At 48.7% G+C, this 143750-nt stretch overlaps 3 protein-coding genes across 3 annotated transcripts in view; 1 reads left to right on the plus strand and 2 right to left on the minus strand.

Moving 5' to 3' along the window:
- Positions 1–37234: 37234 nt before the first annotated feature.
- Tgfbi (transforming growth factor beta induced) lies at positions 37235–69198 on the minus strand. The gene is made up of 17 exons (XM_051194168.1): positions 69034–69198; positions 64344–64442; positions 55159–55223; positions 53702–53862; positions 53269–53433; positions 52901–53047; positions 51234–51375; positions 48483–48695; positions 47645–47782; positions 46972–47117; positions 46226–46362; positions 45463–45593; positions 43357–43481; positions 41924–42026; positions 40590–40669; positions 38593–38617; positions 37235–37863 (listed from the first exon to the last, which is right to left on the minus strand). The coding sequence occupies exons 1-17, from the start codon at positions 69165–69167 to the stop codon at positions 37823–37825; spliced, it is 2052 nt and encodes a 683-aa protein (XP_051050125.1). The 5' UTR covers positions 69168–69198; the 3' UTR covers positions 37235–37822.
- A 62020-nt stretch (positions 69199–131218) lies between these two features.
- On the plus strand, positions 131219–135272 carry Lect2 (leukocyte cell derived chemotaxin 2). The gene is made up of 4 exons (XM_051194081.1): positions 131219–131381; positions 132689–132785; positions 134248–134393; positions 134901–135272. The coding sequence occupies exons 1-4, from the start codon at positions 131336–131338 to the stop codon at positions 135065–135067; spliced, it is 456 nt and encodes a 151-aa protein (XP_051050038.1). The 5' UTR covers positions 131219–131335; the 3' UTR covers positions 135068–135272.
- Positions 135273–140180: 4908 nt separating this feature from the next.
- LOC127229170 (F-box/LRR-repeat protein 21) overlaps positions 140181–143750 on the minus strand; it is a 12951-nt gene continuing 9381 nt past the window's right edge. Inside the window, exon 5 of the mRNA XM_051194185.1 lies at positions 140181–140958. Within this exon, the coding sequence (XP_051050142.1) occupies positions 140315–140958 (644 nt within the window). The 3' untranslated portion in view covers positions 140181–140314. The remainder of the gene's footprint in view (positions 140959–143750) is intronic.

The raw sequence follows: 143750 nt of genomic DNA on the forward strand, positions 1-143750 counted from the left end.
CTCCTGGCTGTCTACATTTTGTTTCTCTTCCAGGGGGTGTTCCTGTGTCTGAGCTGAAGGAGATGGAGCATGAAGAAGTGGAAAGGTCTAACAGAGAGGACAGGCCGGAAGTGTACAGAGAAGATGGCTAATTCCTGCCAGTGGGGTGGAGAAGTCAGACATCTGGCTGCTGGTTTGTTTCCTGCTGAAATTTAAGGCAAAGGGGCCCCTAGAAGCTCTGGTCCAGGAGGGTGGAGAAGAAAGGGAGAAGGAGTGGGGGTCAGACACCAGAATCCTGCAGAGAGAGGGGGGAGGGAGACAGGGAGGGGAAGGGGGGAGAGAGACAGGGGAAGGGGGGAGTGTGTGAGTGTGTGTGGTGTGTGAGTGAGTGTGTGTGTGAGTGTGTGTATGAGTGTGTGTGAGTGTGTGTGTGAGTGTGTGTATGAGTGTGTGTGAGTGTGTGTGTGAGTGTGTGTATGAGTGTGTGAGTGTGTGTGAGTGTGTGTGTGAGTATGTGTATGAGTGTGTGTGAGTGTGTGTAAGTGTGTGAGTGTGTGAGTGTGTGTGAGTGTGAGAGTGTGAGTGTGTGGTGTGTATGTATGAGTATGTGTGAGTGTGTGTGAGTGTATTGTGTGTGTGAGAGTGAGTGTGTGTATGCGTGTGTGAGTGTGTGTGTGTGTGTGAGTGTGTGTGTGTGTGAGTGTGTGTACCATTCTTCTGTGTGCTTTGGGCTGGAAGCTGCTGCTAAAAGTTGGGGAGGAGGTTTGGCACAGCATTCAAAGCCCACGGCTTCCGGGAGTGGGCTGTATCGGAGAGGCCCTTGCTTGTTTGCCCTTGGCCCAAGCCCATGCTTTCAGGAGGAGTCCGTGGCTTTGGTCCAAAGTCCTGCCAGATAAGAGACTCAGGAGTGAGCCTAGACTCTTTCATCCATGGTGCACACTGAAATGAAGGACAAGAAACCACGGAGTTAAGTTTGCCTGTGTCACCAGACCTGTGGTTTCCATCACTCCATGCCGTTCCATGGAGGACAACGACCCACCTCTGGTTCTCACCACCCAGTACTGTCGGGGATGGTAGTAAGCCAAGCAAACGGGATCTCAGACTTCACGGTGGAGGGAACTGAGTAGACAGACATAGGAAAACACATTTGAAACTGCAGTGACGCCCCTTTGTGAATGGCTGGGGAAGACCCATGCTCCTCACGGGGCAGACCATGAAGGGGACCGGGGAGCCTTGGGAGGGTGGCAGCAAAGACCCTCTGTGTGGCAAGGCCATGATGAGTATCAGAATCTGGACCAGAAAACACGGTGGTTTCTGAGCTGGGGGTGGGGGAGAGGGCTGGGGTGGGCTGCTAGTCACAAGTGCCTTCAGTCACCTGCATGTCCACCTGTGGCCCCAGGTGCAGAAGCTCTACCAAGAGTGGCCCGGGTCTCCCTAGTAAAACAAAACACCCAAGCCAGATGTGCAGACACGCCTTCACGCCAGATTTGCCTCAGCGGAGGGGCCAGTGCTCTCCTGCAGTGGCTGGTGGGGCACTCTGGGCCACTGAAGGGCAAGGACACCGCAGAGTGTCAGTCAAAAGGCTTTCTTACTCATCGGAGCACGTTTAGCTTCGGTGAAAGACAAGGCTGCCCCTGTTTTCAAAAGCAAACGCTTGCCCCTTTAGCTTCCGGGTCGGCACTTGGGGAAACACGGAGGCTGAGGGGTTTCTATCACATTCTTTCTCAAGCTCATGCCACGGGACGCCCTCCTCCGCCCAATGCACCTCTTTCCCTTTGAGATGCACAGAATCTTGAGCAAACATCTTGGTGCCTTTCTGCTCACTAAGGACTAACATATTATATGCCATACCTTACACTTTACAACACCCACTGGTGAACCGTTTGCAGGCCTGATAACCCCAGGAGATAGGGGCCTGCCCTGCTCTTATCACTTTGGCTGTACTCACACCACGTAGCAGATGGCATAACCAGGAATTAACTCCTGTGTGCATATTTTGTCACCTCTTTTCCCCCTTACATAATGAGGAGGGCTGTCTCCCTTGCATATCATTATATACCCAGCACCTAGAACGAGGCCCGGTCTGCAGCAAGCGATCAGTTACTAAGAACGCAATGGATTGACTATTGAAACTTATTTTACAGGTGGGCCCTGAGACTTAGCCAGGTTGAAATGCAAAAAGGAAACCCTCAGCTGGGATACTGTCCACCTCTGGGTACCACAAATAGACAAATGTACCTGGAGAGGCTAGCCTAACAGTGCATGCTTGCTAGCTCAGGGGTCACTTTCAGAGGAAACTAGAATGATAATATGAGAAGAGCAGAGACACAGGCTGAAGTCAGGAGGGAAGCGGGGGGGGGGGGCGGGCATACAGATTGCTGGTGAGCCTGACCGTCAGGACCTGCCTGACCGTCAGGTCCACAAGGACAATGGCTAGCCATGGTGCCCATTAGCGTACTGGCTGGGCACCCACTCTCTCAGTCTCACAGCTACCCGTGCGTGGCTCCTCTCAGCTCTTCTCGCTCCACCCCTACCCTCCTCAGTCCCATATAACCCTGCCCTTTCAAGTACACACTCTCTCCTCTCTGTCACTCTGTCCTCCCCTCTCAAGGCCCACTCCAGTCTGCTGGCCGGCCGTGTTCAATCTGCTACTTTCCCTCTCTACCCAGGACTTTTCCAGATGTCTCTGGCTGTATCTCCCTTGTGTCCACAATAAAAACAAAAGCAAGCCCTTCCCCTCCACCCCACCATGGGGTGGTCACATCTTCAGTTCATACATCTGGTGCCAAACACTCAGTGTATGCAGTGATGTCCTGAGTGCAAGTGAAACACGAAAAAATAAAAACCTAGAGACAGATACTGGGGTTCATCCCTCAAGCCGAAGAGCAGGAAAGCAAAGCAGCCGGCCACTAGCTCTTACCTCTACCTCAGGCTGAAAGGGCTGATGCTGTTTCTATGAGCTCTCACCAAGCCTCCGACTGCTGCCTCTCCTCAGCGTGGCTGGAGGATGAATGCCAGCTCCGAGACCCTGTCCCTGTCCCTGTCCTAAATACCTCTCATGAGTCCTGGGATTAAAGGCGTGAGCTCTATTACTCTTCTAGACTGATTCAATCTTGTGCAACCCTGGGTGGCCTTGAACTCAGAGACCCTTCTACCTTTGTCTCCTGAGTCCGAGGAATAAGGGTGTGTGCCACCACTGCTTGGCTAGCTGACTGCTGGGATTAAAGGAGTGTATCACCACTGCCTGATCTCTATAGCTTATGGCTGACTTCGCTTTCTGAATCCTCAGGCAAGCTTTAAAAAATCATAAATAATACATCATCACATGCAGACAACCCTCCCTCAAGTGCCACAGCTCCTGATCCTTATACCATGACACTTGACAGACACTTGGGGGAAGACCAAAACCAGAAGGACAAGTCACAAACAGTAAAGTGGTGGCCTGGAGAGACTGCATAGCTTATCTCTGTACATCAAGGTATATTAAACATTTTTTTGTAAGCAAGAACCATCCACTGTGTTCAGCCTGTTGTGATATGAGCCCAGTAAATGTGTAGTTCTGCTTAGAATGTTTCCATTAAAGATAACTGAGGTATAGAAAACAATGAAGATATGAACAAAGGGCTCGTTTCTACAGTCAAGTCTATGAAATATCAATATTGAAAGTATACACTGCCAGGTTCTATACCAAACAGTGTTCTTTAACAACACATTTATTTATTTATATTTAATGTGTGTGTGTACACACATCAGTGAGAGACTAGGAGTTAGGCAGACTACCTGGTAGACAGGCAGGTAGGGAGAGGAGTCATGACTAGGTAATAAAGGTGGGAAATTTCCAAGATGGCTGGCTTTCCCCTCACCTTCTTGACTTGAGACAAAAGCTTAAAACAAAGATCTTGTGGGCTTTTGTCTTTCACCAGAGGACCCACTGCTGATGGACTAGCACAACCAGGGCTAGCTCAAGTCACACAGCAGTTCTGGGCCAATCAACCATCCTAGCTTTCTTTAAACTGGCCGCCCCTAAGTCGGGGCGGAAGACTCTGCAGAGACATTGAAACTCCCAGCCCTCGGGAAGAGACTGGGTGCTCTGGCTTTCTGGGTCCCCCTCCGCTTTGCAGAGGCCCTTTCTCTGTGTGTCTCCTGTGTGTTTGGCGTCTCAACCCGAATAAAGAGTCGCTCGCAGCTGCTGATTCTGTCTGGTTTCTCTGCTGCTTCCTGTCATGCTTCAGGTTTTATTTTCCACCTTTTAATTCTTTAAGTGGCAGGGGAAATGAACCTGGTCAAGGCCCCTAGACTGTGTCATTTGGGGGATCTTGGATTCTTTCTGAAGATGGCATCACTACCTCACATGTGGAGATTAGAAAGACCCATGTGGGAATCGGTTCTCTCCTGTACCACGTGGGTACCAGGTACTCGGCTCTTACTGATCCATCTCACTGGTGTCTAAACGGTTTTCTTACTCGTCTCATTATCCATGAAGTAGCCCTTTTTATCATCATCACAGTTATTTTTACAGGGGAAGTGGGTAAGACTGGGAACCTTGTTCAAAGGCACCGGACGGAGCTGTGGAGCTCAGACCTTCCTGATACCAAAGCCTTAAAACAGCTGTCCCCGGGGGCTTTTCGTGGGTCCTACATCAGGGGTGGCTGATTGCAAGGACACAGAATATCTGCATTCTGCACAAATGTGTGTCTTCCCACTCATCCCTTGCATCCAGCACTCACAGATGTTCACTCAAGCCGTCTCCAGCTCCCTGTGCACCCCTCTCTCCAAACTGGAAACCTCTTGTATCAGTTTTCTTTATCTTAGCAACTCCTAGCTGCCTTCTCAGGAGCCCATGGAGAGACGCGGTCTTCCCTTGATTGTCTTTAAAGGTAGGGGCTTATGTACTTACTGTGCACGCTGGCCTCAAACATAAGAGTGCCCTGCATCTACCCCCCTCCCAGTGTTGTGATTACAGCCTTGATTGGCTTGACTTCACTTCAGATCCTTCTAATGTGCTCTCTTACCTCAGTTAGCAGGGCTCTGGCTTACATCAAGAAACACAAAAATAGAAAAGCAGTTTTCTCCAGAGAAACAAGAAAGCATCCTTGGGAACTCCATTTTGGCTTTGTGTTTTGTTTGTTTGTTTGTTTTTTGTTTTGTGGCATGTAGCATTCTGAAGTACATTAGCAGGACAGAGGATTTTGAGGATTTTGAGGTTTTTCTTTTCTTTTTTTTTTTTTTTTTTTTTTTTTTCCCTAACTTAGCTGCTGGCTTCTGATGAGCTTACAATATGGTCTTTGGAGCTCAGAGAGATGACAGCTCTCCCAGGTAACAGGCTGGCCTCTCCTATCCTGGTCTAAACAGAAGCAAAGCCTCCCCCCCCCCATCCTGACAAAGGCCGTTTCTTCCCTGGCCTCAGACAGGAGTCTAATGCCTTCTCCAGTGCACACCTAACCATGGCTACATCTCAAAGCAATAAAGCCAAAATGGGATAAATCCATCAGTTGTCACCAGGCAATTGAGGTAGGTAGATGCACAAGGTAAAAACATAATGGCCTGAGTGTCCAGTCCCCATCCCCAGGAAGAAGAGATAAAACCAAACCACACAGGGTTAAGAACTCTGTCCAGTGGGAAGGGGGCAGCCCTTCAAGCTGCTTTGCAAAATCAGCACAACCAGAAAGCAACATTTACACATCAGATCAGACCTAACATTGAATTATTAATGAAGTTAAAAGTTTCAAACATTCATCAGCCATTTGAGTCTTTTAATCTGTGATTATTGCTTTAGTTCATTACTGGGGATATCTGTAACACATAAATAAAAGACGCAGAGACAGATGTTGGGGTTCAGACTTCAAGCTGAAGATCAGCAAAGCAAAGCACCGGGCCACAAGCTCTCAGCTGTAGCTCAGGCTGAAAGGGCTGATCCACGAGCAAGCTCTTCACCAAGCCTCACGCTGCTGCCTCTCCTCAGTGTGGCTGGAGAATCCTGAGACTCAATGCCTTCCTATCATCAATGTGGCTGGAGAATGAACGCCAGCTCCGAGACCCTGTTCCCATCTTAAATACCTCTCATGAGACTAAAGGCGTGTGATCCCAAGTGCTGGGATCATCTTTGTGTGAGTCGCTTCTGTTTTGTGTGGTCCAGTGTGGCCTTGAACTAACAGACATCCGTCTACCTCTCTATCCTGAGTTCTCTCTATCCAGGTGTGTGGCTGCCTTCTATGGCTTGTGGCTGATTTTGCTTTCTGAATCCTCACGCAAGCTTTAATAAATCATAAATCATATATTACCACAAATATCTGTCTTTAAAGCTTATTTTAAAGGTTTATTAATTTTATTTTATATTTATGTGTATTTTGCCTGCATGTATGTTAAATGCACCATGTATGTGCAGTGCCCACAGAGGCCAGAAGAGGTCGCTGGATCCCCTAGAACTATAGTTACAGATGGGTATGAGCTCCCATGTGGGTGCTGGGAATTGAACCTGGGTCCTCTGAGAGACCAGCAATTGCTCTTAGCTGCTGAGCTGCCTCTCTAGCCCCTATTTCTTATTTTTAAAAGCTCTTTGTATATTGCATGTTTTGGCTCTGTGTCTATTTCAGACATTTTTCTGATTTTGCAAGTTCTCTCAATTCAGGGAAGGGTTTCGGGGCCTCGGTGATGCTTATGCTAGCCTAGAGCTTGCTGTATAGCCCTAACTCATCTTCTCAGCTATGATCCTGACCCTTCTTCCCACGTGCTGGCTTACAGGAGTGAGCTACTGTACCAGGCAGTATCTTAATTTTGTGAAGCTCTTTAAATTTCGAAAATTCAGCCAGGTTGATGGTGGTGCACACCTTTAATCCCAGCACTTGGGAGGCAGAAGCTGGTGGATCTCTGAATTCCAGGACAGCCTGGCCTACAGAGTGAGTTCCAGGGCTACACAGAGAAACCCCGTCTCAACCCCAAGCCCCAATAAATAAAAATAAAAGATAATATACCCAAATCTATCTCCCTCACCCCCTGTGTGTGAGAGGGAAAAGAGAGAGGTGGCTCTCCTCACCCTCCGAGAGGGGGGGGCATAACCACGATAAAGTTTTCTGAAACTTCCCTGCTGGGTTTTGCTTCCGTCTTTACTCTTCTGCCTTTCTCTGAGAGTCCAAGGTGCCACATGTGAGCATGCGTGCGTACGTACGTACGTATGAGGGGCGTTGACATTGTGAGCATGGAACAGACCCACGCTGTGAGCTGCCTGGTGGGGGGCATGGCCAGTACCACTCCCCCCCAGGGTTTTAGTTGTCCCTGTCACTTTCTTGTCCCACCTGTAGAGAGAAACCCCTGGGCAGATGTGTGGGTCCCCTAGCCCCACTTCTCAATAAACAAGAGCAGAGCACGCGGCGGGACTGGTCACATAACCTAATTGTCAATGGCAGTGGGAACCGACGTCATGTCTCAAGCAGAAGCTTTTCTAGACAAACTGAGCCTCACTGCACAAAACCATAACTCACGTGTGAGGGGAAGGGAGGGGAGTTTCCTCCCGCTCCAGACCCTGGCTCTCTGATGGCAGAGTGGAGGAGGAAGCCTCTGAAATGCTGTGAGCATACCTTCCCTGTTATCATCAAAGCTCTGACATCAGGCCTCTGAAATACCGTCTCCTCTCCTGCCTGCCCTTGAACTCTGCCCGCCTCTTTTCTGGGAACTGCAGTCTGTGAGTGGGTGTAGAAACTCGTGCTAGCCTTAACTAGGAAATGACATTCCTCAGAATACATCACAAACAACGAACAAATGCCCCCCCAAATCTTCCCCAAATACCAAAACCCAGCAGCCTTCTGAGTCTCTGAGACAGCCTGATTCTACAGCACTCTGGGACAGCCCAGAGTGCTGGCTACTGAGGTTTGCTGAGGGTTCTTTCCGGGGAGCAGGGACACCTGTGGCACAGGCGACACCTGGCCTCTTTGGGGGCATTCCCCCCAAGTTCAGGTGATTGATAGGCATGTTCTATGCATTTTCAATCTTGGGCCTTTGCTGCACCCTTGGCAATGTGGGCAAGCAGTGTGTGTGTGTGTGTGTGTGTGTGTGTGTGTGTGTGTGTCTCGGAGATGAGGGTGTCAGCATGAAGCTACTCACTCAAATTGCAAACTGCAGGCCCCCCAGAGCACTCCTGATTGAGCCAGAGCCCTGGGAAGCACAGCCATGGCTACAGTCTGCTGGGGGAAAGTGCTCTATTTATCTTTAAATTTCACACTTGAGAACTTTACAGCCCACAAGACTCTTATTTACATGGTTCCAATACATATTGAGAATATACGCTCTAAGATCTTTTTATCAGTAGGAGTAACCATGATCACAGCAGCAGGAATGAAAGGGAGCTCATTGCTCTGTAAGGTTCCCATACTCAGTGTCTGACCCAGGAGGGTTAGTGCCACCCAGGCTCTGGTCTGGGCCAGGCGCAGCTGGATGGGGACAGTTAGTGAGCACAGCTCTAGACCAGCCCAGCCTGGCTCCTTCCCTCCAAGGGCTCAGAGCTCATTGTGAGCAACCCCTTTCTCCCAACTTGCTGCAGCCATGGTCTTGCCTTTGGATAGTTTATTCAGTTCAGAGTCCCACAGAATCAGCAGTTAGCTAAGGCCTATCTTATGACTCCCCGAGGAGGGACATAGCTTCCTGAGGTCAATTTATTCCCAGAAGGAGTTAGGATTACCGATAGCTTTACGAAGAATAGCCCCTTATGCCAGTCGTGCTCAGGGTGGGGCTGAGAAAAATATGACAGGATATGGTTTTCTTCAACTTAATCTTCAATGAGGAAAAAAGTCTTATTTTTCTTTCTTGTTGTTTTTTTTTTTTTTTTTTTTTTTTTTGTTTTGTTTTGTTTTGCTTTGCTTTTTATTTCTTGAGACAAGTTTTCTCTGTAGCTTTGAAGCCTGTCCTGGAACTCATTCTGTAGATCTCAAACTCACAGAGATCTGCCTGTCTCAGCCACCGCCTCCTCCACCTCTCACCCCCCCCCCCCAATACTAGTGATGGGTCTAAAGGCCTGTGCCACCACTGTCAGGCTAAGAAAAAACATTCTTAAAACCTTTATGCAACACGAGTTCTGATTGGTCTTAATAATAAAAACTGGCCGCCAGATATCAGGGCAAATGCTGAAAGATCAGAGAGAAAAAACAGCAAGCCATGGCCAGCTCTTACCTTGCTAACTCCTCAGCAGAAAGAGCCTGAGGTCCTGTCTCCTCCCACCTTAAAAGCCTGTCTGTCCCCAGCCATATCACTTCTTGTCTGTCTGTACAGACCTCCAGACCTCTATGGTTAACTAGTGGCGAGCGCCGCCCTCTGATCTCCAGGCCAGCTTTATTTGTTAGAGCACGAACACGATATCACCACACCTTTATTAAGGTGTGCAAGCTTGAACTCAGGATGTTTCAGCCATGTTCTTCCTCATCTTAGAACTTTCCTGGAAAGACTGCTGATAAGGCGCCAGCAAAAGGAACCGGTCAAACCAAGACGGATGAGCGCAGAGTTCAGCAGGGAGCAGCAGGGGTCGGGAACCAAAATGACAGTGCTTCTAGAGACAAAGTCGCTGATGGGCTCTGTCCCAGTTCTCTGTCCCTCTTCCTCCCTCTACTCCTCTGTCTCTCCCTCTCTCTCTCTCCCTCCCTCTCCCCCCTCTCCCTCCCTCTCTCTCCCCCCTTTCCCTCCCTCCCTCCTTCTCTCTCTCTCTCTCTCTCTCTCTCTCTCTCTCTCTCTGTATGTGTGTGTGTGTGTGATGGTTGCAAGTCACCCTGTGGTCCTGGGAATCAAACCTAGGTCCTTTGCAAGATCAACATGTGCTCTTAATTGCTGAGCCAGCTCTCCTTCTAAGCTATTGTGTGTGTGTGTGTGTGTGTGTGTGTGTGTGTGTGTTTCCATTTTAAAAGTTGTTGCACTGGGGCTGGGGGATGCAGCCCTGTCGCCAGAGTGCTTGCCTACCTGCACAAGGTCCTGAGTTTGATCTTGGAACCACATAAATTATCCAGTGATCAAGGCCTCTAATTCCAGCACTTGAGCCAGGGGCAGGAGGATCAGGGGTTCAAGGTCATGAGATCTGCCTCAAAAAAACAAAAACAAAAACAAACAAACAAACAAAAAAAACCCTCAAGATAAAAACTGAATCAATAAAGACAGAAAGAAGTAAGGTCTGGTGGGATTGTGACAGAAAACTACATGTATCCCTATATAACCTCAAAGTAGGTTTTTACATTAAAGAAAAAAAGAGGCAAATGCTTCCCCAAGACATGGAAATTCTGTAAGCTATTCAGAGTGGTAAAACGTTTTCAACAGCGCTTCCAAATCCCCTCTCCTTGTCTCTAAAAATGCTTTCAGAATGGCCATTTTTCAAATACAGCACTCTCAAGGCAACAGAATAGATAATAAATCAAACAATATGAAAGCAGGCATGTGTGAAAAGCCCTCCACTGACACAGGCGCATCCGCTGGCGAGACCCGCGGTAATGCGCTTTGCAATCTGTTTTTATTTATTTATTTATTTTTATTAACACTACTCCTCAACTCTTCACCTTCCATTTTCTAGAAATTAGTGACATAGTCCCGGGGTAATGCCGCAAGCCTTTAATCCCAGCACTTGGGAGGCAGAGGCAGGCAGATCTGTGTGAGTTTGAGACCAGCCTGGCCTACAAAGTGAGCTCCAGGACAGCCAGGGCTGCACAGAGAAACCCTGTCTGGAAAAAAAAAAAAAAAAAAAAAAAAAAAAAAAAAAAAAAAAAAAAAAGTGACGTTACCGAGGATTGCATTGAATACATCTCTATTGTCTAGATTGGGACCAAAGCCACAAGCCATCACTATGTGTTCTCTTAGCTTGAGTATGAGACCTGCAAGATAAGCAGCTGGGGGTGAAAAGCTTGAGCCCAAGAGGCAAGTGTGGGAGGAGCCAGGAAGTTCTAGGCCTTTATCCTTTTGCCCAAACTCTCTTCACCAGTCAGGCTTCACCAGCTGTGCTAGAGACTTCCTTGGGTGACCCCAGGAGGCAGCTCAGGCAAGGGAGTGGGCAGAAGCAAGAGTAGTAGGTGGCCTCCCTGAGAGGGGTTTGAGGTGACACATCACACAGGGCGCTGTTGAACCTCTGTCCACTCTAGGCCGCTGGGCTCAGTGCAGCTGGAAGACTTGGCAGACTGTGGGGCTGAGGTGCCGGTCCATACGGTCCTGACCCTGTGTTTGTTGAGAACTGATTCAGCAGTACTACAGATCTGTTTCTGTCACTTGTCCAGGGCAGCCACCAGAGGCTCCGGCAGCTGACCAAGTGCTGGGAAGCCACTGGTGAGGGTGAGCAGGGCCAGGGTAGTAGCTGCCTCCTCATTTCCCAGAAGTAGCACAATTCCTAATGGAACTCAACACGGCTTGCTTAGAGGAAGAAAACAGAAATCTACCAACGTTTCTTCTCTTAGATGGACACATGCTGCTCCCTGGCTGTCCAGAAAACCCCTTTCTTGGGGAAAGACTTCTTTATGCCCTTTATGTCCTTGGGGGAGAAAACCCCTGTGACCTCTTAGATGAGGAGAGGTTGTGGGTCCTCACGGTCACAAGAGCTGAAGCCAGAGTTCAGCAGGAGCATTGCGAGCACAGCAAGACCTGCCCAGGAGGACTGCCCAGGAAGAGTCCCAACAGCATCACAAACAGCAAAGAGAAGAGACAATATATGTCCAGGCATGGTGGCCCACACCTAGGGCCCTGGCACTGGGAGGGTGGATGCAGAAAGATGATTAGTATAGGGTCACCGTGAGACCCTATACTACATAGCCAGTGTGAGGTTAGGCTGATCTACATGAGACCTGTCTCTTACACACACACACACACACACACACACACACACACACACACACTAATAAAAGAAAGGACAATTCAATACAAAGACTTTTCCAAGAAAAGTCACGTCAGGATGGCAGTCATTAAGGAACAAATAAAAACTGCTGGGGGGACAAAGGATGGACAGGGAAGCCTTATGTACCCCTGATGGGAATCTAAACTGTGGGACTCAGAATGAGGCTTCCTCATTCTGTGTGTATACACACACACACACACACACACACCACACACACGCATGAGAGAGAGAGAGGATAGATTCATCCCATAAATTCTGTGACTCTAGAGGACCCTGATTAACGCACCATGTAAAACACCGGGCACGGCTGCACGTGCCAGCACCCCAGCACTGGGGAGGCTGAGACAGGTGACCCTGAGGGCCCAGGCTAACTGAAATGGTGAACATCAGCCAATGAGAGACCCTGTCTCAAAGTCACACGTGGCAGAGCAACGGAGGATGATGCCTGGCGTCTTGCTCTGCTCTGCACGAGTGAGCGAAGCCTGGCATACCTGCGCACTCCTGTGCAGTACTATATGCAAACATACAAATAAAGAAAACATCATTATTGAGAAAAAGTGGAGAGGGAAAGCTGTGAGGTGAGGTTACACAGAGAAAGGTCAACAAAAGTTCCATTTGGGATGTTATTGAAAAGACGAATACGGGCTTAAATTTCTTTCGCAACTTGATACTATGTGTCTTAATCACCGTTGTAGTCCTGTGAAGAGACACCATGGCCAAGGCAACTTCTGGAAGGAAGCATTTAATTGGGGCTTGATTACAGTTTCAGAGTGTGAGTCCATTTTCATAGTGAGGAGAGTAAGAGCAGTGGCTGAGAGCTCACATCTGGCCTGATGCATGAGCAGGAGGGAGGGAGGGAGAGAGGGAGGGAGGGAGGGAGGAAGGGAGGGAGGGAGGGAGGGAGGGAGCGAGGGAGGGGGAGGGGGAGCTAACTGGGCCTGATGTGGGTTTTTGAAACCCATTGTGGGTAGCCGTGGCTGGCCTTTCCTTGTACCTGTGTTCTTCCTGTCCTGGAAGACTCCTGAGTACTAGGGTTGCAGGTTCGAACCACACAGGGCTTTTGGAAGGAGGTAGAGAAGGAGAGGCTTCCCACCCCTTACACGCTGTGTATGTATTTGTGTCTGTTAGGATTTCTTCAGGGAGTCAGATCTCACTTTCCATGTTCCTAGAAAGCGAGTCTGGCCCAACCGTGTAGGCAATGCTGACCCAGAGCCATTGGACAGTGCAGTCCCTTGCGTCGATGCCCAAGCATAGGCACAGCTAAGTGAGACGTTCAGACTCTTTAGTCTGAATCAGCACGAGGCCATCCTTCTCCGGGTTTGAAATCTCCATGCCAGCAGGAAGACAGGAAGAGAGAAAAGTGTGCAGAGAAACAGGAAGACAGGGGTCCCTAAAGGACACAGGGGCGGCTGGCGCCTCTCTATTCCCACTATTCCTCCCTCCTCCCATTGGCTGGGCTGACACATTGCCCCTCCAGCCTGACTCACATGAGCTACTTCTGAAGGAGGCAGCAGTCTGGACCCCAGAGGGTTAGACTCAAGGCTGAACCATGGCCTCTCTGGGCTCACTGCAATGGACGCTGCCTTCCTGAACTGCCAGCACAGGGAAGGAGGGCGCTTCAGACTCCTGCCCTTTCCACTGCCAAGGATGCTGCTGTGAGGCAGTCGCCTGCCCCTCTTCACGGGTGCCTCCCAGAGCAGTCCCCCTTCAGGGATCTGCCATCCCTCGCCGCCCTCTGGCTCTAACCCTTGCTCCTGCTCGCTCTCTCTGTGACTTCAAACATACCAGACTTTGACCTCAACCCAGGGGCTTGCCCTAGGCTTTTCCCACTGCCCGGGCAGCTCTTGGAGGCCTCTCCTGTCTTCTCGCTGACTATTTCATGTGTCAGCCTGGATGTTAGTCATACTAATTCCTCTTCCTATGACCTTGGCCCTCCCATTTAAGATCTGACGTCATTTTGCTCTTTTCGGTAATTATACGCCTAATGTTGCTTTCTTTCCCTGGTCTGTAAATGCCTCGGGCAGGGCCTGGTTTTCGTGGCCCTATCCCTGGGCTCTGACACTGGCTGCCCTTACTGAACTGCCAAGGAATGAGGCATAGGCAACTGGCAGTCACTGGTCCTTGGAAAGGCTCCTGGACACAGCAGCAGGGTGCTGTTTTTAGCAACAGGGTATCTTCTCTAGGACACCTGCCAAGGAGATGCCTGCAGAGAAGGGTAGCCTTGCTTTGACTTCAGCACAACAAGCAGAGACAGCAGGTGTCCAGGAAGCATCCGCAGTGGCACAGTCTGCAGAACTGGTGGACGGCACAGCCTGGGGACTGTCTCGTCACAGGCCTCACATCCCCTATGGCTGAGGGAGTTGTTTGCAGAGAAGGGACTCCAGGCATTGAGCTAACTATCGTGATTCAGCCCCGATGAAAACTTGCTGACAGGAACTGGGCCCTGTCCTGTGGGTGTTCTAAACCACCAGCTCCAGGGCTCACTCAGAATGCCCGTGGGCAGGACTGAGGCGATCATCTGGCCTCGGCCTCCTTTCCTGGGTCCTTGTAGGCTCCTTTCCCATGTGAGAAGCATCAACTTTCTCCATGTCCCGTGTCTCAAAGCCCCCTCCCCACCACTATGTCCCCACAGGGCCCTCGATGGTCTTCTCCAAAACTCCCCCCCTTCCCGTCCCCATCAGCCAGGTGGCCTTGGCAGCAAGGCTCCCTCCAGGCCTGTCCTTGCCACCCGCTCTTGCAGGAGCACGGACACCCCATCTCCTGGCCTATCATCTCTACCAAGCCTGAGGCCTCAGCTTCTGTTCTTTCTCTGAGGGGCTGTGCTCAGCAGACGCTCCAGGGCTGGACACTCTTCCCAGTCCCAGCTACCTCCCACTCAGGAAATGGCCAGTCTCTATTTTGAGCAGAGCCAAGTGTTACACCTTCCTGAGTCAGGCCACCTCCTAGCACACACCAGCTGTGCTCCGACAATGACCTCTGGGCCCCTCCTGAAAAGACATCAGCACCACTTGGGTCACCCAGATCCTCTGAACCTTCCTTCAAAAGGTAAACCTTGTTTTCTCTCTAACCATCTGCTATATATAGCTCTGTGCACTATAGTTCACCTTGGAGGGATGAACATTTGGACAGGCTTGACCCATTGTTAAGATACCCACCCACAAGCTTTCAGAGACCTGGGGTCACCCAGCTGGGAGCTGCCTGAAGGGAGGGGCCCTGTCCTAGGGAGAGGAAACAGGCCTGGCCACTTTAAGTCCCGTGGATCTAGGCTCCGACCTCTCCTTGCTGTGCGGTTTGGGCAGCAGGCTTGAGATTGCAGAGCCTCCTCTGTTAAAACGATGCAGGTGATATGGGCGCAGTCAGACGGGCCAAGAGGGCCACTGTGTCTGTGTGTGAGAATCGGATGAGAGTTGTGTGGCAAAGACTCGCTGCTCATTACAATGTCCGATGGCTTTGAAACCTGTAGGCGTTTGGGTAATGGAGAAAGGTCAGTTCTCTGTCTCCCATGAACACACACACACACAGACACACACACTTGCACATACGCACATGCACATACACACACGTGCACATACACACATGTACAAATGCATGCATACATAAGCATACCCCCATATACACATTCGCACACAAGCTCACACACGTACCCACACATACACACATTCATACACATATACATACACACATTCACACACATCCATACATACACACATATATACGCATTCACACATATCTCACACTGGAAAAGCTTTCTGTTCCTCGTCTCTTTCAGAGAATATTTTTATTATTTCAATTATGTGTAGATGTCTGTGGGTATGTGCACCACTGAGTGCAGCTGCCTGTGGGGCCAGAGGTGTTGTCCCCTGGCGCTGGAGTTACAGGCAGTTGTGAGTCAAATGATATAATTGTTGGGAGGTGAAGTAGGGGCCTCTGGAAGGGCAGTGAGTGTGTTTAATCACTGAGGTGAGGTGTGTCTCTCTAGGCCCTTTGCCCCTCATCTTAGAGCTCAGCCCTTTGCAACTGATGCCCACCACCAAGCTCATCACTACTGTTTGTGTAGCCTAAGGCTAGCAAGGAACCCCGTGGATGGTAACTCTTTTAAAGAATATGCAAATGAGTTGGCAGACAACAAACTGCTCCTGATAGATTTTGACATTCATCTAGACCAGTGGTTTTCAACCTTCTTAATACTTCAACCCCTCAATACAGTTCCTCATGTTGTGGTGACCCCCAACCAGAAAAATTATTTCATTGCTACTTTATAACTATAGTTTTGCTACTGGCTATGAATTGTAAGTATCTGATATGCAGGATATCTTATATGTGACTCCCCCAAAGTGGTCAAGACCCACATGTTAAGAATCGCTCATCTAGACCCTTGAAAATATCACAGTCAAGGTGGAGATCATGTCTAAAGTCCTGCTTACCACCCTTTGTAACATTCCCCTGCTTCCAACTCCTCCACTCCCAGGCATCTCTGTTCCACTTCATCTTCTAACAGGAGACCAGTTTTAGGGTGATTTTCTGTCAACGGAACCAGATGGTAGCACTGTCTCACTAGGCTCCTTCCTCTTGAATAATTATTTTGTGATTCATTGGTGTGCATACAAGTCTCTGTCGACAAAATTTATCTAAGGCCATATGACGCTGGACATGTTGCTAAAATTCCTTCCCTAACAAACCCAGGTAAGATTCCACCAGAGTTCACCCGGGGGACCCTGTGAATTTATTAAGCTTACCTACTGAGCAGTGGCTGGCTGGGCAGCCTCCGGCAGGACATAGGTGGCCTTAAAGCAGCCACACGTGAAGGCTTGCACGCAGCATGGATGACTCTCAGCTGGTCCCATGCATGTGCTGCTCCTAAGCTCATCTCAGTTGAGGTACTTCTAGCCCCCATCCTGAGGCCGGCTACAATTAGGGTAGAACTGCATACAGCTGGTTAGGAGGAGGAGCGGCTGGGTCCTTACTGAGGGTGCCATGACCCTCCCATGTCTCCTTCTGTGAGGAAAGGTACTAGTCAGCCAACCCAGTTTCAGTCATCTTCGGCAAGCCAGTCCAGCTGAGCTCATGAAGATGGCGGCGGCCTGGCTCCCAGGACGTCTCCGCAGAACAGTCTGGATCTGGCATTCCCTTTTCTGCAGTTTGTAAACATTCAGCTGTTTTCAGCTCAGGGATTGTAACGAATGAAGGTGTGTCTTAGATACGTCTTTGTTGCTGTGGAGACACCACGATCAAGGCAATGTATGAAAGAAAAGCATTTAGTGGGGCTTTGCTTATCGTTTCAGACTGATTCCATCATGGCCACTGGGGCAAGGAGCATGGCCGCAGGCAGACAGGCACAGCCTGGGAGCAGTGGGTACGAGCTCACATCCTGATCCACAAATTGGAGGGAGGGAGGGAGGGATGGAGGGAGGGAAATAGAGAGAGAGGGAGAGGGAGGGAGGGAGGAAGACTGGGTGGAAGGGAGGGAGGGACAGAGGGAGGGAGAGAGGAAGGGAGAGAGGAAGGGATGGAGGGAGAAAGGGAGGGAGGGAGAGATGGAGAGAGGGAGGGAGGGGAGGGAGGGAGGGACAGAGGGAAGGAGGGAGGGAGATGGAGGTGGGGGGTCCTGGTATGAGCTTTTGAAACCTTAAAGCGAGCTGCCAGCAACACACCTCCTCCATCAAGGCCACATCTCCAAATCCTTTCTTTCCAGAGAGTTCCCCCATCTAGAAACCAAGTATTTGAATACTTGAGCCTGAGGGTCATTCCCATTCAAACCTCCACAAGGTGCTGAGTGCATTCATGTATGAGGTTTTGTTTTGTGTGTACTTCATTCCCCCCCCCCAGATGGGGTTTCTCTGTGTAGATTTGTAGACCAGGCTGGCCTCGAACTCACAGAGATCCTCCTGCTTCTGCCTCCCCACTGCTGGGATTAAAGGTGTGCCCCGTCACCACCCAGCTTTGTATACTTCAATTTTTAAAAGATTTTTTTAAATGACTGATTTGCCTTCATGTATGTGTACCATATGCATGCCCAATACCCTCTCTGGAGAGAGTGTGGGATGCCCTGGAACTGGAGTTATGGGTCCTCTGCAGGAGTGATGCCTGCTCCCAACACGGAGCACCTTTAAGTGCTTGAGTCTGAGCGTCTCTCCAGCCCATGTGTGTTTTCGTTTCTTTTGAATAAGTACCTTGTAGTGGGGTGGCTGGGTCAAACAGTCGGCTTCTTAAGGGACCACCAAACTCTGTTAATACAAACTGGGGCACTTGTACATACCATTGCTGACCGGGGTGAGTAGGGAAAGAGGCAACTGCTCTGCTACTGCCCACAGGGGCCAGAGAGAGGCATTCCCCTGTCTCCTAGGGACCTTGACTCCGGCCCATCAGGGATTTGTGGCTCGGGTGACAGGTGACATATTTTAGGACTCGCCATGTGAAGCAGAGTTTGGGTTTTATTAAAGAGACAGGAAGAAAGACACACTCCAGACACTGTCGGGCTTCTCAAACAACAGTGTGTGTGTGCTCCAGAAGCTTCTCTGCCACTGTGCCCTGACTGCTACCCCAGATACCCGGCAGGGCAGGGGACAGAGGACAGAAACCTGCCCCGCCAGCAGCGCTTCACCCCCGGGTCTGCGGATTAACGTTATGTATTTATTCCTTCCTTTAACATCTGTCAGCGCTGCTTACTCCAGGCACCGCGCGGCAGACACTGGGGAGGCATTCTCTGTCCTCAGGGTACCCACACTGGGCAGTGTTTGCGACTGCTCAGGGGTGTGCCTCAGCTGAGGAGGAACACAGGCTGACTGGCAGATCAAGCCACAGGAAGTGGGCTGTAGTGCAGAGAGAGGCCAATGTTCCAGGCTGTGGCACATGAAGCGGTTAAAAGTCCGGGATGGGCTGGGAAGACTCAGGAAAGCTGCGCGGTTGCAGCAGAGCAAGGGCAGAGGGGAGGGGTGCCGAGACTGTGGGACACGCAGGCGGGCACCAGCTCGGGCAGCCAGTGCGGTCTGGATTGGCTTCGAAGACTTAAAGGAGTCTTTCAAAGTTGAGTGCAGAGAGGAGACTTTCTGGTTCCCAAAGATGGGGATTTTTTTTTTTTTTTCCCCTTTGCGGTCCGGGATATTTGCCCACCAGGGGGAGCACCTAGAATGCAGGGCTGGGCCCTGCCTTCCTGCCCGCCAATTTTTACTCCTAACCCTGGCTTCTCCCTGCCTCTTTCAGCCCCCAAAGACAGGGCCAGAAGACACAAGCGAGGTGTGGGGGTGGGGGTGGGAGAAGGGAAACTGACAAATCTTTCTGTAACTGCTAACAACGCCCACAGTGTGTCTGCCTGCTTGGGCTGTTAATAGTGCCATCTTCCTGTACCCTTCGGGGAGCAATTATAAGCCCCCCCCCACGCTAGAAATGTCTGGTCAGCTTCCATTAGTTCATCGCAGCCTGGGTTTAAGACCTGCTGATATATTCTGACTGTGTGGGGCTTCCCTGAGCTCTGTATTCTCACTTTGAAGACTGATTGGTCGATTTGTTCTTTTTTTTTTTTTTTTTTTTTTTCTTTTTTTGAGACAGGGTTTTTCTGGAGCTTTGGAGCCTGTCCTGGAACTCTCTCTCTGTAAGACCAGGCTGGCCTCAAACTCACAGAGTTCTACCTGTCTCTGGCATTAAAGTCGTGAGCCACCACCGCCCGGCACAATTTGTCCTTTCTTAACTTGCTTAATCCAGTGAGACTTTGAAGAGTTGGTGTTTGTTTCAGTCAATGTTCTATTGCTGTGAAGAGACGCCATGGGCATGGAAACTTCTATAAAAGAGGCATTAAACTGGGGCTCCCTTACATTCACAGGTTCAGTCCATTATGGCAGGAAGCTTGGCAGCATGCAGGCAGACTCGTGCTGGAGAGGAAGCTGAGAGATCTACAGGCAGCAGGAAGAAAGAGACACCGCACACTGACCATCTGAGACCCCAAAGCCCTCTCTCAGTGACTCACTTCCTCCAACAAGGCCACACCCCCTAATAATGCCACTCCCTGAAGACCAAGTATTCAAATCCATGAGCCCATGGGGTCATCTCTGTATGAACCACCACAATGTTGGCTATCGATTTCCTCCAAGTAGTCTAGGAGGGCCTTGGAACCTTAAAGCAGCCTCCAGGAAGGTGTGTGTGTATGTGTGTGTGTGTGTGTGTGTGTGTGGCTGTTGACTTCAGGAGGTTGTCCCACCAGAATGGGAGAATCTTGGATAGGCGAAGCCCGAGGGCTCTGGCTGTAGAAGGTCCCTTGCTTCTGCTGTGTTTTTACATGTCTGCTGCTGCCGCTTTTCTCTGGTATCTGACATGGTGAGTGGGTGTGGTGACTCCCACTGCCTTTAATTTAATGTAGTGTGTTTACCTCATGGAAATATCCCATTCTACTGGGCATTTTTACCTGTGGGTTATTATGAAGAGGATTTCCTCTTAAGCTGTACCGTTTTAACTGAGCAATGATTTTATACAATGGTAGTGTCAGTTTAACTAGAATTTTGATGATTAAGGATTTCTAACAAATGTAGTAAGAGATTATGATAAAGGTTAGCTTAGTGGGAAAGGTAAAGGTAGGATACAGTATTACTACACCCCTGGTAGAGCAGGGGCTGCAGAGGGTAGGAAATAAGAACAAGGAAGTGTCACACAGCTAGGACTTAGGAGTTTCTCTTGAGCAGCCATATAGACAGTGGCTTAGGTTAATGATTAAGGAAAACGACCAAGCCCCAGAGGCTAGGTTGATCTTAATGTTGGGAGACGTGTTCACAGGTTTTGGTGTGCATCATAGCTGAAACAAAGCTTTGAATAATTACTTAAGGTCAGGATAGGATGTTTTTGTTAATGGCTTTGAGGTAGAAAATCTTGGGGGAACAATTTAAAGTTTAGAAAGGCACACTTTTGATAATTGAGTGAGGGACATAAACAGTGGCATCCTGGCCATTGATGGCAGACATACCTTCCTTGCTAGGATGGGTTGGTGACCAAAGTGAGGATTAATCCCTTGTACCCATTTCTGCCCTCAGCTCCCGGGTATAAAAAGCTGCTGATGAGTGGGTGTACACCCTGAGGTTTTAAAGTAGAGCTGACTGATTATTTTTCATATATATAAAGATTTAGACTTGTGATTCTTAAGATTTCTTATAAGGTTATCGTTTGAGATAAACAATGGAATAATTGGTTCATTCTTTGTAACTGCGGAGTGCATCCAGCCAGTAAAAGAACTGGCTAAGAAAATGCCTGGCTTGCTCACACTTGGTTAATCTGTAACAAGTTTCTTGGACATGAATGTATGAGGGTTCTTGGGGATAACTTGTTTTTTGCCTGTAATATTTAAAATGTTTAGTCATGTAAGGGATATAGAAAACATGTCTTCCACCTGAATTCATTGTAACCATTCATTTGAAAAATAGAATGTAAACGTGTTGTAATTTTTATATTGCTTGAAAGATTTTGTTGGTGTATAAAGCTGTAAGGGGGAAACTAAGAATGTACAGAAGGGACACATCTGGATAAATGTAAGAACAGAAGTAAAGAGATGAGAAAGAAAGGGAGGGAGGGAGGAGGAAGGAAGGAAGGGGGAAGGAAGGAAAGGGGAAGGAAGGAGGAAGGAGGAAGGGAGGGAGGAAGGAGGAAGGAAGGAGGAAGGAGGAAGGAGGAAGGAAGAAGGAAGGAAGGAGGAAGGAGGAAGGAAGGAAGAAGGAAGGAGGAAGGAAGGGAGGGAGGAGGAAGGAAGGAAGAAGGAAGGAGGAAGGAAGGAAGGAAGGAGGAAGGAGGAAGGAGGAAGGAAGAAGGAAGGAAGGGGGAAGGAAGGAGGAAGGAAGGAGGAAGGAAGGAAGGGGGAAGGAAGGAAGGGGGAAGGAAGGAAGGGGGAAGGAAGGAGGAAGGAAGGAGGAAGGAAGGAGGAAGGAAGGAGGAAGGAGGAAGGAAGGAAGGAAGGAGGAAGGAAAGGGGGAGGAAGGGAGGAAGGAGGAAGGAAGGTAGATGATAGAATGATGTGTGTGTGTGTGTGTGTGTGTGTGTGTGTGTGTGTAAATATGGGTATCAGTCAGTCATGGCTCTTGTGCGGAGGTCAGAAGGCAGCCTCCAGTGCAGGCCATGCTTTTCACATTGTTTGCGATGGGGTGTTGTTTGTTGTTGCTTGAAGCTGTGTTTTATACCAGACTGGGCTGCATCTCGGGTTTGGGGGTTTCCATCTCCTTGTGGAGACAAGCTACAGGTCACACCATTGTGCCACCTGATGTGGGTTCTGGAGATTAAAACTCAGACCCTTGTGCTTGGAAGGCAAGTGCTTCACCCACTGAACTGTCTCCCCAACTTGTCTCCCAGGTTTTATTTATACTAAGGACTAGTGTGACAATCCCTGGCAGTGAGACCCTCCTTCTAACGTAGTCACCCAGGATTTTCCTGCAGGCCTCTAAAAGGACTAAGCTCCTCTCTCCCTGTCTGTGGCTGTGCTGACCACACGTGGGGGCCGAGTACCCCTCTCCCCACCCTTACTTGTTTACTTTCTAGTCTTCTGCGCACTCTCCAGGTACTCCATGAGACTTATCTTCATTCGTGTAGGATGGACATGTCACTCAAGGGCAGGGACTTTCTACCCTCATGGTAGCTACCACATCTATGACTTAGTAGCCAGATTAAGAGTTTGCTCAAATAAATGGGTTCACGCATGTAGACACATCAGTGTGTTTCTCCTATTAAATTCTTGTTCCTAACCTGTCTAGCAGAATTTGCCTGTCTCCAGAACCTTAGGTCTGTATGAGAAAGGCCAGGTCGATATGGAGAGAGGGTCTTCCTCAGCCCAGTATGCCTCTGGAATATGGGGAGAGGGTCTTCCTCAGCCCAGTGTGCCTCTGGAATCCCAATGAGGTGGCGCAGAGCGGGGCATGAGGGTGCAGGGCAGGGCGGACCTCTTAAGGCTTGCCAATTCCTCTCTAGCCTTAAATCTCAATTGCTGGGAATCTTGCTGACTAGCCTGGATCAGGCTGGCCAATGGTTTCCCACTTGTCTGTGCATGCTGCCTGGTCTCCAGTGTCACAGTACAGCCACAGATGGTGGCCCTAATTGTGTGTCTTTTGGCCTCTGCCTGTGGTGGTTTGAAAGAAAGCAGCCCCCAAAGGGAGTAGCACAGTTAAAAGGCATGGCCTTGTTGGAGGAAGTGTGTCACTGGGGGGGGGGGGCTTTGAGGTCTCTTTTGCGCAAGCTCCCCTCGGTGTATAGCCTATCAACTTCCTGTTGCCTGCAAGATGTAAGACTCTCAGCTACTCCTCCAGCATCACGTCTGCCTGCATGCCACCATGCTCCGCATCATGAGGATAATGGACTGAACTGTAAGTGAGCCAGCCCCAATTAAATGTTTTCCTTACAAGAGTTACCATGGTCATGGTGTCTCTTCACAGCAATGGAAACCCGAACCAAGACACTGCTGCTGCAGTAAGTAGGTAGGAGACTTCAGCTTGACATCTTGTTCAAACCTTAGTTTTCAATTATTCTTGATGAACACACAGTACCAAACAGAACAAAACAGGCCAGAAATCCTACTGGGATGGGAGATGTCACTCTGAAAATATGTTTCTCATATTGGTTAATGAATGAAGCCCTGTTGGCCAATAGGAAAGCAAGATAGGCGGGACTAGGAGAGAAGGGGGATTTGGCGAAGAGGTAGGAGGATTCAACATGTAGGATCAAGAGAGCAGAACTTCGGACCCTCTCTTCAGCAAGATAAGACCACATGGAGAGATTTAGATTGATAGAAATGGGTTAATATTTAAGACAGAGCTAGGCAATAAGAGACGCTAGTAACAGGCCAACATCTTCATATCCAATACAGCGTCTCTGTGTGTTATTTGCGGCCGGTGCGGCTGTGAGACCAGGCTGGCAATAAAACAACTCATAACACTACTGCCTTGTGGAGGAGGACCCCTACACCCAAGAACCTCCTAAAAGCCAAGTTGACAATCAAGATTAATCATTAAAGCCCCTCTTCCCACAAAAATGAAACATCACCCCTTCCCTGCCTCCTAACTCATGTGTCTTCCTGGCAGCAATCCAATTCTTGGGTCCCCTTGTGGACAGAAGTTTCTGTCCAGCCCAATCTCACCACACTTCAGTCCCAAATAAATACAGTCTCATATTAATTATAAATTGGCCGATGGCTCAGGCTTCTTATTGGATAGCTCCCTCTCTCTCTCTTAATTACTAACCCATTTTTATTGATCTGTGTATCTCCATGTGGCCTCATCCTCAGCAGCTACGTGGCGTCTCTCTGGCAACTTTCTCTCTGTGTTCCTCTTCCCAGAATTCTCATAGTCTGGTCCCCTGCCTATACTTCTTGCCTGGCCAAGACAGCTTATCAACCAATAAGAGGAACACATATTCACAGCACACAGAAGGACGTCCCCCATCATTCCCTCATGGCTAAGCATTGCTTTCCATTATTCTCTCTATCCACCTTCTTTTCTTTTTAAGAATATATATATATATATATATATATATATATATATATATATATATATTATTCTGCATGTCTGCCTGCCTGCAGGCCAGAAGGGGAGAAGAGGGCGAGGGCGCCAGATCTCATAGATGGTTGTGAGCTACCATGTGGTTACTGGGAATTGAACTCAGGACCTCTGGAAGAGCATCCAGAGCTCTTAACCACTAAGCCATCTCCACAGCCCCTCAACCCACTCTCTTAAAGAGCTTTTTTTTTTTTTCTCCAAAAATCAATAGCCCACATCAAAATGACCTCAGGCCAAATTTAGCTTTTCCTTACCTTTTAACATCTTAACAACTTCAGCCATGCTTTCTCCTCTAAACTTCCCCAAAGCATTTTCAAACATAAATCTCTAGCCCAGAGAGATGGCTCAGGGGTTGAGAGCACACACAGCTCTTGCAGAGGACCTGAGTTCCATGCACCTTCTTCTGGCCACCACAGGCACCTGCATGCTTTCATAGAGACATACACATACATATGTCATTAAAAAATAGACCAAAACCCCAGTGGCCCAGGTTTTTTCTGGCCTTAATATTCTGGCATCCAAGGCTCTATTTGAAGTGTTCCAATGACGTTTCAAATCAGAGAAACGAGAACTCTGAAGTCCCTCCTGCCCACACCACCTGATCTTCGTTGGCTTTCCATCTCAGGAAGCAACAACATGGCCCACTTGGTTGCTTAGGACAGAAATCAGACCCTATCCGTTCTCCTCCTCCCCCTTGTCCCCACCCCAGTCAACCTATCAATAGCCCCCACTGGCTCTATTTCTATAATATGTCCTGAGTGTGGCCACTGCTTGTTGCCACTGAACTCTGGGCCACATGAACGCAGATTCCATCCCCTTTCGGCGGGCCAACTGCCAGCTGTGCAGCTGGCTCCCTGCTTCCTTTAGAACCAGCCAGCTCATTACGCAGAAGAATCATTCATTCCCTTCTCATTTCCTGTTACAGGAAAGGCAAGAAATGGTTTAAAGACCCGGGGGTCATATTAGGATACAGACACTAATAGGCTTGGAGGGATATGGAGAGATGAACTGGGACTCTCTACCATAACACCCCCCAGGATGGCTGCAGACAGAATGCATCTCAATGCACACGCCTTGGGTAGGTGTCTGGTGGGAGATGACGTAGAGGTTGCTTTCCCTCTGCTCTAGCACAGCTCCGACTGCCTATCTCCAGTGGCCACTTGTGCATGACTCTTCATGTCCCATCCATCTCAGACTTGAAACAGAAGCGTGCAATCATTAGTTCATTGTCAGGTGAAGAAGTCATTCTTAGCTCTGAGGGACCTGTGAGCAGGATGGGACAGGGTCCTGCTGCGTGTTGGCTCCTCATGCCGGTGTCCTGATTCCGTGGCATCGTTAGGCATAGCGGACAGACTTTAAACCTCATGTGACCTCTCAGACCACACTGGAAGCTGGAGGGCAGGGCTTGCATTCCAGGAAAACACAAGAGCTTCTTCTTGTTGTCTCCGCCACTAAGGCCCAGGGCCCTAGTTTTCCTCCATGCTTTCCACGTCCCTGGATTCAGGGCAGAGCTCCAACTGGAAGAGGCATACTTTTTCTGAGGTTTGCATTTTAAAGATCTTTGTGGGTGGGGTGGAGAAATGGCTCAGTAGTTAAGAGCGCTGTTGCTTTGGCAGAGGACCTGAGTTCTATTCCCAGCATCACACAGAGGCTCTTAGCCATCTGTAACTCCAGTTCTAGGGAACCCAATGCCTTCCTCTGACTTCTGTGGGCACCAGGCATGCATGTGGTACACATGAACACACACATGCAGACAAAACACTTACATACATAGAATAAAATAAAATATCTTTTCTAAAAGAGATCCTTTGGAAACTGTAAATACCCCTCTCCCAGGTCAAAACTGATGACCTTGTACAGATAGGGATACTGACCTATGATGACCTTTACCCCAGAAGTGTGGTTGGTTTCCAGGCCAGAAAGTCAAAGCCATCATCTTCTCTTGTTTCTAACCTGCACTGGGCCTGATGACAGGAACCCCTGCCTGTAGTGGGGCCCAGGTGACAGCCACAGAATAAATGAAGTTGTCCCAGCTGTACGGCAGGAAACAGAGGATGAGAGGGATGTGGGGAGTAGAGTGGCCTCTCGATACGGAGTCTGGTAGAAGCCTCTTCATTAGCCTAAAGTTGAGAACTTCAGCATAATTAACGCTAATTGCTGTGAAACTTGTCTACACAGAGACTATCATTTTTACAGAGCTATTTCAAATAAGAACGTCGAAACAGCAAGGAACCCTGCTGAAGGCCCAAGGGTGCGAGACTTTCCAGTTTAACCTCATCGAATGCCTTCAGAGAATCTCACAAACAAGCTTGTGAACTTGACTCACGGTCCAAGCACGTCTTCCCTTTCCCGCAAGTGGCTATAGTGAGCCTCTCCCTTCAGCCCCGCGACCTGTGCTTTTTACCCTATCAGCAAAACATGAAGAAATAGCAGTGATTGGTCTGCAAAGGAAGCTGACACAGAAGTCCCTTTCGGGGTGAGGGTTACTATGATGCTCAGTTCACAGGGCCTCGAGGCCAAAGACAGGACATGAGAAAGAAGCAAGACAATGTACAGAGATCTCGATACACGATGGGGCCTTGAAGGAAAGAGAGACATTTTACGGCTGAAGAGGAACGTCATTAATCATGAGGGAGAGAGACAGAGATGGGGGGAGGGAGATCAAAGGAAGGAGGTGCTGTTGGTGTGTGTGTGTGTGTGTGTGTGTGTGTGTGTGTGTGTGTGTGCATGCGTGTGTGCAGCTTGCACGATTGTTTCTCTCCTTCTATCATCTGGGTTCCATGTGAGGTTGGCAGCACATGTCTCTATTGGCTGAGCCATCTTTGGCCCAATGCTCAAGTTTAAATAGAGGGCAAGAGGTATTCATAACTAAGCAACAGTCTTGGTAAAGGTGTGGTCCTGACCATCACTGACCCACACATAGATCCACTATCTTCTGCAAGGTGATGTGACGTGTTATGCGTCTTTTTCTGGAAGATGAGCTCCTTTCCTCTGGCCGGCACCTGGCTTCAGTCTTTTTGTTTTTAACTCTGTCAACATGAAACCCCTGGGGTATTTCCAGTTTCTTGGGGTGTACCAATTCAAAGTGAGGAACACAAGTGTGTCTTCAGAGTACCTTCCTTGCTGCCAGGCAAGCTGGTTACAACGAGACAATGATTGTAAAGACATCATTTACCATCAGGATAAACTGCCCTCTCTGTAGTTCTTAGTGCAGAGGCTGCCACCCAACAGGCATTCTGTACATGCAAGTTTAGAATGACAGACATCCCTTCCTTCAGAGAGACGCTTTCCTGTTCCTTCATAGGGAAATCCCATAGCTTTCCAGAAATGGGTGTTTAGACTCTAGAAACTGGTACATTAAATTGAAAGAAAACAAACAAATCAGATGTGTTTTTATCTCCCTGGCAGCCGTTAGTGGAATGGACATCTGGCTTGGCCTGAGCCTTGGCTCATTAAAGTCACAGAGCAAAGGGTTTTCCTCCAAGAATGTAGCCTTTTTTTTTTTTTTTTTTTTGCATATTTACATAATGATACCCACGCAGTTGCCCCTGACCTTATCAGGAAGCAGAATTCCTGCTGGCTTCCAGATGCACTGGCAGATCTTAGCCTGCTTCCTGCGGGAGGGACTAGGCCCCTGGGAAGCAAGGCAGGAAAGAGCCAGGCATTCCCTCCCTGCAGGCCTTGCTGCTAACCTGGCGCTTGTATTTCTCCAACCCTGGCAGTAGTTTCAGGCTTCCTGTATCTCCTGTGGGTTTCCTGGAACTATGCGGAATGTCTGACCCAATAGGGCTGAGTTGTGGCCCCCAAAGTTCACTTCTAACAAGTCCCTAGGTCAGTGGTTCTCAACCTTCCTGATGCTGTAGCCCTTTAATACAGTTCCTCCTGTTGTTATGATCCCCCCAAGATTAATTTGTTACGACGTCATAATTTTCCTACAATTATGAATTGTACTGTAAATATCTGACATGCAGGAGATCTAATGAGACCCCCCCCCACCCAAAGGGGTCACTACCCACAGGTTGAGAACTACTGCCCTAAGGGATGCTCTCAGTCCCATGACACTTGAATCACTGAGCACAAATTTCAGCCAATCTCTGAACTTGTCCAAGCTCAGGGATTGAAATCCAACCAATTCCTTCATCCCGGGAACACTCTGCCCCTAAGAAACCCGGTATAATCATAATCGCTGTACCTGTTCAGTTTGTGGCTGTCTCTTCCACCCCAGCAGAGGGCAGCCACTCTCCTGGACAAATCTCTTGAACCAGGTTTAGGTGAGACCTTCTTACTCCAGGGAGGGGGTGGGGTGGAGCAGGGCAGAGAAATAACAACTTTTGTAGGAGCACACTGCTACATTTCTCTCTCTCTCTCTCTCTCCCTCCCTCTCTCCCTCTCTCTCTCTCTCTCTGTCTCCCTTAGCAGAAGGAAACAGAGGTAACATCGTTAGCCAGAGCAGAGAAGCAAGGGACATCTCTGCGGGGAAACTCTCTTAGTAGAGCAGAGCTGTAACAGCTCTCTCAGAGAGGAGCAGAACTGCTCCCTTCCTGTGGGAAACCATCCCCCACCAGAACAGAGCTGTAGTGTCTCTGACAGCCAGGATACCTTTCCCTTCAGAGCTAAAGGAATGGCCTGACTTCCATTCACTCCAGAGCTATGGATATAGCCTGGTTCCTGACATCAGGGATACCTTTCCCTTCAGAGCTAAAGGAATGGCCTGACTTCCATTCACTCCAGAGCTATGGATATAGCCTGGTTCCTGACATCAGGGATACCTTTCCCTTCAGAGCTGTAACACTTGTACCCCAACCCCAAACCCTCAAGCTAGACAATTTTTATCGACACCAGATAGTGGCCCTTGGCTGCAGCCCATCTTTGGGACACGCTCTTACACTACAGCTGCAGCTCTCACCTCTGAACCTACAATGCACCTTCTACAAAGCTCACAGCTCTAGTGTGTTTTCCTGTCACTGTGACAAACACCATGAGCAAAAGCAACTTGGAGAGGAAAGGGGCTGTTTCAGCCTACACCTCTAGGTTATAGTCTGTCACCGAGGGAGTCTGGGACAGAAACTGGAGCCAGGACCATGGGGGAAGCCTGTCTATGGCTTGTTCTCCCATGATGGACGCTCATCGAGCTTTCTTATACAGCCCAGGCACATGTAACTATCGATGGTGCCACCCATAGTGGGCTGGACCCTCCCACATCAATTGCTGGCTAAGAGAACATCTCATAGATACAGACACATGCAAAGGGACTGAGACAACTCTTCAATCGAGATTCCCTCTTCCAAGGTGGCTCTAGGTTGTGTCAACTCGACAGTAGAAACTAAACAGCACGTTTACCCTTGTAAAATCCATCCTTCAACTTCATGAGAAAAAGTACCCTGAACCCACTGGCTTTGGTGACCACTGACTCCAGCACTTGAGCTGCTGCCCAGATGAGGAAAGAAAAAGCTTTAGCTTCTCTTTAGGCCCCCCCCCACCCCTTCTCTCCCATTATCAGTGGTGCATGCCTATAATTCCAGAACTTAAGAAATGGAGGCAGGAGGATTAAGGCGAGTTCAAGGCCATCCTGGCCTACTTACCTGAAACACAAGTATGTGGTTTTGTTTTGTTTGTTGTTTATTTCATTTTTCTAATTCCTAGCCTTCCCCATACAAATGAGATGGGAATATAACCTCACAGGATGGAGCCTAGAAATCTGCACTTGTAACAAGGCCTCTACAGTCGGGATAGAGAGTCGCCCATTGTCTCACAGAACACCTGTTCCTCATCTCATTTTTCCGCAAAGTGGAAATTCTCCAAGAGGTGGCTGGTCGGACTCTCTACTTAAGGTCCGTCTCTAAGATGGGTCAACAGAGCTCTTACTGGAAGCTCAGAGAATGAAGAGTTCCAGACAAGGGTCATTGGCCTTGGTGGTGGAATCTGGCTGCCTGTGGCTATAGATCAGAGAGGCCAGTGTCCTCAGTGGCTGTCAGCTGGGGCCTGCTCACTCTCAGGCCAGGCTGCCCGCATCCCCTCTTTCTTGCCCCCCCCCTATTCATATTCAAACCAGCAACTTTAATGGGATCATTTGCAGAATTCATTCTGATGTCCAACTCTGCCACCGACTGGAGTGAATATCTATTTTGCGACGGTTGTCTATCCAGCTAGACAATCCCTCTGATGCAGTCAGGAGAGCATCACTAACAGCTAAAAGTCACCAACGCTGCCTTCAGGTTCTCCTGACTTTAATAACTGTTATTTTTATTTTGGAATGTAGCTGAGTACAATAATGGAAGATGACAGTTGTGGGGCACAGGTTGGTGACAAGTGTTTGTTGTACATAGGGCCTGGGTTTGATTCCTACCACGGGGGTGCAATATGTTATGGATAGACACATTTTCTTCAAAACCCAAATTTAGAAGACAATCTAAATTGTTGCTTCTTGTGAAGGGATAGATAATTTCATATCCCCCCTCCCACCCTGCAAACCCAAATTTAGAACGCCATCTACATGGCCACTACTGGTAGAATGATAGATGATTTCGCTCTCTCTTTCTGTTTCCCATATTTTCTAACACCTTTAAAAGAAGAAAGTGTAAATTTGGAGGAGAAAAGAGGGGGGGGGGGAAGACTCATCTTCAAACAGAAAGGGCTCTATGAGATCTAAGTCTATATGATGTTAAAAATAAAGGTATGAAATTAACACCAATTTAAGTGGTGTGCTATAGATGTAGCCACAGATACACAGATCACAGGCACAGGGAGACAGGTTGCTGAAAGGTAAGATGGCCGAGGACAGGCTGGGAAGACTTTACAGTGTGAAGTAAACAGTTTAGAGATGAAATAAACCCACTGAGCATCTGTGCCTCCTACGGCAAAAGAGTCAAACAGATGAAAGCCGAGTTAAAGAGCAAAAGGCGGGCAATCGTTTTACGTGTTTCCATACCTGAAAGTACCCCTCCATACAATGTGCATGCATGTGTGTGCACACACTCGGATTTGAATGTGATGCATGGGTGGACCATGGGGCAGATGCTGAGGACAGAGGACAGCCAGCTGCAGCGGTGGGTTCTCGCCTTCTGTCTTGTCCGTGACACAGGGCTTCTGTGTTCTTGTCCTTCTTTGGTTAGCTAGCATGAAAGCTTTTGCCCTCTTTGCCCTCCATCTGAGCATAGGAACACTGGGGTCACAGACTCCTGTGTCTCAGCTTTAGTGTGGGTTCTGGGGATTCAAACTCAGGTCCCCATGATTGTACAGCAAATGCATCACCCACTGAACTACTGTAAAAAACCAAAACCTCACTCTGGTCCGTTTTCAGTGTGAGAGGCGCTTAGAGCCCAGAAATGAGTTACAGATGAGCAGGAGGCATTGGGATCCTGCCTTCCGTAGCTAGTGGCTCCCATTTGCTCACCGGGCCATTTTTAAAGTTTATCTTAGGGTTGAAAAGTTACAGACCATCAGCTACGTGACTTGGCTCTTATTTCAGAAAAGGGGATGGGAGCTGGAGCCAAGGAAGATGGAGAAACTGGGGTGAGGACTGTGCTAGACCAGAGGAGACTGTGCTAGACCAGAGGAGACTGTGATAGACCAGAGGGGACTGTGCTAGACCAGAGGAGACTGTGATAGACCAGAGGGGACTGTGATAGACCAGAGGAGACTGTGCTAGACCAGAGGGGACTGTGATACACCAGAGGAGACTGTGATAGACCAGAGGGGACTGTGATAGACCAGAGGGGACTGTGATAGACCAGAGGGGACTGTGCTAGACCAGAGGGGACTGTGATAGACCAGAGGGGACTGTGATACACCAGAGGAGACTGTGATAGACCAGAGGGGACTGTGATAGACCAGAGGGGACTGTGCTAGACCAGAGGGGACTGTGCTAGACCAGAGGGGACTGTGATAGACCAGAGGGGACTGTGATAGACCAGAGGGGACTGTGATAAACCAGAGGGGATTGTGATAGACCAGAGGAGACTGTGATAGACCAGAGGGGACTGTGCTAGACCAGAGGGGACTGTGCTAGACCAGAGGGGACTGTGCTAGACCAGAGGGGACTGTGATAGACCAGAGGGGACTGTGATAGACCAGAGGAGACTGTGATAGACCAGAGGAGACTGTGCTAGACCAGAGGGGACTGTGCTAGACCAGAGGGAGGGTCATACCTCCCTGAAGAACTCAATGAGGAATTTGAAGGGTAGGAAAATACTGGCTTCTGTAGAATGAAAGGAGACCTGTCTCACTTCCCCCACACCTAGTCTCTGACACTCTTACTATGAAGTGAAGATCATTGAAGATCATTGTTTTTGAAGCCATTTTCCCAGCCCCTGAAGTATTTTTCTGAAGTTAAACATGTAGTTTAGAAAAAAAATGACAAATGAGATTTTACTTTAAGTCATTCACTGGTATAAATTCTGTGATCTCCATGAAAGGCAGTTGGCTATTGATAAATGTACTCTCTCTGGTAAAAGAATTTTCTTGAGGATGTAATAGATAAGCCACTTATAGCACGACCTCACATCACTTAATTGCCCATAATTTCCTGTTAGTGTTTGTTCTCCATGGATGAAATAGTCCTGAGTTTGGAGTCAAGCTCTTCTGTGCCGCTACCACCTGAGGGCCCCTCGGGTCCCCTTACTGAGATGGGTGTGTCACGTCCTCTGAGGACCAAGGCTCTTGCTCTTTCTTACTGCAGGCCAAGAGACTGGTTAGTGCTGTGTTTGTGCATGCCCGCTGTGCACGGACGGCCACTAAGCAGAAGGCGCTGTCTACTCTGAAGTATGCTGTCTGCAGAAAGCAGGCCAACACAAAGTGCATTCAAACCGAGAATGGACACACACAAGGGTAATCTCAGGGTATCCACCCAGCACCCTAGATCTCTGTCCTTCCCCACCGGGGCAGTCATTGTGCTCAGCTCAGCGGGCTGGAAACAGCAAGGCTGTGTCCTCACCTCAAGGAGGATCCTGAAAGCTCAAGGGACTGCACGCACACCGCTTCCTTGAACTTCAATTATTGACACGCAGCTGCTCTCAAGAAGCCGTGGGGACCACAGGCGCCATTGACTGAGAGGAAGTGGAGTTTCCCATCTGTTCAGGCAAAAAAACCTCTCTTCTGCCCAAATGAGGGCATCTAATTGGAAGTCCTCCCCTGTCTCTGCTGCTCCCAAATCTCAGAACTTCCTGCAAACAAGACAAGAGTGGTGGTGGTGGTGGTGGTGGTGGTGGTGGTGGTGGTGGTGGTGGTGGTGGTGGGGGGTGTTCAGGAAGGATTCTGGGAATTTTGAAAACCACCCCCTCCAGCAGCTTGGGCGTTAGAGTCATGACTGAAAAAAAAAAAACAGCGGGTTCCCTGAAAAGCCTGTCATGGGGTCCGATCTTCAGCCAACCTTCCACCCCTTATATACAGCAGCGCCTCTGATGAGCATGCGCCTGGAGGTGGGGGTGGGGTCCGGGTGGGGCCCTGTGAATCCCTGAGCATGCGCACCTGACAGTGGTCCTGCTGAATCCCAGGCGAAGGTCTGCCTGCTCTAGGGAATGTTAATTAGCATAGAGCTAGCGGTACTTTTGATTTCCACTCCACCATGGTCATGGGATGACCATTTACTCCATCCATGAGGAGGGTACTTAGTTGTTCATGTCTGGAGTTCCGTCTCACAGCTCTTAGGCCCTAGTGTGGTGTGGGTGTGAGAGTAGAATGAGCGTGGGTGTGGGGAGGGTGTGCATGTGGATGGCTTGTAGGGGATTCCAGGGCCCTGTCCCCTCGCATTTGGTGGTTGCATTGGCTCTCTGGAGTGAGTGGCTTTGGTTCTTGCCAGGCGTGAATGGTCTGAGTGGCCCCGATTGACTTCTGCGGGTGGAGCACTGGGCCCCCACCCTTCATTCCAGGGCCTGGCTTCCCTGGCTTCCAGACAGATCTGAGCACAGAGTTCCATGCAGCTCTTCAAAAGCCTGGTGTTGAGTTAGGGCTCCTTCACAGAGGTGTTTCTGTCCCTCTGTCCTTCGCGGCACTGGCGTGTTGCTAGGATCCTGCGACTGTGGCTACTCCCCCACCCCAGACTCAGCCTGCTGGGGAAGGGTGACCTCAGGAGAGTGGGTTCCCTTTGGCCTGTGCCCCGCTTGCTCGGGGCTGACGAGCCTCACTTGGTCCTTGCACAGTGGGCAGAGGGAGCAGGCAAGTCCAGAGCGTGGGCTTTGGAGCCAGGTCAGCTCCTACCCAGGGTGACATGGTTACGTGGTACTGCTTTTCCGTGTCATCTTCCATTTCTGTGGCAGTGGGTGAATCTTCCCATGGCAGCCCCCTACTCTGCAGTGGGCAGTGCGTGCATCTCTACAGCTCAGTGCTGTGGACCCTCTTTGGCCAACAGAAAGGCTGGTCCTCTCAGGAGAGCCCAGGTTTAGGCGGCCTCTGCCCATCGAGGGACTTCTGAGTCTAGATGCCGAGGGCCTTTGTAACTCTAGAAGGTCCTCTGCTCCCAGAAGACCTCAGCAAGAGGCAGACCACCCCCAAAAACAAAACAAAACACCTCTATCCCCTTCCCTGACTAAGGCTCAGGAGACCAGATTCAGGAGAGGCCTGGCCAACTTCTATCCTATGCCGGCTTCTCTTGGTCTTGAATGGGGCACAACCCCAGGAAAGAGCCAGTGGCAGATTTCTCAGCCTCCAGATGGCAGCACATGTTTAAAGCTTAGCCTGAGCTTGAGGAGAGCCAGCCTGTGGCTAGAGGGCTGAAAGGGCTCCAGTTAAGATCCCAGGAGGGCTAGGGAGGGAGAAAGGGAGAGCATCCACAGTTGTAGCCACAGGAAGACTCTGAGAATTCAGAAATGAGCTGAATCCCTTCTTGGAAGGGATGAGGCAAGGATGTGGAGAAGAAGTGGGGGAAGGGCTTAAACCCTGGCTGGCACTTGGCATTTTAAAGGACTCCTATGGGAGGTTTTATTTTTAAACTTTTTAAAAAGGTTTATTTTATTATTTATTGTGTGTGTTTTTGCCTGCATGCATGGATGTGTACCACCTGTGTTCCTGGTGCCCATGGGGGTCAGAAAAAGGCACCAGAGCCCCATGGTCGTGAGCCACCATGTAGAAGCTCGAAACAAAAAACCAGGTCTTCCATAAGAGCAGCCAGTGCTCTTAACTGCTGAGCCATCAGCAGGGTTTTATTAAGCTTTATTGGGTTTTAAAAGTTGGGACAGCCATCACCTCTGGTTCGATGGAGCCCTGGGGATAGTGTGAACTCAAAGCCTCAAAGCGAAGCCCAGCAGCAGGACACCCAGCAAGAGCAAGGTCATCACAGTGCCAGGCCAGGGCACCGCCCGGGAGGCCAGATGAGCAGGCCAGAGCTATGGGGAAGCTGGGTTTTGTACATGCACAAGGCTGTGCCTCACCCCTCAACACAGTCTCTGGAGCCCCTCACCCTGAACTCTGCTCTGGGTCACCTCAGCCGCTCAGCATCCCTGCTTGTTTGCCCCAGGCTATCTGTCCCTGTCACCACCTCCTCCTCCTTATCTGTCACAGAGCCAAGGTGCTCTGTCTCCAGGGTCACCGTTAATGCCATCAGCTGAGTAATCATTCTCTTTTCCACCCACAGGGAAACTTCATGACACCTAAGGAATTTGTTACCCAGGGCCTGGGATGGCTGTGTGTGACCCTCTAAGATAGCTGTGCACATGAGCGATGAGTGTTTTTTTAATTTATTTAACTTATAAGTGTGTGCATGTATGTGTAGGTGCAGGCACCCAAAGAGGACGGAAGAGGACTTTGGACTCCCTGGAGCTGGGGCTATGGACGATTGTGAGCTGAAGGACATGGGTGCTGGGAACCCAGCTCTGGTTCTCTGCACGAGCAGCATGCACTCCTAACCACTGAGCCATCTCTCTACCCCACTGGACAATTGATCTTAATGGGCTGACACAATATCTTATCTTTCTCTAAACTCAAAACTATGTAAGAGAAGAACCTTCCTGCCTTGTTCATTACCCTAGTCCCAGAATTGACTGGTGTTATTCTTTAGCTCTCTCTCTCTCTCTCTCTCTCTCACTCTCTCTCTCTCTCTCTCTCTCTCTCTCTCTCTCTCTCTGTGTGTGTGTGTGTGTGTGTGTGTGTGTGTGTGTGTGTACTAGAGTGTGCTCACCTGATAGGGTGAGCCACCATGGTAGAGCAGGATGTGAATGGACAGGGCTGTCACATTCGCCTGGGATGGAGACTACCTTCAGGAAAGATCCAAGTGATGGGTACAAGGATCTTGAGCATCACAGAAGGCATACCAACCATAAGGATAAGACACTATGTGGTACTTTATAGACCATGTCTTGCCTTATCCTCATATCCACAAATATCTAATCCAGGAAACAGGTCACTACCTGTCACATAGGTCTACGAAGCCTGTAACACAGCACTGACCCCAGAGCAGTGAACACAGTCTAGACAGCATAGGTTAAGGCAGCAGGAGAACTAATCATGGATTGGCCCAGAAGGCAGAGCCTGGGAAATACAGACCAGCTCTCTTGACAAATATTGATCTTTGGAAGTGTGAGATGGGCCCAAGCCCTAGTTTGGCTACTTTTGTTGTTATCAATATTCTCCCTTCCTGGAGTGCCCATCTGAGTCCTTGAATAATGGGTCTGTGTTGGCAAGATCAAGTCATCAAAAGCCAACACAAAGATGGCATTTCATTCCTGGAAGGAAGCTGCAAAGTAATAAAGGGGTGCAGTACTGGGTGATGTGAAAACTGAGAACCAGAAGTATGTGGGAACAGGTTTAGGTTCACACCCGGAAAAGCTGTGTGGGCATCCAAGCGTCAGTTGCTCGAGCTGTACCAAATAACCACCCTTAGCGCTCCTTGGGGAACTGCTCTCGGGATGACTCACACGTGAAGCAGGCTCCAAGGAGCAGAACCTATCCCCGATACCCAGCCAGCACACAGGCGTGTATCTCTTTGGTTTTATTATCACAAATACACCACGGCTCCATCACACTCAGCAAATCTGCATTCTACATGCTCTATATACCCTTTCTTTTCTACCTGGGCAGGGCCATATAGAAGCGTCCAAGCCATGTGTGGGCACAAGACACACTTGACAGAAACAATTCAAATCATAGCTTATAGTGAGGCCATTTCCCCAGCTGTACAAGAGCTTTACGGAGACACGCGTGGCTTCCCAGACTTCAGAACTGCACACTTCACACGGGTGAGCTCCGAGAACGCTGCAGCTCCCTGTCTCAGGCCCTCTGCACGGTCAGAGAAGTCCATGCTTTGGAGAGGTCATTTCTGGAAGTCAGAGCCAGGTGATCTGCGTATCCAGTGGGTCAACGGCCACTTCAGAGGGATCGAAAGCTAAAAAGAACCTGTCTCCTCCACCCCCTCCCTACCCATCCGAGGCTCAGATCTCAGTATGGTGCAGCCCATGTATGTTGAAGTGTGACATTTGGTTCCAAAAACATTCAACGGTCTCTTTGGCAAACTGAGAGAAACTGGCAGGGACATTCTTCAGCACATTCCTCCTTGAACCTCCTGCTAATGCTTCATCCTTTCCAGTAGCCGCTGATAGACAGGAGCTGGAAACAACAAACATGAAAACCAGTAAGATGCAGGTGTGCCGCCGTCTGTCTGTCTGTCTGTCTGGTGTGGACTCTTAGTCTTTTTGTCTTGGTGGTACTAAGGGATAAACCTAGAGCCCAAAGCACCTTTGGCGAATGCTCTCACCACCGAGCGATATGCACACCCTCTTTTCGCTTCTTACTTTTGAGACCAGGTCTCACTAGACCGATTAGATGGCTTTGGATCCATTATGTAGCCTTTTAGTCCTCTTGCCTCAGACTGCCAAGTGGCTGTGATCGTGTACGGTCAGGCACGCTTCAAAACCTCAAGGACCGAAGCCAGGAGGCCTGCCCCTGCGGCGTCCTTTCTCCTGTTCAGGTACGCGGTGCATAGTGTAGGCTTTTGGGTTTGTGGGACTTTGTGTCTTGCTCATCATTTGATGCTTTGGGCTTTTCTTCATCTATCAGCTTGGGATGATATCTTTAGTGTGGGTCCCTGCCAAGCCCTGTGCAATCTTCCCAGGCTCCCTGAGCCCAAAGCCACATCCAGCCGGACGTGCTGTCACCCCACCATCTTCCTGTCACAGAGAAGGAAACTGGCTTTCCTCTCTGACCCCAGCTGACCCTGCTACTCTGACCCTGTGGACCAGGTTTCCTTTACAGCACACGATAACAGATGGCAGGTTGGTTCTGCTGGGGACTGATGGGCTCATTAGCCCAGATGGGACAGCAAACCCAGACACTTACCGAGCCGCACGGACCTCTGGGCAGACTGAAAGAACAAAAAAACACAGGTCAGGCTTTCTTTTCATTTATTTCTTCCTTTCCTTCACCCCTGTCTCGTTCTTTCCTCCCTATCAGCTCCCCATCCTTCCTTCTTTCTTCCTTCCTTCTTTCTTTTTTTTTCTTTTGAGACAGGGTCTCATTATGTAGCCCTGGCTGGTCTGGAACTTGTGGCCATCCTCCAGAGAGGCACTGTAGCTGAGTGTGCATGTGTGTGAGTGTGCATGTGTGCACGAGTGTGTGTGTGTCTCTGTGTGTGTCTCTGTGTGGGTCTCTGTGTGTGTGTGTGTCTGTGTGTATCTGTGTGTGTGTGTGTGAGTGTCTGTGTCTCTGTGTGTCTCTGTGTGTGTCTGTGTGTGTGTGAGTGTCTGTGTGTGTGTGAGTGTCTGTGTGTGTGTGTGTCTGTGTGTGTATCTGTGTGTGTGTGTGTCTGTGTGTATCTGTGTGTGTGTGTGTGAGTGTCTGTGTCTCTGTGTGTCTCTGTGTGTGTCTGTGTGTCTCTCTGTGTGTGTGAGTGTCTGTGTGTGTGTGTGTGTCTGTGTGTGTGTGTGTATCTGTGTGTGTCTGTGTGTCTGTGTGTATCTGTGTGTGTGTGTGAGTGTCTGTGTGTCTGTGTGTCTCTGTGTGTGTCTGTGTGTCTCTCTGTGTGTGTGAGTGTCTGTGTGTGTCTGTGTGTCTGTGTGTCTCTGTGTGTGTCTGTGTGTCTCTGTGTGTGTGTGTCTGTGTATGTGTGTGTCTGTGTGTGTGAGTGTCTGTGTGTGTGTCTGTGTGTGTATCTGTGTGTGTGTGTGTCTGTGTGTATCTGTGTGTGTGTGTGTGTGTGAGTGTCTGTGTGTCTGTGTGTCTGTGTGTGTGTGTGTGTCTGTGTGTGTGTGTCTCTGTGTGTGTGTGTGTGTGTGTGAGTGTCTGTGTCTCTGTGTGTCTCTGTGTGTGTCTGTGTGTCTCTGTGTGTGTGTGTGTGTGAGTGTCTGTGTCTCTGTGTGTCTCTGTGTGTGTGTGTGTGTCTGGGTGTGTGTGTGTGTCTGTGTGTGTGAGTGTCTGTGTGTGTGTGTGTCTGTGTCTGTGTGTGTGTGTGTGTCTGTGTGTGTGTGTCTCTCTGTGTGTGTGTGTGTGTGTGTGTCTGTGTGTGTGTGTCTGTGTGTGTGTGTGTGTGTCTGTGTGTCTCTGTGTGTGTGTGTGTCTGTGTGTGTGAGTGTCTGTGTGTGTGTCTGTGTGTGTGTGTGTCTGTGTGTGTGAGTGTCTGTGTGTGTGTGTGTCTGTGTGTGTGTGTGTCTGTGTGTGTGAGTGTCTGTGTGTGTGTGTGTGTGTGTCTGTGTGTGTGTCACTGAACCTTCACATGGAGGACTTTGTCATCTCTACTAAAATAATGCTGAGGTATGAGAGAGAAAAAGGAAAATGGAAAGAGGAAGATGGAGCCCATGGACTCCAACGAGCCTCCTGAGTTAGCCAGTGGCCCTGGCTGGACAGCCCTCCTTTAATCACTGTGTTATGTAGAAGACAGATATTCCTGGGAGACCCAAGCTAGGCTTTTCCACTGATAGCAAAGCTTAGGGCTGCAGGGAGGAATCAGCTGGGCAGTCTCCCAAGAGTTAGAGCTCTTGTGGAGGAGACCTCTGTTCCAAAGTGGAGGGCCCCAGCCTCCGTGGTCAGGACCCCAGCCTGAAGCCTCTTCTCTTGAAACCGGAGCTTTAGTAGCATAGTAACCACTAACCGGCTTCACCTGACTGGGGAAACCCTCACCAGGTCCTAGGTGGTGGGGACCCAGCAAGGAAGCTCAGGGAGAGAGAGGTTCTGGGTGAGGCAAGCAGGGCTGAGGCCAGTGAGGATATGAGAGCCTCTGACACTGGAAGACTAATTTGGAGGCTGGGCAGCCAGCCTGCTACTGCATGAATTCAGGGAGCGCTGCCTCCATCGGCAGGGTGGATCCCAGGGCCGTGGCTGACTGGTGGGAGAACACGTACCCTGGAAAATGCCGATGCCTGTTTGAAGATTTCAAGGGCAGAGTCTGCCAGCTCATCTCCCCGTTCTTGTGGTCGGTTGGCTAGAGAAGAAAGCAAACACACTGTCTGCTACCAGCCTTTCCATGGACACACAGCTGGGCCCTGTCTGCCACTAATGTCCCCATGTAAACACATAGCCAGGCTAATGTCCCCACGTAAATATACAACAGAGCCCCGTCTGCCACCAGTATCACCAGTAACCTATGTCCTCATGCACACACGCAGTTGGCTCCTGTCTGCCATCAGTGTCCCCAAGTAAACACACAACCAAGCCCTGTCTGCCACCAGGATCACTATGTAAGTACAACCTGGCCTTCTCTGTAACCTATGTCCACACAGACACACACACACACACAGACACACACACACAGAGACACACACACAGACACACAGAGAGAGAGACACACACAGACACACACACACATAGAGACACACACACAGAGACACACACACAGAGATACACACACACAGACACACACACACAGAGATACACACACAGAGGGAGACACACACACAGACACATACAGAGAGACACACACACACAGACACACACACACACAGACACACACACACAGAGATACACACACAGAGAGAGACACACACACAGACACATACAGAGAGACACACACACACAGACACACACACACACAGACACACACACAGAGAGACACACACACAGACACACACAGAGAGACACACACACAGAGACACACACACAGAGACACACACACACAGACACACACAGAGACACACACACAGAGACACACACACACAGACACACACACACATAGAGACACACACACAGAGACACACACACAGAGACACACACACAGAGACACACACACAGAGACACACACACACAGACACACACACAGAGACACACACACAGAGACACACACACACAGACACACACACACACATAGAGACACACACAGAGAGACACACACACAGACACACAGAGAGACACACACACACACACCAGACACACACACACACACACACATAGAGACACACACATAGAGACATACACACAGAGACACACACACACAGACACACACACAGACACACACACACATAGAGACACACACACACACACACCTGGGCTTGTCTGCCACCAGTACCCTTGTAAATATCAGTGCTGGGAAATGTCAGAGTTGGGATGAGACAGCAGGTAACTCACTAAAAAGCATGTCCCCAAATTCTGTACTGTCACCTTGAACCCATAGCTCTGGATTCACTTTTCAGTCAGCCACAGGGAGGCCATACTCCCGGGCACCATTAAGATAGGACCTCACCTGGTGGTTGCAAGACACTATTGATGGCATAGACCACGCCATTTGTGGCCATGATGTCAGTTTCGGCAACAGGTTCCTTATTGACGCTCACTATGTTGTTTTTCTAAGAGAAGAGACAACAGTTGTTAAACAGGAGCCTCCTGGCTTCTTTCGTTCACCACACACCTGCTGGGCACCCACCCATTCTGCCCTTCTGTACATGGGTGGCGGCCCTTCAGGATGCTTGCCCCACCCAGTGAGGGGGTGGGGCAAGGAAGGAGCCTGTCTCTTAACAGAAGAACAGAAGTGGGAGCGGATGTTAGGAATAAAACACGAGGAATCTTGGCAGATTCCGTGGCAGGCGAGGGTGACCGAGGCAGAGGGACAAACGTGCAGGCAGACAGAGCTTAGTGAGAAGTTTTATTAGAAAGGAGAAGGGGGGGAGGAAAGAGGAGAAGAGAGGAGAGAGAGAAGAGAGAGGGGGAGGGGGAGAGAGGGGGAGGGGGAGAGGGAGGGAGAGAGAGAGAGAGAGAGAGAGAGAGAGAGAGAGAGAGAGAGAGAGAGCAAAGGGAGACAGGAAAAGTCCCAGGGGAACAACAGGAAAGAGAGAAAGCTGAGAGCATGCTTGGACAGGGTCTTTCTTTTAAAGGGTCCTTTGCACCTGCGTGCAGACCAAGCAATCATGCAACCCTGGGCTGACCAGGTTACTGCCTGAGTGCATTCTGCCCGGTGACAGTGGCAGGCCAGCGTAATGCCTGAGTCCTTACAGCGGATATGTAAGAGAGGCCACTGAGCCCCCTTGAAGCTACATAGGTGGGAAGGTCCCCTCAGGGTGAATGCTTTCTTGAACAGCCCATGTTCCTGTGACAGATCTCTCTCAGGCTTCCTCTCGCATGCCTTCCCATGCTCTCCAAGGAACTGGCGAGCAGGGGACACTAAAGATCCAGAGAAAGGAGCAGAGAGCACCGGCTCCTATCCACAGGGACAGCCTCTGATGATTCAGGCTAGCTACTTCTCTTTCCAAGGTAGAGGCATTCTGAACACAGCTCCAAGGCTGAGCGGCACCATCAACACATAGTGAGAGATGGCTCCCAGAGCAGCATCAGGATGGAAGGGCCTCTTAAGACACCAGTCATGGAACAGCTCAGTGGGTGCCTGGCTTTGGGGACTAGACAGGGGAAGAAGATAGGGACTGGCCTCTTAGGATGAGTAATCACTTCCCATTTTCCAAAGGACTGCACATCAGATGCTCTATTGACTGAACCCCTGGAAGTTCTTACTTACATCTAACTATACTCTTTCTTGGTGTCCCTCGGGGGCTTCATCTCTTCTCTTTCTTTGAACAAACCACACTCGAAGGTTCAGTTAGCACCTCAAAAGTTGTGTGCATGGTGAGGCGTGCCCTAGAGACATCGCAGGGCAGCACACGGCCAACCTTCCCTTAACACACTCACCGAGCTGACTTCCAGCTTATCCCCTTGGAGAGACTTCAGCCTCACGAGGGCCCCGATGCCTCCACTAACCAGGATTTCATCGCCAATGTGGTATTTCAGGATGTTGGTAAGTTCCTTGGCATTTGCTGTGAGATTGTGGAAGGAGACACGTTTAAGCACAAGGTTGGTGAGGCTGAGGGACAAGAGAAGATAGCTGTGCTGTCTCCTGAGCAGGACAACCCTCTACACCAGCAGACGTGCACACCGAACATACACCGTGTGCACAGCCCATGGCCCACTATCTGCCCAATGGTCAGCGGTCAGCAGCCAGCCACGGCTGTGACCTGGCCCCGTAGCCAGCAGGCGTCTGGGGTAAGCAGGGTTCCATGGCAGCTGAGGAGTTAATCCATATTCCTCTGTGTGTGTGACTCATGTTTCCATGAGCTAAATATTTGCCTGGCAAGCCAGGGACCTTTCCAGCGCAGGCATCTGGGACGCTTCATCACCGACGTGGCTCCGGCCGACTATAACACTGTAGTGAAATATTTACACATTGTGCCCTCAAGTGCATTTTCTGCTGGAGATAGCCACTTCCTGGACGGGGAGCTTGAAAGATTCAACAGCTGTGCTTCGCTTCGGGGGAGCCATGGAGCACATGAGGCCTGGGCGGAGGCAGTTGTCCCCCCCCCCACCCCCTGAGACACACACACACACACACACACACACACACACACACACACACACACAGCATCCTTCCTGCTCGGCTCATCACAGCAGTTTCTCTGCTACCAACTGGGACAGGCACCCGATGCCATTCCCAAGTTACATGAGAAGCAGCACCTAAATCTGCCAGCTACCCCCGGTCTCTGACCCTCCCGTAGACAGCCAATGCCTTAACGGCGGCTGTTCCCAGGACCATGAAACCCAGAGGGAAATTTCAAACATTTTAGAGAGTTCATTTGGTCATCGGCACATCTATGTAGCGCTGGGGGATAATGCCACCTGTGAGGGATTCCTGCACACCTACATTGAAGTAGGTAAAAGTTCCCCTCCCACAAAGAACTGGGCCAGAGGCACAAAGTCAAGCCAGTCCCCTGGAGTCGGCCTCTGCCCATGTGCGCACACCAGGGCCACCCTCTTCCCCCAGGTGTCATTCGCTCTACCCATAGGAAACTCTACCCCCCTCCACTGTCACACAGCTGAACTTGAGGGAATTTGAGCAGGCTCAGGCCCCCTGGAGAGTATCCCAGTCTTACAGGGCTGAGAGGGAAGCCGCCTCAGCACCACAGACACAAGCATTTGCTTGGCAGTGCAACGGGAGCCTTCCACTCTCCCGCAGGGAGGGAGGCTTAAGCAACCTCTGTCTGTCTGTCTGTCTGTTCCGAGGCTGGCCAAGAGGCTCTCTCCTCACCCTTTCTCTTCTGGCTCAGCTTGCTGGGGGCGGGGCATGCATCAGAGGTGAAGCCCGTCAAGTCACCTTGCACTGCCATCACCACTATTAATGAAACATGTGTGTCTTGTCTTGTGTGCCACACTCACTCATAGTGGGTCAGGGCTCACTGTTGCCAACCTCATTTTCCTAAAGGGGAAACTGAGGCTCAGAGAGGTCCAGCGGCTCACTGGGGCTCACTCACATTCTTAGCCACCACCCTCAGCTAAGCTGCCCAGGGAAGGCGTTTTTATCCCTGAGGTCATTTAATACAGGTCAGTGGTTTTATTACTGCAGATCCCCAGTGGAAAGCACACCTCAGTGAAGAATTTCTTTTTGCTTGGCACTGTGAGCATGGAAAAACTGAATGTCATCGCCTCTGTTCTTCTACAACTAGCTGAAAGGCAACTGGCCCAAGAGAGGGGAGGAGGAGAGGGACAGACACCCAGGGCCCCCTCTTGCCCTGCCCCTGTCATGACTGCTCTCTGGGTCCTTTTCCTCGAGTCCCCTTGGTTCCTACCCTCACCCCATCCCACTTCCCACCCCTGTCACCATTTACCGGCCCCCTCAATCCTGCCCAGGTCTACAATGTGTCCTCATCACCAAGTCCCTCTGTGATGCATCACTCGCTTCCTGCCAGGACCTGGATGGGCCGCTACTTCAGAGAACTGGGAGTATCTGCTTAAACTGCTCTTTACCCAAGAGTTTGCTCAGTTCTTCCGGAGGCATAGCCTGGAAAGCTTCGTTTGTGGGAGCAAAAACAGTGTAGACCCCTTCCCGGTTGAGGGTCTCCATCAGTCCTGCAGATTGGATGGCGGCTACCAGCATGCTGCACACAAACGGAGAAAGTGAGTTTGCTTCTTGCGCCCTCTCCAAACAGAGGGGACTGGTGCACTCTACATCTTTTCACGGAGAACGGATGTCAGACCCTGGGAAAAATGGCCAGAGGGAAGGAAGGGAGAAGAAACCCGAGAGCAGCTGTGGCTGAGTGTGACCCTGGGGAGCCAGCAAGAGAGCCTTCCCCTCCTTGGACAGGTGGCTGAAGCCAGCGCCAGGGAAACCCTTGTCTTAACAGCAATCGCTGGAGAACTAGCAAGTTGGAAACAGGGATCAAGGCAAGAAAGCAAAGTGACATGGTGGCTTCGGCGTCCTATAAGTAAAATGCAGAAGAGGAAGATGCGGCAGGTCCTTAAAGTCTGTGACTTAGCTTGCTGGGGGCTTCCTGGTGTGATAGGCTTCTATAGCAATAAAAATGTACCCCCTCCCCTACAAGGGGAAGATCACACTGCTAGCAGGATCCCTGCTTCCCATTCTAAGGCTTCAAAGAGACACTCATCCTCTCCACATCCGTGACACCAGTGCGTCACTAGCGTTAGGTCAGCCCCTGGGAAGCAGGATAAAAGAGGCGAGGTCCAGCAAGACCTCTTGGCAGAAGCCTGACCCTGGGATGAGGCTGGTTACCTAAAACGGTTGTCCCCCTTCAGGACATCCATAACGGTCCCCATTGGGGGGGTCAGCATCCGGTCCATGGTGAACAGGGTCCCATATCGTCCTCTCTTGTCATGGGCAGCGATGCAGCTGTTTTCAATGCAGAGACTCTGCACAGAAGAGGGGGAGAGAAGGGGACACGGGGTCACCTGCAGAGGTTCCTCAAGGCACGGTGGCCACAGGGGTCCTGATAAAATTACACAGGGGCTGCACGGCAATGTGAGTCCCACAAGGGGCCCATCAACAAAAATCAAATGGACAGGCTGGAGGTGGTTGACTGGCTGATTTAGCCGGTGATGATCTCAAGGCTGGTCATTGGGCACCTTTGGCCAAATGGTCCTGTTTGGTTCCAGGCCAGGAGCAATCTGTGCTGTCCTTTCTATTTGATGTGGGAGTGTCTCGGATCAAAGAGAGCTGAGTTTCGTGGAGCTTCTCTTCATACAAGCCTGGGAGGGCCCCATGTCTTCTCCCTCCTCCCCCTCGTCCATCCTGCTGAGTGCCAGGGCAACCCCAGTGCTCAGCAGTCCAGTTAGGGCTGAGACTTACTCTTCAAGCCCGCAGGAAAGGGAGTATCATCTAGCATGCACTTTCCAGAAACTGCTTCCCCTTTATTAGAAGCCAGTTCTTACATAAGTTCCTGGCTATTGAGGACTTAGGAAAAAAAACTGTTTTTAGAGCTGAAGCCAACAAAGGGGTGCGAATTAGGACCAAGGACTTACATTTCGATAAACAAAAACTCTTAGTTTTTTGCCACCCAATGTATCCAGTGTCTGCCCATGGTACAAATACTTGGAAGCCAGCTGTTCTTTGACCATGTGGTTCAGAAGCAAAGTCTTCATCTGGGCATCGATGGGAGGGGCACCATCTGCAAACAAAGGGGTGGACAGATCCAGAGAGTCAGGCTCCTGAGATGAATGGATGCTGAGATACATACAGTAGAAAGCCCATCCTCCCTTGGCTTGGAAATGGAGACGGAAAGCAAGGGTGGCCAAAATTCCTTAACACTTGACATCTATTTTAGAAAAACAATAGGAGTAGATATTGAGAGTGATTGTACTTTTGCCCTCAGTGGGAGGAGAGCGCTATTCCCATAAAGGCAGCTCAGCTGACCTCTGCCCGTATACACTAGCGTTGACCCCGCAAACAAAAAGCTGAAGCCTGCTCCGCTATCCTTGCAGATGCAAAATATTGAGCTCTGAGGGAAAGAGTCCTCGTGCATTCTTGGCTGTTTCAGATAAACAATGGGTAGTCCAAAGTTTCTGATGGAGTCACATCTGCTTTGGACTATGGTGGGTGGAAGGTTCCAAGGCCATTGTAAATCAGGGTAGAGCTGTAGGGATGGGGCAGCTGTCCCAGAGACAGCAGAACAGCAGAATGTGTTCCCAGTGTTACCTTTGAACACAGAATTCAGAGGGGCCAGAAAGGTCAAGTGTTCTTTTCCAGAGAGATGCGTGCTGAGGCCAGCTTGTCTGAGGAGGTCAATGGCTGTGGAGACGTCCGATTCTGCCGCCAGCTCAAGAAGTGTCTTGGCTACAAGAGGGAGAGATGGCGTTCAGAAGGGAACAGGGCCATGTGCATATGGCATGGTCCACCCTAGATGGGACGGATATTAGCAGGAACCGCATCTTGTGAGTGAGTCACCAGCCCTCTGAACGCAATGGGACCCAGCGTGCTTGTGTCATCAGAAAAACCTAGGTTTCAGGGAGCTTTGGCAGCAGGCAGAATTGTCCCAGGCTCCAGGGCGGCTTGCCCAGGGCCTGTTTGGTGGTGGGAAGGACACTGCATGTCCTGTTTGGCTGTTCCTGAAGGTATTCCCATAGGAAAAGACTGCTCGCCTTTCTGAATGGAAACCAAAATCCATGCAATCCTCCTCCCTGGGCCGGTGGCCTTGGGTTCTCTAAGGAGAGAAAATGCTATGACGTCAGCAAATGGCCTTTTGGACCCAACTACAGGATGCAGACCAGAAAGGGCTCTGAGATGGTGTTTTATCCCTTCCTTGGATGCCCTAACATGTTCCTGGTTGTCCCCGGGAAAGTGCCTCGTCCTCTGCACCTGAAGCTCAAGACTTCACATTTCCCATAGACCCGAGGTTCACAGTAGGTACAGGGCTGTGCACTATGCCAAGGGCAGGAAATTACCCAAAAGATTGCTGAATACCCCTGGCCCTGTCACCTGGGGTGTCAAAAGAGGAGGACGCTGGGCAGGACCAAAGCCCCTGAGGCCCACCTACCTGAATCTGGGATGAGCAGCTCATCAATGAAGTGGATGACGCCGTTGGTGGCCAGGATGTCTTTGTTGGAGATGACAGCCTTCCCGTTGATGGTGAGCATGTCCCCACTGCAGCCCACCTCCAGTGTGGTGCCCTCCAGGGTCTCCATGGACAGTCCAGCGACAATGGCCTCGGCACACATGGCTGACTTCAGGATGTGGTTGTTCAGCAGGTCTGTGGCAGAACAGGACACGGGTCTAGAGCCTGCTGTGGCCTGTCTGAATAGGCCAGCTCCCAGCCTACCTGTGACTGAAAACTTTGCTGGAGTACCACAGGGCCCACGTTCCCATGTCTTGCCTATTGCTGTCTAAAACCACTGGGACGCTATAGCCAGACTGCCTGGGTTTGAATCCCCTGGCTGTTAATTAACTAACTGTGGGATCACAAGCCAGCCTCTTGGCCTCCATGAGCCTCATCTTCCTTATGAGTAAGCAGATGAGATTAGCATTGCATCCTAGACCTAAAGTGCAACAAAGAAACACCAGCCATTAGCTTATGAGCACTGGGCATCAAGGTAAAGTCTCCTACTGTGCCAGGGAGATGGGGAAACCTCCAACAGACTCACCATGGCTCTTTTAGGTCTTAGCTCTTTATAAGACATAGAATGAGGCAGGACCTGATGAAAACTACCCCAAGAATAGCTGGGAATTATTTGTGTGTCTTGTTTTCTGGACTATGTTCATCTTACCCCAAGGTCTCCTAGAGGCCAGGAACTGGCTTAGGGATGGATGTCTGCACCTGTTGCTCACTCATGTCTAGGCACTATGTTGGAGGCACGTGTTGGGGCAGTCAAAAGGTGGAGGCTCCACCCCCACGCCTCTAACAGGCTGTCTGTCAGTCACTCATGACCTCTGTGCAGAGGAAGCAGCCAGGACAAGTCAAAGACATGTCCCCAACCACCCCCCCACACACACACTCTCCAGTGTCACCAAGGTCCTTTGTCTCAGCTTCACCACAGGCCTGAGTGGCGAGTGAGTTTCGGTTTATCCTTGAGTGTGAGAACCAAAACTGCCCTGTCACAGTGAGGAGGAAGCTCTCTCTGCAGCCGAGAGAGACGCAAGGATGCTGGAAACATTCTGAGAGCCAGTACTGACCCGGCTCGGTCAGCAGAGAAGGGACATGACTGGGTCTGGCCAAGCGTGGTGATATGCTTATAATCCCATCATTCAGAAGTGATACTGCCTTGACCTTGAGGCTAGCCTCAGCTACACTGTCTTCAAACGACAAGAAGACCCCATAGGAATGAGGCCTTCGAGGGTCCTGGGGTGAAGTAGGGGCCACTCAGGGGTGAGAAGGGCAGAACCAGAAGTCAGGCTTCAAATGAGATATGCCTGCACAGGGCTGCTTGCTGCCTTTCTGCCAACCACATAGAGACAAAACAAGGCACTGTGGATGTAGACCCCAGCCCTCTGCCTTCAAGTCTGTAGCTACAGTAGTAGTCATAGCAGCAGAGGGCAGGCCCTTGACGAGCAAATTTGTTATTGCACAGAAGAAACAGATAAACAAAGGGCCTCTACCTGGGGTCTATAATGAGTTCTAATATCAATGAATGTGAAAATGCTCTGCACAAAAGATCTTTTAGTGCATGTTACAGTTTAGATGCTGAATGCCTGTATGTTAAAGGTTTGTCCCCCAGGGTGGTGCTATTGGGAGGTGGTGACAACTTTAAAAGGTAGGGCTAGTGTGAGGGCTTTAGGCCACTTGGGACACAACCCCAAAGCCATGGGGTCAGGTGGCCATGAAAAAACACGTCTAAGACGGTGAGCGAGCCAAAGGAAAACTTCGCTCTTTGTAATCTGCTTATTTCAGGCATACGTGTGGAGACGCAGCCACACCTCTCCCAGGACGTCTCCTGGCCCTTGAGGCTATGGATCCCAACTCTGCCCTCCCTCACTGCACTCGCCAGACCACATCTCAGCATCCCGTTTGGAAGCCCACTGCCTACCAGGTTTTAACTTCCTTGCAGGCACACTTTAGACTGTATTCACTGTGGAAGCCCAGCTCTCAGCCCAGAACAGACATTTTAAAGGACACCACTCATCTAGGCATAGCTCCTCTGTGCTCTGCAGTGTCCCTGTCCTCCAGCACCTGGCCTGTCCTCCAGCACCTGGCCAGGCATCTTACACGGTACACTGCAAAGGCTGGTTTAAATGAAGTCATGACTAGTGACGTTTAGAGGGAGGAATGTGCACTTTAAAAGGTTCACTGGCAGCCTAGTGTGAGTGATCCCCCGAGGTCTGAGAATTAAAGGGGGCCAGGTAGGGTTAGAGTGGGACCGCCCCTCATCTACCTTCCATGCCTAACTTAGGAGCACAAAGATGGAGCCAGTGGCGACAGAAATAACTGACCACTGCTGATTCTTAACTATGATATTTGGTTACCCATGAAGCCATTCACCAGACATAGGAAGACATAAAAGGTCACCAGGATGATTCCAGTTGAAGGATGCCACCACCCCCGATTCCTCTGAGCTGTTTAAGCATCACACATCTACCTGACAGTTTGGGCCACTCCAGTTTTGTTCCCTTTATTTAGCCAGGGTCAGCTAGGGACTCCCAGAACTAGCTCTGCTTGGCTTCCACAGAGACATGGCCACTGGGAAGAACAGAAGCCAGGGTTGCAGCAGACGTCCTGAAACTTGTGGCATCAGCGTAGGCCAGGGCTCCCGTGGGCTGCCCCAAGGAAGCAGCCACATGAGCCGAGGGTGCTCACCTCTCAGAGCCTCTGGGTCACCCAGGATGCGGTTCAGGGTCTCAGCAGGGATCTTCTCAAAGGCCTCATTGGTTGGGGCTAAGAATGTGAACTGGCCTTCACCTTCCAGCAGGGTATTCAGCCCTGATGCAGCCACAGCGGCCTGTGTGGGAAAGGAGCAGAAGTGTTCCCTGGGCTCACCTGGCAAGATGCACACTCCCTGGCGACGCCTCCCCCAGGGACTCTGGGCACTTAGAGAAGTCCCAAGCGAGAGAAGCCTGCCTGAAGTTCCGTCTTAGCACGGACTCCACAGGCCTGGAGCCTGTGGCTCCAGCCACTTCACTCCACGCCAACTTTACCCAGTAGTTCCCGTCGACTCTCTCCCTTTCTCCGTGTCTTGGACTTCTATTCCTTCAAACCCTGACCAAAATGCCATTCCTTTGGCTCAGGTCCCCAGACGAAAGTGAGCCTGACAGCCATGCCTCCCAGCTGCAATCCCACAATTAATTGTGATCCCTTAAGAGTGATTATGGAGTGTAATGATCACATAACTCAGGGTTACACAGCATCTAGAACAATCGGCTAACAGCCAGAGCTGCTTGTCACTGCTCCTCTATAGAGAGCCTCCCCCAGCCTGTAAGGCCTGCCTGCAGGATCTTCTGCCTACAGGCTTCTCTAGAGCACCAGGGTTCTCTAGAGCACCAAGCAGTGCTTCTTACCTTTCAGGCCTCTCTACTCAAAGCATTTCTCCCAAAGAAGCCTTTCCTGGCCGTCCATCCCTCCTGGGCTACCCTGCCCGCCATCATCCCCTTGCTGACTCTCCCCAAGCTCACCACACTGCCCTTCCTTGCTCATGTCTCATTTGTCTCCTTAGAAAGAATCATAGCCACTTGGCTCACTCTGCCCCTGGCACCTATACCTGGGGAGTTCCGGGCCTAAGATGGCACACATTTAATCCTAGCACTCATGTGGCAGAGGCAGTTGGATATCTGTAAGTTCAAAGCCAACTTGGTCTACAGAGCTAGTTCTAGGGCAGCTAGGGCTGTTACACAGAGAAACCCTGACATGAAAAACCAAAGAAAAAAATAAGTATGTGCTAGAAGGAAAAATGGGTATCAGGGAGGGCTCAGGGGGGAAAAGAAAGAGGATTTTTTTTTTCTGTGAATCCCAGTAGTAAGGGGAAGCTACTCAGTAGGACTCTGTGCTGGTAATGAAAGCAAAAGCGTGTGCTGCCAACTTTGGGGTAACATTCCCTTGAAGACCCAGAAGGAGGGCGGGGAGAAGCCCTCAGAGAGCCCTGCACCCCCTCCCTGCCAGCCAAGAGCTCTCCCCAAACATGGAGGCTCCTCTGTGCTCACGCTGGTGTTTGTCTCTGTGTTGGAGATCTCCAGGGAGGGGCTTCCCCACTCCCACTTATGTGCTCTGTGGTTAGGAAGTTCTCCTTGAATCTGGCAAAACCCCTGACATGGCAGCCTGCACTCATTTCCTCCTGTGTGGCTAGGGCCAACGGGAAACGCTTGCCTTTCCAGTGGTTAGATGTAGGCCTTCGGCCCGAGCAGTCAGGAGCCAGCTCGGGAGTCAGGACTGAAGTCCCGAGTCTGCGAGGTCTGCAGAAGACAATCCCGGCAGACCCCTTTGGGGAGGCCAGTTGTCCCCAGCATGGGCCCCTACTCAAAGCAGTCCCTTACCCGAAGGGTCTCAAAGGTGTCTTCAATCTCAATGATCTGCTGAATATTGTTGGAAATGGTGGAAATGACCTTATCAATGAGGTGCACCACGCCGTTGGTCGCGTGGTGATCCGCTTTCAGCAGCCGGGCACAGTTAACTGTTACAATCTGCCCAGAGAAGAAGTAAGGGTGAGCAACACCAGGAAGGGCAAACAGTGGGTCCACAGCTAGGAGAGACCTGAAGCGGGAGGATCTGTAGAGAAGACCTACGAGGCGAGGGCTTGCCTACAGCTTATCAATCCCAGGGCAGAAGGAAACACCCCCCACACAGGCCAGGGTGGGTTTGCTATGGACAGAGGACAGTTCTGGGTAACTGGGGATGCCCCTACCCCGTTGGGATAATGATGGATCTGGATGTTGGAGTTCTGGTACATGGAGGTGAGGGCCATGCCGTGCTTCAGCTCGTCGGTCAGGACCCGACGGTCCACCATGTGGTAGCGGAGGGCGTTGAGTAGCTCGATGTTGACATTGCTTACCAGGGAGTCCAGCACTTCCTAGAAGGAAAGAAAGGGTATGACAGTTAGGAGGCAGCAGCCCTCTATTTAAGGGATTGGTCCCTCTCCAAGTGGACTAGACCCCTCTTCTGCCAAGGGCCCCTCCTTTAGTGAGCATCAGAGGGAGAATGGGGAGGCACCCAGGGAGCCTGCTTCAACTTTCCCTTAGGGAAAGGATGTCCGATGCAGCAGGATTCTCTGCTGTGTGCCCAGGTCTCAGGGGAAAGGCAGTTCCAGGACGCGTGCCCTGGCCAGGAGGCTCCCTCACCGCAGGCAGGGAAGCCCAGGCCTCATTGCTAGGGGCGAAGATGGTGAAGCTGCCTGGTCCCTCCATCTCAGGCCTCAGCTTTTCCGTGCGGTCCGTGTACAGCTGCGTGGTGGTCGATCCGACAACTCCCAGGGTCTCATAAAGGTTAGAGAGCGGAAGAGCTGCAGAGGCAGAGGCCAGAGAGACGGGTGTGAGTCCATCCTAGACACACACACTCCCTTGCTTTGTCAGAAATGACAGTGGTCAGGGAGAAGGGAGGGGGCAGCGGTGGGAAATCCCAGACTTCTGCTGATGGAGGTGCTTAAAACGCATGCGCCCCCCCACCCCCCGCCAGAACCGGTCAGCAAGCCAGACGCCTCTGTGTGGACAGGCCTATTGCGTAGTTTCTAATGGTTTTTAGCTCAGCAAAGCAAAGCTTCTGCTCTGCTCCTATGCGTTTAGGTAAAGCAGGTACAAACAGGTGGGAAAGTCTCAACAGGTCTCACAGATCTCCCTAGCCATTGCCCTAAGAGCTTTGCTAGAGTGACAGGACTGTTAATCTTCCTGGTCTCTGGTGTGTTTTTCAGGAACTGTCTGCAGTTGAGAAGGGCCCTCTTAGAGACAACTGGAATGTCTATTTATTCACTTTCTAAGACAGACTCACTCTGTAGCCCCAGGCTGGCCTTCAGCTCATGGCGATCCTCCTGCCTCAGCTTCCTGAGAGCTGGGATAACAGATGTGCTCATATTTAAACAATCTGATATTATCGCCCCGGAGTTAAGTCCCCCCTGTAGGCCAACACCCTTATCCCATTTTATTCCCTCAACTGCCCTTCTCAGTTGGGTCAGTAATGCCATGATCTGGCCACACTAACTGTATCATCATGATCTTGACACTAAATTAAATTGCTTTCTCTTTTAAATTTCTGTCCATATCTTAATCTTAAAACTACCTGGAATTCCGAAGCTAAAACAAAATACAAACCTACATAATTGCTGTGTGGTTACTAAATGTTCTGATGAAATTCACAGGTGTTGAGCCATCTTTGGCCCAGTATGGCATTTGTGGGACCCTTTGCTGCCTATGGTAAGCCCGTCCATCGAGTCTACTGCTCCAGAGGCCAGAGACCCCATTATCCTGTCTGATGCCCAGCAAGGCTGGTGGGCACCTGATGGGCCTTGTTGGATGCCCTAAGAACCACGGTCAGTCACTGACGGCAAGGCCAGAACCTGCAGCTACAGAGAAGAGGCTGAGCAGAGTGGAGTGGGTTTTGCTCCGCCTGCGTGATGGGGGTCAGGAGTAGAGCAGGAGTAGTTTCCATCCCCATCCTCAGCACCCCATGACCCAGTGAATGAGCACATGGAAGAGACAACCCAACCTTATGCCCCCCACCCCGCTGTGACCCTGCTGTCTTCTGCAGGGTAATTCTTCTTGCCCTTCGGTCCCATCCACCCTCGGGCAGGCCCTGGCTCACTCACCTGCTGGACAGCCTTTCTCTCCTGGGACCTTTTCATACCCAGGGCAGCACTCATAGCTGATGACTCTGAAAGAGAGACACAGGAGTATGTTCCTCAGAGCATCCTCTTTTTCCCAGATGCCTCTGGGCAGAAATGCCACAGGGTCGAGGGAAGACAGGCTCAGCATCCTCCCTCTTAGGACAGCATGCGTCCTCTTACAGGATTGTACTCATCAGCGGCCTTTGCCTTGTAAAATGTTTCTGATTGTTGCCAACACCAGCAGCCAACCAACTGGGAAACCACGTGAAGGTGACACACTCAATAAATAGCCCAACAGAAACATAACTCAACCAGCAAATGACCTCCAACAGCCACACAACGAAACCGGGTGGAAGGTGTTCAGGGGAGGAGTTGGGAGGACTAGAGAGTCCTGTGTCTGTTCTAGCTCTGAACCTACCTCACCCCCATGGACCCACCTCTTCTCTGGGTCTCCACTTAAATTGTATGGGGGTGGAGGGGCTCTGGTTACTGTATCTCTCCTGCTATTCAATTTATAGGCGTTCTCCCGGATTTCACAAATCAGATTTCAAATGAAAACAGAATGCCTCTTCATGAACATACCTGTTTTGCTAGTTATTTACATTAAAAAAAAACATTAAAAGCATGTTTATGGCTCCAAATCTAAGGTATGCTAATGACTACAAGTCACTCCCCACTCCCTGTCATCTTCAACCTTGCCGCTCCTCTGCGTTTGGTTGAACACAAGATGTGCAGGGCAACTTATAAAATCATTTGTTCAGAAAGCTAAAGATTGTCTTCTTGCCTTCCAAGGAGCCCATTGTGCGACGCTGGCTGCTGTCTGGACTTCACAAAACAGGCCTCAGCCACCCCGGTGCTCGATGGATGCCCCAGAGCTGAGAGAGTTTCATATAACATTGCAGCTGAAGCAACAGTCTGAAACCCTGTGCAGAAGCTGCCTGCAGGTGTGCAGCCCCCACTCCACCCCTCCCTGAGGCCTGAGCCCAGTGCAAACAATCCAGTTTCCCTGTTTCTTTCTTCTACAGGAGAGTTGCCAGGCCTCTGCTTTCAGGGATGACATCATCAGAAAAGAGGCAGGCAGGCAGGAAGAAATGCGGTTCTGAGGGGAGGGGGGTGTGCCGAGGGGGCTGCTGGCTCCTGAGAATTCGTTTGGAATCTGTTCAGGAAAGACTCAGTTAAATGAAGATGAAGCATGGTCATCGTCACCCAGGGGTGTTTCAGGTTCTCAGACAGCCAGGAAGCTACAGGTGTCACGTGGCTAGACATGGCTCCCCGCCCCGAGAAACAACACACTATGCTCATCTGTACCGTGCTCTGTCCACCCTCTTGCATGTTCTTCTGCAGCACATGTCCGGATGGTCCCTTCTTACCTTGAGTCAGAATCCCTGTACTTAAGAACTAAACGGACCGCTGGCACTGGAACCAGTATTTATCCCTAGCGCTCGAATGGGCTTTGGAGCCCATTCCCCATGGAAAGGTACTCTCTCAGACTAGATACATGGGGAGGACCTAGGTCCTGCCCCAAATGTTGTGACAGACTTTGATGATCCCACACGGGAGGTCTCACCCTCTCTGAAAAGTAGATGGGGAGATGGTGGGGGAATGAGAGGAACGGGAGGGAGAGGGAACTGGGATTGTGTAAGCAGTAAGGTTTTTCTGCCCGCCAATGGTCTTGTCCCGCAGCCGCACCAGCCCCAATTAACACACAGAGACTCTGTATTTGATACAATGCTATTGGCCCGGTACTAGTTTCTTATCGACTAGCTCAATCTTAAGTATTAACCCATTTCTGCTGATCTATGTATTGTAGTGAGATAATTACATTGTCTCCTTCTGTGGCACTGACCACGCCCATTGGGGGGTGGAGCCATGGGCGGAAGTGACCTGTGCAAGGAGGTCTGAGGAAGAACGGGGATCGCTCTCTTACGGATTGCTCTCTTGCTGGCGGGACTCAGACAGGAGAGCATCCGGTGGAACTTGCTGGTGTTCATCTGTCTAGGTTGTAAGTTATTTCTCCCTGAATAAACATCTATTCGGCCTATTTGTTTATCCTGATCCTTAATAAACCGCAATAGTATGTATTGGTATGTAAAATAAGATTGTTTTTAATTTAAATAAAAATTACTTTTAAAAAACAACTAAACAGACAGGGACACCATGGTTGACACTGACCAACCCCCAGTGCGATCATCTCTGCTGCTAAAGCACTTGCCAAGGCAGCGTGGTGTAGGAGAAGCCGTCCTGGATGAGGAGGCTGGCCTTAGGACCCCTCAGTGACTAGTAACCTTGGGGACCCTCTCTCTCTGTGGCCCACTTTCTGAGATAGAGTGGGCCATCATGAAAGCAGCTGCTCTATGATGCCTCAGCCTCAGTGTGATTGTTCCAGGCAGCTGAGGGGCTTCTGAGGGGCAAAGAAACACTCTCAAAGAAAAGCAGTAACTGTCAGCTTCTCCTGGCTAAATCCAGGGAGACCCCCAAGCCTTGAGCCTACAGTACGAGGACTCTGTCCCCCCAGTCCCCCAAGAATGAGTGAATGAATAAATAAATAGGCACAAAAATAGCACCAGGTTTCTATGGCTGGAGTTGGGGAGGTGGAATCAGATAAAGCCATCACCCCAACCTAGTCCCTTTCCCAACGTGCCAGCGTGGAATTCCATGGAGTTAGAGAAGCATTTGGGGAAAACTGTCTTATCCACTAAACTCTCTCTGGACCTCCTTTGCTAACATGGCGGTTTCATGTTCCGTGGCTCGGAGTGCCCAGCTACACTGCCCATAGACTGTGTTCCCCAAATGTTAGCTTCTGAGCTCTAGTTCCCACCCCCCACCAAACCAAAGACAGCTGAACAGCTTAGGCAGGATTTCAGTGAGGACAAAAGAAAATAAACTCCTCAAAGTGTATGTGTGAGTGCGTGCGCATGAGTGTAGGACAGGAATAGAGAATGGTGTGGGGAGAAGTGGGTGCTGGGGCTGCTGAGGAAGGGACGGACCCAAGCAGGATGGTCTCAGAAGGACAGGGTTAGAAAGCAAGCTGAGGATGGGCCAACGGGTCCTCAAGAGCCTAGACTCGGGGCGTCCTGAGCCTTTCTCAGGTTGCATCAAGGCTAGGCCTCGACCCCTGCTCTTGTCCATGTGCACATTTGGAGGGAGCAGACAGACTTGGTGCTGTCTCCAGTGTGGGGAGTGTGGAAGGCGAAGCCTTTGGGGTGGGCTCACTGTACCTGCCCTCCCAGGGGTTGGACAGTACCCTGCTTCACACAAGCATGGCCTCTCTACCTACCAGTCCTCATAGCAAAGGATTCAGTCTCCAAGACTGTGGGAAACCTCCAGCCAAGCTGTAACCAAGCACAGCCCTCTGTGAAGCCTTTCCAATCCTTCTGGGCATGCCAGCAGCCATTCCAGGTTATCTCCCTGGAGTATAGGTCATACTCTCATGTGAGGACATCATCCATATCTGCTGAGACAGTTCTACAGTTGGAAGATCCCAGGCTCCTAGCTCTCTAGACCATATGAGCCCTTTCCAGAACCAGCCGGCTCAGGCCTAAGGTAGCAGAGGACAGCTGGAGACTGCAGGCAAAGAAAGCAGCTTACTGGGACGATCTTGACCAGGCCTTTTTGAGCTGATGGTCTCCCTCCCTGGAGAATGAGCAGGCTTTGTAAGCCCAGAACTTAAATCTGGTACCACCTCTCTAGACCCAGCAGAAAAGGATGGAAACTACGGGTTCTTCTCCTGGCATGTCCCCAGTTCCCAGATGTCCCTTCACAGGAAGGACCAGGCTATTGGCCTCCGCATCTTGGCTCATCAGCTAGATTCTGATGGAAGGTCCAGGCTTTGGCTTGGCCACACAAAGTGTAGTGCATAAAACCCTCAGGTTGGATTAAGCACGCACTCTAGGGCGATTAGTTACTAACCACCTTGTTCCAGAGTCTTAGGATAGAAGGAAAATGGGGAAGAGTAGCTGATCCAAAGAAGGAATGTAAGACAATAATGTCAGCATGAGGCCAAGGTGTGGGGCCCCTTTCCCATGCCTGTCTCGTGTTTTCTCTTGGGTTGGATGGGGAGAAGCCTCATTGATTTCTCCCCAAACTTGCTTTCCACTAAGCTAATATAAACTTAACACACTCGCTCCCCCAAATGCACAGCATGGGTCTAGCTGCTGCTCTAGCTGCAAATGGCAGGAAACGGACTCCACTGGGGGAGAAGGTGAAGTATGGAAAGGAGACGGAGGGCGGAGCCCTGTGATAGGAGATGCTCATCCTGTCACTGCCCGAGATGACCCTCAGAGCAAACACATACTCACGGCATCTAGATATTGGCACACCCCAGGATCGCCAGCTGGGAGCGGCTTGTTTTCTGCATGCTGTTTCTTGGACAGAGGCTAAGCTGATTCTTGAAGTTTCCAGAAGAAAATCGGGGCTTTCCCTAACCGACTGTGCCCCGGCGAAGGACTCGGCCATAGAGGCTTTCAGAGCCCAGTGAGGCATAAGGTGACTTCAGAACATAGGCTTATGGCATTTTCCATGTGGATGGGAGTGCGTTTGGTTGCTATTGGATGCTGACTGTCCCCATGATCCCACACCCATTGTATGATGAGAAGTTTTGGTTCTCAGCCTCACAGCAGCCATCATAATGACCCCCGGACTTGAAGTCAGTCGCCGGGAGGTGACTAGTAACTCTGGCCCCAACCAAGGGTGTCTCTGACTCCAAGAGGATCTGTTTTTAGAACCCTGGCTATATATCTGGGGCTGTAAAAAGAGACTTAGGACAGTATACCCAGACCCTATCCTGCTCCCTTGGGTACCTGTGGCATTACTAACCTTAGCTGCCAGGCTGGATTCTCCCTGGGGATGGCACAAAGTGGCCAGGACACCCCCTTCTCAATGTATGACTCTTGGTAGGATCTGCAGGCTTCTGGAGCCCCAATATTCCCACCTACATATAGGCTCTTTTTAATTTTTTTTCCTTTTTAAAAATAATCCCATGCTACTTGGTCAGAGAATAACTATGGGAACTGAATTGGCAAACATATGAAATATTTCAATGTGGGGGTGTGTATTATAAGTACTCAGCATGGAGCTACTAAAACAAGCTGATAAAAAAAAAATAAAAAAAAAATGCCCTCACAGAAATGTCAAATGGAAGCTCAGTTATAATCTAACAAACAAGCTTCACCAAAAGTAAAGGCCTAAGCGAGACAGACTGTCGATCAAATCGCACTGTAATAGCTGTAAACATAGCAGCAAGGGATAGTATTAGTTTCTGATGGCTTGCTGTAACAAATTACCACAACCTCAGTGTTACAATTCTGAAGGTTAAGAGTCAGAAGTTGGCCTCACGGGATCTAAAATCAAAGGTCGCGTTTGTTCCCTTTAGAAGCTGTCAGGGTAATCCCATCCACACTCTTCTATAGATGGACACCCCCATCACCCTGCAGATTCTGGAGGCTGCTGGATTCCTCAGCCTGTGGTTGCATCACTCTAGCTGTGGGTCTCGGCACACCCCTTCTCTGGTTCCTCTGCCCCCTTTACAAGGACCCCTTTGATTCCAGACTCACCTTAGGGTGACACCCCAGTCATGTCCATGAAGTTCCTTTTTCCATGCAAAGGAAAGTATTTACAGGTCTCAGATTAGGAGGCAGGCATCTCTGGGGGATCATTGCCCCACACAGTACACAGGCTCATGAAAGTTCTCAACAGAACAAACTTCCACACCAGCTAAGCAGACTCCTAGCTTACAGAGTGGTCTAGACCTAGAATTTTTAGAAATCACCATGCCATGAGGTATTTGGGGTATGCTCAGTCTCTATAATCCCAGAGCTGGTTATGAATGGGGACAGGAAATCTGCATGGGCATCGTCAGGGGACAGTGCAGACTGCTTCTGACCACCTCTTTTCCCCTTGGGACCAAGATGAAGGGATGCATGGGAGGGAGGAAAATGAGGGCTCTGCCCGATGTCGTTGTGCCAGAATGACATCTACTAGAAGTAGACCTTTTAGCTGACAGGAAAGTGCCATCATGTCCCAGGTGGCTCTAGGAAATGTCTGGTTTCTGCTAACACCGAGGAACTAGGTTATGTGGCTGAAGGGCGGGGCAAGAGCAGCCGCTGGACAAATAGTAGCGCTCCGTCATCTTGGCTCTAGAAAATGGCTTCTGGCCTGTGAGCCATGCTGCCAGGGGAGCAAGAAGAAGACGGATTGCTACCGTTCCCACGGGCTGGCTTCCACGCTGGCCCTCGGTGCCAGCCATGGCTGTAACACCCAGGATTGTCACCTTCGACCTGTCTGTTGAGCAGACACCTGTGGGGAAGCAGCCAGGGTTCTCTCTCGAGTCTATGGCCGAGAGCCACCCATAAAAACGTCTATACTCCCTATCAAACCAGGGCCTGGAATCATAGAGTGGGCTACTGTCCGTCAGCCACAAGCCTCTCTGTCTGGCTAGCTCTGCGTCACTCTGGTGCTACAGCTCTGCTGGAAAGAAAGGCTGACCTGAATTGCTAAGCACTGGAATTCACCAACCAGGAGTGCTATGCTAACCGCTCTGTGCAGTGGACCAGCTTGCCGGAGCACGGTGCTTTCCCACACAGCGCTGGTCTCAGAGTCTCCTCTCCGTGGGCATGCAGACAGCGACTACTGGGAGACCCAGTGTGGCAGGGCCACCCCCACCCTCTGAAGGCAGGCACCGGGAGCCTCCAGCCTCGCAGGCCCCGTCAAGGGGCTCTGGGCTCCGGGCTCCATACTCACTAGGCCTGTTCCATGTCCCCGGTGACCTCACATGGCGAGATCTTTACCTCCCCCCATGCTTGGTGCTCACCATCTGTTTCCAAGACCAAAATTTCCTTCTGGCCTCAGGCCCCTTGAGGATCCACTCCCTGTCATCCCAGCGTATACTTCCAGGGCAGCCCCACCCCCACCGACATCTTATAAGAAAATGCCAGTGTCTGCACTGGCTTGCCAAGACAGTCCTCTGCTCCAACAGTCACACTTCTAGCCTGCCATTCACCTACTAAGCACACCCAGGGACCCAGCCCCCAGGGCGACATCAACTCCAGCCAGCACAGCTGCCCACCTAGCACTTAATTGTGGCCACATGATGGTCAGAAGAGAGCTCCCTTGGAGACAGCTCCTATGCACACCGGTGTCTTGTTCTCAAGGACAACAGAGATGAACCTCCATCTCTCCCTCTTCCCCTCTTTGTCCCCTGGGTCTCTTCCAAGTCAATTCCACCTCCCGAGGCCAAGGCCACACGTGATGCTCCATCTGGGACCGGAACTTTTTTTTTTTTTTTTTTTTATTGGCCCATGTTTTTCCTCTGCTCACTTCCTCTTTTTTGAGACTTCCTAAAGCAGCAGCCACATCCAGGAGTTGGATGAGAATATGTTTTCCTCTTAGCTTTGTGAGCCAGGTCAAAACCGGGATGGCTTTGGGCCTTGGCTGACTCCAAACATCGTTCTTCTACCCACAACCCCACACATCTTCCCCTTCCTGGAGAGGTACCCGCCCCACCCTACCCCCACCCCCCACCCTGCACTCATGGGGAGAGAGGGTTGTCCCACTACCTCACTGTGCTCTGGGAATCAAATCAGGTTAGAGGAGAGGACCCTATCAGGGACAATCTGCCAGGGCCCTCCTATGGCTTGTGCCTCCTCCTGGCACAGAGAGGGGAGACATGGACAGGAGTTAGCAAACCAATACCACCATATCCTGTGTCTGGGAACTCTCAAAGAAGGCCAGCAAGCTGCCCCGATTTCCACACCACAGGCCCATCTGACAGTGTGGTAAATGTCACCCTGTGGCCAGCATGCTACAGGTGCTGCAAAACCAGAGGCTCTGACAGGAAGGTCTGCCACTTGGCACCAGCACACTGGCCGTCTTCCGAGAAGCAGTTACATAGGATCTGACCTCACGTTTAATTAAGCAGTTAAAGTTTGAGAAGATCATGTATGTATCTATCAATACTGGCGGTACTGGGCTTTAAAACTTGGGTGTCCCACAAAGATGTTCCATGTAGAACTTGCATAATCTCTTTCTGTTATGAATGGCACGCATTTCTGCTGAGCATCCGTTCACTAGACATGGGAGGGGTCCGGCTCACAGTGCACAGAGCCTGGGCTGTCCACTGTGGGAGCCGCTGCCAGGGACAGTGCAGAGGCTCCCAGAGAGCTGCCGGTCTCATGCCTGCTCTGTTCTGTGAGACCAGGGTCAGCAACTGCCTAACAACCTGAGTTCACACACTGTGGTGTTCCGTTCTACAAGCACGTTAAGGGCACAGCATTTCCCTCCCCTCAGCTACAGACAGTTGCTTGAAGGCAAGAGCATAAGGAACACATTTTAAAAATCTCCCACACTGGGACAGCTTCAGGGAAACCTTCCTATTTTGCTGAAAAGAGGAAGGTTGGGCCCGCACAAGAGGCCCAGGAGCTTTTGTACGGCACAAGAGACAGCCAGCTCTGAAGTCTGTTGCTTGTCGGTGCCAAAGCCGATTAGGTTCCCAGAGTTCTGTGAGAGCATGCGTTCAGCTCCTTCCACCAGGCATCCAGGCAGTGAGGGCAAAGGCATATTCTGGGGTCTGTAGTTATGATGTGTCAGGTAATGTACCCTCCTCTTACGTATATTCTCAATTCAACCTTCCTTACAACACCAAGTCTTTCTGCTGTGTCCATTTTACACATGAGGCAACTGAAGGTACAAAGGATGAACCGTCCCCAAGTAAGCAGCGGAGCCAGGATCTGAGTTGAAGTCAGAGCCTGAGTCTTAATCTGCTACACTGCTTCCTGGTGTTTGGAGGCACACGCGCTAGGCACACTGAAGTGTTTACCTTGCCACTTCCTGAGCAAGGCTGACCTTTGGGGCAAGTTCACCAACGTCTTTTCATTCCCAGAGTCACATAGCTTCTCCTCTGAATAGTTGTATCATTTAGTGAAGAGTGAAAGAAACACACACACACACACACACACACACACACACACACACAGTGTGAACTCCTTGGTGCCTGAGCCCCCCCCCCACACACACACAGTGTGACCTCCTTGGTGCCTGAGCCCCCCCCCTCTCTCTCTCTCACACACACACACACACACAGTGTGACCTCCTTGGTGCCTGAGCCCCCCACACACACACACACAGTGTGGTCTCCTTGGCGGGTGGTGGTTTGGGCAGCTACAGATACTCACGTCGACTTGCCACAGATCTTCCTCTGGTACCACTGCTTGCAGTTGGTGAAGTATTTCTTGTTGGTGCCAATGACCTTCTGCACAGCACATACATTGGGGCTGAGAACAAGAGCAGCAGTGTTACTGAAATAGTCAGCAAGCCAGGCCACACGGAGGTCCATCCCATCATGCGGACCTCCTACGGCTAGCAGAGCTGTCTAGACAGAGGAGACATGGCCATTTTTGGTGGTTTGGGGTAAGCTTTGACATGGTCTATGTACGTCTTTCCTTTCCATAAAATCATCTCCTCGAATAAATTCCATGCCTGTCTTATACACTAAGCACCCTTCTCTGGCACAGGTAATTACAAAGTGTACATGGAAGCCTTAAGAAGTTTAGGTTACATGTTACAGATGAGAGAGTGAGCAAAATCCAAGCAATATTGCTGGGACGTGCCAGCCTCCCTCTCTCTGTACCTGCCCTGAGCACAGACTTGGCATCCCAGTGTGCGTCACAGGCTCTGTTGTCAAGAGGGATGGCTTCCAGCATTTCTCATCCAGTTCCATAAACAGACATGCTCTGCGTGTCTAGACCAGCTGCCTGGCTCCTAGGACAGCGCATGGGGAGTATCCACCCTGTAAAACAGGGGCATGGCCAGCTGTTGGGACTGACATGATTGCTCTTCCACTTAACTTCCCATAGCCCAGTGTTTAGAGCCACTGCCCACTCCCCCCAGGAAGCTCCTGGACAACACTCTCCTCTCCAGACCCTAAAATAGGGTGCTAGCTTTATTTTGTACTAGGAACCAAAAAGACCTGTGACGGATATGTCATGGATGTCCCCTCTCACCAACTACCATCAGAAAGAGAAGAGTTCCCGGCCTGGTTAGAGTCAGTGGGGAATAGGCATGCTGGAAATGGCTTAAAACAATTTTGTTTAAAAAGATCTTCAATAACTGGAAAAGCAGAAGCAAACTCTCTGGATTTCTGCTGAGAAGGCTTTTCCGGAGCCTTCTGGAGCCTTCAGCGTTCTGGAGAAGGCTATCTGAATGTAGTTTTGAATTGTTTTCGACGCCTGAGTAACCCTCAGAGTGTTTCTGGGAGCAGGTAATGGTGGGGCCTTCTTTGGAGCTTCTGAGGCAAGAGGGCGGCCATGTGTGGTCACATAGGTTAGCTCTTTCTGAGCAGGTGGCAGCCATCTGACTGAACTGTAAGTCGGAAAAGCAAAGAAAACAGACTGAGGGTGTTCACAAGACCTCCACGTCCCACAGCTTCAGGTGCATTCAGATGTGCGCAGTTTCTTCAATAGCAACCCTCAATGCCTTAAAAATGCAATGCGGAGGCAGGAGGATTGCTCTGAGTTCAAGGTGACCCTGGCCTACACAGTGAGTTTTAGAGCACTCTGATTCAACTAACCAATCAACTAAGTAACTAACTAACCAATCTACCAACCAGTCAATTAACTAACCAACTAACTGTGAGCTACAGAATCCTTTGATGAGTCCTGTGTTTTAGGGGGGACCTGTGGCCACCACCCCATCATTTGGACCGTGTCCACAGCTGGGTGATCGGGTAGTTATTCGTCCTGATCCTTTATTTCTTCTCCCTGTTTCTTGTCCACATGAAGAATGCATGTTTCTGTTGTCCTTCAATAGACAGCAGCACCTGAGAGGAGCAGGTGTGGCATTGGGGCATTGGCCAGGGTGAAAAGTCAAGCTTGGCAGGTGACCACAGGTAAAGGCCCCCTCCGCCCACTTTGGTTGGGTCTCACCAGGTGCTTAGAGACTCAGCAGCCAGTGGCACCCATGTTTCGTGGTTCTCAAATAACCCTGAAGAGCGCCCACAGGCCACATTAGAGATTCCGCAGCCAGTGGCACCCGTGTTTCGTGGTCCTCGAATAACCCTGGAGAGCGCCCACAGGCCACACTAGAGACTCCGCAGCCAGTGGCACCCGTGTTTCGTGGTCCTCGAATAACCCTGGAGGCCACACTCCAGCCCCAAACCTTCCTTACTGCTGCACAGCCCCGTTCTCCTGTCCAGCTGAGCAGGAAATAATTACTGTGGATGAATTCCCTGCAGCTCTCCATGGGCGGCCGGCCGGCAGCTCTTCAGTGAGTCTCCGTGGATTTGGCTCCAGCATTCTGTGATGGGAGCAGAAGCTGGGGGTGGGGATAAGCTGTGTCCACAGGAAATCTATACTGAAATGTAATCAGAATGAGCAGGACATTTCTGGGCTTCTGCCCTGAGACCCGCGGCCCTGCTGCTCCACTTCCAGCTAAAAACCAGGGGCTTCCAGAGCGTCCAGAGCTTCCATCCGGGTTCTCTTGATGCTGTTGAGAGGTGTGGCTGCACTTCCGTTTCTTTGGCCATAGTGTGCCCGCTCCAATAGTAACACAGACACAGCTGGGAGCTAACAGAGCAGCCAGGAATCCCTCCCTCCTACCAGCTTTCTGCCTTTGCATCCTAGCACAGGTTGGTTTCACCCTCTGTGAAATAGGAACTTGGCAGTGGCTCTCACTGTGCTGGGGACAGGGCCATGGGGAGGTGACTGTGTACTCTTGCTCAGTGGCTAGGTGCGGTGTCCTTCCCCTCCCTCGTGGGACACTCTCCACTTCCGTAAACTCCCCCCTTTCTAGCTCTCACTTTGAATAAGAGGCTGGAACTGGAACAAGGTTATCCATCCGCAGGGGGCCACACCCATGCATGCAAGGCCAGGCAGTCCCGTGGTTTTTTTAGGGACGGTTAGATCAGAGAAAAGGCAACTATGCCTGAAACCATTTGCCACGGCTCGTGTGCCGGGCATCCAGATTTCCCTTGGAGAGGGGGTGCTCGTGTAGTCGTCTCTATATTTATTTTGAGATAGGGTCTCCCTAAATTGCTCACCTCTTGCCCCAGGCTCAGGAGTAGCTGGCCTTAGAGGAATGCATCACCCTGCTCATCTCTCGACCTATCTCAGGTTACTACAGGGTTTCCAGCTCAGTGCAAGAAGCACGGGGAAGCATCAGAGAAGCTGGCCTAAATCTCACTCATTGTGCTTGGGCGGGGAGCACATGCCACGGGAGTGTGTGGAGGCCAGAAGACAGCGCTCCGGAGGCCTGCTCTCTTCTTCCATGTGGGTCATCCGGCTTGGCAGCAAGTGAGCCTCCTCACCCACTGGTCCACATCGGCCTGTAAAGCTCAGGTTCTCCTAACAATCAGTGTCCTGGACTCTGGAGGGAGGGAGGCCAGCCTCAGCGATAGATCTATGTGGTCTCTAAAGATCTTGTGCAGCTGGGGTATTGCTGCTCTGGGTAACAATGCTGCAGAGATCTTCTTAGTGGTTAGGAGGAAGGGACAGAACCCTCAAACCTGAATACAACATGTAAGAAAGGCATGGGGACCAAAGGTGACCAAGGCAGGGATGATAGCTCCAGTCATCATTGTTTGACTTTGAGACTTCAAGTCTGCATTTTTTTGGTTCTGCCCTCCCAACCTTCTATGCACTCGGCCTAAGTGGCAAGTGACCCCAGGACTTCTGCGTTGCCTCCCTCCTTTCTGGAGGATGTAAGGCTGTGGCATGGTCTGGCTGGGCTCTGCTGTGCAGAGGGGTCAGTCCTGCACCCAGCAGCTAGTTTTCTCCTAAGCCCTGAGACCTGGGAGGCTATAAGATATCCTCCCCTTAAAGTGGTGACCTCTCCCTAAAAGTGATAGCCTTTACCCGTGTTCAGAGTGTTCCGAGTGTTGGGGGCTTCTTACAAAGCCAGCCCTCCCTAGCCATATGGATTTTTTTTTTTTTTTAAATCTGAGTACAGATCTGTGCAGTCTCTTGGAGAGTTGGGCACAGCCTGGGGGGTGGGGCATCTGGACCTCTCCTTAAGTCATCCCCATCTTTCCACATAGTTCTCCCTTGTCTAAATGAGCTGATCAGTGCAGCTAGGGCGGGCAGTGCAGCAAAGCTGGCCTAGGTTCCAAGTGGCCATGGCCTGTCGTGTGTAGAAGCACGGCATGCTCTTGCCCAGGTGCATCTCCTGCAGCCCACACATCTGCAGGGGCATGGAGGAATCCCCGACACACTACTGACTGACATTTACAAAGCTGGCCGTGGCTGTAAGACACATCCCCACCCTGACTCCAGGGCACACAGCATGACAGACTCTATTTCCCAGTGTGCCTAGCATGTATGAAGCTTGGTGGGTTTTCCTGCTCTTCATTTACCAGGTGCCACCCTGGTCTTGTGGCCAGAAAGCACTGTGTTGGGGATGAGTGTTTGGGTGCAGAGCCATGCCAGGTGCATTGGAGCTGTGGGCACCTAGGGTCCTGCTACCTGGTGTGACCAGCCTCACACCTGGAATCACTGGACCTGGCTGGGCTTCCGCTCTGCAGTGGACACCTTCTCAGGGTGCCCGTGATTTTTTGCTGAGAGCTGCCAATGCCCCTTCTACTTAAAGAAGACTGAAAGTCCCCTAGGCTGTCTGGTGCACTTTGGTCTGAATCTGTAGTCGCCGGCCAGCGTCCCCAACCAATCCTTTTGCCACAAAGTTTTCCACTAGGTTCCCGCATCATCCCACAGTTCCTCCCTCCACGCAGGGCTAGTCTCTCTGTGCACTGACTGCTTTTCCCGAGGGCTTTGTGCCCTGCAACTCTGGCCGGACACGATGTTGTCCCCATAAGAGTGCACTGGCAGCTCAGCGACCTGTTCTTGCACCACCCACCACAGAACCGCTGGGGCTTACCCGTGTTGGCGACCCCGGAGCCGACTGTGCTGCAACACCAGCTGGTAGGGCGACTTGGCGGGGCCGGCTAGGGTAGCGGTGGGGCCCAGGGCCAGTGCCAAAGCCAGGGTAAGCAGCTGCACCAGGAGCGCCATGGAGCAGTAACGCCTGTGTGCGGACTCAGGATTGAAAGCAGGCGCAGGAGGCGCTGGCGAAGTGAGAGCCGCCGGGCAGCGCGCGCTGGGTTTAGTAGCGGGAGGGAGGGAGCGGCCGAGGGCGGGGAAGGGCGGCCGGCGCCTCCCAGACCAAGCCACTACTAAGTACCCGTGCGCCCTCCTGCATAGCCCAGCCTACTCACACACCCTCCTCCCACTTCGCACAAAGTGCCGGTCCAAAGGAAGGGGCCGTCACGTTTCTCTCTTTCTTTGGGTGTTCATGCCTGGAGCCCAAAGATACCTCCCTACCAGACTTCAGGAAGCTGGAGCTTCTGAGCCTGGGCAGTCCAGATGCACCAGGCATGCTGACACATTGCAGATGAGTAGCAAATCTCCCTGTTGACAGAAAATAGAAATGTGGGGGAGGGTGGGGCTCACACCTTGGCAATTAGAAATCTCTCACCTGGCTTCAGTAAAACTCTGTGAATGCCAGACAGATGCAGCAAAGAGAGGGATGAGCTAGGAACATGCCCTGAGGAGCTCAAAGTATGCAAGCAGTCACACAGCAAGGAGGTGAGTACTTACCCTAGCACCTATTAGTCACCAGCCCCTTACCTGGCTCCACTAGCCCCAGGCGTGAGCTCCCAGATGTGGAGAACATGGCACTAGCCAAGAAGATACATACCACGGAGAGATGCAGGTGGGTGGGGGCTTAGGAGTTTGGAGTAGGCACCTGGCTCAGGCCAAGTTTGATAGCATCTGCTTTTAGATCTCAAGGCGGAATGGCACTTAGCCAGGCAACATGAGGATGGATTGAGAGGACCCAAGCTATCCAGTTGACTGAAGCATGCTGGGTGCAGACAAGTGTAGGGCAGAGGGCTGGAGTACAGCAGGACCCAGACCCAAGCTAAGAATCCTGCCAGGGTTAGGGAGGCAAGCTAACGGTGTCATGAGCAGACTCTGAGAAGACCAGATAAAATAAGACAAGATGGGGGACAGGAGGGTGGGGCGAGCAGGAGGGGACCCCGTGGGAACTTGAGCTCCCGTAGTAAAGGTGGAGATGGAGGGAAACAGATATCTAGGAGGCAGTAGTCTCAGGGGAACATAGGAGCTACATGGGATGGATAACTTTGATTACCAACTGGCTTGGACTGACAAACGCCCAAGGGCATCAGTGATACTCAGCTCTGAGTATGTCTACAATGGTGTTTCCAAAGATTAGCCAAAAGAAAAAATCCCGGCTTGAATAGGGGCGGCATCATGCCGTGGGCTGCAATCCTGGGCTGAACCAAGAGGGGAAAGAGAAGACCAGAGGCGAGCAGGAGCGGTCCCCATGCTCCGCCTTGTGATCCATGGAGCAAGCGGCTTTGCCGCACCTTCCCAGCCACACTGGACAGCCTCACCTGGACTGTGTGTGAGCTATTTTAAACTGGCTCTTGTCAGGTCACAGCTGTGAGAAAAGTAACTGACACACTATGTACTGGGGGAACAAAGAAGTATCAAGGATGAGTAAGGTGTTTGAGATTTGGGCATCATGATGGCCGCTGCTGCTGTTTTTCATTTGAAGACCATGGAGACCCGTGTACTCTGCCAGGGAAAGATGAGTAGCTTGGGACCTGATGAGTTTGAGGTGCACGTGATTCATCTCAGTGGAATGTCCACAAACAGCCTGATCCAGGGCTCGAAGGAGGGATCAAAGATGGAGATGGCCCTGGAAGCCATTCTCCAGCAAGGGGCCATGGAGCAAAAGCTATTCAAGGATTTGCTGGAGGGAGGCACAAGCAGAGATAGCCCAGTAGTTGGAGATGCAGTGGGAGGAGGAAGGCTTTGATGGAGGGACTCCTAACAGAGGGAAATACTGCACACAAGCCGATCCACACAACCTCTGCTCTGCTAGAAATCAAGACACATCTCTGAATTAGACGTCCATGCTGGAGGACACCCATAGACTCAACTGCAGGCCTGATCCCAGAAAGCATCCCCCAGGCCGGGAAACTCGGCAGCGTTAACTTGGGACAAGAGTCCGGGAAGCATGCCTTCCACCTTCCAGTCCAGCACCCCTACCTCTGGCGAGATGGAGGGAGATGGAGGGGTCTGATCTGAGCAAGGCTAGTGACCTCAGCCATCCTCACTCCCCTGTCTATAAAACTAACACTGGATGACTCGAGTTTTTCCATGAGCTCAGTGAGGAGAGCACAGTAATGCTTCAGTTACTGTTTAGATATTTTTAAAAATTCCACCATGGGCTCCACATCACCCCTACCCATAAAAGGGGGTAATGTAAACAGACCCCCAATGGTAGTAGCTGCTGTGTGGCTGTGCGGGGAGATCCTCCAGCTAATGACCTAGAGCTGCCAGGGCAAAACACAGGCCTTTCATTTGAGACTTTTTTTCTTTCCACACTAGAAAATCTAAACACGAGAAAATGAGGCTTGTTTGGAACAATAATTACTAGACTTTTCCCAGGTGCTTTAGAAAAATGACCGCTTTTGTGTTTTGTGACATACACAAGATCACCAAAAGCTATTTGAAAGCGACCTTGGAACACTCGACAATCAGCCTCCGGTAGCACAAGACAAACCAGTGTCTCCAACACGCTTTCTGTTGCACAGGATGCCATGTCCGTGGACAAGAGGCAGGCCTAAGGCCAGCTCAGGTCTGTCTGTATTGCTCCTGTCCCCAAGTGCTTGGGCATCAAGGGAAATTGACCAACCTTTCCCAGAGGACCCTCAGCCTGCCCCATATACAACCCAGGAGGAATAGGAAGGCATGCTTTGCACGGGATTTCCAAGTGCATATGTGTCAGATCTGGGAAGCGCCGTCTCTTGTATCACACATTGTGCAGTGCCTTCTATTCATGTAAAGAACATAGGCAAGAAACAGTCCCCTTTACTACAGCTAAGGGGTGGCAATGGTGCCCTGTGGGGCGTGACTTTCCAGGGCTCCCACAGCCCCGCTGCTCCGGATGCAATAGCAGAAAGCAGCATCCACACCACTGGAGAATGTGCTGGAAATGCAGACTCCGAGGCTCTCTTCAGGCCTAAGAATCTGACCCCACATCTTGACACGGTCCCTCTGTGATGTTCCCTAGGAGCCCCTGCCTGTGGGGTCACATTAGTTGGGTGACCTTCAGGTGAGGATAGAGTATGGGTCAAATGATTGACCCAAAAGGAATACCCTGGAATATTTGCCCCAGAAAAACAACCGCAGAGGAAATCTCAGGTCATGCTGAGGTCACTCCCCATTGTAGGGACCCTGAAGGTGTGACTGTGGCTGCCGGGTGGCTTTTGATACTCACTGTCCTCTACACACTGAGCAGGGAGAGGAAATAGGGCTCCAAGTCATCTTCTGTTCTCCCTCCCTCCCTGCTTCCAAGACCTCCGAGGGGGGCTGGGACAGACCCGGGCTAGGAAGATCTGAAAATGACATCACAGCTTTGGATTTCCCAGCTGATGGGGACAGCAGCTGTCACACCCTGAAATGGCACTAGGCACCCAGGTTTGCTCTGCTCAATGACTTGCTGTTTTTCTCACTTCTCCAAACACTGGCTTTCTTCATGAGCGTTTGCCAAATGCTACTTATTGGTTGGAACCCAAATTTGATTTCCAGGGAAATTGATTTTTCATAAAGAGAGTTGCATTGATTTGGCACGGTTGAGATCCCAGAGGAGAACCCAGAGGCCTTCTTGGGGTTGCTTTAACTGCCTGCCCTCAAATGCTTTTGCACAGTGATGCCCACAGATGACGGTTCGCTGGCTTGTGGGACCAAGCTTACCCACCCCAGTCTGCTTGCCTGGATGTGTTTTCTTCTTCTCCAAGGCAGGCAATGGCCCCAGAGAGCTAGGTAGCACCAAGCTGCCAAGCATTCCAGGAACCCACACAGCTCTCTAGGCCAACATATCTTTTTGTTGCTCTTGTCAATGGTACCATCCACAGTAGGAGACCCTGTGTGGGCATTGTCTCTCCTGTCACTCTGATTCCCATATGTCCTCTCTTAGCAAGAAAAAAAAAATGCTTTCCAAATCTCTCCTCAAAGTGTCTGTTCCCTCTCTCACACTTGAACACCCCAGATTCCTGTCACCCCCTCCTATTGACCCACAGCCGAGTCATCAACGTCATCTCCTACCTTACTCTCACCCACTTCTCCCAGCATCCCCTGCCTACAAAACCCTGCTCGCCTAGACACTCCAGACAGCCTCTATTTATGGAATAAGAGACAGGCTGCTTTGTTGATTTTTTTTTTTTCAATGTCCAGAAAAAGGAACACAGGGTTCTGTTTTGTTTTGTTTTTGTTATTGTTTTCAAAAAGCTTGGAAAATGTAGGGAAGAGATCAAAGGAAAATCCATCCATAATTTCCCATCCATCCCATGATTTCTCCCCCTCCTTCTATTCACCTGACACCCAAGTCCCCTTTGCAATCGTCCCTCTTGATTCCCCCACGGGCTTGCTTGCCCGTGTGCACCCTTGTACCTCCTCCTCTGGCCCAGTCCCACCAGCTGCTCATGCTGCTCATTGTGTTGTGCATACACACGAGCACTTTCATAACCAACTTTGCCATTAGAAACTTTTGCTCAGGCGCTTAGTTAATTTTTCTGGGCTAGAGCATTTTCAGCCGGCTTCCCCTTCTGATTCTGCCTTTGGAGGGTGGGTGCTCCCTTTCTGAGGGTGAAAGTCTGTCTTGACAGACAGTCTGTGGGCTTGTCCAGTGATCCTTTCATACGCCCCATAATAGCATGGAAACAACTTGATATTTATGGCCCATCAGCAGGCTACTCTGCTGAGTTTTGAAAGGTCTTATCTAAATCGTTTTTTGGTGCATTCTTGCTTTTTCCAATTGAGAGGTCTGGACTAGAGAGACATCAGTGGGATTGGTTAGAGGGCCACTTGCCAGCGTGTCTAGGACCACCCTGCCATGTGTGGCCTCTGGCTCCGGCTACAATACTGAAGGGCTCTAAGGAATGTTATTCCTGGCTTCCTCCCCTGACTGCCCGCTGAAATCATTCCACACAAGCATGAGGGAGTAAGAGTCCCGAGCAGGTACTCCCAAAGTCACACAGTGACTCTCTGGCTGGTCCTCAAAACCAAGAGGAAGTAAGTTTCTACTTCCTCAGTTGCAATGTTGTCAACGGGGAAAGGCAGACTGAAGCAATTATGACTGCTGGGCCCACAGCACCCGTTCTTATAACCGAGTCCAAAGTCCTAAGAGCACTCTTCTCCGGATGCCATCCTGCTTCTCCTCAGAGCACCCCAGACATTCGATCCCATGCTATAGAAGGCCATTTGTGAAGGACAGGATGGTGAGAGTCTGTCACTATGTTTCAACATTCCAGAACATGCCATTGTCCAGGACAGTGTGCCCAGTCACGAAAGGATAGAATTAAGTCCCATACAGAGAGCCATATAAAACCCAGTTTGGATTGTTCCCCACCCTCCATTAACCCCACCCAGTAAGGCACTAGGCCCAGCCATGAAGACAGGATCCAAGGGCAGGCCTGTCGGTATCATATCTGCAAGCCGCTCCTACCCCTCCATTTTAGAAATCACCCCCCCCAGCATCTTCCTCCTCCATGTTCCAGTCAAGGGGCCCCAGATGAGTCATTAGGACATGAATGTGGTGAATGCTGAGATGTACACAAGCCACAGAGTGTCCTGTAGTGAAGGGTGCAGCATTTGTAGTGACAAAACGGACACAGACAACAGACTTGGATTATCATCTCTGGACACAGCAAAAGCAAGGACCAGCTACCATGGTCTGGACGAGACATCCTGAGAAAGAGGGCAGGAGGAGCAGAAGAGAAACATCAGAAACAGACGTCCGTGGGCACACACGGAATGCTGACCTGTCAATGGATTGACAAAGGCACGCACCAGGTCATTCCATCCTTGAGAGACCCTTTGGGTTGGGTACTGCTATTCTTACTACTCCACATACAGAGAAGTCAAGGCTGAGAGAAATCAAAGGGACTCACCAGACTGGCCAGTGAAGCCAGCAAAGAAGAGTCGACATATGAAGAAAACAGCCCACTCCAGCTTTCGCTACCCCAAACTACCATGCAAGTTGTGCCCTACTGTAGGGAGTAGAGAAATCCCTGAGCGTGTGAAATCCTGTAAGGAGTAAAGTTTTTTCCTCCCGCCACCAGTCTTGTCCCGCCACCGCGCAGCCCCAAATAACACACAGAGACTCTGTATTTGATATAAATGCTGTTGGCCAGTTACTTACTTCTTAACGGCTAGCTCTGTCTTAAGTATTAACCCATTTCTATGTATTTCCACGTGGTCTTACCGAAAGCGGAGGAATGGCGGTTCTGCTTTCTCCAGACTCTCCATCCTGACTCCTCCTTCCTACTTCCTCTTTCCTCCTCGTCTCCTAGTCCCTCCTATCTTCCTTTCCTATTGGCCAACAGTGATTTATTCATTAACCAGTATGAGAAACATATACAGAATGACATCTCCCATCAAAATCCTGAGTGAATGTGTGTTGTGCCTTGGTGTGAAATCCTGAATGGATGTATGACAGGTGTCCATGTCAAGGAGCATAGCACCAGACCAATGGGAAAATGGCAAAGTCCCTCCCTCCCCTTGAGGCTCAGAGGGATAGAAAAAGCCTTGTTGACAATGTTGACAATGTGTGCAGAAAATGTGCATCATTAACCTTTTCTCCCCAGATATTTATGTCTAAAGCCTACAGAGATGGCTCCTACAGACATTAGCTAAGTGTGCCTCCAAGTTCAGCTGTATGCCTGCCTACCCCACCTGCCTGTTCAACTGTAAATGATAATCATAGTGTGATCCTCACATACTGCAGTTTCTCCCATCCACCCAATTCCAGCTTTCCGTGTGTCTGTCTTTTCTTCATCCCCTCCATGCCCTAGCCAGGTCTTTGCCTAGAGGAATTGTTTAGAGATGTACCCCTCTCCATGTAGGGTGGTGATGTAGCTCTTGAAACCCTGTCACTTTCTTTGCAGAAAAGTTCATTGAGTAAACCCTCCCAACTTCGCAAGCTACTCTAGTGAAAGAGGCAGCTTTGGTCAGGAGAGTGGTACCAAGCGTTAAAGCACTAACCTGCCGGTCACTCTGGCTGGGCAGAGCTACTTTGCCCAGAGCAGCCCGTGAAGCAGTTACCATCTCTTGAAAGCACCAGAAGACCACAGGAAATAAGAAGTGAGAGGTCCTTGGTCAAGGAGGGGCTCACACAGCCCCGTGGACACATGACAACACTGTGCCAGGCATACCGAAAGAAAAAACTCAGAGTACATCACTGATCAAACACAAGTTAGGGGCATGAGAATCAGTTAAACTACTGGCATTGTCTAGCATTTAGGACATCAAAGTCTTCAGACCTCACTTCTGATGTAGTGGCCACATTAGGGACCAGGCTGATCCTATTAGTCAGTCCTTTAACAAATGTCCCGACAGTTTCCAGGAGCCAGAACACTCCAGAAAGTCTGTCTGTCTTGATGGGGTCTTCCCATTTGCCTGAGCTAGCCTGCAGTGGGCTGCTTCCAGACGGGAGTGAGTCATGCCTGGCGGGAAGCACTCAGCCAGACGCATACACACACACAGAGCAACTAAAGCAGTGCCTAATATAAGGCTCTACACAAAAGCAGCTCCTAAGGGAAGTACCAACCACACACCACACCATACAGCTGGTGTGGGCAGGGAGGGGGCAGGGAGGCGCAGGGAGGGGGGCAGGGGTCCCAGAGTCTTCCCAGAAGAGGTGATTCATCATCCGGGCGAGGGGAAGCCATGTCAGCAAGGTAGGCTGCAACTACTCAGGCAGAAACTGAAGCCAGGGCTGCTGGGCTGGCTTTCTGGTTCCTGTTGGTACTTGATAATTCAGGAGACTCAGGAGAGCCCGAAGAAGTCACAATTACATGTATGAATTCTGACTGGTCAAAAAATAAAAATTAAAAAAAAAAAATAAAATAGCCACCCTGACCTTTTACATTAAACCATCTTTTACCTCTTCTCCACGATGCAGCATATGCTCTGTACCCTGAGGCTTGGTGCGTTCAGTCTTCTCAAACTTAGATCTGATTTTTCTTTGGGCCTCTTCTCCAAAAGTGAGGAGCCCTAACGTAGACCCCAAGGGCTTGTGGGTACCGATGTCACCTGCAAGACGGACAACCAGCATGGTGTGCTGGTGTTGCTCAGGCCCCTGCTGGACTTTCTGGTTGCCTGCAGTTTCAAGGGGGCAAGGAGGCGACAAATGTCTCCGTCGCCTGCAAACACCAGACTCTTTCTGTGTGACCAAATCCAGTAAGCGCCAGTTCTGCCGAGCCCTTGGGACTAAGCGGCAGAGTCGGCCAAGTTTGGGAAGGTCGTGGGTCTCGAGGCTGGGCTCACAAAGGCCCGGTGTGGGGATTAACGTTCTGCATGGTGTGCGACTTCAAACAAGTGTGCGTTTAGATAGGAAGCCCACCGAAGCGCCCCTGAGATGATGAGCTGTGCCGTTGTGAGTTGCCTTTCCCTTTAGTCTCTGTACTTACCCTGGAGACCCACTTATCGCTTCTAACACAGTGAATTAAATACAGCTACAGAGAGGGAGACTGCAGGGTCATGAGACCCTGGCGTTCATGCGCCTCTTCCTAACTGATTCCAGATGTGTGGACTGGCGCCGTGTCAGCTCTGAGACAATAACAAATGGTAGTCCTTCCCCAGCTAACAGCAAGTGGCTACTGGTCCCAGCAGCAGGGACTGTGTCTTTGTTTCAGAGGCCTCCTTGGCTGCAGGCATTGGCCCATGCTGAACGTTTACCTGGCATGGACCTTAGAGAAGATGGTAGTAAGCCACAAAGACCATACCGGCAGGCAGGATGTCCTCTCCAAAAGAAGATCATAGAACACAGGATGCTTCTCAGTGGTCCTAAGCAAGGGTCACAGCAGGGGCTGGATTTGGGGTGGGAACCTCTTATCGTTGTGGGCATGGCACTCTGGAAACCATTAGCGCGGGAGTCTGTCTTTGCTGTAGATGAAATGCTTGTCTGCTCTGTGGTCCAGGAGGGAAGGAAGCAAGAGAGGGTTATCCCTGACCGCGGGATCCTTTCAAACGCCAGTCCCAGGCACAAGACAGAGTCAAGTGACTGGGACCACAAACAGGCCCGTGGAAGGGCTCAGTAGGGGCAGGCCTGCTTTCACGAAAGAGGACCTCTGGAAGCTGTTGGCTCTGGCTTGGTTTGAGTGGCTGGATCCCTCTCCAAGGTGTGGGAAGCCTTGTGCACCTTGGCAGATGTGGCTCAAAGTTTTGAGATGGATCAGCAGAGCCCAGCTCCCCATGCTGTGCTTCGGTTCTTCCCAGGGTTTCAGTCTCTGTCTCTGTGTTCTCACTCACTGAGCAAGTTCTTTTGTGGTACCCACAGGGTTAGTCGGCACTGAAGGTGGGAAACTGGAAAATATACAGATGGATTTGCCTTAAGTGTGGCCTTCTTCAGCAGAGGATGGGGAGTTAGGCTGCCAGAATGGTACCACCAACCCTCCGGAGTCAACCATGAGATTCAGCGGGTTTGGCAGTGTGAGAATCGGTTCCACGCTCCGAGGAACACAGAAGTACTGGTTTGTGGCTTTCCAGGAACATCCCACAAATAGAAGACTCTGAAATGTCACAGACATTTCATTCTTAAAAGGAATATCCAGTCCCAGTTGGCTTTGGTTTGCTGGAGAATGGGTCTTGTTTTCCCAAGTCTGTGGATTCTGTGGTCTCAGAACGGAATACCATGAAGGGTGTGAGCTGAGGTGGGGGTGGGACTTTGACAAAGGGGAAAGGTCACTTCGGGGCAGCAAAAGAAGCTGAGTCTGCCAGCCGAGTGACTGGATCTGACTTGCTAAGAACGAGTGTGAACGGACCATCCTGCCATCTCATGCCCACCGATGACTCTGCTCTTCTCTGGTCTGGGACAACAGATGCGGGCTGAGACAAGTCACATCATTACCACTCGCCATGACTGGCCCAGAGCCCCAGCCCAGGGATCAGTGAGCATATACTCCTTTGGCAGGCCAAGTGCTCACAGATAAATCCTGATTTTGGAGCCATATGTGACCATCAGAATATTGCTTCCTAGGGATCCATGCCTTAGGAGCCAGCAGGTAGGATTCTGCTAGCCCCTGTCTGGCTGGACTGGATTTCATGCGGTGTTGCCCACAGCACGAGGGTTTCCAAGAGGCCTCCCCCCTCTTAAACTTAACAGCACTTACTGCCTGTTAGTTGTAGCGTTGCATAACTGAGCAACTAGAATGGTAAACACAAAACTTACCGGAGGTTCTCTGCTTGCCAGGTGCATGCCATTGTCTAGGAGGGCAAGGAAATGGGTGACATCAAGGTCAAGGCCAGTAAACATTTATCTCCACAACTAATGTTAGGAAAATCTCGGTTCTCAGAATCCAGCAGGCCTTCTACTTGCCCACCACATTTCAGTTCAGGCAACTCTTTCTCTAGGACACTCACGTTGGTGACCTTAATCAGGTAGGTAACTTCTTCCGCTGGTCCTGCTGGTCTACTGTCACCTTGCCAACCAGTAGTATTCCCATTCTCCTTACTAGAACATCAGTTTGGCTAGGGCAGGAGAAATGCCTGCCTCATTGATTATCGCATTCCCAGAATTCATCATAGCCCCATAATTTGTTGGTGAAGTACCTGGCACGCAAGGCCACTGTGGTCCTACCGACGTCCAGGGAGGCTTCTCAGAGAACTCATGTCTTGAGATTTTCTCTGAGCAAGTTTGAAAAGGGAAGACAAAGGGAGACATGCAGCCTAGCTGCATCCTGTTCCCACTCCACATGAGATTTCCATGGGAACAAATGTGGGAAACATTGCTCTTAGCAAATGGGAAGGGGTACTCACTTAAAGACACCCCCCCCCCCGTGCCAGGAAAGCTTGCAAGATGCCAACTATGCTAATATTCTCACTATTCAGCAGAGTGGGCTGCAAGCCAGGCCGCTTCTTGGGATATCTCATCTGATCTTTCCAGCAACCTTGCTGAAAAGAGACACTTGTCTTCATCTTCACAAATGATGGCCGAGTCTCAGAAAGGGTGGGGCTTGGCCAGCACTGCACAGGGACTGAGCCAAGAGTCTTAGCTGCGGCTGTCTGGCTCAAAGCCAGTGATCTTCAATACATTGCTTGTGACCCTCTTCAAAGAACTGACCCTCTTGTACGTCTAAAAAGCTTATATATAAAGATTTATGTTGTATATTCAGATAATTGCCTAAAACTCTAGAGTATTCTATTGGACGTGTACAAACTTTACCTTTTGTCAAACTATTAGAAGTATAAATTTAGTCCATATAATTTATGAAAAAAGTCTCTGCCCTATTTCAACTCCATCAATTCTCTGTCTTGGGCAAATTACTAACCGCGCACACATGAATATTCTGTGTAATTGGGAATAATAATGGAATGAATAATGGGACAAGCTGTTGGAAGGGTTGGATGAGCTATGTGTGCAAGCCTTCCTTAGCGTAAGGACTGGTTCACGCAGCTGGGATGCGTGGGCCACCACTGGGTGATCTCCCTGTGATGCCAGCCCTTGCTGTCACCCTGGCCCAGGCTTCTCTGGGTACGAGCAGCATGGCTTCAATTTAATTAAATGAGTGTGTAAAACTACCTGCCTCCCTGACAACCACCTCCCCTAAAGAGTCAGTCTAATTCCGGGGAGAACGGCAAGCCTTTGTCTTGCTAGAGACCGCCGGGACTGGGCCAGGTCCACACTTTGCCGTTTCTTACGGGGATCTCAGAGCCTCTGCTGCCTCTGCTCTTGCCTGGGGCCCTGGCACAAGGCCTGCGGCACGGTGCCTTACTTTTGTTGAGGAGAATAACGGGGAAATTAGTGCCAGTGGAGAGGAGGGCACGCCTCGCAGGTAAGGTCGCGTGGCCCAGGCGTCAGGTATCTAAGAGGTCGTTGCGATCAGGGACTCGGACTCCGACTTGGAAATGAAGCCAGGGTTGAGCACTGCAGGCTTAGTCCCAGTTGGTGGCGGGAACTCAGGAGGTGGAGCCAAGCCGGAGGATGTAGGTCCCTAGAGACACGCCCCTTCCTCACTCTCTACGTCCTGTCTGCCCTGAGGTGAGTGGCCTGTGCCACGTGTTCCCGTCACTACCGTTATTTTCTGCCTTACCGTGGGCTCAGACTCACCAGTCAAGGGCGGTGGACTGAGATCCCTGAAAACAGGAGCCCAAATAAATCCCCTCTCCCTTGTCGCTGTACCCGGTGGTTGTTTTTAACCGAGTCTCTGTCGTTCTGTTTACCAATAAAGAGAGTGAGATGTTGGGGTGAGAACCTGCTAGCTCAGAGGGACTGAGAAACAACCAGCCGACTTTCCTTTTTGGCTGGAGACCCAGCAAGAGTGTATCCCCTCAGCCCTCCCAAACCAAAAAGATTGAGCAACTCCAAATCCCTCCCTTCCTGTGCACCTCTCTGCCCATCTTCCTCGCTCCTCCATACTCTCTATGGATGGCTCCTATCAACTACTTGCTGGCTCCACCCCCTGATCCAAGGCTGATTTGATAACAAAGTCTCAAGGTTTCACAGTGCAATCAAATATCCTGAAACATATCTGTTGCTACAAATCTGACTAGTGCAGTTGGTGAAACAAAAGAAAATCTCTGCTAGCTGGCCAGCTACCCTACTGTGCGGTGGGGTGTTAGGAGTCACCTCTCCTACCCACCTCCATCTCTGGATCTATTGCGTCCTCTCTCAATCCTTTCTCCCCACCACCCTCCCGGCCGCTCCCACCGGGCTTCTGGTAACTATAGCTCTACTCCCTGTTTCCATCAGACCCATAGTTTTGCCCCCATATATTACTGACAACATGCAGCATTTGTCCTCACAGGAACTGTCCGATTTTGAGGTTCCCAGGTGACCCGAATGTACAGCCACAGCTGGGAACTGCAGCCTCACCTGGGTGCCCACATGCCCAGGCATCTGCTGCATCTCGGTAGCCCCTGAGCCTCTAGCCCTTTCTTAACCACAGCAAGCTTTGCTTTCCTCCCGGGACTTCCCTCAGCAGCACCCCCTCCCCTTTCTAACCCAGACGAATTACTCACGCTTCTCCAAGTGTCCGTTTCCCACAAGCGCACCCTTGATCCTCATCCTCACCGTCTTATAAGGGCTCCCTTGGACGACCCTCCGTGGGACTCTGTAGCACACCATCGGATGTTTTTCCTCTTGGCCCTTGTGCTTTTCCTTTCCTGCCCTCCACACCTTTTCCCCACTAGGTTGAGGGCCATGAGGGCAGAGGGAAGGCCCCATACTTGGCTTGTGCGCACAGCAGCTGCCATGGGCACCCTTGCCCTCTACCTCATCCAGGTGGAAGACAAGCCTAGCATTATGGGATGCCTGGGTAAAGGCAGGCAGGGCCTCACAGACCTTGCAACTGCAGAGTAGGTCACAACCATGAGGGAGGGAGTGCCCAGCTCACTCTGCATTCTGCTAACTTGTTCCATTAAAAAAGCTGTTACAGCAGAGGGCTGTCTACACGCTCCAGGCCCTGGGTTCAATTCGCAGCATTAATGGGGGGGGGAACGGCTCTTCTAAAACTACCATTCTGAAGGGAGTAGGCGAACCTGACATTAAGCAAATTGCTCTCATTCCTGCAACATAGAAGTTTCTGTCATATATATTGGTTAACACAAGATTTTAAAACGGGCCTCTCCCTTCTAAATAATAGCTTTCCCCTTTGGTGGGACAAGATGGGTTCATAACCACAGCTGGCAGCAACTGACCACAGACTTCAAAGGAAGCACCCTCCAAACCTTCGGTCGGCGCCTGCAGCTTCCTCTGGCAGCCTGTTTCTGGCTTCAGGACAAAGTCATGATAAAAATTCCTCCAGGGCAGAGACGTGCATCAGGCTTGGAGTCCACCTCTGCTCTCCTTCACAGTATGGAAGCCATCGCAGTTTGCCTGCCGGGGGCAGGGGGTGAGGAGGGGCGGGGGCAGAGGTAGCATGCAGACATTTAATTTCAGATGCAGCACACAGGGAGGGACCTGGCCTGACACCCATGCTCTGTCAACAGTTTCCTCTCCTAACACAGCGGTGTCAGGCCACATCACACACAGTGTCACAGGGTTCAAGACGTAATCCTCCAAGATCAGATGTGGGACTCTGGGGTTGTAGGCAAACGTTAGGATTCAAGCACTCATTAGCACAGGATGGGTATTAAAGGGCTTTCCTCTGGAGCACAGTGGCCAATGAGAGCAGATCTCTCATAGCCCCTCCTGGGTGTGTAGTGTGCAGCCAGATCTCCACAGGCCCAGGTCAGAACAGGCCTTCTTATCTGACGTGATTAGACACCCCCCCTTCCCGGTGTTAGGTTTGGAACCGGCTCCAGAAGCTGCTGGGAGGCATCCGAAGAAGGCCCGAGGAGCACGCAGCCATGTGTCACACTTGGCTGATGACTAGCCCTCTGAAGGCTGCTCCTGTGATCTCTGTAGCAAATACAACTGGCCTCAGGCTGGAGCCAGGAGGTCTTATAGACTGTCTAATATTGGCTTAGTTGTCTATTATCTCAAGAGAAGCTCCCGGTGGTCTTGGCTGTTCCCACTCCATTCAAACCTAACTTTCTCACAGAAGCTTCTGTCCAAGGGAGAAAAAAAATGTTTGAACATGCCTATACAGTCACATCTCCAGAGATGAGGCATTTTTTAAGGACGTCGCTCATTCAAAAATAAATCTCTAAGAGATCTACACCTGGAAGCTAATTATGAACTCAAAAGCTTTTATTTGGAGTCCAAAACTTCTGATGAGGAAAGCTAAGAGGATGGCTCAGCCATTCCGGTGCTCAGTGTGCAAGCATGAGGACCTGAGTTCAAATCCCCAGCACCCAAGTGAAATGCTGAGTCTACCCAATCAGTGAGCTCTGAGTTCAGTGAGAGCTCCTATGCAGAAAGATAAGATGGAGAGTGACCCTTGGCATTGACCTCTGGCATCTACACGCACAAACATATAGGTGTGCACACAGATGAACATGTACACATACACACATATGCATTTCTGATGAGAGCTGCAGTTTTGACATTTGTCCAGAAAAGCATGAATTAGACACACGAAGAAGAGGAACCAGCTTACCAAATATCAGCACGAATGCCTGCGATTCCACCCAATTACACAACATTCTACTTCCTCTTCCTCAATGAACATGAGCAAGAAGTTGTCTGAAATGCAGACTGTATAAAACTGACACACCCTTCAAATGTAAGTGTGTGCCCCCACGTGCAGAGAAAGGCAAGTGACATTACAGAGCGAGCCCAGAGAGGGCTTCTGTCCCTGGTTTCCTTGGAGACTGGAGGAAACCACTTCTCAGGATGACCACGCAGCCCAAGATCCTTTTCCTCCAGTAACCATAGAATGATTCTAACCTACACATCCAGTCCACACATGTGAACGCTTAGACATTCAGACACTCTCCCACTATCAGGGTGCCTTGTTTTTCAATCCCCCACAAAACCAGATTTCAAAGAGGACCAGAGATGACCTGGCCAGCACTGTGTCCAAGAGCTATACTGTGAGCTCTGTGTGTGGAAGCGGGTCCCCTCCCCTCCTACATCCCCTCCCTCCCCTCTTTTCTTGCTCTGCCCTCCCTCCCCCTTAATCTCCCCTTCTCTCCTAGCTCTTATTTCCCTCCTCTTCTCTCCCCTCCCCCTTCTTAACCACTCCCTTCTCTCTCCTGACTTCCTCTCCCCCTCTGTTCCTCCCCTCCCCTCCCTTTCTCTCTGGTCTTGGGGATGGGACACCAGGCACCACACATGCCTACCCTAGTGCTCTTAGCGGTCAGGAAACACAATAAAAAGGAAATGGGTGAGTTTAGTTCTATCTATATATTTAATTGAAACCAGTGAATTTAAAACATTACTTCAATATACATTAACATTTTTAAATGTTGTACAGATAACCTTCAGTTCCATTTTTTTTTAATGCCAAGTATTTAAAACCATACCAAATCAGAAAAGGTATAGTCCAGGCACTACCAACCATGCCTTTCTGGAAGGTTTCATGTTGGGCATCACCAACGCAGACAAGGAGGTCCTAGGAGGGAGGAGCAGAAATGAAGAAAAGCCATGTGTCTCCTGGGCTACTTTGGCAAAGTTAAGAGCTCAGAGGAGCGGCCGCCCCTCCCGGGTGTGAAAGACCCTTCTTCTAACTTTCAAGGAGCAATCATAAAATATCTGAGTTAAGGCAAAGTCAATTTGGGTGGGTAGATGGTTTCTTTCAGTGGCACCTCCTTAAAAACGAACTAACCGGTCTGCCTGTCTGAGGGTTGTCTACCCTGAGGGTGGAGGAGGGAGGAGACACATTTGGAAATGCCCCGGAAAGATGCCAATGGTTGTGCGCCCCATCCACGTGAGTGAGATTGGCAGGGGCCAGAGCTCAGGCATTCAGAGCGTTACTCATCTGGAATGTGGACACAAAGCCAGCACATCAATCATGAGCCAGAGGGGACGTCAATCACAAGTTGGAATGGCTTGTGGGCCTTACGCAACAACAATCTGGAACCCTTGGAGAACCAGGCACAGTTTGGGACAGAGGCCAGCAAAGAGCGGTACACAGCACAGTAAGAACTCAGGGTGCAGAGAGAGAGAGGCCTGGGTGTCCGGACAGGGCGTCCTGGGGCTAATGCGGCCCAGAGCTCTTCTCAACAGGTGGGAGTTCAGAACATCATGAGTGGTGGGCAACGGCAGCTCACACTTTTAATCCTAGCACACAGGAGGCAGAGGCAGGAAGATCTTGAGTTCTAGAACAGCCAGAGCTGTTTTGAGACTCAGTCTCAAAAACCCAAACAATCTGAGTGGGCATGCCAATAGCACTCTGAGTTCGTGAGGTCCAGTGAGAGAAACGCCACACTGGCCTACAGGAGTAGTCGTCACCAGGCCCTCTTCCTGGTGATGAACCGAGATTAAATCCCAGGGTCTCAGGACAATCACACAGAGGAGAAGCCCAAAGTTCCTCACAGCATCTGGGTGACCCTGTAGAGAACTTAGCATACAGAGCAGTGACGACTCAGAGATGCTCCACGGTGAAGAGATGCTCCTGGGCCCATTCCAGGCTCGGCTTGGGGTACCCTGTCCAGATGGCATGGGTGGTAACTGATTCCAAAATGCAGGACTTCCAAAGGCGTGGGCAGCAACTCCTTTTGGGAGGAGACTCCAAGGACAAGAGAGAATAACATCAGTACGAAGAATGCAGAATGGGAGCATCCAGTGACAGAGAGGTCCCCTGACAAGACCTACCCCTGCAATGACTTGGGCATCCAACAAGTGTCCTTTCAACTTTCAACTTGTGGTGTGTCTGTCGCTCCCAACTCAAAAAAAACCTTGGCTAATAAGAAGTTGGCCAATGCCAAGTTTGGGGTTTCTTTCCCCAAGAAACTCACTCTGTTTCAAGGACATCTCTCTCCCCCGAAGGTCCAAACAACCCCCACCTCTACAGCTGAGCAGGGCAGGTGCTGGAGAAAGCCAGACCTCTTCCCTGGAATACGGAAAGTGGGTGTGTGTGGCAGGTCAGGGGCCTCCCCACACAGGGAGAAAGGAGCCTGGTCAGCAAGGGCTCTTCCGAAAGTGCCTCCAAGAATAGTTTTAGCTGGCCCCTTCCCAGATCACCGCAGTGGCCTGCCAGTGCACTTACAGTAACCTGCGGGATTCGATCCCAACCTACTCTCCATCTTCAAGCCACGCACTGCACTCCTCCCCCTCCCCCTCCCCTCCCCCTCCCCCTCCCTCACCATGTTCTCCAGCCACTCTGTTTCTTTAATGTACCAGGTTTACTTCAGCTTCAGGGACAGTGTTCTCTCCCTCTCCTCTCTCTCTCTCCCTCTCTCCCTCTCTCTCTCTCTCTCTCTCCCTCTCTCTCTCTCCCTCTCTCCCTCTCTCTCTCTCTCCCTCTCTCCCTCTCTCTGTCTGTCTGTCTCTCCCTCTCCCCCTTTCCTTCCCTGCCCTCTCTCTCTCCCTCTCCCCCTGTCTCCCTGTCTCTGCCTCTCTGTCTCTCACCTTTTCTGTTTTCTTCACTTTTTATTATTGAACTTAAAGAAGACAGATGGTCCCCACCCAAGCAGATGGAACCCTGCTTTATCTCAATAGCTGTTCTGTTTGACTTGTTTGGTTGCCCGTGTATTGTGTCTCCCCACTATGTGTGACGCCTGTGACAGTCATCTTACTTCCATGCCCCAGTGTACAGCACATCAGCCTGTTTGAGCCTACAGCCCTGACCTGTCCCCTCAGGCGATCAGTGTTTAGCACGGCAGCAAGCTTAACCCAACATTCGTCCCCAGACTCGAGCTGGCTGTGGTCATATCCTATGTACAGCGCTGTCAGAGTGGTGAGCCGGCCTCTGATTAATTCTGGGGGTTTACGCTGAGGCAAAGGTAGAGAGATGCACACGGCAATGAGGAAAATGGTCTGCCTGGCCAGCCTATGCATTTGTGCAGGGACCACGAGGCTGTAGGCACCAGGGTGGGGGAGGTTGGGGAAAGCCACCCTTGCAGGGTCTCACGAAGTGAATGACAAGGGGGTCGTCCTCACTCTTGCCTTTTCCTAATGCTTACTGCAGAAAGGGACAGCAGGAGGGGCTGTCTCCAAAGGGGTGTGATACAGAACACCAAGTACTTTTGAGACTTGTGATTGTTCTATTTATGTATTAACAGCTAACTAGATTATTTACGCCCCTGGGGGGGCACTTTGTATTAACCTGAATATTCTGTTTCAGAGTTGTCTCATAATCTGCTAAATATGCTCACGGTCCTTCCTATCCCCGCGGGGAATAAGAAGATGTCTGAAGAGAATACAGGCCAGCCAGCCTCAGGCCTACAGTGTGGTGGAGGATGATGGGCACCCTGAGCCCGGAGGGCCGGGCTCTTCGTCTCGATGCAACAAGTGTGTCTTCCCTGGGTACAGACCCAGGAGACAGCAGGGTGCCAGTCTGCCTTTTGCCAGGGCCACTGACTCACCTCTGCCTACCAGATGGTAGATTGAGAATCTACATTCAAGAAGGAAAAAGCCTCCCCCTGGAGAGCAGAGGAGGCTGGGGGCCAGGCCCCAGGTCTGTGAAGCTGCAGGAAGCATTGCACAGGCTGATTCATCAGTGGTTACTCACTCGTGCCTTGGAGCTCTTGTCTAAACTTGGCCCAACAGAGGGCCTATGTGTCACCAGCAGCATGAGAGCATGAGGCAATGTCCCACTGCCGTGGCTGAGCCACGAATCTGTCCTGACAGGGACACTGGGCTTCACTTCAGAGGGTGCCGGGCTCCATTTTCTATGGCATCAGATGCACACAAACACACAGTGTGATGAGACATGGTGACAGCTTGGTCAAATGGGTGGTCACACAGGCTGTCTGGTTCTGAAGGATTCCAAGAGACAACGAGATGAGCTGTAGAAGCTGGAAGAGAACAGCAGCAACGCACCCTGGCACTGAGGCCGGGCTAGGGAGGTGTGCGTTCCTTCTGTTCCTTTGGCTGCCAGAGCTGATCTGTCAGCTCAAGGTCAGCCCAAGGTCAGACGATCCCTCTTTCCGAAGCGTTCCCACTGAATCACTGCATCCAAAAGGAATGATGGAAGTTGGGGCTGGAGGCGTGTTGGCAACTTTCTCCACCAATCCCCGTATTTGTAAACAAAGAAAGAGCCCTGCCTTGTCCAAGGTCACATAGCGAGTCTGTCCAGGAGTCAGGACCCAGAAGCAAAGCTTCCCATTCCTGGCACTCTTCACTCTCTGTGAGCCTTGATAAACCACCACCTGGCCTTGTTGGTGTCCCCATGTCTGTTTGACCTTCTCCAGTGAGATTCTAGGGGCCTCTAATCTCCCTTGATTGCCTACGGTGTCTTATTCATTCTGGTCCCCAAAGTTCCCTAACTAGGGTTCTCAGGACATTGGTTCTAACGTGGTGCTTTGTTTACGGTCCCCTGGTGTACTGAGTTGGTATCTCATGAAATCTAAGTCAACGCTGAAGAAAGTCAAAAGCTACTACTGTGGATGAGACTCGTAGCAAGTAAGAGCCATGTGAGAAACTGGGTTAAGCATGCCAGAACCGTCCATGTAGTCCACCAAAGAGCCTGTCTCCGAAACCGGGTTGAACACCCCAGCCTGGGAAAGCTGGCTCAGGGTGCACTCGGTCTCCACAGGTAACCCCGCCCCCCCCATGTGTGCGGGAAACCCCACAGACACAGCAATAGGGGATAGGGAGTGGACCCTTGAGGCAGGAATCCCGGGCATGGTTCTTCCTAGACACGCAGTTCCTTTTCTTTTTCCCCTTTAAAATGTATTTATGTGTGCACCCGTGCCCATGCATGAGGGAGAGAGAGTGTTTGTGTACCACGTATATGCATGTGTCCATAGAGGACAGCACATCCTCTGAAGCTGGAGTTGCAGCAGCTGTGAGCTGGGTGTGGAGACCACACCTGTGCTTTGTAAGAACCGTAAGTGCTCTTTGCCACGGAGTACCCTCTCCAGCCCCAACAGACCGTTTCTTTAGCTCATCACAGATGAGCTAAAAAATGGCCAGCAGTTTAACAGATGTTTACCAAGTTCCAGCCTTTGGGTTCTGGGAACAGGGCTCTGCCTAGCTACTATAATCTGCCACTCCATCACTTGTCTTAACAGGCCTTTGACAGATACCCATGACTCCAGAGGTGGTGACACATGGAAGTCCCCACAACACTCCTGAAGATGACTGAGTCTTGTTAGATGTCCCTCCCATTCTTAGAGGACGAGTGATGGTGGGGTTCAAACATGAGGAAAACAATCACAGAGTTCTGACAATGCTCTTAGGTTCGCAATTAAAAGGATATTTTCATACAACACTACAAAGGAAAACCCAGGGGGCCTATGTCCCAGGTAATATTGATTGCTCATGGGACAGGCACTTGAATGACCTAGGAGGCCAGTCTCTGACCACACCCATGGGGGAGTACCTAGTTTTGGTGGGAAGACCCATCTTAACTGTGGGTGGGACCTTCTATTGTCTGGATCGTGAATGAACATGTAGACAGAGTTTCTGTCCAGCCTGGTCCTGCAGCTGTTTAGTCCCAAGTAAACGCACAGAAGCTTATATTAATTATAAGTTGTCTGGGTAAAGGCTCAGGCTTCTTACTGGCTAGCTGAGAAGTCAAGGCAGCAGGCTTGTGGAGAAACTAGAAATCTGGAATCGGCTGCTTCCTTTCTATCTCCGACTACAGAGTCATGACATCAGGGGTCCAGAAGCACAGCTTCCGCGGGTCTCACTGGCTTGGCAGGCTCCCCACAGTCTTAGGTCCAGTTTTCCTCTGCTCCACGCATCTCACCAAACTGTCTGGAGCCACCAGGCCTCATTTTCTTCTTGTGAGAAAACACAAATATGCCCTCCACCCCATATTAGGACAGGATTGGGTCCTTTCCATAATCTGTTGCATGGATCTTTCTATTTGACTTGAGCAAAAGTCGTTCGAGTTCCATTAAGCCAGAATCTGTCCGCCACAGATTGCTCATAGGCATCTACATTCAAAATTTTAAAATGAAGAGTGCATGATTTAGCGCATCATGTGGAGACTGGGGCACAATTCCTCTCTCCTTATTTTTAGAAGATGCATTTTCAAGGAGCTATGAGCACGCTCCACAATTCCTTGCTCTTGAGGGTTATAAGGAATGCCAGTTCTATGATCAATTTTCCATTCAGCACAAAATTGCTAAAATGCTTTACTCATATATCCAGATCCATTGTCTGTTTTTATAATTCTTGGAACTCCCATGTAAGCAAAACATTTTTAACAGTTACTTATCACATGCTTAGTGGCTTCTCCAGTTTGTGCAGTGGCCATTATGAAGCCTGTATACGTATCAACTGCCACATGCACATATTTTAATCTGCCAAATTCTGTAATATGAGTAACATCCATTTGCCATAAATGATTAGGAAGTAGGCCTTGAGGATTTACTCCTACATTAGTTACAGGTAAATATTGTGGGCACACATCACATTGTTTGACAATTTGACCAGCATTCTCTCTAGTTAAGCCAAATTGCTTTCCCAGATGTTTACTATTTTCATGATGAAAGCTGTGTGACTGCTGAGCTAATTCTACCTGAGATAAAGTGACCATTTTTGCCAGTCTATCCACTGATTCCTTCCCGTCGGCCAGTGGGCCGGGAAGGTTTGAATGAGCTCTTATATGACCCATAAAGCACAGTGACCTTCTTTGATGAATGGCACTCTGAATCTTCTTAAACAGTGTTCTGATCTGATCATTACTAGTTCTAATTCATGGAACTGTCTCTATAACTTGAAGAGCTCTAAAAACATAATGACTATCAGTATATAAGTTAAATGAATCATTCACTGGAAGCTAAAAATTTATTGCAACAGCTCATAACTCAACTATCTGAGTTGAAGCTGGATCTTTCTGTACTACATATTCTTTTCCATCAATAACATAATCTGCTCTTCCATTAGAAGAGCCATCAGTAAAAACCAACATAGCATTTTTTACAGAATTACTCTTTACAATTTTAGGGAATATAAAAGATGTATTAGCTCAAATTGCAATAGTCTCTGAGCTGGAAACTGATTATCAATTTTTCCCAAAAATTGAACAAAAACAATCACCCATGAATCACTGTTTTGAAATAACCAACCAATTTGCTGTTTGGTATAGGGAACATGTATTACGCTTGGTTCCCTGCCAAAATATCTCCTAGACTCCATATGGCATTTCTGTATCATGGGAGCTACTGCTTCAAAATAAGGATTTAACACTTTGGCTGGGGAAACAGGTAAGTGCAACCAGAACATGGTCCCCCTTGCCATAAGACAGAAGTTGGACTATGCTGTGTGGGAAGCACATGAGCCTCCCATGGTTTTGCATAGTCAGTATAGCATATCTGCTGATGCTGGATTGCATTCTCCAACTGTAGGAGAACTTGTCTACCCTCTTTAGTTAGCTGTCTAGGTGAATTGGGATCACCATCTCCTTTTAAAATATCACTTAAAGGCTTCAAATCACTAGTAGGTGCTTTTAAGAAAGCATGTAACCATTGGATATTTCCCAATAACTTCTGAAAATCATTCAATGATCACAAGCTATCTTTCTAATTTCTAATTTTAAGGCTTAATTTCTTTAGGATATAACATATGTCCCAAATAGCTTTCACTAGCTGACATGGTCTCCTTTGCATCTTCTAGGTGGGGCCTAACAGGGAGGGCTGCAGTTCCCTGAGGCTTTTTCTCAATAGCTTTTCTCAAATCTTATATTGATCTCCATTTTCTAGATTTCTTTTTTAACTACAAAGATAAGAGGATTTCTGTATCCTCTCCTCTGCTAATCGTCCGCACAGATTCCTTCGGCTCTCAGGCCATGCTGGCTTTGGCCATTTCCCTCTGACCCACTCTGAGGGCCAGAGGGAGGCACAGATTGTCAACCTCTCCTGTTAAGACATTGTCTGTCCAGGTGCCACTTTTGTCTCTATCCAAAGTAATATAAAGTAGTTCCTTTTGTTAGGATTCACACATTCACAATCATGCTTCGCACACATGTGTGTGGCCAGACTATACATATAGAACATACATACATATCTTTCAGCCTTCCTTTTCCCTAGGCCATGATTAGTTGTTGAAACAGAATGTCCTTAATTGAAGTCTCTTGTGACACAGCAACTTTAGCTAACCCTGAATTATATGTATCCAAAATCTGAACAAATCCAAATTTATCTCTGTCACCCTTTTTCTATAATGTCTTAAAACAGTTTCTGAAAGTCTGCATTAAGTTTTCCATACACCTGGCTGGTCATCAGCCACAGCAGCCACTCTCTAGGCTGCTAGCTTCAAGGGTAGGCCTGGCCTTATCTTGCCTTTGCTCTCTGGGCCTGGGCTGGCTCACTGCAGCTCATCTGTGACTGCAGCTGCTTGAGAAGTCAACAACCACTACTGCTGTAGCAACTCTGAGCTCTCGGCCCCCGCTGACCTAGCATGTATGTGGGGCTGCACCTTCACTTCCCCAAGACCAGGAGCAGCTCTGTGACAGCTGCGGCAGCAATGATTTCTGCAAGGGGGAAGGGTCCTTACAAAACTTACAAATTCTAAACACTTCTGAATTTGTTTCTGCTTTACTTCAGCTCTCTTGGCCATTAAAATCCATCCAAGTAAATATAAAAGCATCTGACTAATATCTCTCTGTCTCAAATCTCTAATTTATATACATTTTTACTCTCAAAGTTAACTCAACTCGCTTCTTTATCATCTGGCTGATATTTCCCTGACTCACATCAACAATTATATGCACTTTAGTTCAGATGCTAACTCACCACATTTCACTTCCCTATCATCTGACTAATATTCTCCTATTTCATGTCTACGATTATATATAGTTTTACTCCCGACATTCACTCACCCCACACTGCACTTTTTTCCGAGAGCGCTCTCCAAACTTGTACACAAGGTGTCTGTTCCTCTGTGGTGTCCTTCACTTTTCTCCCTGGTACCCATGGGTGCCACATGTCACGTACTGGGGTTTGTGGGGCCCCAATCAGAACCAGCAGATCAGCCCCAGGGTCCATTCCTGAATCAGGGAGTGTGGATGAGGGAAAGGCAAGCTATCAACGATGAAAGAAAGACAGAGATATAATATGATGTCAGGAGGGCAGATTCAGTCCACACTGAATGTGCCTATTTTGTTCATCCACCAACTTAAGCAGTCAACCAAAAGTGGGGACAATGGCAGAAGACTTCTATTATCATGTATGAAGGGCAAATATCAAGTACTTCCCTTAATCCTAAAGGCACTCCATAACAGCACGTACTCTCTGCCTTCAGGCACTCCATAGCTGCAAGTATCTTCTAGCCTTCAGGGTGAGTGTAAACCTGTCTGGCCCCAAGTCTATTGTTTTTTGGATAGGAACCACTCACCACCTAGGCTGGGCCATCCTGTAGCCATTAAGCTAACGTCTTAAGGACAATAGAAGTGATTTAAGCTCTCTGAACCTGTGGCAAGGATGGAATGGATTCCCAATATATGGGTCATGACAATTTACTATATATTTCTACAAGGCTTTATCTTACTGGAGAATGCCCAGGCATCCTACCTACTCACTAGCTACGCGGTGTCTCCCTAGTGGCTTCTCTCTGCATCCTCTCCCCAGAATTCTCCTCGTCTGGTAGCTCAGCCTATTCTTCCTGCCTGGCTACTAGACAATCAGTGTTTACTCATAACCAGTAAGAGAAACATGTGCACAGAAGGACATCCCATCAGGAATGAGAACGAGGAAAGTGACATCAGAGAAACATGTGCACAGAAGGACATCCCATCAGGAATGAGAACGAGGAAAGTGACATCAGAGAAACATGTGCACAGAAGGACATCCCATCAGGAATGAGAACGAGGAAAGTGACATCAGCATTCTTCTCTCTTCTCTTCACAGTGCGTGCAAAGTCACCAGCTGCCACGTTCTGCTGCCAGTATGCTTTCCTGGCATGATGGACTGCATCCTTGAACTGTGAGCCAGAATAAACTCTCTCTCAATTAAGTTGCTTTAGTATTTTATCACAGCAACAGGGAACTAACTAAGGCAGCCAACAAGCAGCCAAGCAAAGACTGCAGCCAAGTACAGGAGTAATGAGGACAGGCGTAAGGCTGGGAGAGAGAGGGGATGACGGGAGTGAAGGCATGCACCAGGCAGGGGGAGTGCACACGCACGCGTGTGTGCGTGCGCACACACACACATGCACATGCGCGTAAGCACACACTCGCACATGCATGCACACGCATGCACACACACACATGCACACACGCGCACACACAGACACACGCACACACATGCACGCACACACACACACGCACGCATACACACGCGCGTGCATACACGCACATGTGCGCACGCACACACATACACACACACACACACTGACTTACAAATTGGAATGGCTCAGCGTGTTCTAAGTAAAGCAAGTTGGAAGGTGGCTGTGTAAGCAGGGTCACCTAAGCAGGCCCAAGATTGCCCTCCTAGCAAAGCCTGCTCGCTGGGGCCTGAGAACGTGGCTGATGGCATCTCCCTACTACTTTATAGAACTGTCCCTAAATTGTGGTGAGTCACAGCTCTTCAACTGTGGAGCATGTTTTTCCTTCTGGGAGTTTGGAATGTTGGGACATGGAGTCCCCATGTGAGCAAACCCCAAGGACAAAGACAAGACAGTGAGTATCTCCTGGGCGTCAGTGTGCAAACAGGTCACACAGCTTGTTCCATTTTCCTGGCTGGTAAAGAGTGACCGTACTGGGAAGGAGAGCACAAGGAAGCCCACGGGTCCTGGGGAGAAGTCTTCAAGCTGGCCACACATCCATGGGACATGGGTGCTATGAGTTTTGGCTATGAGTGTACTTGACACTGTGTTTTCTGAGTCATTTAGTGAATTTCTAAATGGTGGCTCTGGGGACCTGAAGCACAGGGGCCTCTACTAAAACACAACCTAAAATATTGCAAGGCCAATCTACCAGTATCACCACAAAAGGGAAAGTAATCTAAAAGGACAAAACAAACAAATAAAGGAAACCCAAGTTGCTTGGCTTCAGACTCGTCCTTTGCCACTTTACATGGGTCTCACTCTGTAGGATGGTCTCCACGGCAACTCTCCTTAGCTTCCCATTGGCTGAGATGATCTCAGTCTTAAGACTTACTACCTCAGTAAGCATGGCAGGTCTGCTTGAGTGTCTACATATCCATTGTCTTCATGATGAGGGGAATAGACTACACTCAGTCTCTCCCTCTTCAGAACCCCACAGCACACAAGCCAGAAGTGAGGGATAATGTCTGTACTCTCAACCAATGAAGGTCTCCCCAATATGCACACAGATCCCAATCCAAACACCCGGTTAGATGGCTTTATCGGAAAATTCACAATTGTATGCTTGTTTCCCTCAGCTGAATATGTCAGTGAAGCCAAGAAACCCATTTCTTGTGCCAGACCTTTCTCTCCACAGTTGAGGGTGATCACAAGCTACAACAGGGCCGACACTGCCTAAATTACTGTGGAGTGTTGGTTTCTTCCCAGTGACTAACAAAGTTAGGCGGGTGGAAACAGGTCTCCGTGTATTCGCTATCATCACACTAAGCAGGACTCTGAGCTTCATCTCAGCTTCCTGGCAAGGAGGGGAGTGGGTGAGTGACACCTAGGCTGGAGGGAGGGGTATGGACCACAGCGCTCCTTTGCTTTTCCTACACTACATCCCTACATCGGTACTCCTTTGCTTTTCCTACACTACATCCCTACATCGGTACTCCTTTGCTTTTCCTACACTACATCCCTACATCGGTACTCCTTTGCTTTTCCTACACTACATCCCCACATCGGTACTCCTTTGCTTTTCCTACACTACATCCCTACATCGGTACTCCTTTGCTTTTCCTACACTACATCCCTACATCGGTACTCCTTTGCTTTTCCTGAGCTGGGGTGTAGTTGTGCATACCTTTTATCCTAGTCCTCCAGGAGGCAGTATCAGGTAAATCTCTCAGCCAGAAGCCAACTTGATGTACACATCAGTTTCCAGGAAACAACAACAACAAAAATCTTATTTTTTTTTTCTTTGTACCAAAGAAGAGCCAGGAGTATAAAAAAAAAAAACAAAAAAAAAAACAAGACAAAACAAAAACAAAACCAAGATCACTTGAATTTCAAAAATTTCAAGAAATTCAAGTCACAAATTTATGCTTAAAAGCAAAAACAAATCCAAAACTCACTGCCTTTGACTGACTTGGGCCCTTCTGAGTGTGTGTACACTTTAATGACAATCACTGAAGCATTTGGGTGCAATTATTATCTGCTTTTGCATGGCTTTTGCTTGTTTGTGCTGGAGTGCTGGGGTGAAACCCAGGGCCTCACACTGCTAGGCAAGCGCTTTCCCAGGGAGTTGTATCCTCGGCCCTTTAAAACAGCTTTTGTTTGGGACTTCCAAGTACATTGTGGTTAACTCTGCTTTAAAAAGAAACCGTGTTGTGCTCCCAACCACAAGCCAGAGCCGCAGCCTAAAATGTCCTCTAGGAATTCTACCCAAGTACTTCCTCAAGGTGGTAGACTTGTGATTTCTTCTTTTCCTTACCCTGTAACTTCCTGTTCACCCTGATCTCTCCCTCATTATTGTCTGCCTTGCTCTATGACCCCAGATGCTGTGGTCTATATACTCCACTGGGCCAGCTCTTCCAGCTTCTGGCTGCTGGCTGGCTTTAATCGGTGTGTGTGTGTGTGTGTGTGGTGTGTGTGTGTGTGTGTGTGTGTGTGTGTGTGTGTGTGTGTGTGTGTGTGTGTGTGTGTGTGTGTGTGTGTGTGTGTGTGTGTGTGTGTGTGTGTGGTGTGTGTGTGTGTGGTGTGTGTGTGTGGTGTGTGTGGTGTGTGTGTGTGTGTGTGTGTGTGTGTGTGTGTGTGTGTGTGTGTGTGTGTGTGTGTGTATGTGCGTATGTCTTTGGAAGAGATCAGAGGGAGGAAGAAAAGAGGCCCAGGAAGGTGAGGTCAGACGGTGGTCTGTCTGTCTGCAGCCCTGGTCAGACGGTGGTCTGTCTGTCTGCAGCCCCAGCAGCTGGAGGAGCGCTCATATATGCAGCCCTGCTCTCGCCTTTCATCAATGGATTTTCTGCAGTACACACATAAATAAATTGTGTCATCTCTAAAGGTCCCACAAGTCAGCATCGAGTCCAGATCTTACTTACCTCTCAAGTTCCTTCCTGTGGAGTAGAATAAAGAAAGCATCAGGGATTCTGGGATAGAGGCTGGGAGGGTGAGGTGGCCATGATTCTATGTTCTGCTAAGGCATATGGAGTATACTTCAACAGGAACATTAGAATCCCTGATGCTGCAAGCCTGGGTTCACACCACTGTACCTAGTTCCGATGTCTGAATTTAACCCTTTAGTTCATACAAGAACACCACACACAAAGCAAATGGACAAACAAACTGAGATACACAGCTGCTAAACGGGGCACAGGGATAATGCCCTCAATGGACTAAACTTCTGGAAATAAATTAAAAATGAATGACATAAAGTCCACCAGCTGGAACCAGGAGAGTGAATCTAAAGAAGAGTAAGAAAATTTACGAGCTCCCTCTTGAAGTACTCAACGATGGCAAAGCGGTTATAGCTCCCAGTGGTGCATGGAGGATAGTCTTCCTGGAAGGCCTTTTTAACTCTTTCAATTGCACATGCGCACTGGCCCAGGAATCCAACCATTGGCACACCAGGGAGATGGGCTTGAGAGTATCCACACAGAATGCATCTCAGGATTGTAACAGCAAAGCGTGAGACACTCGGAAATCAGGTGGCATGCTAAGTAGGTTCAAGTAAGACTATCCAAAAGGTGCACAAAGCTCTTAGGGTGTGGCACAGGACTGGTGACTACAGGAAAGTATGCCTGTCTGTCTGTCTGTCTAACCAGGGCAGGAGCATGTGGGATTCTAGGCATGGTGTGTACTGTGGACAGAGAAGGACCAAGCAATGGAGCAGAACTGGAGTTGCCGCCCCTGCCCCAGGCCCCTGTGACCCTCCCAACAGAGAGGACTTAATGTATGAAAAAAAAAAAAAAAAAAACCCCCGCTGTAAACCAAAGCACTTACCTTGCCACGCTGGACGTGCAGCCTGAGGTCATCTGCACAGAGCACTAGTCGGCTCCTGGGCTCAGAATTGCACATCAGCTTGTTACTATGTTTTAAAAAGAAACAGACTGGCAGACACACACTAAAACTCTGGGTTGCTGGGTGGGGGTGGGTGACAAGTCACTCGTGGTTTCCTCGCTGAATGTAAATTATACTTAGGGAGTTATCGGGAGTCTTGGGAAAACAGCTGAAACCCATCTTTCTAGGAAGAAGACAAGGGAAGCCACCCCCACACTCTAGGAACCAGCTCCCCAGCCCCAGGGCCAGCTGCACCACAGAGGAGGGCCTCTCCCAGCCTGCCTGCCACCGCAGGCAGGCTGCAGGGTCACAGGGCTGGGCTGGGCTTGTGCAGGCTGCACACTGCTCCATTGTCTGAGAAACACACCCCACTGGAGTCAATGAGAAACAGATGGCCAGGACCACTCTCCATCCACACACCTCCAATGTCAGCCTGCTCACAGCCCCCTAGGGCCAGCCAGAAATCTGCTTCTCATTTTACAGACAGAGAAGAGCCTCAGAGGAAGGGCTGAGGGAAGCTACAATTTTCAGGCCATCAAGGGAGTCCATGCAATAATAGCTCAGTTCCCACCCCCTACTCTGGAAGGCAAGACCATCCATCCAACCCGGTGAGATGCCTGCACAGCCTGAAGCCTGAGCTATAAACTCCAGCTCACCTCCCCCTACCCCTCTCCCTGGCCCCCCTCACCTCCCCCAGGCTCTAGCAAGCCCCTGCTGGAGTCTGTGGGCTGTCCCCTGGGGGTTCTTAGGGCCAAGAGCAAAAGAGTTCAAATGAGGTTTTCCAGTTTGATTATGAGAAGAAACCCTGTAGCCGATCACAGCAGAAAGCAAGTCCCAGATAGGTGGGTTAGGAGGAGCCTGGTGGCTCCTCATCAGCAAGCTCTGGCAGGGGCACAAGCCAGGAGCAGCCGTTTGGCCAGAACTAGGCATGAAGTCACATACTGGGTGTAAGGATGGGCACTAGGGCTATCTGCGTCCTATACGAGTTCACTTCTTAATTGCTATTACCTCAGCCAAAGGTCTAAGCCCTGGGAGCCCCTGCTTCCATCTCACATAGACGAGCATGAAGCCGGAAACGCACACTGCAGGGCCAACCCATCAGAGTGGGCTCCCACTGCTTGCCCCAGACAAAAGGCTAGTACTAAAGTGTCAGTGCCCCACGCCTTACCTCTCTTCAAGCTGGCATCACTTGCCATCATGGCGTGCTTCTGTGCGTGCGTGTTTCCCATAACCCCAAAAGGGCACGGGCTCTGTTTGAGAGCAGTTTCTGCCTTGGGTACCACCTGTGGGTCCCACCTACAGCCACTGTCTCTAGACTGTGACTTGTGTTGTCTCTGGATCCGTATGGGCCATTGCTTGTGACAGGTCAACTAGAGCCAACATTCTCCTCCACCAGGTACTGTGCAGCAGTGGTTAGAAACAAAAACAAAACAAAACAAACAACAACAACAAAACCTGGCATAAAAATTATCCACGGGGAAAGTGCCAGCCCAGAACCTAAGGTGACACAGAGGAGGAAAAGTAAACCCAGAGAAGAGGCTTCCTGTAAGGAGAGGGTGACAGTCCCCAGGAAGGGCCATAGACTGGCTGCAAACTGAGAAGACATTCCAGAGGAGGCAGAGGTCTCTCTTCAGGAAGGAGACAGGCTGAAGTCACAAAGGGGAAGACATTGCATCTTGGGAAACAAGAATCACAAATTTACTCACAACCGGCAGTGTATGTGTAAGGGAAGACGAGAGCAGGGTGTGGCAGGTTCGTGGGAATGAGATTTTTCAAGCATGGGACATCAAGGCAACGAAGATGCGGCTGCCAGGCAGCCTCGTTGGCCTGTCACAGGGCGACTATACAAGCTGTACAAGCACGGGGGTCCTCTTTCCTCTTTCTCTTTGCTCCACTCAAGCCACCCCAGGCATCGACGGCAGAGACATCTTTCACAAGCGCTTCCCCAAGCTCCCCTGCTCCTGCCCTCTCAGAGTCCTGCAGCCATCTTCTTTTGTTGGGGACATCAAACCTCAGCCTTCCAGAACGCTCTCCTCCACTCGTCCTACTGAACACAAATGTGCTCCAGTTGCAGTGTATCTAAACACCCCCTTTCACTGCCCGATGCCTGTCATCTGTCACCTTCGGATCGGGATGGCCCCTGCACAGCCGTCACTCCTGTGCAGGCAGAGGCAAAACCCAGGTAGAGAGCTGCAAAAGGAAAGAACATTTGAAAGCAGCCAGGCTCAAAGTCTCCTGGGAAATGGGACTGCAAAGCAGGACAGCAGGTGGCTCAGCTGGTCCGGTTGTGTGGTATAAGAGGGCAGGAGGGAATGGGGAAGTGCTCTTAGGTCAATGGAGGCATAGCTGTGCACTCAGGTAGCTGTCTTCTGACCCCTGCACTGAGCTGACCACACTATCCTCTCTCCCCTGAATTCCCTGACCTACCAGCAGTACTGCCCACCAGAGTCATCCAACCAACAGCCATCTCACTCCAGAAGCCTATAGACTCCTCTCTAAGTCAAGGCCCAGCCATCGTCCTCTGGGATGATGGCTGGAACCCTTCAGTTAGCCTTCCTGCTTCCTAACCTGCCCAGCTGCATCCACGAGGTCTACCCATGGAGAAGGGCACTGAAACACAGCAAGCATCATTTATCGTTGGAGGCCTTTAAACCAGCATCCTCAGAAAGCCCTGGAGAACACAGCACTGTCTTCCCAATTCAAAGGGCTGAGCCAGGGTCCAAACCATGCATTCACAACTCCCAGGTAGATTGAAAATTTCCTTCCTTCCCATTCCCGCTTCCCCCCATCTCTCCTCCTTCCCTCCTCCGGTTCCTTCCTTCCATCTCTCCTTCCCTTCTCCGGTTCCTTCCCTAGTCCTCTAGCATCAGCCTCCTGAACACGAGGATGCAGCTATGGCCCAACGCCTGGCTCCTGTATGGGTCTTAATTCCAATTCCGTCCCATTAGGTTCCCTCATTAAAATGATTCGAGACACACACACACCTGCCAACCGCTTTCAAGAATAATTTTTAGTGTTTTGAGTCAGTACAGAACTATTAAAAAATCTTGTAGTCTCATGTGCCCCTCTAATCAAGTACTAAAGTGTGAGTAATTTGATGACAGGATTCCTCATGGGTAGGCTGGAAACCTGGGTGGGTGGGGTGGAGAGGAGCTGCTTCCTGCTTCCAAGATGGTGCCTTGAATGCAGCATCCTCTAACAGGAAGGCATGCTGTCCTCACTTGGCCAAAAACAAAAAACAAACAACAAAAACTCTCCCTTTTCAAGCCCTGGTGTGTGTGCTCATATGTACACTGGTGTGTGTGGAGGTCAGAGGTGCCAGCAGATAGAATTCAGTAGGTGACACTTCTACCGAGGTCATAGGAATGAGGGGTGGGGTGGTGCAGCCCAAGAGAGCAGAGCCATCCTTTTTACTTTATTAAAAAATTATAACTTTGAGATTAGAGTATCTGCCAAAAAGTATATATGTGTATGTAAGTCTCTCCGTGTGTAAGTGTGCGTGTGTGTATCTGTGTGCATACATGTGTTAGAATGTGTATATGTGTGAGGATCAGTGTGTGTGTGTGTGTGTGTGTGTGTGTGTGTGAGCATCAGGATGTACACACGACATATTGGTTGCATGATTTGCTGTGACTAAGAGTTTCCCCAACTGCCAAGAGGGATTAATAAATCCAGTGCTTCCCTCTTGCTGACAACTGTCACAGGTTGACTTGTGCGGACGATTCTACTGGGAATTAATTACCAGGAACATATACATCTGAAGCGTGTGTGTCACTGACCAAAGTAATCAACTGCGATATATAGACATCTGCTTGGCAGCGTGATGTCCTAAGACATAAAACAAATTTTGATGACATAGTTAGATGCCTATATTTCACTTGTATCCGGGACAGTCACTCTCTCGGAATCTTTATTTATACATGGAGCTGGCCACATGATTGCATAAATCACGGGGAAAATTTGGAGCAGATGTTGTCAAGTAGCCGGAATTCTGTTAGGATCACATTTTAATGGAAAAGTGACATAGAACAGACTTCTACATGCTTCATGGATAGAGCAACATAGCCACTTAAAAGGAATATTTATATTCCAGATAGGCTGATTTTTAATCAACAAATGTGATTACTTTATTGTCTGGTCCAGGACAAGCCAGATGGCAGAGTATGCAAGCAATTGTGTGTGGGGGGCACAGGGAGAAGGCTGTGGGGGGATGCCTGATCTGGCATGTGGTCCTTGCATCTCTGGCTGGCAACTGAGACCTTTCTCCGGCCCTTCCCAGTAGTAAGGCATGGAGTCAGTGCCTTTTCCAAGAGAGCGGGGTAAACACAAGCTGACCTGAAAGCCCAGTAGAGTCCACTCTGGCAGAGTCCATGCAGAGAAGCAAGCCTAGCAGGGTCCTCTGTGCGGGTGTTCACTCCACTGAGTCTGCCTCATCTGAACTCATTGTTTTTGTCCTCTTTGGAAGGATGTTCCAGATGTTCTTTCCTAGGGAAGGAGTCAAGTGTCCGTGTTGCTGAGACAAAGTGAGTGATGTCGGTGTCACATGGCCTCTGGCCCCGGAAGCCATCTCCACCCCCATAACCCACCATGTGACCCAAGTGGGATAAGGTGGAAGTGTAGGCCAGTGTCCCCTCTGTAACTTGACAGATGAAGAAATGACATGGGAGGTCTGGTGGGTAGAAGATGACTTAAGCCAAACAATGACTCCATTTTCTGGCACATAGAAAAGGTTGTTTAACCCTGCTGTGAAACAAGCCTAGGCGCTCTGCTGAGTGAGTTTACCCTTCTGGGCTGGGTGGCTGTAACTGCTGGCTGGCAGAAGAGGGACCCTGTCAACCATTGCCTGAGTGCAGAGCAGATAGGAGACCACAGAGAGGCCGAACACGAACACACTTCTTTATCTTGTCCCTGGGTGCAAGAAGAGCCCCCCCCACTAGTGTCCTTCTGCACCAGACCAAGTCCCTCCACGTGAGACCACCTCAAGTCCCTCCACGTGAGACCACCTCAAGTCCCTCCACGTGAGACCACCTCAAGTCCTTCCACGTGAGACCACCTCAAGTCCCTCCACGTGAGACCACCTCAAGTCCTTCCACGTGAGACCACCTCAAGTCCCTCCACGTGAGACCACCTCAAGTCCTTCCACGTGAGACCACCTCAAGTCCTTCCACGTGAGACCACCTCAAATCCTTCCACGTGAGACCACCTCAAGTCCCTCCATGTGAGACCACCTCAAGTCCCTCCACATGAGACCACCTCAAATCCTTCCACGTGAGACCACCTCAAGTCCCTCCACGTGAGACCACCTCAAGTCCTTCCACGTGAGACCACCTCTAGTCCCTACACGTGAGACCACTTTAAGTCCTTCCATGTGAGACCACCTCAATTAGCCTTTTTTTCAGTCTGGCAGAGTGACTGGTAGACAACAAAAAAAACAAAAGTATCCTTAACGTGAAAAATCGCTTTTCTGATTGTAGTAATTACAAAGATCAACCAAATCAAAAGTAGACCTTTCAGCCTTAGCAGGACTTGTGAAGAGTGCTGATGCTTCCCTGGCTGTCCCTGATCTCAAACATCAAGGGAGCGCTTGCTACACCTTGGTCCGTGTGCTAGGCTTGGTGGTCTGGGATAGGCTTGTGATGACATTTTCCCTAGCACAGTGTAATAATATCCAGAAAGAAGTTGGAATCACAAAAAGACATGGACTGGGGAGCATACAGCAATGTATTAGGCACGGTGTTGCTAAAATGTCTTTCCCCAGGGAGATGTAAACAATGTCTACCTTCCTCCTGTGTTCCAAGGACAAACCAAAGCACCTTTCAACCCAGGTTACAATGAGCATGTCAGGTTTATGGACAGTAGTGGAAGGAGCTACCGGCAGAAGAATGAGCTGCCTTAAAACAGCCACACCACAGGGAAGATCTGCACCCAGCACGGCTGATGACTCTCCCACAGCTGTGGAGAGGAGTTCCCTCTTCTGATTCTTCCCCACCTGTGCCCTCCAGCCCTTCCCAGAGACACCGAGGCCACAAACAATCAGGGCAGAACTACCTGCAAGGGGTTGGCAGGATACTCCCCTGACCCTACCTGCCTTCTTCCAAGTTAGACAGGTCAACCAGCCCCGCTGTGACAATCTCTGGTGAGCAGACCCAGCAGCAGTTTTGCTCTAAGGATAGCTGTGTACAGCGTAAGACATTGGGGGCAATTAGACAGTAAGCAAGATTTACATTTTTACAATATTTCAAATACGGAAATGTTCTTACTGAAAACATGTCACCATCCATGCTCTTTAAGCAGTTCTCACATGTGTGAAAACATAATGTGCATGAAAGGAAGTTGCTGAGGTTTGAGTGTACCCTCTCCCCTCACACCCTCTCCCCCCACAGTGTGACGGTATTAAGAAGCGGAGCCTTTGGGAGGTGGGTAGGTCATGAATGTGGAGGTCTTGTGGATGGGAGAGGAGGCTCATGTGAGGTCACGATGAAAAGGATCCACTCTGTGAACCAGGAGCCAGTTGCTTAGTAGGCGCCACATCTGCCAGGCCCTTGATCTTGGAAATCCCAGCTTCCAGAACTGCAAGAAATAAATCACTGTTTATAAGCCACAGGCTTTATAGTGTTTCATTAGAACATTCTAATACAGCCCTTCCATTTTCCACCAGAAAACCGCATCACGCAATTGCTTTTGATCTCTTCTCCTGGGCCACATTTAGTCAGGAGACATAAACTTCAGGTAATTCCTCCTGACCTGCAGTGAACTGAGGATGTGTGCTCCTGGAACACTGGGGGTTTTGATAAATAGTGTGGGAAACACATCGTAGTGAGAAGTGACCGAGGATTAGCTTTCCATGAGCTCTGATCACATTACCTGTGTTTTTTTTTTTTTTTTTTTTGAACTACACATAAGACTTTATTTCTCTTAAAAAATGTTTCTGTGTTAAAATACTTACTTAACCCACAAGAAAAACAACAATAAAAATGAAATGTGTGGTGAGTTAGCCATGTTCCTAGCTTATTGCAGGGAAAAGACGTGAACATTCTTTTTCTAAATGAAATTTGGTATTGTCTTGAGTTATGGATGCATCCTATAGACATGAGAGAGTTTGAGATGTATGCATGGTTTGGGAAAGCCTACCTCATAACCACTATGATGTTTAGTGCACAAAGTATATGAATGCTATTTTTTGTCTTTCTGTCCCCCAGTGGAAACCCTGGTTTTGAACTTGGGCCTGTGAAAGTTCACCTCTATGTTATGTCTTGATTGCCTCAGCATAAATTCTCTTTGTATGTTTGCTAAACAGGATGGCATTGCCATGGACACTTTCCACTGCCCATAGTTTCCCTCACATGTTCTGGAACCTTCTTTCAAAGCTACCACATATGATATCAATTGAACATATTAGCATGTCATTTGTTTCCGACATGGATGGGAAACCAGAGAAATATGACCAAATGGGGGGAGGCATATAATGGTGGGGAATGGAGAGCTGGGCTACACAGCTGTCTTAGAAAATGTTTGGGGAGTGGCTTTCTGAGCTCAGGTGGGACTGTCTGTGCAAAGAGACACATTTAGCTGTTCTAACAGACACGAGGGAGGGGGAGGCAGGAGACTGGCACACAATGAAATAGGACAGCTTTCCCTGACCCTTGGTAACGGCACTAGGGGCCAACAACCCCTGTGACCTTAAAGGTGTCACACCCAGGGGACCTCTGCTTAGCCTTCAGCTTCCTCACACACCGGGGCTGGGTGGGGCGAGACCTGCTCCCACTCCAGCCTCACTGTGGCCCACTGGGCGACTGACACGTCTGTTTGTGTGCTTGGCTGACTGCAGAGCACGGTGAGAGCGTCTCTTCCCAAACCGACACTCCTGGCTGGCCGTGGGTGAGTATGGCTCAACCCGGACAAAAGGTGTTGCAAAAGTGCCCCACCCACTACCTCCACCGCCAAGTCAAGTCAATGGCGCCATGGCCGCTCACTGCCCTGCCCAGTCTCTGACTTCCTCTAGCCTACTGCACCAGAGACGCCCTTTCAAAACCACAGCTGCAGACACAGCTCTACCCGGCACAAACGCTGTCAGTGCACACACACACACACACACACACACACACACACACACACACACACGCCCCTGCCCCCACTAGGACAGAACCCTGAACCCCTCATGCGGCTCTGGAAAGCCCTTCATGGCGGTCTTCGGATCTTCTGTCCACTGATAGGTCGACCCACCGCCCCTTTCCATGTTTCTTTTCCTTGGGGTATTTTCCTCGGTTAGTAAGCAGACACAAGTGAATTACCACATTTGGGGCAATAGCCCGTCCCTGGAACACAGGGTATGCAGGACAGAAAGGGATTTGAACTCTCCATCTGGTCTTTCGCTCCTGGTACAGTGGAATAAATACCCCATGACTGTAGTGTGGGTCATCTGATGTGGTCAAGTCCCGTTCCCACGAGCTGCAAGCGTGTCTCTTTCCTCCTGTTTTGACACCCCACCTCCAAACGGCTGTTAACAACAAATGCTCACTTTGCTTTAAAGATAAATCATCTTTGTCCAAGGACTAGAAAGCATGACAATGGCTGCATTTCCTTATCTCATTTGCCATCTTGAGTCAACAATGATTTTTGGATGATTTTCAGCCGTTCCATTGGCAGGCTAAGACTTCTGGGCCATGCCAGATTTCAGAGAATCTAAAGTGAGCCCAGGTCAGAAACAAAAAGGCTTAATTACAAGCTTCCTCCTACTGCAGTCACCCCGAGCCAACTATCTGGCATTCCTGGACAGCCAAAAAAGTGCAGACCAAATGCCAACCAGTGGTTCTGAGGCCCCTTCTCAGACACCCACATCACTTCCATCCCATCCCCTAAAGCCGTGGCCCTAGGGTGGCATGCCCTGTGACATAAAGGCTAAGGCCGCACATGGACACAAAGAACATTACTATAACATGAGCACGGAGGCACGCATCTACAAGCCCAGCTCTGGACGAGGCAGGACCAGGATATTTGTTAGTTTGACACTAACCTGGATCTTGTAATAGTGGTGATGCTAGCTTGGAGCTACCTAGCAAGAACTTACCTCAAAAAAAACCCAGATCATTAAAGCTCCACGTGCTATTGGGTTGCCGCTGCATCACTGTGGCCAGCAGACACAACTCCATGGAGGGAAGACTCAGTTTGTGCCTGGTTTTGGAAGTGTTAATCCATTGGAATGAGAAAGCACTGACAGAGGTGTTATCCTTGATGGCAGGAGAGGTGGGGGCTCACCAGGGTGTGCAGAGGAGCCCGGACATAAATTATACGCTTCATACAGCTGCACCCAGAGATGTGCATTCATTCTACAGCCTCCAAGAAAAGTGCCAACAGCCGAGGGTGATATTGGCATATGTAAACAGATCCATCTTCAAGACCTGAGCCTGTGGGGGCATGCCAAATTGAAACCATAGCAACAGTGTTTTTGTGAACAGTCTTGATTTATACTAATGCACAAGGTGGATCCTAGGATGTCTCCCTGCAAAACCTGCCTGGCAGATGACCACACTATAGGACAAGGGTTGTTTCAGAATAGGCAATCATAGCAAGCATTGGTCATTTCCCTTATTCATTCACAGAGATTCTGAGGGTGTGGTATGAGCCAGTAACCCATCTCGTGACAATGAATTAAACTCAGAGAAACACAGTGAATTATCTAAGTTCTCACAGGAAGACAGCAGGAGGGTCAACCTAAAGAATGGCCAGTTCAAGTTGGGTGGTAGTAGTACACACCTTTAATCCCAGCACCCACCCAGGAGGCAGAGGAGATGGATCTCTGTGAGTTCGAGGCCAGCCTGGTTTTCAGAGTGAGTTCTAGGACAACCAAGGCTACAAAGAGAAACCCTGTCTCAAAAAACAAACAAACAAAAATAGCCAGTTCATTAAAAGGTGTTACACAGAACGCCTCGAGAGAGGGGTCACCTACATAGAAATCACACCACAAAGTGTGTAGGAAATACCCGGATGAAACCAGTCTTCCTCTGTCCCACTAGCTCCCAAATAATAACACAGAGGCATCTTATTAACTATGAAGGCTCAGCCTTACCTTAGGCTTGTTCTCAACTAGCTCTTATACCTTAAATTAACCATTTATATAAACCTCCATTCTGCCACATGGTGTTACCTCATCTCCATATTGCCCATCTCGCTTCCTCTGAATCCAGCTGGCAACTCTGCATGCTTCTCCCCATAGCTCTCTCTCTGCCTGGAGTTTTATCTATACCTCCTGCCTACCTATTGGCTGTTCAACTTCTTATTACACCAACATAGCAGTGCCATCTTCACACAGTATACAAATATCTCACATTTCCCCCTTCTGCCTAAATAAAAGGAAAGGTTTTAACCCTAATATAGTAAAATAATATACAGTAAGAACAATTATCAGGTAAGAATTACATTCACAGTGTCCAGTCCATTTATATTTGGCAAAATTGGAGAAATTATTATGTATCCTATCTTGATGAGTCCCAAGTTTTATACTAAAACCATTTTCTATCATAACTTGCATCACCATCCTAGATATTTTTATCTAAAATATCTGTTTCTCAATCTTATAAGCTTATTTTACATCTCTTACGTAAGTTTCTTTTCTGAATCTGTTAACAAGGAAACCTGTAACTTTAACTATCTAGCCTTCAATCTCCATCAGAGACCTGAGACGGACATAATCTCACCTGAGTAAACAGGAAGTGCAGAATGAACAAATTCCAAAACTGTAGACATGACAGAAACAGCTGGATGCCTGGACAGTCACCCAAGGTTCCTTACAACATTGGGGCACCCATCTATGGTCAGCAGGTCTAGAATATCTGACAGATATTTCTGTGATGCAGAATTTTTTAACAGCCGTCCCGCCTTGTCTTGGTAATATTCAACAGTCAATTTCTTTTGTGCCCTCCTTGTTCAATTTGGACAGCATACTGTCCGCAGTTGAGCCAAGGGCAGTTTCTTTCCCAGTGGCTAACTTTTGCCAGAAAGAAAGCAAACTCTATACAGATGTTCTTCAATGGCCATCATCCTTTTTTGAAGTAAATTGGTGATTCCAGGAGCAGATGTTTCACTGACATGGAAAGCCTTATGTTATTAAAACATTTAAATGCCATATTTTGTAGGTCTTTAAGTGTTTGAAGAGCATCTGTCTATCTAAAATATTTGTTTAACCTTGAAAACATACCCAACATGGACACAAATTTAATTGTTATAGATGACTAACTACTAACATACACTTTTTAATTATCTTAAACAGTTTGTAATAATATCCTTTGAGGGCTAGAACTTTACATTTTAAAATTAGCTGCATAGGTACAATACCCTAGACAAGAGTAGAAACACACACACACACACACACACACACACACACACTTAAAACAAAATAACCTTAATTTGTATCAATATGCAAAAATACATACCAGTGTAAAATATTTGAGACTAGTAGTCCTGTTTTTAGTTTAAAAGTAGATTCAACAATCTACTTTTTATCCTATTATTCCTATATACCGCCTTTTTCTTTTCAGAACAAGATCGCTGAATCTAATCTCCTTTGCTTGGTTTCCTCTCTGACTATAACCAATAACAACTTGCAACCAATTCCCCACCCCCAAATGATGATACATACCCATAATCCACTGAACGAGTAAAAACCATCCACCCTGCCTCTTGGGGATGTGGGTGTCATGTTCTCTAGACTGCTTCCTGCTGTCTGGGGGTGACAGCATCTTTAAGGGACCCTAAGAAAATTGAGATAATATTGTCTAGTCTGGGTGTGATGGGAAAGGGCAGGGATTATCTGTAGTCCTGGCTGGAGGAGTCTGTGAGTCTGGACCATCTCAGCTAACCACCTTGATATTATGTTGAGCAGTTTGTAGTTCAGAGTTGATCTCTGGGTGGTGTTTGTCATCTCATCACATTGCCACAGTCCTGGCAGAATTGTCACCGTGGGGCTCCATCATCCTTTTGGAGACTTCACAGGTTGCTGTTAGGAATGGTCATGCTTCACTGCAGAAAACTTTAAATATCATTTGCAGCAGGTCTCAGAGAGGTTAAAGGACTACAGTCTATTGAAGGCATCTGGGGTACACAAGCTTAATTCCTAGTTACATGAGTCAGACTCAAGCCCACAACTACATATAGGAAGCTAGATGGAGCCTATTTCTAGAATTAGTTAGTGTTCTATATGGCCGTTAATATCACAAGAAAGTTTAAATATACATATTAATCATAGATTTTGAGATAATATTTATACATTTAAAATGTTTTAAAGAATCAAAATAAAATCAAACGATTATGAGGCTACTGGCAATCAAACAGTCCCTTAATTTTGGTCTTTCTTCTGTCCCATACCATATGTCTGTACAGAATGGCAGAAACAAACGTTTGGGGAGATTTATGAAATTTCATCCTGTTGGAAATGAGATATACCATTAAGCCAATTTACTCCTTTCTGTGGGACATTTCCTCTGGACAATTCCTTCTTCTTCAGATGTCTCCTTTGTCCAGTGGTCCTCAGATTCCTCAGTTAGATGTTTTTATTCTCCTGAAAAGACAAAAGCAAAACTCTGCCCCAATCCTAACTTTGGGGAGTTTCTCTTCTTGTCAGGTTATACCTGGTCACATGAAGAGTATTTGTTAGTCTTATAAGTCAGTTTGGTTTGAATGGCCACACTGTTTGATGAACTTTATCACCTCTTGTAATCAAGAGTTCTTTCCTGTTTGAATCTAATCTTTATCAATTTTGATGGTATCCATAGCTTTTCTTCTCTTGTGGAAACAAAAGCAAAACCTGTTCCCAAGTGTAACACACATCCTAGTTTCTATTCTGAGGTCAACATGTTCTTAAAATATACAGGCTGATTTAATTCATCAGTTTTTTTTCCTACTATCCAGTGTCTCTCTGTAGCTGTTGTACCTTCCTCATCAGCATTAACAATTGTGTAATTACAGAATCAGCCTTTTCCAGAATTCAAAGCAGTTGCACATTGAAATCCTGAACCTATGGTATGGTGCACATACTTTGATTTCTCAAACTGCAAAATGAAACACGTCCATTTGCCAAATCTCTTTTCTTTGAGCAACTTTAGGGTTACTTCCTGCAGGTAATGGAGTGGGATATTTGTACACTGTGTGAAGATATATTAATGTCATTGGTGCAATAAAAAGCTGAAGAACCAATAACAAGACAGGAGGTATGGGTGGATCTTCCAGGCAGAGAGAGTCGAAGTCAGGGAGATGAATATGGGCATGTGGGAGTCACCAACCAGATGCAGAGGAAGCAGAACATGCAGGAAGACAGGCAACAGCCATGAGCCACATAGCAGGATGTAGATTAATACAAACTTAAGTTATGCGAGCTAGTTAGGAACAAGCCTAAGCTTAGGCCGAGTTTTCATAATTAGTTAGTAAGAAGTCTCCATGTCTTTACCTGGGAGCTGGCTGGCAGGACAGAGAAAGATTTGTTACATCCTGACTCAAACACCAAGAACACATTCAAAGCCCCACTGAGGATCTGGTGTCCGCCGAGGTGGAAACACACGGCTGAACCTAAACTTCTGCTGTGAAAGTTCCCATCTTTTCCAATTTCACACTCAAACCGGGTTTCTTTGATAAGGAGAAGTAGGGTGGTCTTACATCATCCAGATGATGGCATTGGGACTGGGACTGAGAAAGGGGAGGGGCCTCCATATTATGGTAGAGATGGAATATAGTAGAGGAACGGTTTTGGACAAAGGACGGGTAGTGCCCATCAGTGCTTCTGTGGGAATAGATCTGATCTGTGGCTTGGACTTGTCTGAACAGACTTCCTACAGCTCTAGGAATCAAGCAGATCTCTTTCTGGAGCCCAGGAGGAGACTGCAGGACTGCACAACAGCAGTGGTGGATAGAGAAGCAGCCAGGCTGTGTAGGGCTGCCACTCTGTTGAGTCATCTTCGTGTCTGAGTCTTTCCCAGCTCGCCCTGGCTTGCAGAGGCGCTGAGGAATCTGGGGAAAGCAAACACTGTTCCTTTCTGGAATTAAAATCCTCATATTCGTGTTCTGCCTCTACAGACAGTTTATAAACATGAGATTCACCATAAGATAAAAATGACCAGAGTTGCTCATGATGGAGCCTCATGGGAGAAACAGCGGGTGATGGTCCACATGGGTCTAAGTGACTAGATTTACAGCAGGGTGCTCTAGGAAGGAGTGATGGGTCCACATGGGTCTAAGTGACTAGATTTACCACAGACGTCAACATTCCTGCTGATTGACTTGTTCCCTGCCAGCACCATTCACTGTAAAGCCTGGATGGTTTTTCCCACGTGTTTGCCTCTATAGCTGTGTGGGTTTCTCTCACACAGAAACCTGTTTCTGTGCTAAAACCAGAAGCTTTAGAAATTAAGTATATAGTAACTAAAATTTATAAAAAAAAAAAAAGTGGATTGTTCTTATGATAGACAAAATAAATGAAGAGAAAAGTGACCGGGCTTCTCAAGAAGACACAAATGGCAAGAAGGACATCGGGAAAGCTAATGCGATGCACTGAGGGTCCCTCACGCAAGGAGCTGTAGGTGAGGACGTCCTGTGGCCAGCAAGCAGGATGACACAAGCACAGAGCACATGCACACACACACACACACACACACGCATGCATACATACACACCACACACACACACACCACACACACACACACACCACATACACACACACATACCACACATACATACATACACACACACCACACACACACATACCACACATACATACATACACACACACCACATACATACACACCACACACACACACACCACACACACACACATACCACACATACATACATACACACACACCACATACATACACACCACACACATACACACACCACACATACCACACCACACACACGCCACACATCACACCATACACACACATACATACATACCACACACACACACCACACATACCACACCACACACACGCTCACACACCACACACACACATACCACACACACACACACTCACACATACACACCACACACACACACACCACACATACCATACCACACACACGCTCACACACCACACACACACACCACACACACGCCACACATCACACCACACACACGCACACACACACACTCACACATACACACCACACACACACAGACACACCACACACACAGACACACCACACACACACACCTGCACACACACACCACACACATCACACATACACACATACATACCACACACACCACACCACATACCCACACACACACACACAACTCAAAAAGTAAAAAAGTAAAAGAGATTTTCTAAAATCTGCAAATGCTGTCTCTATTAAATCGTACCAATTCATAGAAGGCTAGGATTAAGTACCCCACCATGTAGCTAGCCCAGGAAAGGATCACAGTTCAAAACTGGCACATGGTTTCCGTTGGGCGCATATCGCTTTTGCATCATCATGAAGTCGAAAAATCCCAGCTCAAACGTTTAAGTCAGAGGCTGTATTCCTTTTGGATGAAGTGGAATCAGATCAGCCAGGGATGAACGGGCAACTGTCGATCAAGTGAGCTCTGCATCTGTTTGCTGCCTCTCAGGTTAAAACGGGCGAGCTGCGTGGAAACTGAAGCTTTAATAAGGACAGCCGCTGTTTCATGTAGGATGTCCAAGACTAAATCAAAGGCAACCGTTGGAAGGCCAGATGTTATTCTCATTGCTGCATTTCAGGGTTTGCCTGGAAATGATCTCATCCCAATGGCAGTGCTGTTGTCCAACCGGGCACGCTATTTATAGCCCGAGCTCTCATGCTCAGGTTTGAAACACACCAAACTGAACACACAGCCTTGACTGTCGTCGAGCTCGCCCTTTGACTGGGGCTGCAATATGTTAATTTTGTCAACTCATGTCATATGTACACATGTGGTTCTATTAGGAGCTGGATACGGCAGAGTGCTGAGTGACACTTAACCAACATGTGAAGTCACATGCTTCACTATTCCCTCTACAAAGAAAAGTACTGACTTCAGCTAATTACCTCCTACACGTTACCATCGAAACGGCCGTTTATTCAGTCATACATCACATCAGTACTTAAGAAAAGGCTATCAGAAGAAATATGGCAGTAATGCCTTTTTATCTGCAGCAATTTCTTCTTGGTTTTCTTTTTATCTTTAGAGTTAGAGGTGGAGATATGCATCATGAAAAAGTTAACTTTTTTGAAAATGTCTATGGCTAATCTAATTTTGATTTTATGCATTCATCTCACAAAAACTAAAGCAAAACAAGAGTTCCTGACACACCAATCTACTACACTTTTAACAGTTTATTGAAATGATGTGAAACTGGACATTTAGAGAGAGCCCCGTACTGAATGTGGGTTTGAAGGGAGTGAGTGCACACACGGACAAAACCCAACAGTGACCATTTCCAGATACTTTCTATCAACCCAGTTCCCGAGCTAACTGGTTCCTAAGCTTGATCCCACGTTTCTGCTCTGCTTTCTGCTACTGTGAGAAAGTGCCCGAGGCAGTCATCTTCAAAGGGGAAAGGGTTGTTGGTGCTCACAGGTCGTGGTCCTTGCTGCTTTTGAGCTCGTGGTGGGGGGCAGTGAGCTCATCAAGGACACAGAACAAAGAGGAAAGCCCTTCAATTCATGGCGGAGATGTGAAAAACGGGAGAAAGTCAAGGGGCTGGAGCCCTACATTCCCTCTCCAGGGCACTCCACAATGCCCAGAAGGCTTTTGCTCTTAGCACCGGAGGCAGAGCTTGTGCGGGAGCTTTTCAGGGCCATTCCAGAGAGGTGCAGGCGGCCGGCCTCTCTCACCAGTGAGGCTCTTGGGGACTGTGGCTGGCGACTTCTTAGCACACCCCAGACTGTGTGGGTGACAGCCTGGTACACAGGGAGCCACCAGTCCAGGGGTAATGGAGGACATTTTCACAAGTGCAGACAGCAAGCTGTGTGCCCGTCCGTTTCCCCATCAGAGGTGGGAGCCCGTTTGGACCCACCTCTGCCTTAGGCTGCCTCTGCTGCCCAGTCTTGCCTCTGTCACCTGGGGTTAGGTAGCCCACTCTCCACCTCCTCCTATGGAAGGAGAGAGTTCTCCAGGAAGATTAAAGACTCCCAAACTTCCTTTCTTTTCTGTTCTGGATTTAAACAATCCAAGTGATGCGAGTCTCCCCATTCTATTCCACGGCTGTGAAACCTTGCCTTCAACAAGTTAATTTCCTTATTAAAAGTAAACAAGAGCAACAGCCGATGACCAACTTTTTCCACAAAGGGTAACCTTTTCAACAGCAACACGCTGTGGTGTCAAAACTCTGCAAGCTCCCATTGTGGGTATGACTCAGAACCGGAGGGCCAGGCCAGCACGGACCTCGAGAAGAGCTGGTGCAGCCAGCTATCCTGGCTGCTTTCACAATCCCGGGCCATTTAAGATCCAAACAGCTCAGGAGCAGAGTGAGGTTTCCGCAGTCTGCTCGATGGCGCCCACTAGTGGAAGTTCGCGCTGCGGCCATTGGCGGGAATGAACATTCATTCCACCGGAAGTCCTGAGGGAGAGGCAACAGGGGCAGCTTCTTGGCACCCAGTCTGGTCCCCGAGAGACGTTACCTTCTATGTAAAGCGCTAGTTGCTCATCATACCCTATCTCTCATTTATTTGTGCTGTGACAAGTAAGTGCAGCCTACCGTTGCAGCAATCTAAGGGAATGCACAATGTCTGTCTGGGCAAAGTTAAACTTAGCCCTTTGCAGTTTGAAAATGTTTATAGCTATTCAAATAGGTGCTTGGGACCCCTCTTATGTGAATATTTTACCCCCCCATAGAAATAAACAATATTGTAGGTTAGCATTATCTGTCAAATATTTTAACTGAGAGGATACTACACACACACACACACACACATACACATCAAAACTCAAAATATTTTTTTTTTAAAAATGACAAAATTTGCCAATAAATTGAAAATGAATAATAGCAGTAATGGTATTTGTTTACAGAATAAGCAACTAATTAAATGTGAGGTCTGGGAGAGGGGTTAGCAGGTAAAATGCCTGTGTAGCTGGCATTCCCCTGCATCCGTTGAAAACCAGGCACAGCAGTATGTGCCTGGGACCCCAGGGACAGAGACATGGCTTGTGTGGGTTCCAGGGGCTTACTGTCCAATCAGTGTAGCCTAAAGGACAAGCCCCAGATTCTGTGAGAGACCCTGCCTCAAAAAAATAAGGTGGGGAGCAATTGAGGAAGACCCCTGGATCCTACATGTTCAGACCTGCGCAGGCAGGCACACCCGTGTTAGAAGCGTGTAAGGAAAAGAGCACAGGGCAGTGAAAACACACGGGGACTGAGCAGGAAAGGTGAGCTACACGGGAAGAAAGTGCGTATGAAGAGCAGCCCTGAGCCCCGCCCGCCCGTGTCTCACCAAGACTAGCTTGTCTGATGTCACTGGTGTCTCGTTGAGTCTTTCTGTCTCCAGGTCCAGCCCTAGGTCATGGCTAAGCTGAACACCTTGTGTCATGGCTCCTTTGCTCCTTTGCTTGTCATTTCTGGGCAGCCAGGCATTGCTGGGGAGGGGCACAGACCTTCCCGGGGTCCCGCTGTGAGACACGCCTGTCATCAGCTGGATTTGAATCCATAGCCGGTTTAGTTTCAACCTCGTGGTCCTTTCCTCACCTACTTTTACTTTTCTCAAATGATTGGGACTGTTCTACCCTGTTCCCCCGCCCCCTCACCCCCGCTTCCTCTCAGGCCCCCTGCCTCTGCGGGCAGGCTGTCACAGAAGAGACTGCTTCTTGCTTCTGGCCATTCCATGCTTGGGCTCAGTAGGAAACACACACGGTAAAAATCGTTATCATGCGGGGACCTCCCAAAGGTCTCAGAGATGGGGATCTGGCTGTCATTCGGAGAGACTGTGCTTGGACCAGCAGCATGGATGTAGGTGGGTGCTTTCTAGGGGCCAGGGGCAAACAGCTGTGGTTCATTTGCACTCCAGCTGTGGAGGAGCCAACTGTAGCAAAAGGTAAAACCAAAGGTGGTTTGTTCCCTTTGAGAGACACTGAGGAAGTCATCCCTGGGGTCTTTAGAATATATATGGAATCCCCCTGCTTTGGCAAGGCAAAGTTGGCCTTAAAAAAAAAGAAAGAAAAATCTAATTTGAGGGGGGATAAAAGGAGCAGCCTGGAACTCTTGACAGGAAGAAAAGTGTTTCAAAAGATTTTCTACTTGTCCACAAAAGAACAAACACACTGACTGTTTAATAGGCAATTCTTAGCTCAAGAGCCACAGAGGAAGATCCTTCCTCCAACTCATGCTGCTGTCCAGTGATGTGTGGCAAGACCCTCTTCCTGCACTGGGGTTGAGCAGGCCTGAGGCCATGTTCTGTTGTGGGATATTTAATCACACTGTGTGAAAGGCATATTCTGATTGGGTTAATAAAGAATTGAATGTCCAATAGCTAGGCAGGAGAGGTTAGGTGGGACTTCCTGGTAGAGAGAGGAAGTCAGTCAGAATCTAAGTGTGCGGAAGGCACCAACAAGAGGTGGAGTAAGTTGGACACACAGAACGGAAGAGAGGAAAAAAGCCATGCGGCAGAATGTAGATTGATAGAAACTGGTTAATTTAAGTTGTAAGAGGCAGTTGGGAACAGGCCTAAAGTCCAAGCTTTCATAATTAATAAGAAGTCTCGGTGTTGTTATTTGGGGACTGGTGGCTGGAGAGAAAGTCTGACCAAGGCCAACTACAATGCTCTTTGTCTTCCACGTTGGAGCAGAGTGCTCTCAAGACACAGCTATCCACAGGAGGTGGACTCAGGGATGCTTTTCTGGCTCAGGTTTTTCCTTGAGCCTTATCCATCACCCCCCCCCATCAACCATGGTAAGCTGGACAGACCACAGATATCCTTGAGATTACTGTAATTAGTAAATCAACAAAATGAAATTCCTTTAAGTCTCAAGATTTTTCCCACAGGGCAGGCTTCTGATGTAGTCCAATGAAAGCCAAACCCATAGTTAACCTGAAGCAAAGGTACCGGGTGGCACAATGGTTACTGCACGTCCTCTTGGGTTCCTCACAGTTTCCAGATGTTTGTTCAAACACCAGTGGAGGATGCAGCTGTGAAGTTAGTTTTTGTTGATGAGACTAACATTTAAATGTGTTTTCTAAAAGTTTGTGTGTGAGTATACATGCCTAGGCCAACACACGCCACAGTGCCTCTGAGGCCAAAGGCCAACTTGCTAGAGTCCATTCTCTCCTTCTACTGTGTGGGCTTTAGGGATTCAACCCATATTGTCAGGTTTGGCAGACACTGAGCCATCTCTCCTGTCCCAGATTAGCATTTAAATCAGTAGACTCCAAGTAAGCAGATGACTCCTGAACACCTGTGGATGTCACACTGAAGAGTCAGCTCTACCCAGGTCTCTAGCCTGCTTACCCTGCTTGCCCCACAACTGCCTGGGAAAATTCTTTAAAATTATCTCCCAGAAGACACCTGTAGGAAAGAAAGGCAACATTTTCCCTGGAAGCTCATGCTTCCCATCATCAGCTTGGCTAAGACTCCTTTTAAGGCAGGCAGCCCACTTAAAGTCACAAGACCCTTTGGGGGCAGCAGAGCCAACCAAGTTCCTTAACTTGGTAGTTCTGATCTAGCAATGACAGGACTTCTCAAATTTCAGACTTCTTCCAAAACATGCTCACAGTACCTTGGAAACAGATAAACACCATGGGACATACCCAGTCATGGCATGAATGCTTATGAATGCCTTGTGATCGATCAATTACCTGTTTACGCTCTCTGTCCATTCCCATCAGAAATGTTCCCCGGGGGAAGGCCATGACTCCCTGGAGGAAGGCCGATGAACTTCAGAAATGTCAGCTTTGGAAACAGACCAGCAAGGAAGTGAGCTGGCTGCCCAGCGCTGAAACATGTCCCAGGCTGAGCTTGCTAAGGTTGTTCCTGCTCCTCCATCACCCTCCTGCCCCTGGGTTCTCACGCATCCTCATTCTCTCCTCTGAGATGCATGCTCTTAGCTACCCTTCTAGCCAGATCTGCTTGCCTCCCTGCCGGGCTCTCACTGTGGAGCCCAGTACAGTCGGCCCACACACGGAGCCAGTGCAAGACGGACTGGATTGCTGGATGCTGGAGTAGGCTTGTCATCTCTCTGAAAGCCATTCTTGCTGACGGTTTCTTTGTTAGGAGAGGTCAGTAGCTAGATGAGCATTTCATCCCTGGTCCCTTGCTTTAAGAGGTTCAGCTGCTCTGGGTCAATCGGACAGTGGTGCCAAGAATGTGTGTGTTGTAACTGCTGGCAACAGTGACATGTCTGTGTGTGGTGCAATTTCAAAGCTCAGTGTTTACCATGGCATGGGGTAATCTAAGTCTGTGTTTCCCTAGGCGGCAATCGACTATTTGCTTTCTGTTGGTCAAAGTACCAGCAGATGGTGAAGCTGAGTGAGCAGTGTGCCTGCTGGGACTCTGTGACTGTTGGATAGAGTGAACCGTCTGCTGCCTGGTACTTCAAACATTCTGGAATCTTGGGACTCAAATAGTCTGTTTCTGTAAAGTAAATCGCAGGCAGGGCTTTGAAAATAGGAGCTTCTCTGTTGAAAAGATGGGATTTAAATGAGTAGTTGCTGAGTCTCCCTGGAGTGCAGAGTGTTTTTCTCTGTCTTGCCGGTTTCACTGGACCAGTTTCTCTCCTTCCCGCCAGGTCCCCACTGTTGCTTATGAAATAATTACTCAGAGGCTAATACTAAAATTATAATTGTTTGGCCAATGGCTTAGGCTTGTACTGGCTAGCTCTTGCATCTTGCTTCTCCAGTGGACACATGGCGTCTCCCCTGACCCTGTTATTGCTTCTGTCTCCCTCTTTGTTTGGAATGCCTGCCTAGGTAGAGCCTGCCCGGCCACTGGCTGAAACAGCTTTATTCATCAACCAGTAAGGACAGCACATATACACAGCCTACAGAAGGGCATCCCACATCACTGGATTGCCACTTGAACTCAATCTAACTAGTACTGACTAAAGCGCTGAGCTTGGTTTGTTTCATTCCAATTATCACCTGAGTCTTTTTGGCCATGAAAGTGTGCCAGAGACAGAGTCCGCCAGTCACAAGAGGCAACTCCAAGCGAATATCAATACCGCAGAAGGAATTTAGGCCCAGAAATTTAGAAGGCCGTGAGAAGTAGATTCCACACTTTGAAGTTCTCTGCCCTTAGCCCACAGTAGATAGAGTCCACACACATTCCACTTCATCTATGTTTCCTGAGGAGGCATTGTGTGTGTGCGCGCGCATGCACACGCATGCACAAGGGCATAGTGATATCATCTCACCCGTCTGGGTAGTTATCATGAAAATAATAAACTCAAAGAAATTAAAACCCTTATGCACTCTTGGTGGGAATGGAAAAGCATGTGGTGGTTCCTCAAAAAAAAATTTTAATTTATTTATTTTTAGTTTATGTGTAAGAGTATTTTTCCCAGAGGCCAAAAGAAGGTGTCAGCTCCTCTGATACTTGAGTTACACAGATGGTTGTGAGCCACCACATTAGTGCTGGGGGATTGAACCTGGATCCTCTGCACAAACAACCATGGCTCTTAAGCTCTGAGACGTCTCTGTAGCGCACCCCCCCCAAGTCTTTAAAATATATAACTACCATGTGACTTAGTGATCCACTCTAGGCAAACATCTGAAAAAAACTGAAGCAGCAATCACAAAGAGATGCCTGCACCCCGTATTCAATGCTGCAGGCGCCTATGCCTCCATATTCAATGCAACATTATTCACAGTAGTCAACTCATGGAAAGAATCAAATGCCCACCAATGACCAAAGGAAGCATGGTGTGCACCCTTGACAGGCACGGTTCAGCTTTCAAGCATCCATTAGCACAGCATGCATGAGCTTAGAGGACCCTGAACCAGGTAGAACATGTCAGGCCGGCAAGGATAAAGTCATGCTTCTCCGTGTGTGAGAAACTGAAAACAGACTCACAGGAGGCAGGAGGGCGGCATGGCGGTTGGCAGCAGCAGGAGTAAGCTGGACGGAACCGGTTCAACAGGCACAACGTTTCAGTCGGAAAAGATGAAAACGTGTTAGAGGTACGGTGTCCATCCAACATGGCAGCACCTGGAGCTCACAAGAGAGCGGTGTAAATTTTAAAGTGTGTTGGGACGGCAGAGCTCACATTCACTGTGGAAGAAACAAAGAAAGACAACAGCAAACCGCACACAAGGATGTGCAAGAAGAGTTTGGTGATGATGGACACAATCGGTGCCTTGACTTTAGTGATGGCATCTCATGTATGTGCATATATCTGGACTTATCAAAAGGCGTGAATTAAGTGAGTCCAGTGCTGTATATCAATCATAGATAATCTAAATGACATTTAAGACGATGGGTTTTCAGATATGACGTATAAGTCACAAACAGTTAAAGGTAAACACATATACGAAGAACTTTGTTAAAATTCCTAACCTCTATGCTTCTAATGATACTATCTAGAAAGTGAAAAGGAAGCCCACATAACAGGACAAAACATTTGCAATTAGGATCTGGCAAACGTCTAGTACCTATGATATGAAAAGATTTCTTACATTTCAGTAACAAAAATGAAAATATAAAGTAAAAATCAGGCAAAAATTTTAAATAGACATTTCCCCAAATGAGAGAAAAAAAATGGCCAGTGTGCTTTATGGTACATGAAAATATACTCAACGTCACTAATCAATAGACAAAAAGCAGTTGTAATAAACCTTGAATTTCCACCTCTCACCCACTGTTTTAAGATGGCTAACAAGTGCAGGCAAGGTTGTGGAAAAACCATATTAACACATCACAGGGATCAATACAGGTCAAAGTAACCTTGGGAAACGGTTACAACCTTTGTTCAACACAGTTGTGTCAGCAAAGAAGGTTGAAATCTTATCCCCACAAAACCTGAGCATGGATGCTCATAGCAACATTTTTATAAGTCCCCAAAGTGTCAGAACTTAAGTGTTCAGTCCTGATACAAGTTAAACATGGATGCTCCTGGAAAAGAATACACAAGGAGAAAGAAGCCAGGCATAAGACACCAATGGTTCCATGATTCCATTCACGTAAAATGTCCAGAATGAATAAAGACCACAGAAGGGAAAGGTAGACTCCGAGTTACCCTGAGAGAAATAGGGGAAAGGAGACTAATAATGTGCTTCGGATTTGTTTTGGGGGTGATGACAACATTCTCGAATGAGAGAGTGATTTTGTGAGTCCCAGAAATATAAAAAGCAGCAAGTTATAAAATTTGAAAGGATCTATTTTATGCCATGTGAAATCACAATAGAAAAACCTAAGTTTGTGACATGAAAAACACAGAAATTTAATGTGTGCAATGGTTCTTCCTCTTCCTGGTGCCCGTTTCTAAAGAAAGGAGGACACTGAGGGGCCATGCTTACCCTGTGGCTCCCTGTGATGCCTGGCCAGCCTCTGGGCACTCACTAAGAAGAGAAAAGTTCTGAGTCTGTTTGGTGACCTCTAGTGGGGAGCACTTTCTACGCTATTTCTTCAGGAACCACAACATTGGTTGCAAATCTTCAAACTCTTTGCCTTCTTTGGCTGTTAAAAATACTTTCCCAAGTACTGGAGCAATAGGAAGCACATTTTTCATTACATAGAAATCTTCTTCTCCACTGCATATCATAATCTTTATCGATTTACCTACTTACGTGCCCATCTACCTACCTATCTATAGAAGCAGAGTTTCTTTGTATCTAAGCAGTTGCTTCCAAATAACCATTCAGAGATTTATTATTAATTATAAATGTTCAGCCAATATTGCAAGCTGGTTGCTAGCTAAGTCTTATATTTTAAATTAACCCATATTTCTTTCCTATCCCCTGCCACATAGCTGTACCTTCTTTCAACAAGGCATGTTCATCTTGCTTCTTTCTGCATCTCTCAAGACTATTCAGACTCTGTCCTTCTTTCTCCCAGCATCTTCTTTCTGGCTGTCCAGACTATACCTCCTGCCTAGCTACTGGCCAGTCAGCTCTTTTATTAAACCAATCAGAAGGTGCCTTGGCATAGACACATCTTCACAGTACACAAAAAGATTATTGCATAACACTATCATCTGTCTGACTGTCTATCAATCTACTGATCTAGCATCTATCTATCTATCTATCTATCTATCTATCATCATCTGTCTCTGTGCTCATTAATTTGGTCCCTAGTCATTTGACTCATTCTCTCTACATCTGAGACTTGGGCACTGAGAAAACTCAGAGCCAGAAATTGGATTAAGGTAAATTCTTCTCCACTAAGGCAGCCAGTGGATTTTAATCTCCATGTTAATCTCAATACAGTAACCTGAGGAAGATTTTGTGCTGAGATCAATTGTGGTGACATGTCCAAATTTAGCTTGACATATCCCTGTGCTTGACCAGTAATGTCTGCTTTGAACACATGGAGAAATCATGGCATGTATTCTACATACTTGCCAGCTGGACACATATAATTTTGCTACAGGAGCCTCCAGTCAGAAAAATCTCACATGATGTCACTCCACACTGAAATAAAGCATTACCCAGGATACAACGCTGCATTGTGTGTATAAATGTATGTTTATGGTATGTAACTTCTATAGTTTACAACTAAATTTAAAGTAAACCAAACCTAATCTCTATTCTGTTGTCAGGGTCATGAGACCATCCCATCAATTACTGTTCATTTCAACAATACAAGAAGAGATGGCCATCCCTCATCCACTGGAAAATCCAGGAATCGTTCCCTACATTAAAATGATTTTCTATCAAATCTCCCTCTTGTTTATTTCACCACCCAAATTGTTCACATGATTTCCCCAAGTTTATCATCGTTCCCACCCCATACAGATGGGGTGTGTGTGTCTGGGGGAGCAGGTGACTCTCACAGAAAGGGTACGGACTCATCACTACTACAAGGTTCCCAGTCCCCAAAGCATGCACATCTAGGGCCTCCTCTCAGTGACTACAACAGACACACTTAGTAGAGAGACTCCGACCTTATTTTAGTTTCCTGAATGCACTTGGTGAGAAAGCCAGAACAGCTTAGGCAGATTCTTCTGAGTGAACTCTGCAGGAGCCACCAGCAGGAAGCCTGGGGTGTTTGGTCACCAAGGTCAATAGCCCTTTGAAAGTACATTGACTGTCCCCATTCTTACAAAGGCTTTTAAACTCCGGGTCAAATAAAAGATCAAAGACACCAATATGAGACAGCTGACCAGCTCCCACATCTCACCCCGGAGAAACGGATACACAAAAGGTGGGCTACCGGACCCAGAAAGACAAGCATCGTGTTTTTTCTTTCCTGGAGGTTCCTGGCTCCAAGTCTTCAGATGTGAATACATAGACTATAGTAACTACAGAAACCTAAAAGTAAACAGGGCCATTGCCAGGACGGGGGCTTGAGGAGCAACAGAGATGGAATAGTAAGATACAAGTAATCTCATCAGGGAAATGGGAAAGGGGTTCCTTAGGGAGGGGACGGAAGCAAACCCAGGAGAGTGGAGGTAAATGCGGCGGCTGGAAGAGCTGCAAGGAATAAAGCAATTAGCTATAGTTAACTGTACATAATTCAATGTGTAAACATAATGTACATAATTCAATGTACAAATAAACACACATACATAATATAATGTACATAATTCAATGTACAAATAAACACACATACATAATATAATGTACATAATTCAATGTACAAATAAACACACATACATAATATAATGTACATAATTCAATGTATAAATATAATGCACATAATTCAATGTACAAATAAACACACATACATACTTTTAGCGAATTTCTCTCATCTGGGTTGACACCTTTCCCTGCAAGAGCCAAAGGCCACCTAACAAAAGCCCCAAACCAGACATGAGAAACCCCCTTTTGAGTTCTTGGCCAGGATTGTCTAAGAGACTCCCCAAACATACAGCCTGATGCTGCCACCCTTGGTGACCCCCTGGAGATGTGATGTAAGTTCCTATTGCTGAAGGCATAAGGCACTTCAGAGACAGGGCCCAGAGGCACCTGATCTGGAACTGACCTGAATGACCAAATCCATGGCATTATGCACGCTTCCCAAGGAGGGAGGCAACGAGCTGTCCTACTCAGCTTATGATGGCTCTGAACCATATCTACGACCAGCATGGTACTGGAACCCTACCTGTGCAGCAGTTACCACCTAACTTGGTGGTAACCAATTGCTGTCTTGGTTATCACCAAGACTCACCTAACAAGTGAGTACCACAGCCGGTACCGGAAACCTAGCTAGCTGCTCAGTGCTACTCATGGTTATTGGAGGAGAATCGACAGCCACTAATGTACTAAGCCAGCACAAACTAGCAATCTATAAACATTTGTCCTTATACCCACAGGCGAGTGCAGTCTTCGCCTCTCATCAAGGGAACCTCTCCTTGCAGCAAATACTACAGAAAGCTACAGCCAATCGGCTTGCAGAGCTGTGAAGTTTAGCTCCTGTGGGTACACCTGTAATACACGCCTGAGGAAGCAAAGGGGGAAATATTGTTAGAACCAGATCACCAGGGGCTTGGCTGTGAGGCTGTGTCTCCCAGTAATGTTAGAAGCTACAGCCATAAAAAGCTCACCAACAGCTGGGTGGTGGTGGTGTACGCTGTTAGTCCCAGCACTCGGGAGGCAGAGGCAGGCGGATCTCTGTGAGTTCGAGACCAGCCTGGTCTACATGAGCTAGTTCCAGGACAGAGAAACCCTGTCTCGAAAGACAAAACAAAAACAAACCTCACCAACGTGACTGCCCAAATGTGAACTGGACAAGAAGGGCACCAACAAACACGCTGGGGTGGACAGGAAAAGCCATGAGACCCCAGTCTTACACAAAGGGCGACTGAGGAAAGCTGGGAGCAGAAGAGGTGTCCCCCCCCCCAAAGGAAAAAGCACACCAGGCGCTGCTCAGTGCCAAGTGGTCATCCCTGTCATATACATAAACAACATGTATGGGAATATGCACATGCAAATACATCTGTACATATAATAACAGTTGATTGCAAAAGAAGCCATAGATTTGAAGGTCAATAGGGAGGGTTACATGGGAGAATTTGGAGAGAGGAAAGGGAAAGGAGAAATGTAATTGGAATAAAGCCTCAAAAATAAACTACAAAAAAGGGAAAAGGTGGTTCATACATACAAGCAAGGCGTTTTTCAGCTACAAGGAAAAAGGAGGTTATGTCATTTAAAGAAAATGGGTACAACCACAGGTTGTATTGTAATCATAAAGTCAGCTGCAAGAAAATGGGTACAACCACAGGGCAATTGTATTGTCAATCAAGTCAGCTCAACATCTCGTTTTCTCATCTGTGGGTCATACATGTACAGATAGAAGTAGAACCCTCTAGGGTAACAAAGGGGAATGATGGGAAGGGGAGAAAGGGCGGGTAGTGGTCCACAGTGGGAAACAAGCCCAAAGCATTTTCCATAGTTGCATGAAAATGGTCTCATGTAATTCTACAAAATACAACTTAAAACACGTGTTTCCATACTTTCCCTGATTCTTCCTACAGCTGAGTAAGACCAAAATGGGCACATGTCAGTTTTTCCAAACGGAAGCTCCTAGCTCATTCCGGGCACTTCAACCCTTTTACAATTTAATATCCCATAAAGCACCTTCTGTTTGTTTTGTTTGCATTTTGCTTTTAGCGCTGTGTTCTAAAGCTGAAGACATTAAAATGCTGATATTCCAAGGGAGAAAACACACGTGCCCCAAACGTTTGTTTTATAGTGGCTTGAATTTGAGGATGAGTTTTGCTATAAAGATGCAATGCTTTATATAATAAAAGCATTCAATATAGCCACTTACCTGTTTGTTTTATATGCATGAGTGCCATATTTGCACATGTGCCTGCATGACAGAAGAGGGCACCAGATCTCATTACAGATGGTTGTGAGCCACTATGTGGGTGCTGGGAATTGAACTCGGGACCTCTGGAAAAGAAGCCAGACCTCTTAACCACTGAACCATCTCTCCAGCCCCAACATAGCTACTTTTTAAAATATCAAGGGGAAAATCAGGACACTCAACAGACAAGTCGACTTGGCTAATAGCTTAATATAGACACCGCAAGGGAAATAATAAACACAGAAAGCTCGCCGGTCACCAACAGCTGCACACAGACATCCTCAACACGCAACTGTTACTTGTTCCCATCACATACAGATGTGTGTGTCTGGGGGAGCAGGTGGCTCTCACAGAAAGGGTACCGACTCATCACTACAAGGTTCCCAGTCCCCAAAGCATGCACATCTAGGGCCTCCTCTCTGACAGTGACTACAATAGATACACTTAGTAGAGAGGCTCCGACCTTATTTTAGATTCCTGAATGCACTTGGTGAGAAGCCAATGGTCTAACAGCTTAGGCAGATTCTTCTAAGTGAACTCTGGAGGAGGGACCAGCAGGAAGCCTGAGGTGTTTGACCAGGTCAAATGGGGACCTCACTATAAACTAACTGCAGAGTGCAGTGTAGTAAAATCCTACACACCGCTACTGTCCTCAATAACTCTAGGTCTGTGACATCATGTTTAAAACACATGCCCACTCTTCAAACCCATGGGTACTTTGCAGTCGATCAGGCGCATCCTCTGTTTTGAGAGTCAGATATGTTTCCTGTGTATTTTGAAAAGAGACCGTAAAATCCACCAAGGATTCTTTTACATAAGAATAAATCCCACTCTGATCCAAGTGTCAACGCCGGCAGTGGTAATATCCCCGCCCATCTCCGCTCACTCTCTGATCCACCCACCCACTGCCTTTTGCGGCTTGGTGTCATACTTTTTTTTCATGGGGACAGCTTCCTGCAGTTGACATTCGGCTGACTGTATCACTGCGCTAAGTACGCTTTTACGTCTGGCCAGGCCTACAGCTTCTCTAAGCTGGTAGTGGAGCTAAGTCCTTCAGCAGCACTGAGTTTTCAGGTAACTGTCAGGTGATACAATGTCTTCTTTCCTCCACTGTCTTGCAGCGGTAACAACTCCGTGAAGACATCATGAGCCCGCCCTGCCCCGGTCACATTCCCTGACAGGTTTCTCTTCACTCACACCTTGCCTGGACCCTGTTTCATCAAGGGTGAGTGTCAAGACAGAATCTGTTCTCCAGTTTGGAGAGTTGCTGCGGTCTCAGAGAGAAAGATGGGTTGGAAAAAGGTTAATATGGGAGACAGGAAATCCAAAGAAAGAGCCACAGGCTGAAAAGGCAATAAAATTGCTGGGACAAAGGTCTCAGGCATTTGAAAATGTGAGAGGTGTTGCGAAATTGTCCTTTGAAAAGGCCAAACTGTCTTTTATCCTCAGTACATGTTCAGGTGTTCCCATGTCTTTGAACTGCCTGTCTGACAGGCGGAATTTTCTCCCACTTTGTAGGGGAAACGCAGTGCATGCCCACCGCTTATTGGTGATTCGTATTCGTTCTGCTGTGAAAATCTGTTGATACCTTCTGTCTGTTTTCCCGTTGTTTTGTTTGTAAAGTGTTTCTTGTAAGAATTCTCAGTATGTGGGATGACAGCAATGTTAGCGTACCATGTACAAGCTTGGAATTGTCCAAGAACAAATCTAATAAAAGCTTTAAAAAGCAGACGCCCCATTTTATACTGAGAAAAGAATTGCTAAGATACTGGGAAATGGGTGACCTTGAACTTCTTACACTACCGTCTCTATCCCTGAGTGCTGAAATTAAAGGCTTACACCACCACATCTATTTCCTGGGCACTGGGAGTGCTTGCCAAGATCTATATCTATCTCAGGATATTGTTTGCTTTATTGCTACGACGACGCATCAGTGAATGGCTCCTCCAGTGGCTGGGGTTTTGTGGCAGTCTTCTAAGAGCCGTGCGAAGTGGCATGTGACACGCAGCCTTACCTGCGCCGCTCTGTCATTGCTGCGGTCCGTGAACTTTTCCATCTGTCCTCGGGACAGGGGCTCCGCAGGCCATACTATCACCTCCGGTCACTTGGTCAATGCCACATACCCGAGCCAAATTCAAGGGCTGTGGAATTTGCTTCTGACCAGGCAGAGAAGCACAGGGTGTGGCTGCAGATGGCAAAGTGTTACAAGGCCGCTTCCCATAGCCGCTGGCTAGGGATGCAAAGGAGGACACATCACAGAAAGTCCAGGACCTTGTCTAATAAGGATATTGAGGAGCTGGTAGTTTGTATATGAAAATCTCAATTCAGAAAATGTAAGTACAAAATAAAATAAAGCCAGGTGTTAGTGGTGCACGCCTTTGATCCTAGCACTCAGGAGGCAGAGGCAAACAGATCTCTGTGAGTTCCAGGCCAGCAGAGAGTTCCAGAACAGGCTCCAAAGCTATACAAAGAAACTCTATCTTGAAAAACAAAACAACAAAACAACAGCAAAAAAAACAAAAACAAAAACAAAAAACAAAACAATAAACAGACAGAATTAGAGAATTTTGTATCATGTCTTCAGTATTAACAAATTAATGCTTTGCATAATTGCTATTGACTTCCTCAGAAACAAAATATTTCAGAGAGTAGTCTCCAAGTTCCCCATCTCTTTCTCTCCCCCACCCCCTCTGTGCTGCGTGATGTGTCCCCCAGCTCTCCCCGCTCTGTGCTGCATGCGTCCTCCAGCTCTTCCCCCCAAGTCCATGTTCCATGTATTTTCAGTTACTAGAATACAGTATTCATGAAAGGCAGCACTTTTGTTTAGGGAATTTAGACAAATGATGTACTACACTATACATAATTCTAGAAGTGCTCTTTATTTAATACTGTATTTAGAATGTAACTACATTAATATATATAGTCTTCATTTAAGCTCTTATACTCTACTAAATGACTGATATCATCATTCAAATATATCTTCCCTACTGACAGATGCTTTTGGTATTAATTTCCACTATCACAAACATTTAAAATCACATGCTCAAAAGAAATAGACATAATTTTATCAAAATGTTAAAATCATCTAAAATCTTGCCAGGTGTTGGTGGCCCATGCTTTCATACCAGTACTTGGGAGGCAGAGGCAGGCAGATCTTTGTGAGTTCAATGCCAGCCTGGTATAGAGAACGAGTTCCCAGGACAGGATCCAAAGCTACACAGAGAACCCCTGCTTAGAAAAACCATGCTGACATTAGGTTAGGGGAGGTCCCTATTATCACTAGTCACTTCTCTGCTGAAGCCAGCATTATTGAAAGGAAGGTCTCCGTCAGCCAGTAACAACTTTACCACTGCCCACACATACATGGACAGCAGTATGCATCCAGTGTAGTCATACCTGTTAATATGTAGTCAGGGTTCTCAGCAACACTGGGTGTTTCTCCAGATCAAAGGCTTTTACAGAGGTCTCTGGGCAGTAAGACAGCCCTCCCTCCCTCCCTCCCTCCCTCCCTCCCTCCCTCCCTCCCTCCCTGGCATGCTACAGTTTAACTTGCCTCATTTTGTTACTCACACTAAATCTAGGAGAAACACGGGATTCTAAAGCTAACTTACCCGAGAACATTGACTCAAACTTGAAGAGTGAGTGTACGGAGCAATTCTAATTTAGAGGAAGAGGCAGGAAGCAAATCCAGATGTTTTCCACAACAGTCTTCGTTTCAGCGGCTTTGATATCCACTGGTAAGTTGAATGCCAGAATCCTGGTTAATTGAAAAAATATACCTGATTTACCCTGGATGTTAGAGATAGGTTTAAAAGTCAATGATAACAAAATTGCAACATGAAATTTGATATTAATATTTAAAGTTTCAGTAGGTAAGAAGCGTGAATCTGGTAGGGCAGTGGAGGTTTCTTCCCATCTCTTCCTGATGTTCTGAGTCTTCAGTGAGGGAAATACAAACACATGTAGGCGTAAGAGGACTTTCAGTCAAGCCTCACCAACCTGGCCTGGAATTAATGTATTTGGTTTTTGAGACAGCATTTCTCTGTGTAGCCTTGGCTGGCCTGGAACTCGCTCTGCCTCCCAACTGCTGGGATTAAAGATGTTTGCTGGCCTGGTCTGGAATTTAGTCAATTAACACCCCTGCCCTGGTCGCCCCCACCAGGAAAAAAAAAAACCAAAACCCTAGAAGATAAAAATCTCAAATAAGGGTTGGATGAATTGGACATGGGAAATTCCTGATGCAAGCCTGGATTGGGATGAAAAGAAAGGTCTTTTGATACTCATGGTATTCGGGAAAAAAAACCCCAACAGATTAATAATAAACTGTCCACTAGACACCTCAGCTGTCCAGGATAAAGCCTGGATTTAGAGCCATGCTGTTAAAGCTTGCTCGAGGATTCATTTGAAGCTTGGATCTTCAGTGGGAGGGTTTTAAGACTCCCAGTTTAAGTTACAGAAAAGGATAAGCTGGGCGGCCACATTCTGTAGCTTTTCCTCATATTAGTGAAGAGTCAAATGTCTTTAAATGAAACCAACCATCAAATTAGCAGGCTCTCATTTTTGCTTCAAAGGGAACACTGCAGATACAAGATTTAGTTCATACCCCATTAAGTTGGCAAGTCTACAGTATGCCTTGCCTGTGAGTCAAGCATTTGCTTGGATGCCATTCTTAGATCTGATTATAAGCAGCATTTCAAAGTATTGTGCAGTTCCTAAAGTTGTTTATTAAGCTATGCTGTTTAACCATAGTGGTTTGAAGATCTGGTAACAAGCAAAGGAAAATTGAAAAGCACACTTTATACCATGTATTCATGAATGATTTGCAACAGTTCTATGAGGAGTCAGTGCTTATAAATAAGTATTTTATATGTCACAGAACAGAACTATATAGCAAGGAGGCTAAGTTTTACATCTGAATCAGCTGTCCTGTGGAAAAACTTACCTATACACTCCCAAAAGGATGGGGGAATAGACCCTACTGTCCCGGGGAGATGAACAAGGGAGACACAGGCTGGAGATGCCTCTCATGGTTCTCCTTCTGCAGCCCTGGCAGGACCATGGGTTAACATTTGTGCCAGCAAATCTTCCAACGAGATCCGGACATGTGACAGCTATGGCTGTGGACAGTACTCTGCGCAAAGGTATGAGGAGTCACAGATATTTGCCATCTTATTTGTTCCTCTCCCGTCTTCATATTGTCTTTGTCCTATGCTTCCTAGAGGGCTCGCAAGGACCTGCCTCTGACACACTAGAGCCCAATAATATGATTCTGCTTCAAGGATGGGGTCTGTACTGGAGGCAGAGCAGGAAACAAGTAAAAGGAATAGGAAGCAAACTGTTTTCCATCTCAAATTCTCCACACCCGGCTTTCCAATGCGTGGGGGGGGGGGGGGGAGGGCAAACTACTCTATTGCATTTTATACATAAGGGGTTTGAACTGCTCATCCCGTGAGTTGGAGATGGTGATGGTGAAGGCTACACTTGAATTCAGCCTTTCAGATTCCTTTTGCGTCCACCATGCTGTTACTAACCAATGTTCTGGAAGTTTAACATTGGAGGCCGACCTTAAGGAGGAAAGAACCCCTTGATCCCTCTAGATGAGGGTCACTGTCCTGAGGTTCCAATAGCATGCACAGTGTGGACGAAGCAGCCATACATCTAACTCTACCCCTGGCCTCCACCCTAGCCACAGAGGAGCTCCCACAGGGTGCTACTGACAAAGACATGTCAAATGCTCAAGGCAGGACCGAGAGACGGCAAACAGAAAGGGTGACTTCAAACTGAGTGCACACTCAAAAGTTTGTGCGTTTGACTTACACAGGGACTCTAGCCTCTTCCCGTGCGCCCCGACTGCTGTTGCCTCATGCACAATTCTGATGGCGCCATCCTTGTGAATCTGACTGTTTACTAGTGCCCGCTAGAAGGGAGGAAGTCTGGGAGGGACTCTGGCAGTGAAAGCAATGGGAAGCCAGGACTGCGGGGCAAACTCGCGATGCCTGGCTATGTGGGATGATTCTGTTTGTGCTCCATGTGGTTTGACAAGTCTAGGAGTCCCTTGTGTTAAAGCAGTACTCACACCCAGGAAATTTAACAAGTGCCTTTACTGTGGGGAAAAAAAAAAAAAGGAAGACCTGGGAAACACATGCTATTTATACAATAGGGTCCCTACAACTCTTTTTAACTGGGTTTTTTGAGTGGGGTGTGCAGCTCAATGGTGCTGCAGTTGCCTAGTACCCACAAGGGCCTGGGTTTGATTCCCAACACTGAAAAATAAAAGGCCTTGAAGGGGTCAAGATACAGAAGGCTATGAAATATATCTGTATATCCCATCTCATTTTTCCAAAATACCATGTAATAATAATGTTTAAGGCTTACTGTAAAGCAAATATGTTTTGAAATTATTTACTCTTTACAATATGGCCATTAGTACTCATAGGCAGAGAGGTTAAAATTAAACTCAACAGAGTAAATATCCCAGGCACTGCAGTATCTTCTGGCTGTTTCAAGTTTTGATGCTGATGCCCAACACTAGGAGCTGTGCACAAAGAATGGAATCCCAGTATTAAGCTTCCCTCCGTCTCATGGCTCTCATTTATATTCTAGAACCCACAGGCGTCACCCAGGTGTGGACGTCCTGTGCTCAGATGGATCAGTTGTGTATGCGCCATTCACTGGGATGATAGTGGGCCAGGAGAAACCCTACAGGGACAAAAATGCCATCAATAACGGCGTCCGCCTGTCTGGAAGAGGTAAGAATATAGACCAGGGACACATGTGTGTGTGTGTGTGTGTGAGAGAGTGTGTGTGTGTCTCTGTGTGTGTATGTGTGTTTTTGTGTGTGTGTCTGTGTGTATGTGTGTCTGTGTGTGTGTGTGTCTGTGTGTGTGTCTCTGTGTATGTCTGTGTTTCTATGTCTGTGTGTGTGTCTGTGTGTGTGTCTGTCTATGTCTGTGTGTGAATGTGTGTCTGTGTGTACATTGTGAATGTTTGTGCATAAGGGTGTATGTGTGCTTGGCCTACAGGCTAGGCTGGCTGATCAGGGAGCACAACATCAGGAATACACATCTGTTTTCACCTCCCCAGGACAGAGATTACAAGAACTTGCCACAACTCTGAGCTTTTTTAATGGGTTTAATACCCAGGTCCCCATGCCTAGAAGGCAAGCACTTTACCAACTAACTTACCTCCCCAGCCCTGTGTTTTAAATTTCTGATTCAAAGTTACAGGCATCCAAATATGTCTCTGTTTCCTTTGAGGTTTCTGTGTGAAAATGTTCTACATTAAGCCAATGAAGTACAGAGGCTCTATTAAGAGGGGGGAGAAACTGGGCACCGTGCTGCCCTTGCAGAGAGTTTACCCTGGCATCCAGTCGCATGTGCACATCGAAAACTGTGACTCCAGTGATCCCACAGCATACCTGTAAGCCAAGACAAGAACGTCATGTTCCACTCGGAACATGTGAGTCGAAGAAATGTGTATCCCAGCAGAAGCACAATCCACACAAAACCCCCAACTCCGATTCCAACTTATCGTCACTTTAACCTTCCTGCCACCCAGAGGACCAGGGTGCTTTATATTTTAGATTTTTAAGTCTTGATGACGGAAATAAACAAGTAAATTCCAACTTGTCCAGACTACATCTGAGACCTCTGAACTTGCCACTTCTTGGCCTGAAAGTTGCTCTCAAGGCTTGGCACGTGCCCTTTATCAATGTGAGTGGAGGAAATAGACTTCTTCTTTTCTTTCCTTTCCTTTTCTTTTTTGTGCTAAGATGATGAGTTCTCAGCAAGCCCTTACCTTTGTCAGGCTAGCTGGAGGGACAGCTGTTCACAGGGCTGAAGTTGCTGGTCCTTCTAGCCATGCTCTTCTATGCTCCTTGAGAGGGACAGGTTTCCTAGGAAGTGATGGTGGTATCCTCAAGAAGGCTAGGTCTCAGTGAGGCTGCACACACACGGTGAGTGTGAGGATGAGAACGAGAACCACCCTTAACTGAAGTGTCCTAGGAGCTAGGTCAGGTGACCTCATCTCACCCAGCAGCACCATACATCGATGTATACACGATTACCCAGCATACCACACATCATTCCTTCTCAACGCTCCGACAGAAGTACTAGGAGAAAGCAAAAGCAGTAGATGTGCAAAGGGAAATGCAAGCTCTGGCTCTAACTTGGTCAATAAGGAACGACTAACCTGGAGTGGCCATCTGGAAACTTCATGCACAAAATTTTGCTTAAGTCCTTTTCAAATGGAGAACAACTCCATCCTTATTCATAGCCATGTTAAAGGAAAAGACGATTCATTGGCCTTTATTACTGGAGAAATGACTTCATTTGTATTCCTACACATAGCAATGTTCACGACAACACTACTTGTCATAGTGAAAGCAAGGACAATCCAAATGCCCATTGACAGCAACAGATTTTAAAGACCAGGTCATAATTACAGAGGCAAATATCATACAGAAGTCATAATAAATGAAGCTCAGTTGAATATAACAAGATACACAAATGACAGAAATAAACAGTAATTTTAAAAAGGCAAAAAAAATCACATAAAGTGGGTGGCTCTTTTTCATAAGGTCAAAACAAATTAACATTTCCAAGAACATATATACCAGTGATAAAATTTAAAGAAAGGAAGTAAGGCGGGAAGGAGGGAAGGAAAGAAGGGAGAGGGGGAGAGAGGGAGGGAGGCAGGGAGGGAGAGAATGACGTAAGTAGCCCAGGGTTAGGGAGAGCAGAGCCATACACAGTCACTGCAGTGGTACAGTTGTGAAGCCAAGGGCGGTACATGAGTATTTATGAAGCAATAGTATGTCACAGAGGCAACTGGACATGTACATAGGTGGCTAGAAGAGTTAGTTGTGCTTCTCAGACATTTAAGGACCCATGTCAAAGCCAGCACTTTTTATACGCATGTTCCTATCACCATCCATCATGTCACAATATTCATGCAAGACTAGTATGGCTAAGATTTCAGTTACAGAGACCAGAGAGATGACTCAGAGGTTAAGAGCCCTGGCTGCCCTTCCAGAGGTACTGAGTTCAATTCCTAGCACCCATGTGGTAGCTCACAACCATCTATAATGAGATCTGGCATCCCCTTCTGGCCTGCAGGCATACACACAGGCAAAACACTGTATACATAACAAATAAATCTTAGAAAAAAAAGAAGAAGATTTAAGTTTTGTCAGGATGTGGCGGTGCTCACTTTGAGGCAGAGAAGACAGATCTCTGAGTTTGAGCAAGCCTGGTCTATAGAGTGAGTTCCAGGACAGGCTTCAAAGCTATTCAAAAACACCCAGTTCAAACCATCCCCCCAAAATTTTAATTTTGAATACAAGATATATGCATTACTATTCAGTCTGATGGCCTTCTATAAATGCTCATTGGTGTCCAATAAGTTTGTATTGTTTGAAGGGCTTACATTTGCTTTTAATAGATAAGCATCAAGCTGCTGCTGAAGACACAGAAGGGACTTCTATGTAGGCTCTGAAGGCAACTGAAACAATGAAGCTTGTGCTCAGCCTTCCAAATACAACATTCCTGATTAGTGCTTTGGAGGTGAAACACAGTTAGACACGGCTAGCATTTTCTACACCAAGCTGGTTGTCTGCAACAGGGAAGCACAGGAGCACTACCTTCTGCCTGCCATGCATTTTATAAACATGCAAACTCCAGACAAAGGACATCTTCCTTCAGGAGATCTGGAATCCAGCGCCCTCTAGTGCATTGCCCCAGAGCTGCTCGCAGGTTCTGATTTAAAGTTCAAATGACAAAAGAGAATACTATAATAACTTCATGAAAGGTATTAAAATATACATCTCAAAACTGTGGTGCCAGACATTGCCAGGTTCAATCACTGTAAGTTAATAGAAACAAAAGGATTTTTATTTTGAAAATGCTTTTAGTTTAGAAAATTAATTTAATGGGATAGCAAGGTCAACAGCCAATTTAAGAGGTCAGGTCCACAGAAGGGTGAACTCTTACATCTTTCCAGAGGACATTTGTCGCAGTTGGGGGACAGGAGCAATGCAGATGCACTTAAATCTACCCACCCTCCTGACTCATCCCCGATGCCGTGCACAAAGCAAACGAGGCCTGAAGGGATCACAGGAAGGAAAAGAAGAGTTGTTGTTTCTTCAGATTGATGTGCAGATGGGCCCTTCTCTCCACTCTTCCCATTGACTTTACCCACAAAATTATCTGGAAGTTCCTAGAATCCTCCAACAATTTTAACATGAACAGGCATGCAAATAGGACTAAAATGCTTGGGAAGATTAAAGTTTGTGACCCATCTGCAAGAAACACACTCATCTAGCCAGGTCCTCTGACCCTAGGTATAGCAGAACTCAGACTTCCAAAGGACATGGAGATGCTTCCATTAGGGGAGGCATTAGAGACACCACATTTTCTTTTCTTGACTGTCTTTAAAGTGTTTAGCCCTTCCTTTACTAACCCAGGAGGTCACCGACCGACCAGGGGAACGGACATGGATTAATAACCTTAGATCACCGTGACACATTACAGCGCTTAGTTCATGAGGTCCCACGGGAGGCATTAAAAGGCTCTACTGAGAGCAGGATATCTCGTGCTCCTCAGAGTGGTGGGTGCCTTCCGTTTCTGGTGCATCCAGGCTGGAGGAAGAACCACCCCTTGGCGGTTCTTCTCTAACCCCTCTGTTCTGCTGCCTTGGCCTCTAGGGCAAACACCAGTGACACTGTTACCTTGCTATGCAGGTGTGCACAGCATTGGCTTGCTAAAGGCAATGGCAAGTGAGACCAAAGGCTTGTCTCCCCGGCATCTGCATTACCCTGACCCCAGCTCCGTTGAAGTTAAGCCATTTCCCTTATGCCTGCAATGCTGTTGCCCTGACTAGATTTCAAGTTTTAAATTATGGCACGTCTTTCTGGGATCTTAAGGTATAGATGATATTATCCGCAGCGTTAGGAACTCTGTCTTCAAGGAAGATTTTACTGTTGCTGTTACCCAGCACTCGGTTCTAAGAGTGAGGAACACACGCGTGAACGTAAGACACCCGTCTTAGAGAGCTCCCTGATGGGAGATGTCATTCTGCATATGTTTCTCATACTGGTTAATAAATAAAGCACTGTTGGCCAATAGGAAAGGAAGATAGGCGGGACTAGGAGACAAGGAGGAAGAGGAAGTAGGAAGGAGGGGCAAAGATGGAGAGTCTGGAGAGAGCTGTATGCGGCAGCCGGCTCCAGGTAAGAAGACCACATGGAAATACATAGATTAACACAAATGGGTTAATACTTAAGACAGAGCTAGCCGATAGGAAAGTAGTAACTGGCCAACAGTGCTTTTTTATTAACCAGTATGGAAAACATATACAGAATGACATCTCCCATCAGCTACTTTCCAAACTATTGACAAACTACAGTGCATCCTAATTGCTTAATAGATAAGGACACTTGCATTCTGATAACAAAAAGTACTTAGAACCAGAAAATAATAAATGTTTCTTTTTCTTTTTTTGAAAGCTGACTTCTAATAGTAACTACACACACACACACACACACACACACACACACACACACACTAAGTGGTCTCGTACTGGCGGGGCTTACAGTGCAATGAAGTGAATGGGTCACAACGAGACAAGCAGATCATACATAGCATAGCCATGGCCGCTACAAAGAAGAGCAGAGTACTCAGGACATGAGCAAAGGGTCCGACCCAATAGCTGCAGAGGCATCAAGGATGACTTCCCCTGGCAAGTACCACAGGCGAAAGATCTGAGGGACGGCCCAGGGGGTGGAGAGAGATGGGCAGGTGTCTTGTGGTAGCAGGGTGCAGGGCATTTGGAGGAACAGAGAGGGTGGGAAGTACGCAAAGAATATGTACAGTGGCTGGAAATGAAGCCAAGCATCCAGGCAACTTCTAAGACTACATTTTCATCCTAAGGACGAGCTGGTGAAGGATGTCACTGGTGTTAATGATTAAATGACAGGTCACACATGCGAAGGGCATGGCTCAGTCCCAGATCAACAGCAGCAGACCAGTAAACACTGGTTTCCAAACACATCCTGCAAAGCTTACCTCTGTAAAGGTACACACCGTGTATTCAATTAACAATCACAGTATTTTCTACTTGCTGTAACCTTATGAAATGAATTAGTGTTACTGGATTTTAACATAATGCCAACTACCTTCCAAGTTAATCTAAAAATGAATTTAAAGTCCTCTGTAAATCAAAGTTGTTTACTGAATCCCAAGATGCTAAGAATTTGTAAGTACGATGACACATACCTCTATAATGGTAACAGTATGTATTTTGTAAAAACCTGTATTGGTACAAAAAAAAATACATAACTTAAAGGAATCTAACACTGAAAATTATAATTACATGTTAATTATAAATTTAATATAAATTTCTTAGTAAACTGTGCCTCCAAATAAGGTTGAGAAGTGTATCTCAGTCTTCAACACCTGTAGCCTGTGCTCTGAACCATCTAATTAACACAGTGTCTGTGTGCTACACAGCTTTCCGGCTATTCTAATGTGTTATATTGTTTTCAAATGATTCGGCAGCAATCAATTAAGATAGTTGGCAAATAGCAAGTATTTAATCTAAAATAGTTCAGCAGCTCATCCCCAAATGTACAGCTAATCCTACCAGCAGAAAATCTGGAACCTTTGGCAGCCGGTTACCAGATAGGCATCACATCCGGGAACCATACCCTTCCCAGGTGCTTAGAGACTTCAGCATGAACTTCATCTGGGGTGTAATTGTCATCAGGTACCAGAACCTCCTCCATGATAGACAGCTGGGTGAGCCTTCTGCCACAGAGTCTTACAAACTCAATGAACGCACTGCAGCTGACCTCGCACTCGCTCAGGCCCAAGGCTGTCAGGCTTTTACAATGTTCAGCAATGCGAATGAGCTCACTGTCCAAGGGCTGAAGGCCATTGGCGCACACCACCAACTCAATCAGCCGCGGGCAGTTGAGACCTATGCGGCCCAGAATGGTTCTGCTTACTGAACGCCCAAAGTAAAGGTGAGTGACAGGGGTTTCTTCTCTGAAGAATGTCTCAAATTCTTCCTCATACACAAAGAAGTACATGACAATGTTAACTCCCGGAGAGTGTTTGATCAGCGCATCCCAACTGTGCTTTTTAATAGAGTGAAACTTGATCTGCCCAGGGTTCTCACTTACAACATCTATGCGCAGATGCTCGAGGTTCACGTGGGTCTCACTTGAGAGTGCAGCGAGAAGCTCGTCGCTCAGAATGTAGTAATTTAATGCCAGTTCCCTGAGGCCCTGGCAGTGGTCTGCCACACAGAGGATCCCTGTGGGAAATTGGGGAAGCCCTTCAGAACAGAGAATCACACAGATACTAAAACAGATTTTGTACATTTAAATTTTCTATTAGTTAGCTATTTTACTGCCACACATAGGTAATGATGATTCGGAAAATGACTGCTCACATAATTTACATGTGTGCAGGTTAGTTAGGATTTACCCACCCCCGAACCCTTACACACTGCTGAGGGGAGAGTATGCAACCCGCTGCAGGCACTGTGGGAATCAGTGTGGAGCTTCCTGAAGGAGTAAAGCTGGAGCCACCAGAAGACTCGCTCTGCCCACCTTAGGTACACCCACAGGCTAATTCAGCACATGATGTCCACCAACAGGTGAGTGGACAGAGAAACTGCTTCATACAATTTCCACCGAGTCATAAGAATGAAACTGTGACATTTTTAGCAAAAATGAATCAACTGGGCAGATTCGGAAAGATAAATTTCACACTTTCCAACATACTCAAAGTGAATATTTAAACTGGCACACACACATACACATGCGCGCGCGCACATTCATGCAAGGCACGAAAGCTCAAATGTATCCTCGCTTCCTTCTTGTGCCCGTGATAAAACACTGACCAAAATGAACACGAGGAGGAAAGGGTTCATTTGGCTTAGACTTCTAGACCACAGTCTGTCTTGACGGACACCAAGGCGGGACCTGGAGGCAGAAACTGAAGGCAAGATCATGAACGATTGCTGCTTCCCTCGCTCACTTAGCAGTTTCTGCACACAGCCCAGGGCTACCTGCACAGGGCGGCCCTGCTCACAGAGGGCTGGGCCCACATCAATTATGAATGACGAAAATGCACCCACAGACTTGTCTCAGGCCAATCTGAGGGAAGCATTTCCTCAACTGAGGTTCTTTCTTCCTGAGTCAGGTGAGCATGAAAGGAGGCTGTAAAGGGGCTGTGACAGGGAAGGAAGACGTGGGGGAAAACAGGGAGTAATGGGATATATTGCTGTGAAAGCAGGAAGAGAGCCAGTTAGGGGGCGGGGGAAGGGAGGCCAATGGGCATTAAATGTAATAACACATGAGTGTACATGGAAATGCCACGATAAAACCATTACTTTGGGGTGTTAATTTAAAAATTAACTAGAAAAAAAAAGAAATTATAGACTGATCGATCTTCCTAATGAACATCCAGCCAAATACTTGCAAACCTTGGAGGCTGGTGAGCCTGCTGTGCTGGCAGAAGGATCTGAGTTTGGGTCCCCAGATGCAGGTAAAGCTGCAGGAGGCGTGTTTCTGCAATCTTACTGCCCCGCCAACAAGACGGAAGGTGGGGATGAAGAATTCCCAGGAGCTCCTGTACCAGCGGACCCTGTGTCTACAGTGGCATGATTGACACTGTGTCTCCAAAGAGTTGGATGGTGACTATCTATTCCTGATTTCTACACGTGTCATAGCCAATGTTCACCAACACTTTAAACGATGAACATGCACATGTGCACATGCGCATACACACACACACACACACACACACACGCTTACAAATGCTTGCAAATCAAATATAGGAACTCATCAAAAAGGTCATTCAACAGGATCAAGCTGGCTTCATTCTACAGCTGTAAGGAACACGTTCAAAACGTGCAAATCAATAAACATAAGACATCATATAAAACAGCGTTAAAGACAGAAACCATACGCCTTTCTCAATAGAAGTAGAAAATGGATTTCACAAAACGCCACATTCCCTCGTGAGAAAAGCCTTGAAGAAAGTGGGAACAGAAGTAATGTACTCGACGTAATAAAGGCGACCTACAATGAACCTATAGAACCTATAGCTGAAATTATATGAAAGGGGGAGATACCAAAGCATTCTGACTAAAATGAGGAACAAACTAGCTGCTCACTTCCTCCACTCTTACTCATTATAGCAATAGAAGCCTTAGGACATCAAGCAGAAAGAAGCAATAAAAGGAATAACTAAGTGAGCTGGCTGGTTCTATGACACACACAGGAGTCATCTAGGATGAGGGGATCCCTGTAGTGAGATGTTATTCACTTTGTCTGCTTCTGTGGCACTGACCACGCCCGTTGGGGGTGGAGCCAGGGGCTGAAGTGACCTGGAGAACTAGGTCTGAGGAGGAGCTGGGACCGCTCTCTTACAGGAGGGATGTGGAGAGGAGAGCATCCGGTGGAACTTGCTGGTGTTCATCTGTCTAGGCTGTAAGTTATTTCTCCCTGAATAAACATCTGTTCGGCCTATTTGTTTATCCTGATCTTTATTAAACCGCGATAGATCCCAATTAAGAAAATGTCCCCACCAGAGAGGCCTGTGAGTAAGCCTCACCAGTGGCAACAGCACTGGAGAAATTTTCTTAATTAGATGTATTTTCATAATTAGAGATTGACATTAGAATGCTAACCCTATTGTGGGTGGCGTCAGTCACCCTTTGGGCGGGGTCTATTGGAAAGCAGGCTGAGCAAGCCTAAGACACTAGCCAGTAAGCAGCTCCCCTCTTTCCTTTAAGGCCTCTATCTCTTCCTGCCTCCAAGTTCCTGCCCTGGCATCTCTGGATGATGGACTGCAAGCTAGAAGATGAAGGGAACCCTTTCTTCCCCAACTTGCTTCCTGTCATCGTGTTTTATCACGGCAATAGAAGGCGAGGGCAGTAGGAAAGGAAGTAAAGTGTAAAGTGCTTGCAGAGGACACACGTCTCCACATAAGACTTTTCCAGAAAACCTTTAGAGCCGATGAACGCTGATAAGAAAGTGGCAGGACACAAAATGAGCATACACAAATCATCCCACATGCCAGTAAATAACAAATGAG

This window comes from Phodopus roborovskii, unplaced genomic scaffold (genome assembly GCF_943737965.1).
Source record: "Phodopus roborovskii unplaced genomic scaffold, PHOROB, whole genome shotgun sequence".
NCBI classification, from domain to species: Eukaryota; Metazoa; Chordata; class Mammalia; order Rodentia; family Cricetidae; genus Phodopus; species Phodopus roborovskii.

What these genes read in the sequence shown, in the direction of transcription:
- Lect2 (XM_051194081.1), top strand. Translation starts at nt 131,336, where the DNA reads ATGTTTTCCACAACAGTCTTCGTTTCAGCGGCTTTGATATCCACTG. An exon ending in GGACAGTACTCTGCGCAAAG is followed by an intron (nt 132,786 to 134,247) that starts GTATGAGGAGTC and finishes TTTATATTCTAG; the next exon opens with AACCCACAGGCGTCACCCAG. An exon ending in CGTCCGCCTGTCTGGAAGAG is followed by an intron (nt 134,394 to 134,900) that starts GTAAGAATATAG and finishes GTTTCCTTTGAG; the next exon opens with GTTTCTGTGTGAAAATGTTC.
- Tgfbi (XM_051194168.1), bottom strand. Translation starts at nt 69,167, where the DNA reads ATGGCGCTCCTGGTGCAGCTGCTTACCCTGGCTTTGGCACTGGCCCTG. An exon ending in AGAGAAAGGCTGTCCAGCAG is followed by an intron (nt 53,863 to 55,158) that starts GTGAGTGAGCCA and finishes CTGCCTCTGCAG; the next exon opens with CTCTTCCGCTCTCTAACCTT. An exon ending in CCTGGGCTTCCCTGCCTGCG is followed by an intron (nt 53,434 to 53,701) that starts GTGAGGGAGCCT and finishes CTTTCCTTCTAG; the next exon opens with GAAGTGCTGGACTCCCTGGT.